The 137,618-nt window shown below is 40.2% G+C and overlaps 2 protein-coding genes, 1 long non-coding RNA gene and 1 other non-coding gene across 11 annotated transcripts; 2 read left to right on the forward strand and 2 right to left on the reverse strand.

The window, feature by feature from the left end:
* The first annotated feature begins 18,843 nt into the window (after positions 1 to 18,843).
* Positions 18,844 to 83,931, forward strand: B4GALT6 (beta-1,4-galactosyltransferase 6). Of its 8 annotated transcripts, none has more exons than XM_028837747.2 (10): positions 18,844 to 20,021; positions 30,817 to 30,910; positions 38,212 to 38,328; positions 46,503 to 46,616; positions 58,930 to 59,054; positions 65,667 to 65,783; positions 75,445 to 75,632; positions 79,046 to 79,168; positions 79,782 to 79,883; positions 80,390 to 83,931. In XM_028837747.2, the coding sequence occupies exons 1-10, from the start codon at positions 20,004 to 20,006 to the stop codon at positions 80,535 to 80,537; spliced, it is 1,146 nt and encodes a 381-aa protein (XP_028693580.1). In that variant the 5' UTR covers positions 18,844 to 20,003; the 3' UTR covers positions 80,538 to 83,931.
* LOC114673946 (U6 spliceosomal RNA) lies at positions 35,476 to 35,578 on the forward strand. The gene has a single exon (XR_003724784.2). It is a non-coding gene; the product is annotated as a U6 spliceosomal RNA (small nuclear RNA).
* A 22,316-nt stretch (positions 83,932 to 106,247) lies between the features above and the next one.
* Positions 106,248 to 113,639, reverse strand: TTR (transthyretin). The gene is given in 4 exon segments (NM_001261679.1): positions 106,248 to 106,498; positions 110,125 to 110,260; positions 112,401 to 112,531; positions 113,455 to 113,639. Coding segments are annotated over 4 exon segments (444 nt in total). The 5' UTR covers positions 113,524 to 113,639; the 3' UTR covers positions 106,248 to 106,390.
* Positions 113,640 to 114,248: 609 nt separating this feature from the next.
* Positions 114,249 to 129,651, reverse strand: LOC114673823 (uncharacterized). The gene is made up of 2 exons (XR_013408265.1): positions 129,442 to 129,651; positions 114,249 to 114,666 (listed from the first exon to the last, which is right to left on the reverse strand). It is a non-coding gene; the product is annotated as an uncharacterized LOC114673823 (long non-coding RNA).
* Positions 129,652 to 137,618: the final 7,967 nt, after the last annotated feature.

Consider the following 137,618-nt stretch of genomic DNA (forward strand, 5'->3'; position numbering starts at 1 on the left):
CTTGAATGCATTTGTTTAGTTCTGCTTTAATTCTCTATGTATCACACAGCTCCCCAGGCATGCTCAAAGCACAAGCTATTTAGGCTCATTCTTTTCCTAATACTGGCTTAACCTCTGACCTCAAATATGGTGAAAATCTGCATCTCTCCTATACTGCAGAAGACTTTCTAGGGGCTTATGTTTTCTCAAGTCACGTTCTGTCCCAATTTCTGGTTGAGGATGAGAATTTCTCCTTCGTATTGATCTAACAGTAACTCTTTTTGATTCTTAGTCTTAAAACAATCCAAACAGGAAGCAGAGTCCCTATTCCTTTAATTTCTCCCCCTGACCCTAACTAACCACGTACAATAAACAAGGCAGTGGATGTGACTGGCTTTTCTGAAGGCTATGTATAATATGAAACTGAAAAATCTTGTCCTTAGAAATCTGTGTCATTCTTGTATTCTTTTTCTCCTCAGACCCCAGCTACCCAGCATTTTCTGAGCCCTTGTATCTCTCCTCAAATTTTTCACTTTTCCCCACTTTCTGCCCATTCTTATGAAGACAGAATTGGTTATTTCCCCTCTTTTCCTTGCTCCTTTGCTTTTCAGACCTCCCTTTCTTCAGCTAAGATGACTGTCAAGATGCTTTGTCAAACCAAAGAGTTTTCCCTCTAAAAGAAATTCTGCCACCAGCTAATTTTTTAAATCAAAAGAATAATGCATGCATAAGATTAAAAAACTTTCAACAGTAAAAAAGAGAATGCAGAGAAAGTGTGATTTCCTTTCATCTCATACTGAAGGCCCCAATTCTCGTGGTTCTTACTCAAAGGCATCTCTTCACGGCAGTTTCTTGGGTACATAAGTGTGTCTATATCCCCATGTTTTGAAAAGTGTTGTGCTGTGTACCTCCCGTTTCCCCTCCATATCCACTCTTGACCTTTCCTTTCTCACTTAGAGCTCCCCTTGGATGCATCCTCAGGCTCCCATACCTTGGGCTGCATGTTGGAAGATGAATGAAGAGAAGAGAAGTGGGGCCTTGGCCTGGTTTCCTGAGATCCCACTGTGGCTCTCTCCGGCTACTCTCTTCTTCCGTTTATGGTATTTGTGCCTTTCCTTCACCTGTTTAGTCCTTTTTGTGGTTACAGTGGCTCATCCTATTTCTAGAGGTTTCTCTGCACCCCACCCAGAACTTATAAACAGTCTCCTGTTAAAACTGAGATTATCTTGCATGACTGTGCTATTTGCTGCCTATAGGGATCCCAAAGATACAAACGGGAGCACCACATATATGATTTTCTGGAGCTTAGCTGTCAGCCTGTATCAACTTGCATGCAATCAACCTGAGGCCTTTATAAGCATAATTTCCAATTGCACTGATGTAATTTCTTTATTCTGTCCCTTATTCATGGCAATTAGGTTGTTTCCAGTCACCCTGTGTATAACTTTACCGCAAACATAGATCCCTGTGCTTGTATCTTTGCACATATGTATAAGTATTAACTGCAGGATAATTTTTAAAAATAGTAATTGTTACACCTAAGAGTATTTGTATTAGAAATGTTAATAAGTACTGACAAGTGTGCCACTTAGAGGTTTGTATTAGTCTATACTGCCACTGACAGTGTCTTGCCATTATAGCATATTATTTGCCAAACCAATAGGTGCAAGAAGGTATCTTATTGCCATTTTAACTTGCATATTCAAAATTTAAGATGTGTAACAACTTTCCATGTACTTAGAATGATTTTTTCCTTGAGAACCTCCTTTCCCTATTTCTCTTATGTAAGTGATTTTTAAAATATTATGTAATATATTCTTCTTATATAAGTGCTTTTTAAAATATTATGTAATGTATTCTTATGTAAGTGCTTTTCTAAGTATTAAGGAAATTAATCCTTTGTCTCTCTTATGCATTTCAAATATTTATTTTCACATTGCATTGATTTATAACTTTACTTTAACACTTCCAATAAAGAAAATTTAAATTTTGTATAGTAACATTCGTCAATCATTTATTTCCTTTTTTTTTTTTTTTGAGACAGAGTCTCGCTTTGTCACCCAGGCCGGAGTGCAGTGGCACGATCTTGGCTCACTGCAAGCTCCGCCTCCTGGGTTCACGCCATTCTCCTGCCTCAGCCTCCCGTATAGCTGGGACTACAGGCGCCCGCCACCACACCCGGCTAATTTTTTGTATTTTTAGTAGAGACGGGGTTTCACCGTGTTAGCCAGGATGGTCTCGATCTCCTGACCTCGTGATCCACGGCCTCCCAAAGTGCTGGGATTACAGGTGTGAGCCACTGCACCCGGCTTAAAATATTATGTAATATATTCTTATATAAGTGCTTTTTAAAATATTATGTAATGTATTCTTATGTAAGTGCTTTTTTAAATATTAAGGAAATTAATCCTTTGTCTCTCTTATGCATTTCAAATATTTATTTTCACATTGCATTGATTTATAACTTTACTTTTGAAACACTTCCAATAAAGAAAATTTAAATTTTGTATAGTAACATTCGTCAATCATTTATTTTCTTTGTTAGCAAGACCTTCCCCACCCTGAGACAATAGAAAGGTTCACACTTTCTCCTAGTATTTTAAACATTTTACTTTTTACATTTTTATGTTTAAAACATTGAACTGTGGAAATTTTTGATATAAAAAATTAAGCAGGTCTAGTTTCTTCCAGATGTTAGCATTGTTCCTTCTCCACTTAATGACTATTCCAATGTTTCCCCATGACTTGAAAAATGCCACTTTTATATATGTATTAGTCGGTTCTTACACTGCTATAGAGAAATAGCTGAGACTAGGTAATTTATAAAGAAAAGAAGTTTAATTGGCTCACGGTTCTGCAGGCTGTGCAGAAGCATGGCGACCTCTGTTTCTAGGGAGGCGTCAGGAGATTTACGACCATGATGGAAGGTGAAGGAGAAGTAGGAATGTCTTATGTGGCCAGAGCAGGAGCAAGAGAGAGGAAGGGAGGTGCTACACACTTTACAACAACCAGAGCTTGTGATAATTTACTCACTCGCTATCACAAGAACAGCACCGTGGAGATGGTGCTAAATCATTCATGAGAACTCTGTCCCCATAATCCAATCACCTCTCACCAGGCTCCACCTCCAACACTGGGGATTACGATTCAGCATGAGATCTGGGCAGGAACACAGATCCAAACCATATCAATAGATACTGAATTTCCATGTTTATTTGGGTCTGATTCTGAATTTCTATTTTGTTCCATTGTTTTTGTTAATCTAATTTATTATTGTCATAGGTTACGCTATGCCATGATGTAAATTAGTCCTGAAATATCAGTCGCTTAATAAAACGAAGGTCCATTTCTCCCTCAGACTCTATATCAATGTGGATTGATTGCTGCCAATGGGTGTGGGGTAGGTCTTTGATCCACATCATCACTCAGAGAACCAGGTTGATAGAGGCAGCACTGATCTTATGACACCGAAGACCATCCTTGTAGTTTAACTAAAATATGGGCAATTTTGTCTGGGCATGGTGGCTCACGCCTGTAATCCCAGCACTTTGGGAGCCCCAAGCAGGCAGATCACAAGGTCAGGAGATCGAGACCATCCTGGTTAACTCGGTGAAACCCCATCTCTATTAAAAATACAAAAAAATTAGCCAGGTGTGGAGGCGGATGCCTGTAGCCCCAGCTACTCGGGAGGCTGAGGCAGGAGAATGGCATGAACCTGGGAGGCAGAGCTTGCAGTGAGCTGAGATTGTGCCACTGTACTCCAAACTGGGTGACAGAGCAAGACTCCATAACAAACAAAAAAAAAGGTCAATTTTATAAATGTCTCATAAGCACTTGAAGCAAAAGTATATTCTCTTTCACAGAGTATGAAGTTTCACATATATTTTCGTTAGATCTACATGCTTAATTACATCATTTGATTCCTCTATATCTTACTCATGTCTACATGACTTTCTTAGATTAAGAAGAATAAATTATATTTATTCTACTATTTTTTTCATTTCTTTAGCTTTGCTGAACAATTTTTAAAAACTTAATTCTTTGAATTAAAAACATGTATTGAGTTATAACATACATATAGTAAAGGACACACCTCGTATGTGTAGAGATTGATGATTCTTTATGCATGACCACCAGGATCACAGGAGATGCTTTCTTGCCCTCTCCCTGTTAGTACCCTGCCACAAATAATTCATAGATTAGTTTTGCCTGTCTTTGATCTTCATATAAACTTCCTTCTTTCCCACCATCTGATTTTGCTGGATTTAAAATAATTATTTTGTAATTTCCTCTTTATTTTCAAACACATTAGATCTCTATCACTTGACTAATCAGCTTCAAACAAATTTCTTTTCTTCCCTGTATGATAGATGGGGAAACAAATAAACTTACGTAACTACTGTCTATCTTCTCTTTGCTTCCTCCTCCCCATTTTAGTGAGTTATTACACATTATATACAATAACCTAAAATTGTTCAGTCTTTGTTCATTCTAAATTTCTATTGATTCAATGGTCACTGTTATTCCCTTCACCATTGTTTCTTCCTTTAGCACTTTGGGAGCCACAGTTCTCGTATAGCAGGGTTTTTTTTTTTTTTTTTTCAAGAAGAGACTCATGGGAAGTGTATTTCCTGATTTCTTTCATGTTTGAAAGTATCTGTCTAGGCTGGGCGTGGTGGCTTACGCCTGAAATCCCAGCACTTTGGGAGGCCGAGGCAGGCAGATCACCTGAGGTCAGGAATTTGACACCAGCCTAACTGACATGGTGAAACCCCATCTCTACTAAAGATACAAAAAATTAGCCAGGCATGGTGGTGCGCTCCTGTAATCCCAGCTACTTGGGAGGCTGAGGCAGGAGAATTGCTTGAACCCAGGAGGTGGAGGTTGCAGTGAGCCAAGATCATGCCATTGTACTCCAGCCTGGGCAACAGGGCAAGAAACTGTCTCAAAAAAAAAAAAAAAAAAAAAAAAAAGGAAATTATCTGTCTATTGTCTTTATTCTAAGCAACCATATGTGTGAGTATAAATTTATTACATGGTGTTTTCTTTCCCTGATGACTACTTCTGAAAATTATTTTAGAATTCAATGTCCCTATAGACAAGTCTGAGCCATTAAAGCCAGAAAAAAATTACTCTTTCTTTCTTTCTCTTTCCCTTTCTTTCTTTTTCTTTCTTTCTTTTCTCTCTCTCTCTCTCTCTCTGCAGTGGTACAATTTCAGCTCACTGCAGCCTCCACCTCCCTGGTTCAAGTGATTCTTGTGCCTCAGCCTCCCAAGTAGCTGGAACTACAGGTGTGCACCACCACACCTGGCTAATTTTTGTATTTTAGTAGAGACAGGGTTTCACCATGTTGGCCAGGCTGGTCTCAAATTCCTGACCTCAGGTGATCCACCCGCCTTGGCCTCCCAAAGTGTTGGGCTTTACAGGTGTGAGCCACCATGGCCAGCCTTACTTTTTCTTTTTAATGAGCTGACCTTTTTTTGCTTGGATGCCCTTAAGATGTTTCCTTTCTGCTATTTACTGAGTATACTGGTCAGTGGTGATCAAATCTATATTATTTTTTTCTTGGGACATGTTGTGTTCTTTTTCCCCCCTTTTTTTTTTCTTTTGAGACAGAGTCTTGCTTCGTTGCCCAGGCTGGAGTGCAGTGGCACAATCTCGGCTCATGGCAACCTCCAACCTCTGGGTTCAAGTGAGTCTCCTGTCTCAGCCTTCCTGTAGCTGGCATTACTGGTGCATGCCACCATGCCCGATTAATTGTTTTGTATTTTTACTACAGACAGGATTTCACCATGGTGTCCAGGCTGGTCCTGAACTGCTGACCTCAAGTGATCCGCCCACTCGGCCTCCAAAAGTGAAGTGCTGTGAGTACAGGTGTGAGCCACTGCAACTGGCCAATGTTGTGTTCTTTGAACCTGTTGATTTAAGATTTCAATTTCTTGTAAGATGGTAGACTGAGTATCTAAGAGGGAAGCCTCCTTTCCCTCTTAAAGACATTGTAAAGGTCAAAAACAAGAAGAGAAAAGTAAGGCAATAATTGAATTAAATATACAGCTGAGAATCTAACACAGAATGAAGCATATAGAGATGAAGAGATGGAAAATTCAAAGAGAAGGCAAAAGACAGGCAGAGAATGGGAAGATCCAACATATGCGAAATAGAATCCCTGAAGGAGCCTATAGAGAGAATGAGGGGAAAGCAATATTCAGAGGGCTAATGGCTGAGAACTTTCCAGACTTTAAGAAAGATATCATAACACTGAGTCTCTACCAGGATAAATGAAAATACATTATTGAGAAACAAGATATTGAAACCACAGAGCATCAGAAAAAAAATGTAATAGTGATAGAAAATTACCTACAAATGAATGATAATTAGACAAATAGCAGCCATAGATACCATAAGACAATTAAATAATATCTTCAAAGGTTGGGGAAAAAACCCATCAACCTACATTTCTATACCAAGCTTACAATGTAACAGTGAAAAGGAGGCTTAGCATGACTAAATCCATTTTGTTCCTAGTCCCCTCATTCATGCAATATTTTTAGGTTAACTGTTTTTGCTTTCTTCTGCACATAGGCCAAGCTAACTATGGGAGGAATTTAGTTTGTAGTTTGACTTTAAAGCAAGGATGATAATAGTTCCCCCTAAACTAACCCGAAGAGATAATGAGGGTGTACACACAAGTAACAATGTTATGTTAAGGACTTCTAGAAGCAAGGACAAAGGACAAAGTTTCTCAATCCATCCCTCCCACCTACCCCCGACCCTTGCTGCCACCCAGATGTCTGTGATCACTGGTCATCTCTGTACCTCAACCCCCTCCTGCTTCCCCCTTCCCCTAACATTCAAGAAGTCTGAAATGTCTATTAACTTATGATGGTTCTTTAGGACATTAGTCTGTCTGCCGTCTTCTCCATTTGCTGGCTCTCTCTCTCTCTCTCTTTTTTTTTTTCTGGGGGGAGACAGGGTCTCAGTCCATTGCCCAGGCTGGAATGCAGTGGCACAATCTCAGCCATCCTCTACCTACCAGGCTCAGGTGATCCTCCCACCTCAGCCTTCTGAGTAGTTGGGACTGCAAGTGTGCACCACTATGCCCAGCTAATTCTTGTATTTTTTAGTAGAGATGGGGTTTTGCCATGTTGCCCAGGCTGGTCTCTAACTCCTGGGGTCAAATGATCCACTTGCTTCAGCCTCCCAAAGTTTTGGGATTACAGGTGTAAGCCACCGTGCCCGGCCTAGCTGGCTCTCTTAAAGTCACTTGCTTTGCCACAACACTTTGTCTCTCTGTCATGCTGTGAGTGGTATGAGCTTGGACTCAACTACACAATCATTAGTAGTGAGGGCAAAATAAAGACAAAGTTCTGCATTAAATGACTCAGGGTTTAATATCCACAGACCTTTACTATTAGAACTATAAAGGCTATACTGCAGGAAGGAAGAAAATAAGCCCACATGAAGCAACAGATCTAAAAAGCCATGGTGAGAAGAGAAATGGGTAAAACCTCTTAGAAAAATCTACCTAAGTATTACTCCTAAAAGCAATAGCAACAATTTTTAAAAAAAGCAATTTGATGGTGTTTAAAGCAAAACGAAATGAAATAGTAGACATGGCATGTTATATGGAATGGAAACTATTTGGAGAGAAGCTAAATTGTTCTATATCTTTGGTTGAGAAACAGACACCAATAATTTTAGAACTACTTAAAAATAATAAAAATTAATACATTAAAAATTTGAAGATTATCAATAAAATAGTAGAATGTAGAAAAGTGAAGAGGAAGAAAAGGCAATGAAGTAAAACTTGATAAATCAAAGGCAAGACTTGATAGGAATAAAATAAGCCAAGAGAATCTAAATTGAATGGAGGGCCTCCTTCTTTTTAGTTTAATTGTATTTTTGAACTTTTTTCTATTGCATTTGTTTTCTTCTTCAGCAATGCCAAATATGCATATGATGGATCATGTTGCCTGTCTTCCATATTTATTTTTTCTCTATTATTTTACTTTGCTCAGTTATCTCAAGCCTGCTATTTCACATCGAGTTGTGTTTTCAGCAACATCTGTTATCTTTTTATGTCTGTTCTCCATGTGCCCATGATTTTTGTGATGATATTGTTCTTCTCTTTCATTTTTCTTCTTGAGCTCTGCCAGCTCATTTTGCATCAGCTTTCGTGAACCCTTCCAACTCTCTCTCCATGTTTCCCAGGGATTGTGTGTCTGTGTGTGTGTAAAATTCATTTGAAGTTTTAAAAAAATCAATTTCAATCTCATTCTTCATATAATCTTTCTGGCATTTGATTATCTATCTTTCATATGCCATATTCTTTTTCTTCCTCTTCTTTTTGTGTCCTGGCTCCTTCTTGGTTATTTCTGCTTTGAATGGAGTTATTCCTGGTCTATTTGGAGGTATGGGCTAAGGAGTGTACCTGAGGAGCAACTGGATTACAAGATGTTGCCTATGAAAGTTTTCTCACTGACATTTTGCCTTGTGGCATGATTCTAACCTGGTTGGAAGAAGTTGCACTATTTTTCCCATGAATCTCCATATTATATAGTTTTCTAGTGTGTTTACCTTTGCCTTAGCTTTCACAACTCTTCAGATTACAGAAATTGGCAGCTCAGGGCTGTGAGATGATCCAAGGTTTTGCCTCTAATTGCACATCAGTAGCTTGCTTCTTACAGAAACGTTGTGTCTATGCATTGCTGGTTGAAAACATCTTCCATTCCCGCATTGTCAAAAGAGGTCAGAGAGGTCCAGGCAGCCTAGATCTGGCCTCTCCTCCTACAGGAGGCAGTGGCTGCTTTGCCTCTGGGGGGGTTCCACTGCAAAGAATTCTGCTCTGTCCCAAGTGTACTGAGCAGGAATCCTCATGTGGCATTCTCCCTAACTGTGGGGATAATATTCCCAGGCTTTCTTCATATATTATTGTTCAGGATTTTAGGCATTTTCTGGCATCTTTGAATTTTTTTTTTTTTTCCAGGCAGGAGAAGTGGCAGAGCTATTTTTATTTCATTAAACTGGAAACCACCTTCTGCCAGTCCCTCCTTTAACAAGTTTTTCTCCTGCTACATGTGTAATACTTTTGTTCTAGCCTATTTTCTCTGTGGTAGTGGGAAATTTTTTTCTCAAAGATAGAAAAGTCACCCCTGTTTTATTTTAATGATTTGTACTTGATGGCATTAATATTCCTTCTCCATAGTATAGCATGATTCTTAAGAATTGTTATACAATGAAATCTAGGAGATTTTAATGTCATTTCATAAATGGGTCAGGAACTCAATCAAGAATGTTTAAAATTAAATATCTATGTATTGATCACTATGCAATTCATATTTCTAAAATTATTCTACCATTAACAGTTTAAAGACAAACAGGGTCTGGGATAACTCGTAAGTGAAATGCAGAGGGGTAAAATTTGAGTTGTTTTGTACTCTTGGTTTCACAGTTACACACATTATTTTGAAATTTCATGTTGGTAAAGTGATATTTCAGTTGAAAATTTTATATCATATAGCAAAAACAGGGAATATTTCTATTGAAAGAAGTTATTTTAAGACAACTTATATTAGGACTACAACCTAAGTCAATTATAACTCAGTAATAATTGCCAGTTGCTGCAAATATCCCTGTGAACAAAAGTCCTACAGGCACTTTTCATTCTTTATAGCAAAGGACTTTGATTGAAGTCATTCATGGCCTCTCCTTGGTACACTGGCTCTTGCAACTAACTGCAGAGTTTAGAGAGAGACTCTGAGTGATTGTTCTTTATCTAGTGCTCGGTTGTCCTGAAGAGGTTGGTGTGTTTGAAGATGTTCAGTTTTGCTTGGGGCACATCTGTGCCAAGGAAAGAAGTGTTGTGCTTAATGCAAGCAATAGTGTTTCCACCTACAAAGGCAAGTCTTGTTTGTATGTACTGATCTCTGGTTCAGACTCTAGAAGACTAGTCTGGAAGCTCTTCCTGTTTACAGCTTCCTGAAGGAAAGACTTCATTTACTTATAGAAAGATTAATCTTCTTTCTCAGGCATATTATTCATGCCTAGTCAGGTGAAGAATAGTGGAAACATAATTGGTCATGATTGTAAATATTGTTATGTTGAAGGGTATTTTCTCTTGCCATGGAGGCATGCTTACTGTCCTGCTTTTATCTATTGTAAGATAAGTGATTGTAATTCTCTAGCTTGGTTACTCTCCAACATTCATGGTTATATTTAGGAAGAATTCACATCTTTATAGTATTGAATGTCCTATCCTTTTCATTATTTATTTATGTATTTTATTTTTTTAAGACAGAGTCTCACTCTGTCACCCAGGCTGGAGTGCAATGGCACAATCTCAGCTCACTGTGACCTCTGCCTCCCGAGTTCAAGCAATTCTCTTGCCTCAGTCTCCCAAGTAGCTGGGATTACAGGTGTGTGCCATCACACCCGGCTAGCTTTTTCTTTTCTTTCTTTTTTTTTTTGAGACATGGTCTTACTCCGTCTCCCAGGTTGGAGTGGCACAGCCATGGCTCACTGCAACCTCGACCTCCCAGGCTCAAGTGACCCTTTCACCTCAGCCTCCTGCGTAGTTGGGACTACAGGTGTGTACTACCATGCCTGGTAATGTTTGCATTTTTAAAATAGAGACGGGGTCCCACTATATTGCCCAGGCTGGTCTTGACCTCCTGGGCTCAAGCAATCCTCCCGCCTCAGCCTTCCAAAGTGCTAAGATTACAAGCATAAGTCACTGTACTCAGCCAGCCCTTTTCATTTTCAAGCCTTCTTTTTTGTCTTCACTTTGTTATTTTCTTCATATTAGTTCTGTATATTTCCTTTTCAGTTTATTTATAGTATTATGTATATTTTGTTGCTACTGCACTTGAGATCTTTTGGCTATTATCATGTGATCTCATGTTTACATTTGTATAAAGTAAGTTATATTTTATTAATTTTATAATATAATTAGGTATATCTCCCATTTGCTGTTTGTCTTTATGATATTTTAAAAAGTAGAATATGCTATATGTGTAACAGGTATTTACATATTCACCTATGATATTCTGTTAATAGGACTTTTCTTCACGCACTGAGCGCCATCATATGGTCCACCAGTGATGTACTGGTGTACTTGTGTACTGGTGTATGCAAGCAATAAGCAAAGTCCAAACCATTGTGAGCTGAGTGGTTCCACAACGTGTGTTGTGTTCTCGTGTTCTCTATCTCAGCCTCTCCTTCCAGTTTTTGTCTTGAGTTCTAGTAAATCATTTTTATATGTATTGACTTCCAAAGCTATGGTACTAACAAGGGCAGAGAATCAGAAGGTAGCTGAGGACACACATTTTCTGCCAACTTGTGATGCTTTTAAGGAAATATTTGAGGAAGCAGAGAATAAAGAAAATTAGGAGATTGGTAGAAGTCTTTGACATTTTGAAGGACATTCTAAACATTGCTAAAACTGAGGATTAGGCAATCACTTAAGTACAATACCTATACCACATCTCCATAGAAACTACAGGACCCCATATAAGTAAGTTCAGTTAGAGCCCTAACATCTAGGAATGTATCCCCACACTAAACTGGGTAAGTGTGCACGTTTCTTGATTGACTCTCTTCTGTTAGTTCTAATGAGTTTCCTAGTGAACGCTATTTTTGGGGGTAACAGTATAAACTACAAATAACAATAATTTTTATAACTTTCTTTTCCTTACTTTTACCTCTTAATTTTCTCATCCACATGCATTAGCTAATTCTTACCAATCATGTCTTTTCTTGTTATTTGAATGGAGATAATCCTACATTAATCATGTTGATCCAACTTGTTTAAGATAGCTCTTTACAAAATAAGAACACATCCTCTTATTCCTATTTTATGAAGAGTTTTAATATTAGAAATTGTTTAATCATATCAAATGCTTCCTAGCCTCTATAAAAGACACTGTACGCCAAAAATGTATGAAAACTGCTCAATCCCATTAGCTCTTAGAAAGGTACAAATCAAAACCAAAATGAGACATCACTATGCTCTACCTGAAATGGTAATAGTAAAATCAGGTTGGCTACAGAAAGTACTGATAAGAATGCGAGCAACTTGAATTTTTAAATGCTGCTGGCAGGAGCATAAATTGGTAAAACCAGTTTGGGAAAGTGTTTGCCAGCATCTCTTAAATCTGAGTAGACACACATCATAAAACCTGCAATTTTGACTACTAAGTATATAATCAACAGAAATGCATGCACATGTGCGTATATTTATGCTAGTTCAATTTATTATTGACTCAAATTGAAAAGCAATGTTCATTAACAAGTAATATGATAATAGATATTTATATAATCACTCTAAAAAAGAAAAGATACTGTATTTTTTTCTTTGACTTCATATGTCGAATTATGTCAATAACTTGCTTAATGTTGCCAGGTGCTTCCATTTCTAGCTGTTTCATATTGGTCATGGCAAATTGGTATTATTACTTTGCAGACTGAAAAGGTTGGTTTCTTTCTCTCTTTTGAATAGCTCTGATATATCTAAACTTATTATTATTTTTTTACAGTAACTTAAATCATTCCTGTGACCATAAACTTGTGGATTTTAGCTTAAGAGAGGACCTTGCTATTCCAGAATTCCTGTTTCAGACACAGAAACACTGAAATCCTTTATCAAATTTACCTGAATCCTATTTCTTAATTCAATATTAACCCATTAAAGCTTAGAAACTATTTTCCCTCCAGAACGATTCAGTCACTAAAACAACAGACCGAGAAAATTTTATGAGCCTTATGACATTAAATATGATAATAAATGAATAGAAAATAGTCTAGAAATATTCTTCATTAAAAGTTATACTCTGTATCATAATTACACTGCTTGAATTGCTTCTCTTGGTCACAGGTATAAGATTCTTGATATGATAAAAGGACACTTTCATAGCAAACTACCTTTCATCTATATATTTTATCTTTTGCTTTTGTGAGTCATTCACCTATGAAGATGGCTCTTTTGATAATATGCTCTGGATGAGTTAAGGTGAACTAACTTGTATTCCATTACACAAAACCCGATATATATATATATATATACACACACATATATATAATTTTGTGAGAGGTTAAGACTATGTTAATCCACTCATTCAATAATTACTTATTGCCCTGTTTTTGTGCTAGGTTCTAGGATAGTAACATATATCACCAAAATAGAATCATGTTCAGAAAATGACTTTTTAAAAAATTTTACTTTAAGTTCTGGGATACATGTGCAGAACATGCAGGTTTGTTACACAGATATACATGTGCCATGCTGGTTTGCTGTACCTGTCAACCTGTCATCTAGGTTTTAAGCCCCACATGCATTAGGTATTTGTCCTAATGCTCTCTCTTCCCTTGCCCCCGACCCCACCGACAGGTTCTGGTGTGTGATGTTCCCCTCCCTATGTTCTCATTGTTCACCTCTCTCTTTGAGTGAGAACATGCGGTGTTGGTTTTCTGTTCCTGTGTTAGTTTGCTGAGAATGATGGCTTCCAGCTTCATCTATGACCCTGAAAAGGACATGAGCTCATTCTTTTTTATGGCTACATAGTAAGAAAAAGACTTTTAAAAGCATTAAATGACTGGGGACTGGGCGTGGTGGCTCACACCTGTAATCCCAGCGCTTTAGGAGGTCAAGGCAGGCGGGTCACCTGAGGTCAGGAGTTTGAGACCAGCCTGACCAACATGGTGAAACCCTGTCTCTACTAAAAATACAAAAATTAACTGGGCATGGTGGTGGGCGCCTGTAATCCCAGCTACTCGAGAGGCTGAAGCAGGAGGATTGCTTGAACTCACGAGGCGGAGGTTAGAGTGAGCCAAGATCGTGCCATTGTACTCCAGCCTGGGCGACAAGAGTGAAATTCTGTCTCACAAACAAAACAAAACAACACAACAACAACAAAATATTAAATGACTGCAGGGGTTGGGCATGGTGGCTTATGCCTGTAATCCCTATACTTTGGGAGGCTGAGGCAGGCGGATCACCTGAAGTCGGGAGTTTGAGAGCAACTTGGCCAACATGGTGAATACCCATCTCTACTAAAAATAAAAAATTTGACAGGCATGGTGGTGGGCACCTGTAATCCCAGCTACTCAGGAGACTGAGGCTGGAGAATCGCTTGAACCCAGAAGGCATAGGTTGCAGTGTGCCAAGAGATCGAGCCACTGCACTCCACTTTTTATAAAAGCCACTTTTTATTGAGAAAGTCTATCTCAATAAAACAAACAAAAAACTCCCCAAACATTAAATGACTGAAGGTAGGCTATTTTGGCCATAATAAGTTAATTCTTTTGAACTGTGTCAAGTAATCGTTCTTTTATCCTTTTAAGAAAGATGCATGTGTCTACGAGAAAGCTATCTCTTGAGATTCTCAGGAGTAACACTGTGTAGAATTCAAGGAAGATCTAGTATTGCGGATACTGTTTTGTCTGTTCAGTAGCCAAGTTTACGAATTTTCTCTCTAGGGTTGAGTTGCCCAGCTGGTATGCACAATACCTAAGGTGCCCTGTGTGTCTGGGTTACATAGGTGCCAAGACTGATTTCCCTCAACCTTCAGGGGGCTGCCTGGGACCCAGACAGCTTAAACCTCAGGTTGGTGAAGGCAGCCTCTTTTTTTCTTGTTTTCTTGCTCCGTTGCCCAGGATGGAGTGCAGTGGTACGATCTTGGCTCACTGCAACCTTCGTCTCCTGGGTTCAAGCAATTCTCCTGCCTCAGACTCCCGAGTAGCTGGGACTACAGGCATGCGCCACCATGCCTGGCTAATTTTTTATATTTTTAGTAGAGATGGGGTTTCACCATATTGGCCAGGCTGGTCTTGAACTCCTGATCTTGCGATCCACCCGCCTTGGTCTCCCAAAGTGCTGGGATTACAGACATGAGCCATTGCGCCCGGCCTAGCCTCTTCTATTTACCCTGGTGAGTGCTTATGTATCATCCCTTACTATGGAAGTCAGTGGGCACCATGTTGTGTGACTGGACTCTTCAGTCTTCTATCTTTGCTTCTCCTTGTCTGCCTTCCCACCTTCCAACCTCATGGTTTTCTGAACAAATTCTCATTTCTGTTGGGCTGGCTTCTTTTTCCAGTCAGCCTAGGATTTGCTGGCCTTGAGTCCAGTCAGTGGCTACTGTTTGGCAGTTCAGATCCCCTGTAAGGCAAAACCAGCAATCTACTGAATAAACCTAGCATTAAGCTGAGAAAAATAATGAACAAAGCTAACACCATCCATTAATTTTCTCATTTTGACTTACCAACTGATGACAAGCAAGGACTAGATAGTGGGGCCTTCACTTTATGTACCAGTTTTTTCCCTATCAGTGTACCATGTAGTAGTATACTTTATATAGTTTCTTGGCAGAGAGGTCTAAGGCAAAATTGGTAAAGAAAGTTTGAAATATGGATTATGTATATTTATTTCTAAAAAATGAAAAAAAAATACATGAAGAAAACACTTACCCTGATAGGCAAAATAATCTGTGTGAAGATGAGAGCTGGTGTGGTTTGTAGTAAGGGCAATGAACTAGGCTGATAACATCTGGGCTTTTTTCCCAGCTCTGCTACCTTTATACTATGTGACCTCAGGCCCGGTATTTTACCTCCCTAGCTTTGGTTTCCCCATCTCAAAAGGACATAATAATACTTGCCATACCAACCCCAAAGGGATGTTGTGAAAACGATATCAAAGTGGTTGGAATGCTTGAAAATGCTAGGACATTCGTATGATGTCAAAGAATGATCTTGGATCCAAGATCAAAGAGTTCAGGCACTTTGAGATTAGTAAGAAATTTGGGTCAAATGCTGAAGTAGGGCTGCTACCACTACAGCAGTTTTCTTTCAAAATTTTAACTACAATACAGAATTATCATAGAGTTATATATTATTTCACATAAATAGAATTATTAAAATTTGGCTTTAAAGTGATCATATTTGTTCTGAAATGGAAATCTTATTTAAAATTTATTTTATATAACCTAAATAAGATACAAGGACCAATATCATTTTTCTCACCAGAGATCTGACCATATTCACAATGCAAATTTGTATTTATGAGAAGTATCTGTACCACAACATTTTGGAATTACATATGTATATATACATATATATACTCAATTATACGTATATAAATATTCCATTTGATGAATCATGCCAATGTCTTTTATATGATCTACAATTAAATACAAATTCAATTGTCTAAGCATAATTCATCAACCTAATAATTTTCTTTAGCTGAGTCTCAGATGCTGAGACCATGCATTTAAACAGATATAATTACTATCTTTAATCAGTGATTGTAACATGAAGATCTGAATCTTTAGCTACCGTAAAAGTGAGATTCTATATGCTATTTCCTTTCATTTCTTTCCCCAATTCACTGAAAAAAATTAGATATTTTTATTTTACCATGCTCACGAGCAAATTCAAAACACAGTGTATATTGTTCATCCTCACTCAGATAGCACAGACCAAGTAAAATGTCATCCATCTCATTAATAAGTACATTTTTCTTTTTTTTGTTTTAATTGTAAACTCTGCATATACTTATTAATACAACTAGAAAACCATTAATTATGACTTAATTTATTCCATTTGATACCCAAATATTTAAGAGCATGGTGTCCCTAGTGGACAGAAAATAATAAAAGGAATACTTGGTGGTAAAAAACTTAGAACAAAGCCATTAAAAAATATTTATTTCTGTCTTACTGTTGTAAGTTATATCTTACTATTATAGGATTAAGATCTTTTTAATGGCATTGAAAGATAGACTTTTAGATTTCTGCAAGGTCATTCCTCTGTTATGGGGCTTATTTGGCTCCTGAGGAAATATCAGTTGATATTGTGGGTTTGGAAAGGCTCAGTTAGCATTTCTTGGGCACTCAGTATTTAATCTATCTCTGTTTTAAACATGAGCTGAGACCCTGAGGCATCCCTCAGACTATTAGAGACAGACTTAACGGGTGACCCACTAGGAAATTTGGTGTTTAAACAGAAAGAGATAACCATCATTTGTTACTGTGGACAGAGAGTGACTGAGAGATTTCTAAAAATATATTTTACATATACTCAAATACTACTTACCATGTACCAGCCTCTCCCATGCTCTTTACAGGCATTGATTCATTTAATTTAATCCTCACAACAATGACTGCACGGACTAGGTTTGTTTTCTGGTACAACAGATAAAAGTCTACTCCTGGGGAGAGATAATCAGTCTTAACAAGTACCGTGGGGGACACTTGCCAAGAGATAGGGTTAAAATTAGGAGAGATACCGATGGCAGTCATCTATGCCAGCTAGGTTCATCTGTACAGTCTTCAGATTTCTTAAAGATGAATCATCAAATTCTACCATGTTACTACTTCTCTCTTAGTTTTATCGTAACCTTTCCTTTGAATAAGCCAACCTTGCCTGAGAAGAATGGTCTACTACTAGGTCAGCAAAGGTATGTAACTCTCTTTTGACTAGTGGTATGGTGGTATTTGCTTTGTACTCAACCAGTCGAACTGATGCAAATAAAGAGAAATGAAAAGTCAATGGGATTGGAGAGGGGAATACCACAATTTTTGCTTCCTCAGCATTCATGACTTCTTTTGCTTGCATAGGTTTTCTTTATTTTACAAGTGAGTTTCCTTTTAATGTTGTTCCACTTTGCATTTCAAATTTCCCTTAAGCAACTAAAAACGTTACAATATAGTGTCATTACCTTTCACATTAAATATCAAATTAGCCAAAGAAGTTGAGTTGTGAGTACTCCAACAAGCAAAATATTAAAGAATGAATTTCAACTTGCTGATTCCACCTAGTGAACTAACGGGATATAAGGGAACCTCTTACTTTCCAGACACCATGCTTAGCATTATGCACAGTTACCCATTTAATCTCACAGCCTTGCAAGGGGGTATTATATCCACTGTTTGAGGGTGGAGAAAACAGGCTCACACAAAGTAGTAGCTTCCAGGGGTCTCACAGTTAATACTAATGAAAGGCTTGGGCTTATAAATTAGGTGTTTCAGGTTCCACATTGCACAGCACTATCTCAGAGACTAGGGCATGGGCATCGTGATAAAAACGTACCAAATTTATTGGTTATCAACGACAGTTCCATTTGCAAATACTGAGCAAATAATGGCAGTAGGGCATCCCGCCATTTCCTGCATGATTAGTTGAAAAAGAAACACCTGCGCACACATATTTGAACAATGTGATATGGCTAAGGACCTGGACAAAGTCAGCTAGCAGGAAGAAGCATTTGAACAAAGGGTAGACCACGGCCTAGGACGTGGATGAAGACACCCGTCCCTTTGCCTCCTGAAGCAAGATGGGGCTGAGGCGCTCAAGGGCCTATTGGCTTCCCAGAAGCCTTTTCAGCCCCGCCTGAATACAGCAAGGTCGATCCAGGGTTCACCTTCAGCGGTGAAGGCAAGTCCTGGTATAAGGGACGCACATAGGTCCGCGCCACATCCTGACACAGTTTCTACAAGAAGGGGGGGATGGGAGGGGGGATTCGTTAATCCAGGTCAGAAATACACCTTGTTCCTCGAGGGAGGATTTTGGAAGGAAATTCCACCCGCGAGGTCCCCTTTTGGAGATGCCCTTTTCCTTTCAGGTACAACATCCTTCATTATGTACCCCCAGGGTAGAATGTATCCGGGGCTCGCAACGCGACCCTTAGTCCCCAGCAGTGCGGCCACCGCCGGGTCCCCGAGCGGGCGGGAGCAGCGGTGACGCAGGAGGCGGCGGGGCCCCGGTGCGGCCGGCGCGAGGAGGGGGCTGCTCGGCGCGGACCTATCAGGACGCGCGGTGTTTCGAGCGCGGGGAGGGCGGCGGCCTCCAGGTTTCCTCGGGGCCCGGCGCAGCGCCGCCTGCCGAGTTCCGAACGAGCGCGCGGAGCCCGCGGGGGTCTCCGGGCGCGCCCGCCGGTCCCGGTTTTCCTCCGCGGCTCCCCCGCCCTTTCACGTCCGCCTCTTTCTCCAACCAGACGCGGCTCCGACGGCGCTCGGCCTCCTGCTCTTCGGGCTCCCCGGCTCAGCCCGCAGCGCCCGTCGCCCGGTCGCTCTTCGCCTGGTGTCCGCGGGCCCGGCGGGGGCGCCTCACCCCCGGCGCGCGGCGGTAATGCCGCTGCCGCCCTTGCGGCCAGGCAGGCAGCTGGCGGCGGCCGGAGTCGGAGCGCGTTCGTCGCTGGCCGGGACGCCGCCCTGGCCTGTGCTCAGCTCCCGCGGCGGCCGCGGGGCGCCGGGGCCCGGCGCGGCATGAGGAGGAGGCTCGGTGCAGGCGAGCGCCCAGCTCCTCGGCCCCCAGGGCCCCCGCGGGCCCCCGCGCGTCGCGCGCGCTGGTCGCGGCCCCGGCGCCCACGCTAGCCCCGCGCAGGCACGAGACGCCGCAGCCTGGAGCAGAAGGCGGAGCAGGAGGCGGCGCAGGCCTGCCGAGCGGACGCGGGCGGCACGGACCCTGAGCGCGGAGCTTCGCGGCAGGACTCCGCCGGGCGCGGGTAGCGGTGCCGGGCGTGCTGCAGTTCGCTGCCCCTCTCCGCAGGGGCGCCGCCGCGCGCAGCCTGCGCCTCTCCCCACCTGCAGCTCCTCCTCCCGCCGCTGCCAGGCGGAGAAAACGCGCCTCCTTGCCCTTCCCCGGCCTCCTTGGGTCCTGCCGTCCCCAGGCCCCCAGCTCCCGTCCCCTCTCCCTCCTCCACCTCTTCCCCCTCGGCCTCCGCGCCTCCCTTCCCCCGACTCTCTGGCCCCCCATTCATTCCGTCCGTTCCCTCCCATTTCCTCCTTTCCGCTCGGGCCCTCTCCCCAGAGCCTCCCCGCGCGGATCCCGCTGCAGTCTCGGGGTTCTCAGCACATTTATGGAAGTTTAGGGCCTGGACAGTGGCCCCGAGTCCGGCGTGAGAGCGCAGCCTGGGCTGCTGGCCGGGAAGAGGAAGATGTCTGTGCTCAGGCGGATGATGCGGGTTTCCAATCGCTCCCTCCTCGCCTTCATCTTCTTCTTCTCCCTCTCTTCGTCCTGTCTGTACTTCATCTATGTGGCCCCGGGCATCGGTAAGCACCGAGACACACCCTCGCTTCCCCTGGTCACACCACAGCCAGCGCAGGCTGTTAAGGATGTTACTTCTGGGGTTTGGAAGCTGTTTAAACAGGGGCCCGCAGAAAAGCGTTTTGTTTTAAATATTATTTCAGAAGCGTCAAACTGCTTCAGGGCATGGCTTTGGTATGTGTTTTGTTAATTCATGCCTTTCGTTGATGCCTGTTTGTTAATAAAGTAGAAGATTGCATTAAATAGACATAGCAGAATTAGTGTGATGGCCCGGGATGCCCTAGTCGCTTTCTTGAGTGTTCATGACAGCTTTATCCATTTAATGTTAAGTCTTTAAGCCTAAACTCAGTGCTTAATCATAGTTTTATTCAAACACTCTCGGGTATAAGAACTGGTTGTAAAAATATGGAGGAGCCAACAGCAGGGAATGTGATTGAGTCCAACGATGTGTGTATTCTAGGGTCCTAGGTCGCTTTTTTAGAATGGGGTCAGTGGACATTTGTGCCATACTTGGGGAATTTTAAGGCGATGAGTTGTCTGTAAAAACAATGCTCCTTTATTTTAGTCTGCTTGAGTCGAATTTTCAAGGGTAGGTTGCCTTTGCTACCTGTTAGGATGACTTCTGAGAAAATAGTGATTAAAATAACCATTATCTAAGGGAACTTGTAGTTTAAAATGTTAACCTGTTTATAATTTTTTGGCCTTTGGTGCAAAATACACTTTTGTAAAACTACTTGAATTAACTGTATTACATATCCTAATTCCTTGTCCCCCTTTTGTTGAAAAGGAGCCAATGCGGCGTTAATTATAGTGAATGAAAAATAGGAACTTCACATGCATATTAAAATAGGTCATATTTCCAAAACTTTTCTGAGTTTCTCCTGGCTATTATGTATTTAATGTTCAATTACTTAGTAACAGTGACCATCTCCTCTCATTTCTCCTTACACACTATGGTCGTTTGAGCCAGTGCTGTTTGTTCGGAGTTATCTAAAAATAAAATGCCCCTTACAGAGTGAAAACACCTGCAGAATTTTGAGACGGAATGATCAGGGTATTGTCTTGACTGTAGTAGATTATTGTAATGAATTGCAGCCGGGAAGGAAGATGGAAACCTCACCCAGACTGCTTCATTTCTTAAAATTACTATGAGACTTTTCCTTTAATACATTTTTGGATTCAGTGAGATGTATAAACTCAGATGATGATGTTTGAGAAGAAGTGGATTGTGAAATGATGTATCCCAAAATAGAAGTTTTAGGGTAAAGTTTGAAGAATATTTTAACATTATTGCAGTTTTCCTTTAGGCCAGAAAAAAAACAAAAAAACCTCACAAAAACCTACCCCTTGAAGCCTATAGTACAAATGACAGTGGTAGCTTAGTGGATTTGATATTATCTAGATATTCAACAAGGGCTTGCTTTATTTTTTGCCCTTTTGGAGTCTTATAAATTAACTCTTCATTCTATAGCAATTTTTACTTTCTCATGTAACTCTTCAAAAGTTCAGACATCTTTGGGGTATGTTATTTTACTAGGGATTTAACTTTGAAAGATTTTGGAGAAAAAGTTTTTTTCACACTTACATAACAATTTTCCCACTTTCTTAGTATTATGAGTAACATGTTAGTTATATTACTCAAAAAGCTAACCAAAGGAAATCAGAATTCTAGTCATCCCTTTTTTTTAAAGTTAGTGCATCAGCATATTATTTGTAGGTTCTTAATTTGTGTGAAATACTAATAAATTTTTCTTATTTGAATGCTTAATGTTTGCCATGGAACGGTCACTGATATAATGTAAAAATTTTGGCAAATGTCTTGTAGGCAATTAGATTGACATGGCTTAATCTACTCTGTTTTTGTAGGTCTTATAAATGATAGTAAGTTATTAAAACCAGTTAGAAGAGTGTAAACCAAAAACTTATAAAATGCTGTGAACTTGTCCAGCTGAATCTGTTTCCAAAACCCTGTACCATTTAGCCAAAAGAAGCCTCCTTTTTAATCTTTTGTATCTTTAAGTATTGGGAAGCAGTTTTCCAAAATTCAAATTTTTGCTTGAAAGTTTGAATTTTATCATTGGTAACAAATACTGTCAGTTTTTCTTGAAGTGTCCGGCTCACTTTGCTCATTTTCGAGAAAATGTAGGTCAGATACACAAGTTTAAATAACCATAGTTTTTCAGTTGTTCTTTCAAGGAAAAATGATGTTCCATGAAACATGTGGCTTGTTGAATTCATACTGCAGCAATCAATCAATTGCACAAGTGCTTCAGATTTCTTATTTATGAGACATATCCAGAAGTAATTAGGTTCTTATAACTAGTTTTTATTCGATGTATGTAGATTTTTCTTGAAATAATAACTTCAAGAAAACAATTCATATTTTAGCCTGAATTACATCTTGGGGCAAAATGTGTTTATGACTAAAATATGTGTTGTATGAGTACTTTTTATGTGCTCTAAATAAATGTTTCAAATCTCCTCTGTTAAGAAATTACTATTAATCCTACCATATCAACCTGTTTGGTAGACTTTAATTCTATTTCCCTACTTCTTTTCTGTCCTGAGCCCTGTGTCCCAGGTAGATCTTCTGTCATTTTAGTTCCTCCTCTTTGCCATTGTGAGCAGATACATCACAGTTGTAAACAGCATAATCTGTTTAGTTTCCAGTGTTTTCAGATGTTCCTCAGCATTTCTGGACTATTTGGGTTGTCAACTGCAGTGAGTTCCGTGGAACTCAAAGCTCATTATTTTCAAGGAAACATTTTTCTTGAAGTGTCTAATGCATACAGGAAACACAGGGATTGTCTTTACATTATAAACCTTACTACTCAGGGAAACTGGATGGCAGACACCTGCCCCATCACCACACCATAGGAAGTCCATGGACAAATTGCTCCAGTCCACCCAGTAGAGGCCAGAGCCATAAATTATTTCTTACTCTTTGTCTACCTTTGTGCATGACTGCAAAGATGAGTGCAGTTTCTCTCCAAGGTTTTGACTTGGCTGGATTGAGAATAGAATTGCATTTAATAGGAAACCTTTATTAATATAACTTCCAATATAACATAGTCATTTTCTTGCTGTCATATCAAAGATGAGCTGACTTGTAAGTTCATTCAACAATGAGTGGTGCACCCAAGAGAGGCTGGACATTGTTTGAGGTATGGAAGATAGATGACTAAGACTTAGTTTCTTCCCTGAAGTACAATGGGATGAGCCCCATAAAACGGCTGTAGTAAATCGTTGGAAGGCATGTCGTGGGGAGTGAGGGCTGGTTAAGGATTTCCAGAGGAGAAAGTGGTTGAAATGGAATGGATATGATTTATCTGGACTGAGCAAAGGGATCCTAGTCAGAGGGAACAGCATGAGCAAAGCTTCTAGAAGATGGGAGTAGCTCCATCCAGCTACTGCTTAGGGCTTGGAGTGGCACATGGGCCGGGTTATGAAAGGTCTCTAGGGCTCCAGTGCCCAGCCCTGGTGTTCAGATGCATGAGGTGTTTAAAATTCCTGGCAGAGAGAGACTGGTCTTTGTTCATACAACTTTATCAAAGCTGTCTGTGATTACAAAAACATTGATAGTGCCTGTAATCAGTGGGGCAATATAATGGGAGGAGATTACATAACTTCCCTGGGACTGGGAATTTCACTGTCCATTTGACTCACCAGAAGCCCTGACCTTTCCTGGACACACTGATGGGCTGTTTTGCTCTCTGGGTAGAGGTGAAATCTGGTGGGGCCACTTTGGTCTGACTTCTCTGGACCCTTAGAGGAATTATCTGGCTGAGTACTTTGTTATTTGGGCCTCCCTGGGGTGTGTGCCCTGCTGGGAATGGTGGAGGTGATGGGGACGGGCAGTCAAAGTGTGGGGTCTGTGTGCAAGCATGTGTGTTGTTGGGGAGGTATCTTAGGTCCTTTGCTCAGAGTCCCTCTGGCATTTTGGCTGGGGTTCTTCCTGGGCTAGCACAGAAGGTAGCTAGTTACCCTGCAGCTTTGTTATAGCCCTTTAGCCTCCTGGCCCTGGCAAGTGGGCCTGGCTGTGTTCTTTGGAGCTGTTATAGTCTGCTTTGTTTCAAAGGTCTTTCAGTTTTATTCACCCAGTGCTCTGATCTGCATGACCCATTTCAGGAGTTCAGATTTGGGCCAGGGTACTGGGCATGTCTTTTCTCTGGGCCTCCCTTACTGGCCACATATCCCATGCTTTTTTTGTCTTGTGAGTAGCAGGAAATGTCACAAGTTTTGAAAACGATGCAGTCCATTGTTTTAGAGTGACCCTTCTAGCATGAAGGTGGGTTATAGGGGGAAATGGACGATAGAAGATTAGAACCATTGAGGTTGGTAGTTCATCAGGGCAGAATTGAATGGATGGGAGTAGTGGGTTTGAAGAAACAGGAACAGGTTTAAGATGAGGCTTGGATTCTAGCTTAGACATTCAGGTAGCTATTAGTAGGGAGTATAGAAAGGCACGTCTTTGGGGGGCTATTTTGGTTTTAGAGAAATGGAGTTGGGATCCCTGTGTGATATCCAGGAGGAATTAGTAGGTAGGCAGATGGAAGTAAGGGCTTGCAGCCCAGGTGAGAGATTTGGTTGTCCTCCTCATGTAGGTGAATGGTATTTATCTATTTATCCTCCAACACGCCTGAGTAATAAAACTCACTTCTGCAACTGGAAGTGACTCACTGTGTTACTTCCTCTGGAACATGGAATCACAGGGGTTAAATTGGAATACAGAGGAAGACCAAGTATAGTTTCAGAGTATCCGATGAGATTTGCTACCCTCCTTCTCACTCCCTGGCTTTGTTACAAGAGTCAGTGGGTCCACTTCACACTCAAGAGATGAGTTGGCCTTCTTAGAGATTGTTTGCACAGTCAGATTGCCATTCCTGAGTAGCATATGTAACTCAGCTATATCTCTTTAGTGTAAATTAATCCAAATCTCATGGCCTTGTGGGAAATTAGGCAATATTGAACGGAAACTTGATTCATTGAAATCTGGCAATGCTAACTGCTATTTTCCACCTTAGCCTTTCTTTTACAAATACATTTGGTAGGTCTGTTAAACAATGTGGCAGAGTAAGGCAGTGATGGGTTTTTTTTCTGCAGCAGTGCTTATCATTACTGCCTTTAATGTTTATTAGAGATAAAAATAGCCATGTCTGTGATTACTTTTAGAAGAGAAACTTCTAACCTAGGTTTGTAGTGTCTGTATGTAATAGGTATTCCAAACACTATGTGTAATTTGCTTGGGAATAGAATGCATTTTCCTTTTGAGGCAGTGTGGTACACAGTAGTTAATTTGCTAACCCATCCTGTGGAAAGCCTGTTTCTCACAGGTTCTCCTGCAGGGCTTCTCAGAGCACTTGTTCTTCTGGGCCTCATCTCTGATGGTTGTAGCTGTGGCATTTCCTCTCACCCTCAGAGCCCTTGTGTTTGCCCCTCTCTCCAAGATCCCAAGGCCAGGGGAAACTTGGGCACAGAAGCATTGGTTTCTGGAGCCAGAGCTATGGGCAGAGCAGCCCCAGGAGTAAAATCCCAAAGATAGCCCACCGCCTTGTCCATATTTGGAGATCCACGTCTTCCCTGCCACACCCCTGACCCCTTGCCAGTAGGGCTAGCCTTGTTTGTGAAATGAGAGAAGAAGGACAGACTCTGGAAGATGGCCACTTGCCTAAAGTGTCACACATCATTGTTGGAAGAGCTGAAGTGTACACCTTAGGATTCCTGACTCATTCTACTGTGCCCTAGTTGAAGGAACTAATCATTTTTGTCCTGGAAAATGGAAGATTTTGGGGAAATACAAGCTCTTTCTTCTTCAGTTTGAAGGAATACTGCATAGACAAGCGATGAAATTTTTTGGATAGCCTAAGTTAGTATTGAGGGTAATTACAATGAGGCAGAGTTGAGGCTTATTGAAAAGAGAGAGAGGAAAAAAAAGACCAACCTTCTAACCGACCTGCAATCAGTGAAATAAGTGGCCTTATGAGTGCTCCTTTCCTTACACATTATCAGGTGAGGGTAGATGACCGCCTCTTAAGGCTGTGATTACTCTGGAGAGGGTGCTTTGTTTGGGAGACTGTACAGACCTCTAGGATTCCCTTAAACACTGGTGCTCAGTGCTGTGTTTATACTGTGTGCTTAGACTCTGCAGCACCCTGGCTTACCCTGCAAAAGGGCAGACCTGCTCCTCCACCTGTCTCCCACCCACATTGTCTTTTGTGACTCCTTTTCCCTTTCAAGCCTGCCTTTCATGTTTGTCTTAGGTAGAAATGTGGAGGTGGGAGGGGAGGCTGAGGTGAGACGTGTGGGAGGAGTGATTTTTCTAGAGCTTGGGTTTCCTAGCTCGCCCTTGGGAGTTCCTCAGGCCTGTGTGTTTGCAACATTCTTTTTCTAGTCCATTTTCTTGGCCGCCTTGGACCAAGCTGGCTTTTGTCACAACTGCCTGAGTCTGCGGTTTGCCAGCCTAAGCAGAGCAGGTTGTCCCCACCTCTTTGCCTTTCTCTTTTCTCCTTTCCCCCTTGTCCCTCTGAATCTGTTTCGCGTTTTCTTAATTCCTGGAGGACACGGTGATTTAATATTTAAAAGGCGTTTTCATTCAAATTCTGCCTTTTATCAGGATAATAACAAAGAGAATAATATACAAGTAATATAGTGATTCAAGTTGAAGATCGATTCAAGTGAAGATTGAGAGTAGGTTTTCTGAGGATACCCATAATGCCTTTAACATGCCTTTGGAAAATTAGGCATTTACTCCAGTTATAATGAGATATTTTTACCTTATATCTTGGGCCCACTGGAGACTTTCAGGTAGCACCCTGATTCTGTTTTTCTTGAGCATTTACATCCTGTATTGGGCCAGTTTGATTTGCTGTGTTTCATGGTCAGACTGCCTGTGGACATAATTATTTTTGGTCTTAGCAGAATTTAGCTCAGTTTGGTTTAAGATACAGCAATACCCCTCTTCAGTTGAAATAGGAGAGCTAGCTTAAAGGATGTTTATGTCAGTAATTATATTTTTGGCTGTGTAGCACAGCAAAATGTTTAGGAAAATATACTTGGTAATTTCAAATCTTAATTTTTAATTTTTTTTTCTCCAGAAATGTAGTATGACTTTTTGCTTGCATCTTTGTTTTTATGTTTGATTACTTGAATTAGTGAAAGTCTTTGGCTTCACCAAATTGTTGTGTTATATATTCATTAAGGATGAAACAGATACTCCTATGTCCAAATGAATTGTGGTGTATTCAAAAGCTTTGTAAAAGAAGATACATTGAAGGCCGGGCGCGGTGGCTCAAGCCTGTAATCCCAGCACTTTGGGAGGCCGAGACGGGCGGATCACGAGGTCAGGAGATCGAGACCATCCTGGCTAACACAGTGAAACCCCGTCTCTACTAAAAAATACAAAAAACTAGCTGGGCGAGGTGGCGGGCTTCTGTAGTCCCAGCTACTTGGGAGGCTGAGGCAGGCGAATGGCATAAACCCGGGAGGCGGAACTTGCAGTGAGCTGAGATCCGGCCACTGCACTCCAGCCTGGGCGACAGAGCTAGACTCCGTCTCAAAAAAAAAAAAAAAAAAAGAAGATACATTTAATATAAGTTAAACTGATTTGGAAGGAAGGGTCTACTGTTTTACTTGTTACAAATGTTATGTTTAGAGAATTACTACAAGAAATAGTTTTCAAGTATGAATGTGCTTGAGGCTTATTTAAGGTGATATGCTTTAATAAGCTTATTTCCCAGGTCTTGAAGATTCTGAATCTGATTCATTTTTAACACATACCCAGATGATTCTGCACACTGGAAACGATATTTCTGAAAAATACCCCAAATGGTGGGGAAAAAATAGTGCTTCCTACTTTTCTAAATTGATTACTTACATCATTTGATTTTTTTTTTTTTTTTTTTTGGAGACGAGTCTTGCTCTGTTGCCCCAGGCTGGAGTGCAGTGGCTTGATCTCAGCTCATCGCAAGCTCTGCCTCCCGGGTTCACGCCATTCTCCTGCCTCAGCCTCCCGAGTAGCTGGGACTACAGGCGCCCGCCACCACTCCCGGCTAAGTTTTTGTATTTTTAGTAGAGATGGGGTTTCACCGTGTTAGTCAGGATGGTCTCGAACTCCTGACTTCGTGATCTGCCTGCCTCGGCCTCCCAGAGTGCTGGGATTACAGGCCTGAGCCACTGCACCCGGCCGATATGGTATTTCACAGAACTAATCTTACCTGTTGAAAACCTAATTAACTTGTTTATAACATCATGTTTTACTGGCAATAGAGATGGCTATCATCGTGAAGAAACTTTTCCTTCAGAAGAGAAATGGACAGATACATTATTTATGCCTGCCAGGATCATGTGTTCCTTTATGAGTCTGCAGTGACTAGGTGATTGGGTCCTGGGTTATCCTAAATTTGTTTAGTGTTTTTAATTATTAGAAAGAGACATTGTAATTCACTTAAGAGCAGTAAAACTTATTAAACTGTATAGCATTATAGGTTGTTCAGTGGAAGTAATTTCAAAACGTTTCCTAGCATTTGGCTCGAAAAGCCATTTTTATAATATCTTTACAGTAGTATATTTAAGTAGCTATCTGAAGTTTGTTACTATAACATGATATCTTGATTGAATACTATGGCCTGTTTTTATATATTTGAGGCAAATGTTAATATGATTTTACTGAAATCTTGTTACTATATTGCCTTCCTGATAATTAAGTTAATTGCTCAGAAATTATGACTTCTAATTATAGTGCAATTTTCAGTTTGACTCATAGGAAGATAAATTGGACATTATTTTCATTTGAATCAAGAGACCAAAGGTAGAGAATTAAAAGGTGCCTTGTTTACTGATTTGAAAATATGCCTTGAAAGTCTTTGAAATTCATTTCCTACCAGTTCCCTTCTCTGATTCTCGTTTTAGGCTCATTTTCCTTTCATGAATACTAAGTTGGAATTCTGAAAGGTATTTTAATTGTGAAAACACAAGTAAATTGAAGATGATTATAAAACATATTCAAATAGTTCACATTTTACTTCATTTTGATAGACTTCTTATATATTCTACACTTATATACTCTGACATCACTAATTTTCAACAATTTTATAATGTTTCCTGGGCCTGCTTATTTATGGCTTGGTCTTTTAGTCTGTAATGTCATTAAGTGAGTTTCCTGATTAGATTTTTAAGATCTGTTTAATTGCCTGCATTCTTCCTTCCCTGATTTCCTAATTTCCTCCTGATTCCACTTTCCGCAGTGTGGTTCATAACTCTTAGGGTTCCTGTCATGCTTTAAAAAAGCTATATAGTTATTTTAAGTGAATTATACGGTGCGTTAGCAAATGACAGGGCTGATAGTTATCTTTTGTTAGATAGTGTTTTCATATCACTAGGTTCAGAGTCTACTTTTTGAATTATCAACTAGGGTTAAAGTAGGCTGAACTAATGATCTGGTTGTTGCAAAAGTCCTTCTGATGTTTTAGACAGTTTGTGCCTTTGCAGGATCTTGGTTCTTTACAGAGGAAGCCAAATGGCCCCTTAACTTTTGGCATTGCTTGGTAAACGGTAGGCACTCAATAAACACGTGGATAAACATGTTTCCACCCTGAACATTTTTAGCAAGATCATTGGAAAAGTCAGTTTTTATTAAAAAATGTTTAACCTTGATCAGTATTCCAACACAAAGAATCTCCAGAAATAACTTAAGATTGTTAAACTGCAGAGTGGAAGTTGTAAAGACACCTGTTACAAAGATTTCTTGTCAGTTTTTATGTTTGCATCTGCAAAATCTGCAAAGCTTGAGTTGTTAGCTAAGATCTGAAATAGATCTCCCATATGTGATCATTGTATTTGTTGTTTGATAAAGTGGGGCTCTGAACACAGAATTCTTGCAGACTTTGTCAGCTCATAACTTGAAAAGTAGAGGTAAGGATGTTATATGTTAGTAATAATTTGCACTGCAGATTTCCTTGAGTCCATACCTGGTTTTAAATTATTGTTACCATGGTCAGACAAATAGTACTTTGACATAAAAGAATTTTTTTTTTTTTTAAAGCCTGGCACATCCTTGATGTTTGTTATTTTTTTGTTTTTAATCCAAGTAGTACCCATCTTCCTTAGTCCTAGCTGTGGTATGAATAATATTTCATGTATAGTCTGGCCTAACCTTGGGGTTTACACCATAGTTATTGAAGATAACATATTTTTCCTTTACCCACATGGATGAGTAATTCTTGGGGATTTATTGAACAAGAGGCTAGATGTGGAAAGAAGAAAATTTTTCAGCGTCAGAAACAGATATTTAGATTATCATAAATTCTTAGAAATTCTTAGAAAGAGATACCTGATTCACATATCTGTAGTTAATATTGAGTGGTGCATTCAGATTTTTACTTTTGTCTGTATTATTTCCTGTGTTCTGTAGATAATACAGGAAATCATTTTCTCTTCTGTAACTTTTAAGGATCCCTTCTGGCTTTCTCCTCCTCTTTGTATTAAAGGAAATCTGGTTAATCTCTCATATGTTCACTTCCCTTGTTGTAACTTTTTACAATGAAGATTTCTTTTTCCTTGTCTCTCTCTCTCCTCTGTGGCCTTGAACCAAGGTTTCTTCCAAATCCCTTCCCCTCAGAGTCACTCAGGCTTGTGCTTGAATCCTGAGTTGTTAATTCTACCTGTGTTAATTTTCTTTTGAGTTTGTTTTCTCATCTTCTAATGGACAAACTTGTACCTGTCATGGGGTGGTGTGTTATTTTCCTAGGGCCGCCGTAACACATTACCACATAACGGCTTGAAACACCACGTTTATTTTCTCAGAATTATGGAGGCCAGAAGTCTGAAATTAAGGTGTTAGCAAGACAGTCCCTCTGGAGGCTCTGGAGAAAATCCTCCTCGCGATTTCCAGCTTCAGGTGCGTGGTGGCCACATCACTGCCTCTGTCTTCACATTGCGTGTGTGTGTGTGTGTGTGTGTGTGTGTGTGTGTGTGTGTGTGTAATCTCTCTCTACCTTTCTCTTAGAAGAGTGCTTGCCATTAGATTTAGGGTCCACCTGGGTAATCCAGGATGATCTCCTCATTTCAAAATCCTTAGCTTAATTACATCTGGAAAGACCTCTTTCCAAGTGTCACATTCACAGGTCCTGGGAATTAGGGCGTGGGCATATCTTTTTGGGGATTTCCATTCAACAAACTCCAGGTGGTTGTAAGAATGAAAGGAAATATAGTTGTATATGTGTACTTACATATATTTATATGTGGACTTCAACTCAGTGCCTGACCAAACTCAGCACTTAGTAAATGTTAATTCATCTACTGCTCTTCAGAAACCTATGCCCGTCAAGCTTCTATATCCCTGGAAGATTTCAGCAGTCAGTGCTCAGTTCTGAATGTTCCCTTCCCCTTTGTCCCCCACCTCCGTCCTCGTTGGTGACCACCAGGATGTCTAGCTCTTGTCTTCTGCCCTCACTCCACCTGGCCATGCCCTGGGTGTCAGCATAGCTGTGGCTTGCTCTCCTTTGCACCTCTCCAGACTGCAGCCTTCTTAACCTTCCGCTTCTAGAGGTTTCTCACCTCTGTTAACAGTTATGTTTCATCCTCACAATGACTTCTTGTCCTCTCACTCTCCTTTGCTTTTTTTTAAACTCTCTATCCCACTTAGCCCTTCCTAACTTCCGTTACTACCCATCTCCACTCAAGGCAGATTGTCATTCCCTGGGTGTGCACCGCTGCTGTGCACCTCAGAGCCTCTGCTTAAACTTTCCCACCAACAGAGTGGTTTTCTCTCCTTCCTCTTGCTTCCTTTTAGTGCCTGAAATTATTCACCCTTTCTTCTAGTTTTTTCCAGTCAGGCTGCAGACATGCTCAGGGCCCTCCTCTTGCAGAAAACCTTCCCTTGACCTTGCTAATCACTTGTTTGCCTTTTCTGAAACTTGCTGCTTTCACTTTGTCAGTGTCCACTGAAATCTTTACTATTTTCCTTTTGTTTCCACTGCTTCCTGAAGCTGCTGTCTTGAAGGCTTACAGTGATCTCCTATAGGCTTTTCAAAGAGGCTGAATGGTATGATGGTCAAGGGCTAACTTGCTGAAGCCAGACTGCTGGGATTTGAATTCTGGCTCCACCACTTCCTAACAACTATGTGACCTGCAGCAAGTCATTCAACTCCATGCTTCAATTTCTTTATCTGTAAAATGGAAATAATAATAGTACTTGCCTTATAGAGTTGCTTGTGAGGATTAAATAGGTTAGTGTATGTAAAGTATGCTTGACAAAGAGAGTATGCTGAATTTTTTTAAGCTGTTGTTTTTAAGTCCTCTTTAGCATCTGCAGCATTTGACATGGTTGACCTCACCCTCTTCTTTAGTCCATTAGCTTTTTCACTGTGTTCAAGCTGAGATTAATTCACTTTGGGATCTTTTATCTTTGTGCTGCCTATTTGTGGTCTGTCTTCACCTTTTTATCTCCCTTTTGGATAATTTTTCCTCTGGGAATTTATCATGATAGTTCCAGCTTTTACATTTATTGAATGTCTCTCCAAATGGTATTTCTAGCCCTCTTTTAGCTTCGGTCCTACATTTATAACTGCATCCCAGATTGCCTGACCAACATCATCATCTCCCTCTCAAAATCATTTATTCACATGACTTTTGTTAAGAGACCTGGGAACTGTGGTAGCATGTCATAGCAGCTAGGAACAGAGGTGTCAGGATCACAGGCATGCTGCGCTGGTGTCCTGCAAAGCCCAGGAAACAGTTCTGGATCCCTGCAGGCAGGCATGTTCTTCTTGTCTTGAATCCTTGCAGCACTGTTAGTGAGCAAAACTGGATGTGGAAAGGGGCTGGGAGGCAGTTTTATAGCAGATGTGTCCCTTAATTTCCTTAAGTGAAGAATTAGACAAGTTCATAAATCTCTTGCCTTGCAAACTCGGGATAGAATGCCTGGCCTAGAAGCTTTCATAAACTGTTGAAAATAGGTTTTATTATTTTTATTTTTTAAATTTTTTGAGATGTTATCCCCTGGGAAGCAGAACTGGTAAATAAGTTAGATTTATGTCTCTCAATGCAGAGTCAAATAGAAAATGAATGAAATTAGAGAACAAACAGCATGGTTTTAATTAAGCAGTGGTAGGTTTCCCTATTTGTTTTCTGAGATGAGGGTTCTTATAAATTGGAATCGAAAGACAAGGATTTTCTCTACCTAAAGACTTGCCAATATGACATTACATTTTATTTTTTGCAATCTATCCATCGGACAAAGGGCTAATATCCAGAATCTACGAAGAACTTGAATTTACAAGAAAAAAACAACCCCATCAAAAAATGGCAAAGGATATGAACAGACACTTCTCAAAAGAAGATATTTATGCAGGCAACAGACATGAAAAAATGCTCATCATCACTGGTCATTAGAGAAATGCAAATCAAAACCACAATGAGATACCATCTCACGCCAGTTACAATGGTGATCATTAAAAAGTCAGGCAACAACAGGCTGGAGAGGTTGTGGAAGAATAGGAACGCTTTTACACTGTTGGTGGGAGGGTAAATTAGTTCAACCATTGTGGAAGACAATGTGACTCCTCAAGGATCTAGAACTGGAAATACCATGTGATCCAGCAATCCTATTATTGGGCATATACCCAAAGGATTATAAATAATACTGTGATAAAGACACATGCACACATATGTTTATTGTGACACTTCGCTACAATAGCAAAGACTTGGAACCAACCCAAATGTCTATCAGTGATAGACTGGATAAGGAAAATGTGGCACATATACACCATGGAACTATGCAGCCATAAAAAAGGATGAGCTCATGTCCTTTGCAGGGACGTGGATGAAGCTGGAAACCGTCATTCTCAGTAGAAAACTATCACAAGATCAGAAAACCAAACACTGCATGTTCTCACTCTTAAGTGGGAGTTGAACAAGGAGAACACATGGACGGGAACATCACACACTGGGGCCTCTCGGGGGTGTGGGGGTTAGGGGAGGGATAACATTAGGAGAAATACCTAATGTAGGTGACGGGTTGATGGGTGCAGCAAACCACCATGGCATGTGTAAACCTATGTAACAAACCTGCACGTTCTGCACATGTACCCCAGAACTTACAATTAAAAAAAGACATTACATTTTATACTACTACTGATAAGCAAGTTTTGGGTTTGGGTTAACATAGTTTTACGTTTGGAAAGCAGACAATTGGAACCATTCTCATGCTGGTTTAGTGTGTCTTGCAACCCTTTGACATAGCACTTTCTTCCTGTTAACGACCACTCTCTATTTAAACACAGCTTCATTCCCTAACGGGTTTTGGTCTTTAGGGATTAAACCCATGAGGACCATTAACCTGAGGAATGTAACTCAGCTGTAAATTATTTGGAATAAATAAATAGATTTTCCATTTGGAGAAATTGGTGTCTAGCTTAATTTTGGTCTTCATTTGTCTAATGAATAGTAAATGCACTCTTTTTCACCTTTGTTAGAGGTACCATAAAAAATCATTTTTAAGGCCAGGTGCGGTGGCTCACGCCTATAATCCCACCACTTTGAGAGGCTGAGGTGGGCGGATTGCCTGAGCTCAGGAGTTCGAGACCGGGCTGGGCAACATGGAGAAACCCCATTTCTACAAAAAATTAAGTGGGCGTAGTGGCAGGTACCTGTAGTTCCAGCTACTTGCGAGACTGAGGTGGGAGGATCGCTTAAGCCTGGGAGGTGGAGGTTGTGGAGAGCCAAGGTCGAGCTACTCCAACCTGGATGACAGGGTGAGACCCTGTCTTAAAAAAAAAAAAGAAATCATGTTTTTTAACGGTTTTGTTACCTACAAGTTAGATAAGTTAAAAAGTTGTTTCCAGGAAACACAATAATGCATATAATGCTCCTACTTAGCATCTCATTTCTTAGGCCAGGATCAGTCCTGGAAGTAGAACTTTTTTGCCTTAGGCTGAGTTCTAGTACTTTGTAGCAGGTTTTCTTTTCACAGTTTGGTGTAGCACAAATATAAGATGTTTATATTACTGACAACAAATTTCATATGTAACTTTAGGATTAAATAATCCAAGGTGTTGGAAACCAGGTGTCATTAGTAATCTGTGTGATGCTGCCCCACCCACATCATTTCAGTTGAACTTTGGGTCTTCATTTTGGCCGAGTTGTTAATGTTAGCTTGTCTTTTATTGAACATTTTCCTGCATTTTTGTTGGCCGTTCTTTTAGTTTTCTTTTTTCTCTTCGTGTCTTTTCTTCCAGTTTTTCATAGTTATCAAAGATGAATTTATTGTTGTAGAACTTTCATTATTAAAAATTAATATGGATTAATTCAATTAGAAAAAGTCTAAATGTACAAGAATGGGATCAGGAACTAATACATTTAAAAATAGAGGAAAATAGAATTGAGATATTCAAGACAGATTATTTAAATATAAGCAATGGAATACACAAATATGACAAGTCTTATAAAAATAAAAGGGAGTGCTTGCTCTGGCAGCAAATATACAAAAATGGGAACAATACAGAGAATATTAGCATGGCCCCTGCATAAGGATGACATGTTTTATTTTCAAATTTTACATAGAAAAGGGAGAAAATAATTAAAAATCAAAAGTAGAGGAGATTCAAAAATTATATAAGATTATGCATAGCTTTACCTAATTTGAATATCTCAATGAAATTATTGAATCTTGGGGACGAAATACTCCAAATTGAATCAAGAATAAGTAGAAACTGAAATACATCTAATACAGTTTCTGGCAGAGGGCAGGCATTCAACAAATCAACAAATTGAATACATGAACAGAGAGGAATTGGAACAGGCGTCTGATTACAGCTTTTTTTTTTTTGACAGAGAGTCTCGCTCTGTCACCCAGGCTGGAGTGCAGTGGCACAATCGCCGCTCTGCTCACTGTAACCTCCGCCTCCTGGGTTCAAGTGATTCTCCTGCCTCAGCCTCCCGAGTAGCTGGAGCTACGGGCATGTGCCACCACGCCTGACTAGGTTTTTTTTTTTTGTTGTTTTTTTTTTGTTTTTAATTTTTTAGTAGAGATAGCATTTCACCATGTTGGCCAGGCTGGTCTCATACTCCTGACCTCAAGAGATCACCTGTGCTGGCCTTCCAAAATGCTGGGATTACAGGCATGAGCCACCACGCCCAGCCACATGACATCTTCCTTTTATGAGAAGTCAGTTCAAACTTTTAAGGGCTTAATATCTGCCACACTGTATCAGTTGTTTCAGAGTTCAGAAAATGACAGCAATGTGTGCAGTCTATTTTATGAAACTAACATTAAGAACAAACCATAGATGGCGAAAAACCCAAAAACCTTACTTATGAATATATATTTAAATTGTTATGAATAAGTTTTTCCCCCATATGGTCTATTAATTATTTTCAACTTTTATTTTAGATTCAGGGCATACACGTGCAGCTTTGTTACACGGGTATATTGCATGGTGCAGAGGTTTGGAGTATGATTGATCCTGTCACCTAGGTAGTGAGCATGGTACCCAATAGGTAGTTTTAAACTTCTGCCTTGCTTTGTCCCTCCCTCTTCTAGTAGTCCCCAGTTTCTGTTGTTACCATCTTTATGTTCATAAGTACCCAGTGTCTAGCTCCCACTTAGAAGTGAGAACATGTGGTATTTGGTTTTCTGTGCCTGTGTTAATTCGCTAGGATAATGGCCTCCAGCTGCATCCATGTTGCTGCAAAGCACATGATTTTGTTCTTTTTTATGACTGTGTTCTTCATTCTTTTAAAGTCCACTTAAGTACAAAAATGTAGTCAAAATGTGTTGTATTTGTATTTGTATTTGTAAACTAGTATAGTAAATTCAGGTGTAAGCAAGTTAAATCTAATTACAGGACTACTTTCTAGAAAGCCTGTAGACATGCTCTTAAAAATGATACCTGTAAAGCTTAGGTGAAACCTGGATTTCTGTTTCTCTCTTTTTTCTGGAGGTGAAAGAAAAGTTTTATTTTACTCTGTTTTTCTAGTAGTTTTATTTATGCTCTGCTCGTATGTACTTTGAGCAAGTTCACATTTACATAAGAAGTGGGAAAGACGGTAGTAAACATTAAATTTCTCTCATCCCTCTATTCCATCTGGAGAAACTAGAGCAGGACTTAGAAAATTAATCAGCATTCTTAATTTTTTTCATTCAGCATTCATCTTTTGAGAGTGTCATTACTGTATTCAGAGACAGCTTATGTTAAAATTGAGTCATTAACTGAGACTTGCAGTTTCTTGGTTTTTGCCATGATAGTGAGCCTCTGCCTTTCATCTAAATGGAGTTTATGATTTTTAGCTTTGTGTTTAGAGACTTTAAAGAAGAATGCACTACTTGCACAAGTGCCTTGTGGAAACGAGGAAACTGAGATCCAAGGAGCTGTACAAAGTTATGCACAGCGCTAACAGAATTGGGACCAGGAAAGGAGTTTCTTACTTAGTTCTGTGCCTCTGGGGAGTCTGGACATCTCAAAAGTTAGGGATTTTTGTGATAAAGCTTTGTCAATTTACCAGTTTCTCCCAGCAGAGGAAATTTGGAGCCTATTTTTGAAGCACTTATTGTGAAGAATTAAATTGACTCGCTTTAAAAATACACATTGATTTTGATTTTATTTGCTTTTACCCTGCTGGTAGATAGATTTGTGATTGAAAGGGAGTGTAAAAGTTTAATTAACTCTTAGAAGTGTCCCAAAGAGATACTTATCCTAGATCACCCCTGTCTGCAAACACATCAAGAATTTTCAGGACCATTGCAAGATCTTTGTTCATACATTATGGGATTTATAAGGAATCCTAGCTTTTGTGAAGTTTTTGGTAGGAGGAAATTAATATTATAATTAGAGAAACTGAATTATAACTAAGATTGAGTACTTGTAATAAAATGCCTTTTTGAAATTTCTAAGTATATTTTATAGTAGAAAATCACTTATGGATATGGGGTTTCATTATGATATTTTAGTTTGTTCAGTTAGTTTCATTTTATTTGATAGGTGGATATTTCAACTTTTTTTGTTTTTATTGCTTTTAAAAAATCAGTTTGTTTTTGTCAGTTTTTATGGTAGGCAATATTTTGTATTTCTCTTTTCCCTTTGGACGTGCTGATTGAGTCAGTTTATGTTTATTGGGCACTTCACCAATTCTGAATATTATTTTATTAAATATTAAAGCTTACTGAGTTATGACATTTTTTTCTCTATTTTTCTTTTATAGCCAACACATATCTCTTTATGGTACAAGCTCGAGGTATAATGTTGAGAGAAAATGTGAAAACAATAGGTCATATGATCAGGCTGTACACAAATAAAAACAGTACGCTCAACGGTACAGGTAAGACTACTTCCTGCTTAACCCCTTGTAGTCACAAAGCAGTAAACCAAATCTTTTACAGTCTGTTCTGCCTTCAGGTAACTTCCTGTTAAAGATGAAGGTATCTTCCCCTAAGCGTCCTGGCAGATTATTTTACTGTGCAAATCAAGACTGTTACCTATTTTAGGATGTATGAAGGTGTGGTCACAAAAGTGATGAGATTTTGTACAAACACTTAAGTTAATTCTTGCAAACAAAATATAGAAAGCAGCTTCTACTTTTTCAATTCACATATTGTATTAAAGAGAAATTAACCAGAGAATAATTTATTCATCTTACTAAGCCATACTACCATCTCTCTTTGTGTTCATTCTAGTTCCTAAGTTGTTCTCCCAACTAGGTCTAGAAAATAGTTGCTTTTAATTATAGAAGATTGTTAGTAGTTTTGTGGCCTTTTTAAGGAGCTAAAGGAGAAATTTTATAAAATTGGAAATTGGTAACTACTCTTGTCTTTTTATTTTATTTATTTATTTTTTTGAGACGGAGTCTTGCACCGTCGCCCAGGCTGGAGTGCGGTGGCGCAATCTCGGCTCACTGCCAACTCCGCCTCCCGGGTTCACACCATTCTCCTGCCTCAGCCTCCCTAGTAGCTGGGATTACAGGCACCTGCCACCACGTCTGGCTAATTTTTTTAATTTTTGGTAGAGATGGGGTTTCACCGTGTTAGGCAAGATGGTCTCGATTTCCTGACCTTGTGATCTGTCCGCTTCAGCCTCCCAAAGTGCTGGGATTACAGGTGTGAGCCACCGTGCCCTGCCTACTCTTGTCTTTAAAATGTCACCTGAAAGTAGAAGCTGCATTAGAATCCCAGGAGGTTAAAATCTAATAGGCTGAACCAATGATTTAATGATGGTAGAATTGATGTAAATAGATCTCACTGTTGTGGAAGAATGTTCATGCTCTTTTATGGCAGCGTTGCCACAGTGTCTCCCAAAGTTATTAGGTGTTACTTTAAAGGATTCAGTGGGGTTGTCAGTTGTTGTACCCTTTATGGTCTCATTTTGAAGAGGTAAAAATAAAGATTTAATTTGTGTTAGTAATTCTTCCTTGTGTCACTGTAAACCTACACATTCTACTAGGAGAAAGTCTTGTCTTCCAGCTGTAGGTGTTCTTTCTTAAATGTATGTCAAGGTGGGTGATAGTTTTAGACCCTTCTAAAAATTCAAGATTGTGACATATTGATCTCAATGTAATATCACATGTGCTTTTATAAAATCCAGTTTAGTCATTTGCCTAATATGTTTATGATGCCACAAATCAAAACACTCTTGTTTTATTTTAATTTTTTAACCTTGAAGGATTTTTTTTTTTAGAAGGACTGTCTCAACATAGTTGATGTTTTAATACTACAGTAAAAGTCTCGTTAACTATTCTTTAGCATGAATGAGTCTTCTGAATAGTCGGTCAATTTTAGAAGTTTAAACATTTTAAAAGCTTCTGTAGGATTTGTGCTGGTCAAATAAGTTGATTGTAAAAATGTTCACTGTAAGTTTGTTCAACTGAAAGGAAATAGACATCTCTAAGTTGGTATATTTGTGGGAGTGCTAAAAATTTGTGCATATCAGGTTGTTTTCCCTGGGATATGAATAACGTATATGTCTGGATATTGAGCATGATTAGGAGGAATGATTATATGGACAAGACAATCTTTCCCCATAGTACCCTGCAACTGAAAAAAAAAAAAACTTTGAAAACTTTTCATAGGGTTCCTTTACTGATGGTAAAACTGTTCTCAGGAAACAGTCATTGTATACATTAGGGATTAAGTTTGGATGTAACAGAGACCTGTCTGTGGTGGTTTAAACACATGAGTCTTTCTGTTCTTATGTGAAAGAACTCTGCAAGTTAGATATCTGTGGCTGGTTGTGGAGGCTCCTTAAAGTAAGTCATCACACTTCATTTTCTGCTATCCATCATGTAGCTCCGTGGTTAACTCATAGTCTAAGATGGCTGCTTGGGTGCCATCTTGGTTAATTCTTGCAAACAAAATATAGAAAGCAGCTTCTACTTTTTGAACTTGGGTCAGTAGGAAGCAGGAAAGGAAGAACAAAGAAGAACAAATAAGGGACCCCTTTTCTGGAGCCTTCCCAGAGGTCCCATACAGTATTTTTTTCATACAGTTAATTGGCTAGAACTTAACTGCATGGCCACATGCGATAACACTGGGAAATATAGTCTTTGACCAGAGTGTGCTGGAACTCTAGTGAAAGTGGCATTCTGTTACCTAAGGGGAAAGGGAAAAATGGAGTTTGAGTCAGCAATGAGGCTCTGCCGTGTTCATTTAACCAACATTTACTGAATATAGTTAGTATATTTAACCAGATATTGGAAACACAATATTAAGAAAAACAGTCTCCTTTAATATGAGGATCTCTAGGCCTCTGGGAGAGATGGAAACATAAATAATTATTTATAATGCAACTGGTTATTTCTGCATAGACTTCTATAGATACGATATCCAAAAAAGAAGATAATGGTCTATAAGGTGTACAGAAAGCTAACTGAGCTCTAGAGGAGAATTGATTAATATGCAGTGGCTCATTTACAGTTTAACACTAAATGATAAATAGATTGTGATAGTTATAAGCACATTTGATTTCCAAAAGGGGTTTTTAATCCTGTACCTGCCTTTCTGTGGCATCAAAATACAAATAGATGTATACTATTTTTGTAAAGAAATTACACACTCTCATAATCAGATGATGCCGTGTAGCCCACAGAGCCAGTCAAATTATGAAAACAAGATGTATTCAGTGAATTCATCTAATTACTGAAGAAGATAAGGGCCATGCAATGTTAGAGTGGATAGGTTTGTTGGAAATAACCCAGCATGCCTCCTCATTTGATGGATGTATGAATTGAGGCCCCCAGACACTGCCAGACTGACAAGACAAGTTAGTGGGAAACAGACTAGAACTCTCATCGGTTTCTAACACCTGTTTTAAGCTGCTGTTTAGCAGGAAAATAAACACCATTAAAAGGTGTTCTTGGGTCCTGTTCTCCTTTTCCTTTAGGTGATAAGGTCCAGTGAGAATTACTAGGGGATCCATCTGGCAGTTTTCATTCTTTGTTTCCCTTTTCTTTGGTTGTGTTTCTGGAAGGGAGGAAGAAAGCAGGGGGCCCAGAGCTCATCTTATTTTTATCCATTCATTAGATGAAATAATGTCTACCTTTTGTAGCAGTTGTGGTGGATCCCAAATGCATCTGTCATGTATAACCTTTTAAAATGGTTCCTGACTTTGAAAGCAGTGGTTATACATGATGGACATTGTTCACCTAACCACTTTGGTAGGAATAATAATTCTGTGGGTCTATTACAGTGAAATCTCTAAAAGCTTAAATCATTATTGGCTGTATTATCATTTGTGAGGTGTTTATTTACGGTATGTTCCTACTATGTTGTAGGTACTTTTATTAGGTGCTAGAAATCAAAGACAATTTGATTTTAATTAAAAGAGATATTCAGAATAATAGATGAGTTGGTAGATAGACTATATACACATAATACATTGAGAAGACACAAATACCACTGAACAGAGTACTCCAGGAGTGTGGAGGTGTTTTTCTAAGTCTGGCAGTGAGTTGAGCTCCTTACGATGTGGGCAAGAATAGCACATGTTTAGTTCTAAAACTTGGTATTCAGTGAAGTGAATATAATGATATTGCGTAACTTGAAGGCACTTAAATGTGGTTCTTTAAAAACTAATAAAAGTGATGGAATGTTTACTTTGTGATTCAGTCATTCTAGCACTAAAGTAAAAAGTAGAACAATTCTTTCTGGCCCTCCTGTTGCCATTTGACTCCCCAGAAGGAGTTAACAGTTTGTTTTGTGGAAATGTCTAGAGAGCAGAGCACTTCTGTGAATTGGATGCGGGTTTAGAGAATCATAGCATGTGGCTAAGAGAAGGAGCCCAAGCATTAATGATAAAATTAATAAATCATGCAGAATAAGAAAATACTCTTATTTAAAGTTAGTGCATGACATTAACAAAAGGATTGAATGAAACCGTAGATATTTTTCCGCCTCAGTATTATAAGAAAATGAGCCTTGTAACATCTCAAGGCAGATGACCCCCAGGGACAAACTTACTCTTTTGTTTTTTTTTGTGTTTTAAAATATTGTTATATCATAGTTGTACATCCAAGGACAACCTTATTTATTGTCTCATTCTTGTGAATGTGTAGTGTATAGTATGTCCTTAATAAAAATTGAAGAGATTCAGAAAAATTATCATCTCTATATAGCTAGCCCATCTTTTTCTGGTGGTATGTGCAACAAAAGCTATAATATGAGCTCTGTGTGTGTGTGTGTGTGTGTGTGTGAGAGAGAGAGAGAGAGAGAGAGAGAAAGTGAGCGCACGCTAGCTAATTAGTGAACAACTGGCCATTCACTATTTATTGTTTTTGGGTTTTTTTTGTTGTTGTTGAGAAGGAGTCTCGCTCTGTCCCCCAGGCTGGAGTGCAGTGGCGCGATCTTGGCTCACTGCAAGCTCTGCCTCCCAGGTTCACGCCATTCTCCTGCCTCAGCCTCCTGAGTAGCTGGGACTACAGGCGCCCGCCACAGCGGCCGGCTAATTTTTTGTATTTTTTAGTAGAGATGGGGTTTCACCGTGGTCTGGATCTCCTGACCTTGTGATCCGCCCGCCTCGGCCTCCCAAAGTGCTGCGATTACAGGCGTGAGCCACTGCGCCCGGCCACTATTTATTGTTTTAACTGCTCACTTATTCATATTGAAAAGCACACTAACTTTCTTGCATTTTTATTTTAAGTAGAACTTTTTATATTTTAAAAGTAGAAAAGGGTATAATAACAACAGTCTCCTAGCTTACTCCTCCCTGAGTCCCAATCCTCAGAGAACTAACAATTTATTCTTTATTTATCTTTATGTTTCTGTCCTTCTATCTCTTGATTTATCAATTTTAACTACTCCTGTTATGGAAGAAAGACATTTAGTATTATAGTCTCACTCCAATTTTACGAATCCTTATCCCCAATATAATTACATCAATCACAATTTAAGCTCAATCGGTATTGTTGATGTTGTTAAGAGAATGTAGATAATGGTTTGTTTTCCTGAGTCTAGTTGTAATTATGTTTGTTTTGTAGACCTGTTTATTTTTGTTGATGTTACTTGTTAACTCTTTTTTCCCTCCAATTTGCAGAACCTTCTTAATCTGTCACTGATTTTCCCTTAGGCACATGAGTTGACCACTCTAAGGGGGGTTTCCAAAATTCCCATGCCATTGTCTTCTCTCTTCCAGTGCTGCTTTTAAGAAGTCTGTTGACTATCCTGATTGCAGTTACTGTTCATGGACCAGTTTTTTCTTTCTGGAGACTTTTGGGATCTTTTTGTATTGTTAAATTTCACAAAGAGCATCTTGGAGCTTGGTTTTTCTTCTCTTGCTGGGAGCAGTCCTATCAATATGGAATATCTTACCCTTCAATTCTCCAAAATATTTTTGTATTATTTCTTTGATAAGTTGTCTTCCTGCTATTTTCCTTTCTTTTTGGAAATCCTATTATGTATCATCATTTCTCTCTTGTTTTTCAATTCTTTTTCTTTCCTTTCTGTCTTTCTGGGAGGTTGCTCTGACTTTATTACAATGCTTTGATTTGATTTTTTAAATTTTGGCAAACTTACTTTTAAGAATTCTTTTTGTGTGTTTTTCTTTTCTTACTGTCTCCCTCAAATAAGAATGCCTTATCTTCCTTTTCAGGAATATTGAAGATAAATAAGTAACTCTAAGGTATAAATCAATGAGCTTGACTAGACACTGTTACAGAACTCATAACAATAGTGATCTTAAGCAGTTTTGGTGGGAGTGACAGAAACCCAATTCATGCTCATTGCACTCGCTCCTACCACTAGCAAAGTAGGAGTCCCCATAAAAAGAGAAGCCCTTTAAAAAAAAAAACTTGAATTTTGGTATATATCTATCTACATATATATATTTAAAGTATCTTAAGTAAAGAATCAGGCCAGGCATGGTGGCACACACCTGTAATCCCATCACTTTAGGAGGTTGAGGCAGGAGGATTGCTTGAGCTGAGGAGCTGGAGACCAGCCTGGGCAACATGGCAAGACCCTGTCTCTGCAAAAAATACAAAATTAGCTGGGTGTGGTGGTGCGTGACTGTAGTTCCAGCTATTAATAGTTGGGAGGCTGAGCTGGGAGGATCACTTGAGCTGAAGAAGTCAGTGCTGCAGTGAGCTGTTACCATGCCACTGTACTCCAGCCTGTGTGACACAGCAAGATCCTGTCTCAAAAAAAAAAAAGAATCAGAACTTTATTGGACTTCCTTCCACTTGCTTTTGCTTGGTATCTTTAAATCTTTCAGATACATGCAGAATACATTGAGTATGGGCTACCAGAGTAGTGTCTGTGGTCTTGGTGTGTCACTGGGCATATAAAACGATTAATGTTCACTGAATTTCTCCTCCCCTTGTCATTTGGAAGATTTTCCTTGTCAAATGCTTGCCAGCACTCCTACAGGGAGGGACAGTGGGGAGGATTGTCTCATTGGGGCTTTCCCACTTCCTGATAGAATAGGCCTTAGCAGTTGTACCATCATTGATCTCTCTCATGTTGGGGTTTTCTGGGAGTGCATTTACCTTAACACTTTACTGATGCCCTGTGAAATTTGTAACTGGGGTTTCCATGCAGTTCTTTGGAATTGGACCTTCTCTTGTGGCTTCTGTTTCTTCCTTGGTGCCCGACCTGGAACCTTTGTCCATCCCAACACCCTCTGCTTAGCAGCCGTGGCAGGGCCTCTTTCATTCGACAGCCTTGCAGGTGGCGTGAGACTCTGCCCTGAAGTACTGTCCTGACTCCCACGCTGCATCCTCACCAACTCCATTGTGACAATGACTGAATATTGATGTTAGGGAAAGGTGTGCAGGGGAGGTGCTTAGTTTTCTTTGGCTCATCTCACATACTTCCTATCTAATTTGCAGGATTCTGTCATTAGCCTATGGTCAGAGGGTTTAGCTCCTACATTGTCTCTCATTGGAGCAGATTACTCAAGATTCAAAGAATATCTTCACATTTTCCTAAAGTGTCTGCCTGAGTTTCACTTTCTGTGGTACATAGTTTGTGATCCAGGAGACAGACAATAGTTTAATGAGCTGTTTCCATCTCTCATTTCTTACTCATTGCACGTTGATGTCATTCTCTTAGACCAGCTTCCCTACATAACAGGAAACCTGCGTGTCATGATTCCTAGAGTTGCGTCTCAGAACTTTGCTCCAGAAAGGGACTGAAATGTGATCTCTCTGGTTCCACATTCAAAAATTCTAAGCCTGTGACTCTCTCATGGGTCAGGTGCTCATCTCTAATCGCTCATAGCTACAGTTACTAACTATTTCTATGGGCCAGGGATTGTTCTCAGCACCTTACACATTTTATCTTATTGAAGTTTAAAAATGACAGTATGAAGTAGGCATAGTTGGAAACTACATCATGTCCTGCCCTGTATCACACAGCTACAGTGTGTTGGAGCGAGAATTTGAACTCAGGCGTTTGACTTTGGTGCCGTGTATGCAGTTTAACTTGCTAACTCTAAAGATAATGGGCCTAATGTAACGATAGCTCCAGGGCTCCCGCGGGGCTGCAGCCCGCAGGCTGGGAATGACTAACTTAAAGGTTTAGAATGAGCTGTATTACAAAAGTAAGTTGAGTGGGTAAATCTCAGTTTCTACAGTGTGAGGTGGTAAGAAAACATTACTCCCACCCCTCTGCTCTGTGGATGCTAGTAGCAAGCACGCAGCAGTTTGGAACACCCGTGGCTGTGCCATAGTGGAGGGGATTCCCTGTTACACTTTCACACTCCCTTTAGATCGGGCTCAGCCAGAGGAGGGATGGGAGCAGGTGTTCTCACATGGTTGCAAATGGGACTGCTATGTCTGTGTGCAAGGATATAAGGGTGTGCTGCTCTCTAGATGTCTCTTGGGAAATCATGTGGAGAGGTCTGTTCCCAGCAGCAGTTTGCTGTTCTCTAGTTCTTTAAAGATAACTGATTTTAAGTACTTCTGTAGATTGTGTGCTGTAGTTTTCTCACAGTGACAGTGACGTATTTCATTCCAGGGACAAAGCAAAAGGCCTTTTTGTTTTTGTAACTCTTTTCTCTCTCTCCAAGATTATCCTGAAGGCAATAATTCAAGTGATTATCTTGTTCAAACAACAACGTATCTTCCGGAAAACTTCACATACTCACCATACCTCCCCTGTCCAGAAAAACTGCCTTATATGCGTAAGTCGTCATCTAATTTTGACTTAACTATTTACTTGTGTTACAGTTCGGTCATAAAAACCACATGATTTGAGTGCAGCAGGATCAGGTCATGTGCACCTGGGTGCAAATGTTTATATTATGCAGCATGTTATTTGAACTTTTTTTTTTTTTTTTTTTGGCAAAGTGCTTTTTGGAGGGGGATGATTGAAAAGCTGAAGAAAAATACAAAGGGAGAAAATGACACATACCCATCTTGCTCCCACCCAGTTTTAAAAACGAATACTTTGGCTAACCTATGTCCAAGTTCTTTTAAAACAGTGTTTAAGAGAGTAATTAATGTGTAGTCTACTTTTGAATATGTTAAAATGTTCCTGGGTAAGCAATCCTTTTAGACCACCATCCCCAGCACCGACTCTGCATTCCTTCCTCAGAAGTAACCTCACCTCTTCTGAGAGTTTGCTGAGTATTCTCACCGGTTATGATAATTGTTTTTTACATAGATAGATGTCTGTATAGAAAATAGATATTGTTTCAAAGGAGAATTTATGTAAGTTGGTCTTAAAAAGTGCATTTCATTCTTATAACTTGCTTTTTTACATACTTTTTTGAGAACTACCCATGTTATTACATACAGATCTAATTTTTTTCCCTTAACTATTACTGTGTAGTAATAGTCTTTGTATAAATGTATCACATCTCATTTACCTGTTTTCCCACTGATGGACTATTTAGGTTGTTTCAACTTTTTGCTATCACAAAATAGCAAAAAAAAAAAAAAAAATATATATATATATATGTATGTATGTATGTATAAAGAACAACAGAGTGTGGGTTTTCCTGTGCATATATACTTGAGGGTTGATGGCTAGTGGTGGAATTGCTGGGTAGGTTGGCTCAGTTTTTCCAGATTTTGTCAGTTGCTCTCAAAAGCAGCTATACCAGTTTATATCCATAACAGCAAAGCATGAATGTACCACTTTGATACAGATGGACTTTTAAATTCTTGCTAATCTGAAAGATTAACAAATGGTTTCTTATTGTTTCAATTTTCACTTCCCTTATTCCTGGTGGGTTTGAGTAGGTTTTCCCATGTTTGTGTTTTTAAATTTTCTCTCCTGTGACTTGCTGCATCATGGGCTTTATCAGTTCCTGGTTGGTTATTGTGTGTTGGTATTGATCTGTAAAAATTCTTTATATTCTGGCAGTGGCCTGTTGTCTGCTATGTGTTTCGTAAGTATCTTTTCACACATTCCCGGGCTTCTCATTTTATTTTGTCTTTTATTTTATGGAAGTTTAAAATTATAACATTTTCAAATGTTTTTATCACTTTACCTAGGGGTTTTGCTTTTTTTTTGGTCTTAAAGCTTTTCTTACCCTGAGGCCATACAAATAAATACCTTTATTTCCTTCTAATGATTTTACTATTTTGTTTTTAACCTTTGTGTGTAATATGTCGTAGTGATAAAGCTACTGTACTTTAAATATATATTTTTAAAATTATGAAGATAATACATTATCATTATTTTAAAAACACTATACTGTACTCTCAACACTCAGAAGCTACACAGCTATTATTTTGGCTTTTCTTTCTTTTTTTTTTTTATGTCTTCTACCCCTGCCCCATGATTTTTAAGCATACTTTGTACGTGTAGGTTTGTATCTTGGATTTGATATAATTAAAGATTTATATAAACATCTTTTTGAATTGCTTATTTATCCATATTCTGATGTATTTGGTATCTGTTTTTTATTCTTTACACGAGCTTTTTAAATTGAGGAAATTAGCCTTTGCCTATCGTATTTGTAGGGTTTATTTTAGTTTATTGTTGATAGATATTATATATCGATAATAAAAAGAAAGATTGACCTAATGTCATCTAAGGCCATGGCTTTTAGTCTTGAGGGTACATCAGAATCACCCTGATCATCTTGTCAAGCCTCATTGCTGGTTCTTGCCCTCAAGTTTCAGACTCAGCAGGTGTGGAGCGGGCCTGAGAATCTGCATTTCCAACAAGTCCCGCAAGGTGATGCTGTTGCCGCTGAGCCTTAGGCCATGTATTGAGACCCACTGATCTAGAGTAGTGGGCCTGGTCCCTGGTATTTAAGAAAAAAAAATTCTCAGGTGATTCTAATCTTGCTGTCTCTTTGCTATACCATAATAAAGAATGGAACTCAGTGATTTTTATGGTTGTCATTACTTTGTTATTGCAGCCTTGTTTTCTTAAAAATGAATACTTTTGTCTGTATAATACCGAAACCACTGGGTAATGCTCTGTTGAAATATTGATTACACTAATTTCATCTTCATAATTTTCATATTCAAGGTTTATAGTTTCAGGAAATCTTTCTGTTCTTGATTTAGTTGCCATTTTCTTTAATTAGTGCTTTATGAGTACTAATTAAACTCTATTTCAAAGCATCTGTCTGCCACTTCCTCATTCTGGTACTCCTCTCCTCCCGCCCCACAGCCCATTGTACCGTCTCTGTCATGGTGACTGAGAGATGGCGTCGTGCGTGGCTGCTGTGCACTGCCTTTACACTGGGGGTGGGGAGCGGCCTCAGCACTGCTGCCCCTTTTCTCTGCTTCCCTGGGATCCTTGCATTCTTTTGTAAGAGAGGGTCACACTGGTGTGGCCAGCCATCTTTTCACAGCAGCCCTCTCATGGGCTGCCAACTTTGGGTCCTGTCCCAATTTTGTGCCCAGTTAGTGGTGGCCGTGGTGGCCATGATGGCAGGGTGATTTGGTAGAAAATACAGCCACATACAGGTAAGGCTTTAGAAAGGAGCCATGGGTACAGCCAACATAACGAGGCTTCTGCCAAGAGAGCCTTGCACAAGCTGTCCAACAGAACGCTTCATTAGTCCTGTGACTTCCGCAAAGTGGAGGCTTAGTTTACGTACCTGTAAAACCTGGGTTTCTAATATCACCTGCAGAGTGTGGTAAGGATAGAATGAAGCACAGTGCCTGAAGTTTGATAGGCGTTAATTTGATTCTCCCTTTCTTCTCCCTCCTTCTTTGAATAATAGAGCCAGACTTTACAATGGTCAGGGGAATGAGACACCTAGGAGAAATGTGTGGAGTTTAGAAGTTTTATTCTTAGCTATGTATCCTTACATTTTTTTACTTAGAAAGATAGTTTTCATTGATAATAGAGAACAATGCAATAAAATACATAAGTATAAAATCTTACAATAGTCACACAAAATAATTGAATGTGATTCTTTCCCAAATAATAGAAGGGATTTGTGTAAGAATTAGATCTACTTGGATGAAAACCATTCAAGTACAAGTGATATTTACTTATAGTCACTAAAAGTGAAGTTAAGGCTTAACATTGGTGTATTTGATTATCCTGTTGTAAACTTTGATTTTTACCTAATACAGCAATGGAAACACTGGCACTGGATTTCTGTAAAGATAAAGTGAATTTTTCAAACTAGAATGCAGATAAAGTGTGTTTCATATATTTCAGCAGTGTTTCATATTCAGTAGTGGCCAATTACACTGTAAAATCTATTTCAATGTGTATTTTTATATGAAGAATATGAGTGAATACTTCTTTCTTGTTAGTGTTTATAGATTCTCCAAAGGGCAAATCCACATTCAGCTTTATTGCATTTATGTAAGATTCTTTGTGGTAACAAAGTAAAATAGAAGTTTCACCTTGTCTGAGGCTAAAAATTAATAAGTGCTTAGTGTGGATGTTTTGATTTTAATTTTTATGGGTGAGGTAGAAATGGAAAATGTCAATTGCATACTCTGCATTAGACTGAAAATAGACTTACCTTTAGTTTTCCTATCTTTTAAGTCTTATTCAAATAGAATACGTTTGCAGTGACCTTTATATATTCTGTTCTTACTATTTGTGGAATAGTTCCCTTTATGGTTTAACCCTGATAGTTTCTATAGTTGCTAACCTTATGAATATAACAAAAGCTCCAAGGACTTTTTGAGATGAATTTAAATAATTCAAATGAAAATCAGCAAAGAAGGAAAAGATAAGCAAGCAAACTTCAGCAAAGCTCAAATAATGCGCATGTAACAACCATCATGCATATGTTTATTGTAAAAAAAAAAAAATTAGATGGGAGCCATTTGCCATTTAGAGTCAACCAGTCATTGATGAACAGCTGCTGTACAGCAGTCCCGGTGTTGTTCATAGAAGCAGGCACGGGAGAGACAAAGCTGAACATGGTCATGTGTGTGGCAGCCCGGTGCAGGTAACACACTTGGAGAAAGGCACGCTATGAAAAGCTTATCAGGTCAGGCGTGGTGGCTCACGCCTGTTTCCTAGCACTTTGGGAGGCCAAGGCGGGTGTGTTACCTGAGGTCAGGAGTTCAAGACCAGCCTAGTCAACATGGTGAAACCCGTCTCTACCAAAAACACACACACACACAAATTAGCTGGGTGCAGTGGTGCGCGCCTGTAGTCCCAGCTACTTGGGAGGCTGAGGCAGAGAATTGCTTGGAACCTGGTAGGCGGAGGTTGCAGTGAGCTGAAGTCGCACCACTGCACTCCAGCCCGGGCAACAGAGTGAGACTTTGTCTCAAAAAAAAGAGTAAAAAGGTTATGAATGTGACAAAAGGGAGACAGCAGTTTATTCTGCAAGGGAAAGGACGATGTCAGAGAGAGGTGTCATTAGAACTGGGTCTTGCAAGACAACTGAGAGAGAACAGCATCACTATGAGGAGGCTCTGTGTATTCCGGGACTGGAGAGCGGTCGGCTCTGCCCAGAGAGGGTGTGTAAGTGGCGTGTATGGGAAAGGAGGCTGGCCAGAAGGGTCTTGTGTAAAGGCCTGAGGAATCTGAGGGCCTTGTGGGTTCCATCATTCCTAGGCATCCATGAGGTGAGCTTCAGAGGGAGAAGAGCCTGTGAGCTTATATGCAGATGGTTGATTTACGAGCCTGTGTGCATTTCTCTCAGGCGAGAGTGCATGATTTTCAAAGGGTCTAGGGGCAAAACAAAAACAAAAAACAAAACAAAAAACCAAAAGCAAAAATAAACAAAAAACCCCACTGTTTTAGGGAAATGGAGAACCTTCAAAGGCTTTAGGCAGATGAATGATGGACTAGGATTGTATTTTAGGAAGATTATTCAGATGAGAAGCTGAAAAATGGGTGAGAATGGAGAGATACTGGGATCACCAGGAGACCAAAGAGGAGCTTGCTGCAGGGAGCCCACAGGCAACAACAAGGGCATGTGCCAAGGCTCTGGCGTTGGAGAGAGGAAGAGGCACAGAAAAGAACCTACAGGGTACCGTTGGCCAGATGTGGTGACCAATTGAGAGGTGAGGATTAATTCCCAGGTTTCAGACTTGGTGACCATGAACTGAAGCGATAGAGAGTAACCATCGCATTTGGAGGATGGGGAAGTTAGTGGTTTCTGTTTGGGCTGTTTTGTTTGAAGTTCAGGAGGGTTAACTTGGGGTCTGACTTTCATAAGAGATCTGGACTGAAGATTAGAGGAAGTGAGGTGGGAAGAAGGCTGAGAGTGGGTCCCTGAGAAGATCCGTACTTGTGAGGTGAGTGGCGGTTAACAGAAGAAGGGGAGACAGGAACCTAGAGAAGCCGGAGGATGGTGTCTGGGGGGCCAGGGAGGAACACATTCCGGAAAGAGACTGCTGTGTCTTGTCACACACCTGCAGACAGCAGGGAGAGTGAGGAACTGTGAAAGGGCCACTGAATTTGGTGCAGAAAACGGATGGAGAATACAGCAAGCACGATTTCAGTCAAGTGGTTGGGAAAGAAGCAAAGTAGACTGTCTTGAGAAGTGAGTCAGATGTGTGTGAAGACTGTAGGTGAAACGAGAGAAATTTGGTGGCAAGGGGAAGGAGATTAGAGGAATTGAGGTGGGAAGAAGGCTGAGAGTGGGTCCCTGAGAAGATCTGTACTTGTGAGGTGAGTGGCGGTTAACAGAAGAAGGGGAGACAGGAACCTAGAGAAGCCGGAGGATGGTGTCTGAGGGGCCAGGGAGGAACACATCCCGGAAACAGACTGCTGTGTCTTGTCACACACCTGCAGACAGGAGACAATGCCTCAGGTTGAAGAGTGAGCATGGAAAGCCTCAGGAATGCCTCCTCCCCTGAGGAAGCCTGAGGTTTATTTGGAGATGAGGTGGAGAGGTAGGGTGCTTGTGCCTGCTATGTCTGTTTTCCTGAAGCAGGAGGCCTTGTGTCCCTGAGAGGATGGCCAGGAAGGACTGAGCAGCTTGAAAGGGAGGAGTAAGTATTTAAAAAGTTGTTGTAGGGAATGAAAAGTGGAGTCAACTAATCATAAATTAAAAGGTGACAGGTTAGCCTGGAGAGCCCCACACCCCACCCTGGTGGGGTCACAATACAAACAAAAGTGACACTTGTTTTTGCTGAAAACTTACTATGCTTAAGGCAATATGTTAGGTATTGCCACCCAAATGATGGGATTAATCCATATGCTTATGTGCTTTCTTTAGTTATGTTTATTAGGTAGAGAATTGGAGCATGGATAATTGTCACCACAAGGATGGGACCTGTAGCCCAGGTGTGGTAGGTTGGGGCGGTGGTAGATAAGGTGTTTGTCAGTGTGTAGGTACTGTGATTGGGTGAAGGTCATAGAGCTGCATTTCTCTAAGTGTGATTCAGATGACATACACTTGTTAAAAATGCAGCTGGGGGCCGGGCGCGGTGGCTCACGCCTGTAATCCCAGCACTTTGGGAGGCCGAGGTGAGTGGATCATGAGGTCAGGAGATCGAGACCATCCTGGCTAAAATGGTGAAACCCCATCTCTACTAAAAATACAGACAATTAGCCAGGCGTGGTGGCGGGCGCCTGTAGTCCCAGCTACTCGGGAGGCTGAGGCAGGAGAATGGCAAGAATCCGGGAGGCGGAGCTTGTAGTGAGCCGAGATGGTGCCACTGCGTTCCAGCCTGGGTGACAGAGCAAGACTCTGTCTCAAAAAAAAAAAAAAAAAAAAAAATTGTGGCTGGGATACTTGTTAAAAATGCAGCCTCTGAGCTAAACCCTAGACTGTGAAAGTCAGGGCTCTTGGTTGCAAAGCACAGAATATACTTCATCTGATTTAAGAGAAAAAAGAATTCATGAAAATATATTAGAGAGTCCAGAGACAACCTGGGTGGCTAGAGAATTAGGTTGAGAAATTGAGCAGCCAGAACAAGGCTCAGACCACTTTGAAGCATCCCCTGCTGCCACTTGTCAGGGCTTACACCTCCTACCAGCATTGCTCAGGTCTGGAGACCAGAAGTGCCACTTGTTGGTTCCCGTAAAGCTAGAAGCTTTTGCCACCACTTTTACTTTTGAGAGATAGTTTTGCAGAGTACCCTTGTCCTTATATTGTTTACTACTGCTTCCATTCTCCTGTGGGTGCATTTGGTCACATGACCACTCCTACCTGCTAGAGGGGTTTGGAGAGTGGGTTCTAGCTTTTTCCTTTGAAAGGCAGGACTCAGTGGTGGGTAGTTCAAGCTGTTGAAATGTGTTCAGTTAAAGCCAGTGGACAGAACCATGACCCATGAGCTTCAACTGACACAGAAACTTTGACAGTGTGGCCAGTCACCTGCATTTTAAACAAGCACAGCTGGCAATTCTTAGGCACACATCAAAATTAGCAAACCACTTTATACAGAGGCCAGATAGAGGAAAATGTGGATATAGCAGAGAGGACTTCAAGTCTTCATGAAGTTGAGGAGGGACTTCATGGGAGGAGAATGGTAGAAGGTGAAAGGGAAAGAGGCTTTAATGAGAGGGTGCAGTGTCAGAGGTGAAAGCCAGTCATTTCTAGGTGACTGTGATTCAGGGTCTGGACACAGAGCTGGGTGTCACTGTGAATTCACTATCATGAATATTGCCGCAAGGAACATAATAGTGCATGTGCCTTTTTGTTAGAATGATTTATTTTCTTTTGGATATTTACGCACTAATAGGATTGCTGGATCAAATGGTGGTTCTGTTTTTTGAGAAATCTCCAAACTGCTTTCCACAGTGGCTGAACTAACTTACATTCTCACCAACAGTGTATAAGCATCTCCTTTTCTTCCCGAGCCTAGCCAGCATCTGTTGTTTTTTGACTTTTCAATAATGGCTTTTCCTATTGGTATTTGATGGTGTCTTATTGTGGTTTTAATATGCATTTCTCTGATGATTAGTGGTTTGGAGCATTTTTTCATATGTTTGTTGATACCTGAATGTTTCCTTTTAAGAAGTTTGTATCTTTTGCTCATTTTTTAATGGGATTATTTGTTTTTTGCTTGTTTAAATTCCTTATAGATTCTGGATATTAGGCCTTTGTTGGATGCACAGTTTTGCATAAATGTCTTAAAGAAATATTTTAGCACCTGATGGAGCCAGGGAGTAGAAATGCAGGTAGGTGGAAGCAGGGATGAGACAGGAATCTTCCTATTCATTCATTCATTCATTCATTCATTCATTCATTCATTCGTTCATTCATTCATTCTGTATCCAGGCATTGCCCTTGGCAGTGGGGATGTGTGACTAATGCTCTGTCTTATGTTTAGAATGCTCAGGTTTGGTTGCGTCAAGAAAACTTGAGTAAGAAATCATTTGTTAAGCAGCGGTTGTAAAATTTTAGAAGTTGAGAAGCTTAAGTAAAGCATTTGAAATAAGCAGTGTCTAGTGTTGGCTTCAGAAAGGACAGGAGATGACCAATGGCTGGATGCCTCATAACTGTTCAGTCTCAGAGCTATGCTCAGGAGGCAGCACAGAGGCTGGGGGAGGGAATGTCCCATCTTATCATAAAAATGCTTTTCTAGCTTTGGAGAGGAATTTACCCTAAGGGACATTTCTAGGGGAAATTCAGGTCTTTCTCTGACACGGTCATCAGCTCTTTGAGCTGTGCACATTTAAACCCTAAGGGTAAAACAGACAAAACCAACATATCCAGAATTAGGTTTTAGGTACCAAAAAATAGACATAGGCTCCAAACAAAATGAAACAGTCATTTAAAACTATTGATTTATAGAGCAAACAACTCTCTGGAGATTATATGCCTTAAATTTTACTTGAAATGGTAGAAAAATATAAATGTAGGTAATTCATAGGTTTTGAATATTTGTTATTTTAAGAATTATATTTTAATAGAAAAATAAAATCCTAAATCGTGTCATGTGATACCTTATCTACAGCACAATAAGCCTGTTGTTTTGGCCCATGCATGCCTGGCTTTCCCAGATGGGCAGCATTGCTGCATATCTTGCAAATTCAGCGTTAGGAAATTATAGTAAATGTCCTACATAACCAATGGTGCAACTAAGCTACCCTCACACATGACAGAAGCAGTTTGGCACACATGACTGGAAGGTAGCTTCCAGCTGACTTGAGTTCCTTGTCCTTCACCTTGACCCTCTAGGGGCTTGGCAGCCCCTCCACTCTTCAGACACTCAGTTCTCCTAGTCTTTCCTTTCTAACCCCAGCACCACCTTCAAAATAGTGAAATTCAGTAAATTTACATTTGCTGATTGTGATTACAGTACTGGGTAAATGGATTTCAGTCAATGTATTTATTTTCTGATCTTTAAATCGCTAACTGGGAAAGAAACCACTTGTGCTAGTTAAAAATCTCAGATTTATATGATCACATCTGGGATTAAGAACAACAAATCTCAGATTAACCACAGAGGAGAGTGAAGATTGGCTGTCCATGGAGTTCAGTGGATCTCTTCAGTTGCTCTTGAAATCTCAGCAAGTGAAATAAAGGGAACTGGCCCAGTTGGTGGCATCCTTCTTTGCAAGAAGGACATCCCCCTTCTCTGGCTTCATTCATAGCAGTTGGTTTTCCGAAGCCTTTTGTTTTGTTTTTAAAGCAGTGGAAGGCTTTCTTGAGTGAAACCTAAAGGGGACAAAAGAGTATGTGAAAGAGATGAAAGTGGCTGTGTTGGGGGAGCCTGAGTCCTCCCTCCTCCAACCACAGGATCCCTGAGAGAAGTCCTTCCTGAGGACGGTTTGGAAACCACACCATCATGAGTTTATCTGCAGTGTACTTCTTCCCGGCCACTCTTTTTATAACATGCCCTCTTCCCTTCCCTTCCTATGTACAGGATCTTCTCCCTAATACCACTCCCCACAATGATGCGTGTTTGTTGTTCCTGTCTTCTCTGATCATACTTTTGCTGTTCCCAGTGGTGGCAATACCTGTCCTGGGAGGCCTGCCCCGCACACTCCCCAGTATAGCGATGTTGCTGTTACCACGGGTAGCATGCCACCGGGTCAATCTTTAGCCTTCCATCAGCAAATTATTAGGATTTCAGAGCAAAGGGCAACAAGCACATAGGAAAGCTCCTGATGGACTCTGAGGGGTGTGGATGGGGTTGGGGTGGGGGGCGGCGCACAACCCCGAGGAGTGTGAACTTAGGATACCTCAGGCATGGGGATAGTGATGGAAAGAAAAAGCCGTCTCTACTGAGGGAAAGAAATAAAGCCTGTCTCTTGCCAGCACATATGCGTTGGAGATGGAAATTAAACTGCAAATGATGCTGGAGAAAACTGCTGACAATAAGGATGATTACAGCTGTTGAAGCAATAAAGCTGGAAAAAAGACAAAAAATTTGGTTTAACAGTGCAGAAAGAATACCAGCTTCTGTTACTTATATGAACTGCTTATTATTTAGCCTAATTACTATCATTTTAGCAATCATGCATACTATTAAATGTATCAGATTTATTTGTGTAAATTTTATTTGATTACAATGTTAGATTCCGTTCTTTGTCAGCTGAATCATGATAGTCTGTACTTATGTTGACCGATCAATCTTACGTCTTTCTTACTCTTTCTCTGCAAGTTCATAGGTTTCTCTTTCTTTTAGATGAATCTGACCTTTGTAAGATTAGCTCGTTTGCGTATCTTGTCACACTGAAGGCTGAGTGTTTTGTTATAAAAGACTGCTTATGTTGTCAGTAGAACAGGCAGGCATTAGAAGATAGCAATTCTTTTTCTAACTTATTCTGGGAAGCAGGTATTTCGATGTAAAATATTCTAGCATGCCTGCGTGGAGGCTACTGACAGTGCATCCTTGTTAGGATGAAGTGGGGACAGGAAGAGAGGCTATTGTGAAAACTCATACAATATAGAATAGCAGGAGCAAAGAGGCTCTCCGGAGAGGAACTGAGTGTTTTTTATGTGAAATTGTGGCTACATGAAACTCAGAAGACTCGAAATGGGAAACCTCAACATTTGTTGGTTTGTATTTTATGAGATGAGGTCAGAGAGAAGAATTTGGCTGGAGGGCGCTCCAGAGCAATTTGTACCTATTTGGAAGTTAACAGATGACATTAAAACTGCTAAAAGATGATCTGTAGTTTTGCTCCAATAGCCTTTTACATCCTGTTCTCTCTAACAGTGAAATCATTGAATATAGCATTGCTTTGAAGGGATGTTAGTGATCATGCAGCTATTTTAATTCAGGGGGAGATATAGAGACTTCCTGATTCTTAGTTCTGTTTTGGGGTTAATGGAAGTGGTTTCCTATTCAAGATTCTTTCCTGTTTCAGTGGTATACATTAGAAAAGCTGCTATTAAGAACACCTCCAGTAATGTCGTATATTTGTTAATTTGGAGAACGAGTGTCTATTAGACCAGGAATATCTCAGAAGTAGTTTTTCAGTTTTGTATGCCAAGGGGCCTGATATATGGTAAGTGCTCAGAATCAATGCTTTGAATTGTGTTTGCAAATTCCTTCTCTTAAGAAATGTCAGTAGGTAACAGTAATAGTAGCTAACATTTGTTGGTTGTATCTAATGCCTGACACTGCATATGATCCTTCACACAGGTGATTTCTCGGAATGGATACAACCACCTTGGGAGGCAGGCATTACTGTCCTTTTTACAGAAGTGGAAGCTTAGGCACAGAGAGGTTAAATAATTTTCCCAATAGACAGAAGCTAGGAATCAGTTCCCAGTCAATCTGACTGCTTATTTCATTAAGTACTGTGCTATCGTGTCCCCTATGTTGAAAATATTAAAATTAAAAATGGTATTAAAATATTTGAATAGTTGTTAAATTGCAGTGTTAAGTTATAATGACATGCAAACATTTTCCAAAGAATATTAAATTATTCAATATGTTACCCAAAAGCAAAAAGGTTTTTAAAAGGAATTTGATTTTCTTTGGCTGATTTACCAAACATAGTAGGGTGACCGTATATATTATCATGGAAACTAAAAGTGAAAGGGGGGTACTATTCATAATTTTGTGGTGGTAATAGGAATAAACTATATTTTCCTGGCAACTAAGTTATGCCATCACCCTGCTGATTATTATTTGTTCTACTAGATCTTTGAGGCAAAAAATATTAAAACAATTCTTCACATTTTTAATTTGCAGGAGGATTCCTCAGTGTCAATGTAAGTGAAGTCAGTTTTGATGAAATTCATCAACTCTTCTCCAAGGATTTAGATATTGAGCCAGGGGGTCATTGGAGGCCAAAAGACTGTAAACCCAGATGGAAGGTGAGGTAAATTCTTTTCATAAGCAATTTGACTGTTACTGTGCATTTGAGGAAAGAATGTGCTTGATTCAAAATACAGAGACAAATGTCTTTAAGTCTTGATAAATTTAAAACATCAGTATTTTTGTCTTTAATGTTTACTATTTATAATTCAAATGTGATTTAAGTGTTAACGTGTGAAGACTGTAAATGCACCTGTGTAGATACAAAATAGATGCTCGGTTCATTCTCTTTGAGTTCCTGGTAATAAATACGTGACTTGAGTTTGGCTTGGAAAACAGATTTTTTCTGTTGTTCTGTTCTGTTTGGAAGAGAGGCTGTGAGTTCCCTGCCTCCTGCAGCTGTCCCTAATGATTACTGACACCTGCAAGCATAGCCTCACCAATTTCTGGAATCGTGAGAACTTACTCGGAGGATATTAATATCCTGATTTTCAGTTTGTTCTGGCGTTGGGGTCTTCAAGCTGTGTTTCTCAGAATCCAAGATTATAAAGAGGCTGCTCAGAGATCACTGTGGGACTTGAAAAGTTGGACTTTGGGCTCTTCTTGGCTTCAGAAGGCACAGCCCAAGCTTTCAGTCTTTTTGGTATGTCAGAATTCTATTCAGTGTTTTGTTTGAAAAACTGTAAGGGGGTGGGTTTGCCTCTGCTGCTTTTGAAAAATTGAAAGCCATAATTTAAACCAGACTTGCCCTCAAAGCTGTGAAATTGGTTAATAAGTGCATATTCATCTAATGTTATTACGTTTGAGTAAGAAATAACATTTATGTAATTCCAATGAAGACTACAACTGATTAAATCAAATATTATTTCCTGAAGAATTGTGATATTTGATCTGGAGACAGTTTCAGTTTTCTCTTTTAAAACATTAGTATACTTCTAGAATATTTGTATGTTCACCTCCCCCGCACAAAAAAAACCCCACTGGTAGGAAGGAAAATCATATGTTGTTAAACTCATGAAAAAGACCCTCTGACTTCATCTACCATGAACTCTTTGTGTTTGAAGATGTGTATTATTTGTATCTGTATTCCCAACACAGAGCACATTGTCTTGTGTGAGTTAAGCACTAAACACAGTTTTGTTGAATTAACTCTATAAGGCAAATAAAAGCCTTTTTGGCCTTGTTACAAATGATTCAATAAATGGTCAGCTTTCTTATTGCCTTGAACAAGTTGTGAAGCTGCTTAAATGGATTCCAGTACCAATTTTAGCAAAACATTTTATTTTATAATTACCTTACACTATTTCTCAGATCAGATTCATTTAACAAATGAATCTCTTCATATTTCTTGATTGATTTTCCTCACATTTGTATCTATATGAAATGCGGCCCAATTTGTATACATTCCACCTTTTAAAAATAGCCTGGGCACATAAATTATTTTTAACATTTGGGTATTGAGGGTGTATATTGAGTGCTAATAGAAAAAGAAGCACACTCAGTCACCGAGGCTGTGGGATAGCACGGAGGTTGATACTCAGATAGTTGTTTGTACAGGATATGGCACACCCCTCAGGTGTGCTCTACTAGTAGCATACTAGTAGAACAGTTTGGGATAGGAAAAGTGAAGTCTTCTTGTCCCGTTTCCAGTGATCTATACCAGATGGATTTTCAATTTTTTTGTTTTCTTCTCATTTTCCAGGAGACCGGTGTATCACACGAGTAGTTCCTACTTAGAGATATTAGTAGACTATAAACTACATATGACTCAGTAGGTAACAGTATTGAGAAGAGTTCCTGGAAAGAAACTAATTCAGGGATCTAAGGTTCATACCTGTAATCCCAGCACTTTGGGAGGCTGAGGTGGGCAGATCACTTGAGGCCAGGAGTTTGAGACCAGCCTGGCCAACATGGCAAAACCTCATCCCTACTAAAAATACAATGGTGGCACATCCCAGCTACTCAGGAGGCTGAGGTGTGAGATTTGCTTGAACCTGGGATGTGGAGGCTGCAGTGAGCCAAGATCGCAGCACTGCGCTTTAGCCTGGGTGAAAGAGCAAGACTGTCTCAAAATAAATTAACTTATTTTATTTAGGAACTATATAATAATGCTGCTTTTATTTCAACTTTTAGCAAACCCTTCTCAGAATATAGTCTGTAGTTCAGAATTACACAACTAAAGGTATGAAAGGAATTTTGGAGATTATTCAGAAGTGAGCTATATTCACATAAATATTATATAACTATGATCTCACTAAATATTTAGTTACACAGTTTCTCCCCCTACCCGTCCCTACCTGCTTACTGATAATGTTCCATTCTCATATTGGAACAGTAGAGAGAGAGGGAAGTAAGAAATGACTAGATTTATGTTAAACATCTGTCATCAACTTGATTCTTAATATTTGAGGCCCCTTTTTTAAATGAGAAAAATACCAGTGCAGTTAGTTGATGGCAAATTAAATAGAACTGAGATCTTTCAAAACGAGTAATTTCAGCTGGCCAACCTGGTGAGACCCTCGTCTCTCCTAAAAATACAAAAAATTAGCTGGGCGTGGTGATGCAGGCCTGTAATCCCAGCTATTCGGGAGGCTGAGACAGGAGAATTGCTTGAACCCGTGAGGCAGAGCTTGCAGTGAGCCGAGATCGTGCCACTGAACTCCAGCCTGGGCAACAGAGTGAGACTCCGTCTCAAAAAACAAACAAACAAAAAACCAGTAGTAATTTCAGCAATTCCTAGATATTCCTGAATGCTGCAGGTTTGAGTAGAAGATTTCTGCACAGGTTGGACAGCTTATGGGGCAAGCTTATATCTAAAGAACATGAGGATGCTTTGCAGGTCATTAAAAGTGAAGTGTTTACCTGTGACATTGACTTTCCATTCAGATTTCAGATGGAGGGCTTGATGAACAACTTTGGTCTGTCACTTCCAGGCTTAAAGAACCAGGCAGCTGCTTGATGCTCTTGTCTACTCAGAGGCCTGGAGTTTCATTTGTAGTCCAATGTACCTCAAAGATGGGTCTTGGCCTCCCTGTTTCAGAACTACTTGAGGCATATGGTAAAAATGCTGATTTTTGGCCAGGTGTGGTAGTTCAAACCTGTAATCCCAGTGCTTTGGGAGACTGAGGCAGAAGGATCATTTGAGCCCAGGAGTTTGGTGCAGCTGTGATCACACCACTGTACTCCAGCCTGGGCTATGGAATGAAACCCCATCTCTAAAAGAAAAAAAAAAATGCAGATTCTTGAACTCAGTCCTCAAACATACTGATTCTATTGGTGGGAAGGAACAAGAACTTGCATGTTTAACCAAGTGCCTCCAGTTTGAGAATTGCTCCTGTAGGTACTGAAAATTGGGAGGAATAGGAAGATGGAACTAAAAACACTGAAGGAGAATGAGGGTTTACCAGCTTCTGCTTACTCAGTGGCAGATAGCTAGATTTACCTTAAGGTTCCCAAGCCTAAAGCCATGTCATTTAGGGACACCATAGCTGGTGGTGTGCTGAAAATTTGAAAGTAGGACAGAAACTTGGTGGGAGAAATTGATGTGATACACATTTTTCTTGATGATCTCCTCATGGTGTATATAGGAGAAAATAAGCAAGGGAAAAAATGGTGCATATGTTCAGCAAGATTTGTGATTTTAAAGTAGGAGCAAACTGGATGGAATAATTTTGCTTGATCAAGAGGTGGTGAGGAGAGATTCAGGAGGATGAAGTGTTGTTTTATCAGAAGATAATGACCAGATGTTCTCGGTCTCCACTGGAGGTGTATCAACAAGAGAGTGGCTCAAACAGCAAATTAGGGCACATAGAAGAAAGAATGTCCCGAAACAGGCTATTAAGCCTTAAAATAAATGATCACAGAACAATGAGATATTTTCTAGACAAAAAATTGTAAACTATGCAGGACATTCTTCCACAAACACAAGAACTGATGTGCCAGATGAATTTTTAAGATATTGTTTAGCTTTACTTTAATAAAAGCTTTGCTTTAGATTTATCACATATTCACAATCTTTAATAACCCTCTCATTAAAATTTGGACGTCTGTTTGCTGTTAGCACAGTGGGTTAGCTTATTTGAATTTGCCAAGACACTGGTGATTTCTTTCTTTCATTACCGTCTCAGTTTCCTTATAAGATTTAACAAAAAAAAAAACCTCTTGATATTTAAATACTTCATTGAAGAGGTTATTGTATTGGGAGCTAGAACTTTACCTTTTATTTATCCTTATATGTTCAGCTCATCACTCAGTCTAATCGTCTTTAATTAATATGCACTGTCTTTAATCGGGCCTCTGTAGCCATTTAATAATTTCTTCCCTCAAATATCTATAATTGGTGTTAACTGCTTTTACAGCTCATTGACATTATGTCATAGGTGGCCAACTCGTGGCCAACTTCCAAATCAAGAAGGGCAGGCTTGACTTATGAAGCTATGTGTTATCACATGGATATGCTTTAGATAAGGTCAGTAGTGGGATATGTACTCACCATCTTAACCCCTTTTATTCCTTTTACTTTTCATAGCACTTTCCTATCCTAAAAGCAAACCCCTGAGCTGGGTTGGCAGTTGTTTTGATTTGGGAATTCCTTGAATATGCCAGCCATTGGCACTGAAGCCCAGCAGTAAGTCCCGCCTTAGTATATAGTTCCAGTACAGTTGGCAGCCATTGTGCGGGGGCAGGAAGGAGGTCTTGGGTGTGTTGGGCGGGTGTTGCTGGGGTAGCCTTGTGGTCCTCAGGCTCCTGAGCCAAGAGAGACCTTTAAATGGGAGTGGAACCCAAAGTTGGGCTGGCAAGGGCACCAGACCTCTTTAGTTCGTACCATTTGCCAGACAGATATGCCGTAATTAATATAATCATGAAAACGTCAGCCTCATAGCAGCCATTGTCTCTCTTTTTTTTTTTTTTTTTTTTTTGCTATCCCATCAGCATTAGGGGAAAATGAATGGTGGAGTTTGTAGTTTAGACATCTTCAATTTTGCTAAATCATTTTTTGTTCTCTTTATAAATGAAAATGTTTGAATAATTTAAAAATTTCTGCCATCTATGATCCTGGTAATGTAAAATACATGGTTAAGTATTATTTTCGTTTGATGATGTCTAATATCAGGTCCTGATTTTAAAAGGATTAGGTGCACAACTTAGGCATTCTCAATTATTTGCATTTATTCATTTATTAATAAACTTTATTTGGTATAGATAAAATTTTAGTAAATCATAGATTTAATGTTCTTTCACAATATTCTGTTACAACCAGTTTAGATTGTATATTTTAAAAATCCAGATTATAGAGTGACACAGAGGTATTTTGGTTAGATATACTTTCACTGTTGTCTTTTTTTGAAAATCTAATGATTTGGAATTTATGATCTGTGGAAAACTTGCTTTAATTTCAGTTTTATTAGAAAATTCACTATAATAATAAAGCTAGCTCAGCTAGGAAGTTGCTGAGAAAAGTAATTTAGAAAACACTTAGGTTTTTCAAAGACAAAATCTAAATTGTAAGGAGATATAGATTGTATGACAAAGTTTGGATCCAAGAAATGGAGGATTTGAATTAGTGATGATTGATGATTATTCATTTATTCCTGTATTACATTAAAACATTTTATATAGATGGTGTTTTTAAGTGTTGGGTTTGAGAATTACATTAGGTTTTTTATTTCATATTAGAAGAAAGATTAACATACTAGAACTATTTTCATTTCTATGTACGTGTTTTTTCTTTTACTTTTTGGGTGAGAACAAATTTCTTTGATAAAGGACAAATTTCTGTGCTGCTTACATCATCTTTTCTTGTTATGGATTGTTGCCAACTTCATTTTAAACTGAATATTATCCTACCACTGAAATACATTTTAAAAATGTATCAAAAACTTAATTCTACATTTTGATTAAATGAAAAATATTATATTATCAAACTTCATGTGTATTTTGGGGCAATATCATGTATGAGTGAGGTTTTCTTGTATGCTATGGCTGGAACCCCATGTTTGAAGATTTTGGTTTCTATTATATTTCTGAAAATATCTCTAGGACAGAGAAACCATGTGTAAGACAGTAGATATTCAAGTGAAATGTCTTTTAAATTCAATTCAAAATCCAGAAAGTTATTATTTAGGATCTACTCTAAAACCAAGAAGTTACTCTTACGATACATTCCCCTCCCTTACTTTTCATGCCCAGTTGATAGCCAAATCCTGCTAGCTTACCTCTTAGATGTGTTGAAAACCCATGTACTTCTCTTCTCCTTTATCCTCCTCTTAGTTTAAGCTACCGTGACCTCTTTTCTCAACAGTTGTATTAATTGCCTAACCAACTTTTTCATCTTCTCCAGTCTGCTCTCCGTACTGCCACCAAAGTAGTCTTTGCAGTCACCACATCTGATTTATCACTCTTTCAAAATCCTCCCACAGTTTCTCGTGGTGTTCACAGGTTAAAGACCACAATCCTTAGAAAAACCTTCAGAGCCTCTTCTACCTCTCAGCTTTATAAAGATGCATGCAGCAAGGACTTTTTCCGTGTTTGCTTAATGCTGTATCTCTGATGAGAAAATTTATAAGGGCGTGGCTTTAAAACCATGAGAAGTTTTCAAGGATTAATTTTTATACTGACCTCTAGGATGTGCTACTGTATTTATTTACATACATGGCTATTTTGTTTTAAAGGTGGCAGTTCTTATTCCCTTCCGTAATCGCCATGAACATCTTCCAATCTTTTTCTTACATTTGATTCCAATGCTCCAGAAGCAGCGGCTGGAATTTGCCTTTTATGTCATTGAACAGGTGAGAATTACTTTTCACAGTGGTCACTAAGTATACTAGAGTCTAAACTCTTAGATATGGTTAGATTAAACATGTTAGTAGTTTAGGATTAATAAGGTAAGTCAAATTCTTTGTTTTATGCTTGGGTGAAATTACATTTTGGATTGGGCCTATATATTTCTTATAATAGTAATTTGGTCAAATGAGTTAATTAGCAATCATGTTTCACTTTAGTATGATAGCCTCGTTGTATTTTAATGACATTCTAAATATTGGATTGTCAATCTGTGGTTTTTAAAATAGCTATACAGCTGATACTTACCTTACAGGATTAAATGTGTCTTTGACGTGTAGTATTATTCCTTTTGATGTTTTCATTAGGCTTATGATCTTTATTTTTGAAAACCTCTGTAAAGTTTCATTTAATTGAGAAACTGCTTATTTTCTAATTTAGGCTACTTGGCAGCATTTAGACTCATGTACAGACATCTGGACTCATAACTGGTGCAACTCAAAGTTCTTTTCTGAATTATACCGAAGCACCCTACAGTTACCTCAGCTATATTTGCAGTGTTTGATTTGAAAAAACATTTCAGTTTATGACTCCTGAATTCAACTACAGAAAAGGAAGGAAAGTTTTTTTTTTCTTTTTTTAACTCAATAGCAAAGCATAGGTTATTCGCGATTGAGGATTTCTTTGTACTGTGGGGTAGTTGCTGGCTATCCCTGAAAATCAATATTGGATGAACTTTGTTAGGTAATCAGAGACACCTAAATGAGAGCCAGTTATTAAACCTAAAAACAAAAAGTAGTATACATTAAACATTTTCTGTCCTGTTTTCAGTTTTTCATTTTCAAAATCATCTTTCTTGGTAGAGGAACCTTGACTGTTTCTGTTGTAGGATATAGACCCAGCTCTACAGTTGGTAAGTAAATATGCATCCAGTGAGCTGACAGATCAAAAAAAAAAAAAAAAAAAAAAAGCGTACATTACATGGAAGACTAAACGATGTGATGCCCAAGATCCCTTCCAAATTTGAGATTCTATGATTCTTTAAAAGAGATAACCAGGTGGAGAATGGAATTTTAAAATATTGTCAAAAAAAGCTTATTCCTTTTGTTTCTGAACAGAGGCTATCAAAGCTGAATGCATCATAATTCTTTAACATAGTTAATTCAAATAGTTGAAATGACCCTGACTTACTTTTTGTAGTCTTTGTTTAAAGGCTATAAAGTGTATATATAAAGAAAGAATTTGGCCTGGTGTGGTGGCTTATGCCTATAATCCCAGCACTTTGGGAGGCCGAGGCAGGTGGATCACAAAGTCAGGAGTTCAAGAACAGCTTGGCCAAGATGGTGAAACCTCATCTCTACTAAAAATACAAAAATTAGCCAGGCATGATGATGGGCACCTGTAATCTCAGCTACTTGGGAGACTGAGGCAGGAAATTGCTTGAACCCAGGAGGTGGAGTTGGCAGTGAGCCAAGATTACACCACTGCACTTCAGCCTGGGCGGCAGAGCGAGACTCCGTCTCAAAAAATTAAAAAAAAAAAAGAAAGAATGTAATTTTCTACATTATTTCTAAACATGGACAGAGTGATGTTTTGGAAACCTAAAAAAGATCTGATAACACCTGAAGACCAGTTCTCCATGCCAGCTTATATCACTTTGGTATTGTCACCTCATATTTCACATTTAAGTGTATGTGATAGATGGTAATTTTCTGTTAATGTATATTGACCTTTCCAATTGCTTCACATCATTGCCAGCACTTGGTATGGTCAGTCTTTTTAATCTTAGCCATTTTAGTGGGTCTGTGGTAGTATCTTATTTCCCTGATTACTAATGTCAATCATCTTTTCATTCACTTATTTGCTACCCATAGGCCTTCTTCGGTGAAATTTCTGTTCAGCTCTTTTGCTCATTGTTCAATTGAGTTGTCTTTGTTTTACTGAGTTGTAAGAATTCTTTATATATTTTAAATACAAGTCTTTTGTAAGACATACGTTTTGCAAATATCTTGTAGTCTATGGCTTGCCTTTTTATTTTTTTGACTCTTTTGAAAAGCAAGTTTTAAATTTTGATGGAAGTCCAATTTATTGATTTTTGTTTTTATAGCATGTGCTTTTTGTATTATATTTGAGAAATTGTTCTCTATGATTTTCTCATTCTTCCAGAAGCTTAATAGTTTTAAGCTTACACTTAGGCTAATCATTGAGTTAATCTTTAGATATGATATGAGCTAAGAGTGAAGTTTCATGTAGTTGTTTCATCACCACTTGTTGAAAAGACTGTTTTTAACCATTGAATTGCTTTAGCACCTTTGTTGAAAATCACTTAACATATACACGTCATATGTATGCAGGTCTGTTTCTGGTCTCTGCGTTCCATTGACTCTGCTTGTCAGTTTCTACTAAAAAGTCCGCTAGGCTTTATTTCCTTAGTTTTCAATAGATAAGTAACAGTATAAATGATAGACAAAGTTACCTGGCTTGTATTATTAGATACTTTTATCTTTTCTTTTGGTAGAAAATACTCAAAAAATTTTTGTTTTTAAGGTGGAGTCTCCCTCTGTCGCCCAGGCTGGAGTGCAATAGCGCAGTCTTGGCTCACTGCAACCTCTGCCTCCCAGGTTCAAGTGATTCTCCTGCCTTAGCCTCCCGAGTAGCTGGGATTACAGGCACTCACCATCATGTCCGGCTAATTTTTGGAAAATACTCAAATTTTTTATTCCTAAGATGGTTATAGTGTCTCCAGTTCCTTTATTCTAAATCTGCCATTTTTTTTTTTTTTTTTTTTTTTTTAGTTTCTCACTCTTAGCTTTTTACCTCTGCTTTTTCTCCATGGAAATGCTTGGTATTTAATATAACATACCATACTTCTGTGTGTGTAAATCATCCTTTAAGTTTTGTGCCTTATGTACTTTTTAATGTAATAGTCTATACCGTGAAATGTGACTTTTTTTACCTAACAAGTGAAAATTTTTATCTGCTTTCATGGTAGCTGTGGTTGTAGATTTGTACATCAGTTTTACTGATCTAGGAAAGTGCTGGTTTCCTTTGTGTAAACTTCAATTCCGCATAATGTATTGAGAGGGGAGAGAGCTGTCTCTGTGGTTTGTTTGCTTGTTTGTTTTAAGACGGAGCCTCGCTCTGTTGCCAGGCTGAAGTGCAGTGGCGCGATCTTGGCTCACTGCGACCTCTACCTCCTGGGTTCAAGTGATTCTCATGCCTCAGCCTCCCAAGTAACTGGGACCATAGGCATGTGCCACCACACCCAGCTAATTTTTGTATTTTTAGTAGAGAGAGGGTTTCTCCATGTTGCCAGGATGGTCTGGATCTCCTGACCTCATGATCCACCTGCCTCAGCCTCCCAAAGTGCTGGGACTACAAGCATGAGTCACTGTGGCCTGTCTCTGTTTTTAAAGGCATATTATTCTGAGAGTTGACTGGTTATTTGGTGTATGTGATGGAGCAATCTTTGCAAGGCAACTAAGGTCTGCGTTTTTATTTTCAAACCTTTTAAGTCTGAGTCTCAGGCTTGATCAGTATCAATTCAGGACCGTGTATTTGATGGAGTGAGGTTTTGAGCTAGAAACATCTTCACCATATTTGAAATAGAAAAGTAATTTTTCTGCTAGACAGGTACCCGGGGAGTGCTAAGCAACTGAAGAGCAGCTCAGGAATTCTAGTTAAATATGGAGGATGGACATGGGTTCACTACTTCTTTCCAAACTCCTAAAATGAGAGTGAAAGAAAAAAAACTTTTGAAAAGTTATTAAACCTCAAGGACAGAAAGTCGTGGGTGAGAGATTTTCACACGTTTCTGTTAAGTCAGGAAGCAGATGGAGTGCTGATGCCTAGCAGAACAGAGGATGTGCAAACCCACGTGCTTGTAGAGGGTGATGTGACAAGACTAGAGTCAATTTGCTGGACACACCTCTGTCTCAGTGCTGTCACTGAAGGTAGGCTGAAGCACTGTGCTAAAGTAAGGAGATTGTTTAAAAGTTTGACTACAAAACAGCCACATTCCCAGTTGCTCATCTTTACTTGTACTGCCAGGTGATTACTCTGTTGTATCTTGTAGCAACTTTTTCCAGTTGATCCTGTGGAAAAAGTGTAGCAGGAAGCTCCTGAGAGTGCTGACGCAGCTGTGTGGTAGGGCCTGAAACCAGGGGGATTGAGTAAGTCTGCATGCTGATCTTAGGGACCCCAGGCCTTCCCTGTCTGGCCTTTTGAAGCCAACAGCCCGGTGTGAATCCCCCCACCCCTCAAGCTGTGGCAGGACGTAGTGGTGTCTTCGCTAGAGAAATAAATTATCTCCAGGAAAAAGAGTCCAAATCTGATATTTGAAGGTCTCTAAAGGAAAAGGCCAGCCTGTCACTTTATCAGCTCCCTGCAGCCCAGTTTCATTCATTCAACAAAAGGAATATGGCAGTGAACAAACCAGACAAGGTCCCTTCTTTTGCTGGCCCAGAAGGACGGGCTGTAGTAAATCATTGTGCAGTATCTCCATGGCACTCAGGGCAGAGGGTGGTAAGGGCGGGTAGAGGTGCTCTTTTTTGCAGAGCATTTGGGGAAGACCTCTCTGGGGAGGTGAGATCAGAGCATCCTGAAATGATGTAGAGGAGAACGCCATGCTGATGTAGAGGCTGTGCACTCTGGAGAAGGCAGGAGAATACTTGGTGTGTTTGAGCAAAGAGGTCGGTGTTGCCAGAGCATCAGCTGAGGAACATTCTGGGGAGGAAATCAGAGAAGCAAATAAGGAAGTGCAGGGTGAGGGCTTGGATTACCCTGTGTCAGGTAGATTAAGTCATTCCTTTATGTAGAACCTTCAGAAGACACTGGATAAAGTGATGTTTTAGAAACCTAAAGAAAGTCTGGTAACACTTGAAGACCAGTTCTCCATGCCAGCTTGTACCACTTTTGGTATTGTTACCTCATATTTCACATTGAGATGTATGTGATAGGTGGTAGTTTTGTATTAATGTATACTGACCTAATGTAAGTCTCTCCTCCACTTAAAACCCTCCACTGCCTTCTGGAATGTCTTAAGTAGAGGAGCAACTTAATCTAAGTTTACAAAATGACTCTGGCTACTGTGTTAAGAATAATAGCTGTAGAGGGATATGGCTAACGCAAGGAGAGCATCAGACAGCTTTAGCAGTTGTCCGGGTAGGAGATGGTTACCATTTGGGCAGCTGTGGTCGTGGAGGAGGTGGTGAGCAGTGGTTGGGTTTCCGCCATCTTGGGTTTTAAAGTGGTATGAGTTGCCGAAGAATTGGGTATGTAGCCTGAGTGATGGAGAAAAGTCAAACATGATGCCAGCGTTTTTGTCCTGAATAAAGAAAGGCATTGCTGCTTCCTGAGCCGTGCCTACTTTTGTTTGTTGTTTCAGTTTGGTTCAGGGATGTGTGTGTGTCTGTGCTTATATGGGTCAAGAGTGGTTTGCAGTAATACTTGCATATGTATTCCTCTTGATACGGGAGGTGGGCAGGGAAGTGCTTGGTAGAGAAGGGTGGGTCCCTGGTGAAGGCTTCACTGCTGGGCCTGTCCCGTGGACCTAGGTGAGGACAAGCATTTCTGTTTTCATGCCCAATTGTTGCATTTCCCAAGACCACCCTGGCCTATCATGCCCCCATCCTATAAAAGCCCCTGAGATCCTGGCAGGAAGAGACACAAGCAGGTGGATGTTGAGAGGAACACACCAGCGGAAGAGCATACCACACCGGCAGACGCCGGCAGGCCATCGACTGGTGGAACAACACCAAGTTTGACCAGGGCTGTTGGAGGAGAGCCCGGCCTCTGAGCAGCCCAACTCCAGGGGAAAACCACCTTCCCGCTCCATCTCCCTCTGGCTCCCCATTCATCTGCTGAGAGCTACTTCCACTCAATAAAACCTTGCACTCGTTCTCCAAGCGCCCACGTGGTCTGATCCTTCCAGTACACCAAGGCAAGATATGGGATACAGGAAGCCCTCTGTCCTTGTGATAAGGCAGAGAGTGTAACTGAGCTGATAAACACAAGCCACCTATGGACGGCTAAACTGAAAGAACATACTGTATGTAACACAGGCCCACCGAAGCTTCAGCTGTAAACATTCACCCCCAGACACTGCCGTGGGCTCAGAGCCCCACAACCTGCCCGTCTCCCTGTTTCCCCTAGAGGTTTGAGTAGCAGGGCACTGAAGAAGCGAGCCACACCCCCATCGTATACCCTGCGAGGGGCATAAGGGAACTTTTCCCATTTCACCCTCACCTGTTGAGTGCCTTATTCTCCAACATGATTGGGCAAGTCAAGGATCCCCAGATATCTGAAGAAATCCTCCACAGGAGGAGACAAATGCAAGCCAAAAAGGAAGTGTAGAAAATACAGATTATGGAGGAAGCAGAGGAAATCTTGAAAAAGAACAAAATCTCACCATCAGGATCTATAATGAGGGAAGGAAAGATAATCTATGGAACAGAAATAGTATATCATGAAGAATAATCAGAGAATAAGAAAGTTATTGAAAAAATGAAAATAACTAAAACAAAACTTTCAATAGAATGGCTGGAAGATAAAATAACTCCCCCAAATAGAACCAAAGCTAAGAAAATAAAAGAATCTATCTAAGAGTACCAGTGTGTCATGGAAGTAACCACCCTCTAAGGTGGCCCCCAGGGGTCTTTGCCTCCTTGTAATCAGACCCGGTGTAGTCTCTTCCCACAGCGAATAAGGACTGCTTTGCACGGGGAGCCGCGTACTGTGGGAGGGACAGTACATGGCTTTTGAGGCTAGGTCATAAAAGATGTTGCTGCTTCCGCCTTGATCTCTTGGATCAGTTGCTGTTGGGGAAGACTGCTGCCCTGTCATATGGATGCCCAAGCAGCCCTGTGGAGAAGAGCCAGCTTGCCAGCACCATCTCACAGCCACGCGAGTGAGTCACCTTGGAAGTGGATCCTTCTGCCCCTAGTCAAGCCTTCCAATGTGTCCAGCTGCCCAGCCTTTAGTCTTCCAGCTGAGGCCCTGAACTTAATGGAGCAGAGTTGAGGCATCTCCATGCTGCTCCCAGAATTCCCTCTCCCCAGAAGCCATCAGCATGATAAATGATTATTTCATTCATTCATTCATTCAATCATTCATTCATTCGACAGGGTCTCTCTCTGTTGTCCAGGCTGGAGTACAGTGATGCAATCTCGACTCACTGCAGCCTCGACCTCCCGGGCTCAAGCTGTCTTCCCACCTCAGCTTCCTGAGTAGCTGGGACTATAGGCACATGCCACCATGCCTGGCTAAATTTTGTATTTTTTTGTAGAGTTGGGGTTTCACCATGTTGCCCAGGCTGAGACTATTACTTTTTTAAGCCACTAAATTTTCTATGATTTGTTACACATCAGTAGATAGTTAATAACATTCACTAATCAAGGTACTGTAAAAAAATACAGCAGAAAAAAACTTGAGGGGAGTGAGAGACAAATGACCACAGACCATGAGAAAATTTCCCCAAAGTGAGGGTGGGAATCTTTAGATTAAAGGGGCCCCACGTGCACACATGAGTAAGATACAAATCTGCCTTGAAATGTATTATTTTAAAATTTTAGAATACAAATGGAAAAGAAGATATTACAAAAGTTTTAGAGTGCTGGGAATTCTAGGAAAAATGATAAATGATTATGAATCAAAAACCTATGAACATTCTCAGCAATACTGGAAAATTTTTTTTCCCTGGAATTTTTTACCCAGTCAAAATGACAAATGTGAGAGTCGACTAATGGCATTTTCAGTCATTAATTGGCTAAAAACGTATTCTCCATGGGTCTTTACTTAGGAAGCTCCCGAAGAATGTGCCTCAGCAAATTGAGAAAGCCAAGGAAAAGGCGTGGGTGATTTAGGGCGTGAAGACAACCCAGCTGATAGTCACACATGGTCTGGAGAGGGCAAGGGAGAGTTGGGCTTGAGAGATGGAGAAGGAATTGATAGATGATTTGATGTGTTTGAATGATTACATCAATTATTAATAGGTGTAGGGCGTATTTCTTGGGCCTTTTGTACAAAGTAATAATATAGTAGTTATATAGAAAACTATAGTTACTCCCAGTTTGCAAAAGAAAGCAGAATCAATTTATTCATCACTGAAGAAATATTAAATATTTACATAGTCCTAATAATGTAAATTCTTGATTTAACCAAAAATTATGTTAAAACTGTATTGGGAGAATAGAGGTAGGGGCAAGAGGTGTGGTGGTTTAAGTCCTCCACTACCATGATAAGAAGTCAAGAGACAGTGTGTAAAGTGAAAGAAGCAAGAAGTATCAGGACTCTAATTTCCTCAAAATATGTAGATAAATACCAGAATAAACGGGAAGAGTTGAAATGTATTGCTCCTGGGGGATGGAGATGGATTAGATATGGAACTTTTTATTTCTGTTATAAGCCTTTGAGTGTTACATCCACGTTTAATAAAAACGATTTTTAAAACCTTAAAGGAAGGTAGTTTGTTAAAGCGGATGTTGATGTACTAGTCATAACATTATAATTTAGCTCCCTTTTCTTTTTATTCTATTTCACTGGTGAAAAAAGAGGCTGTAAAAAATAGTGACTTCTATTACCTCAAGTTAGTGCAAGGCCTAGGACTAAAAATTAGTAATTTTTCACTCTTGAGGCAGCGCTCTGATGATGACCACAATGTGTGTCTCATTCACTTCTGTAATGATCCTTTTTAAAATATATTTTAGAAATGGTTTTGATAAATGTTGCTAAGACATTGGTAAATGCTCTTTAATTTTCTTTAGATGCAGAATGAAGGTTTTTTATTGCCAGTGCACCTTAATATATGTTCACTGATAAATAAAGGACAATGGTTGTAATATAGGGAGTTGGGTTCTGTATAATAAAATTCTATTTTTCGTCCCTTAAAATGCCCTTAATCTTTATCATAAACAATAATAGAAACTATTTATTGCCCATGTACTTTAATGTATTTTCTGTAATAATAAAGGAAAATGGTTGTAATAAAGGAAGTTGGGCTTTGTGTAATAAGTTCCAATTGTTTTTTCTCTAAAATGCTCTTGGTATTTATTATAAGCATTAATAATAGAAAGTTAGACCTCCCTGGTGTTAGTACTTTAGAGAAGGGTCACTGTTGAGTCATTTCCACTTTTAGTCTTGACAGCATATGGCAAGCTCTACTAAAAAAATAAAACCTATGTTATTTTTTATGACTTTTTTTTCTCGCCACAAGTAATCTATATCCTGATGTGTTTGAAGTAGAGCAGAAATATCAATTATATAAATGTGCTGATGTACTAATGGACTATACACTGTTTTCTTCTATGTTGTTAAATTATAAAATAATATAGTAAGTAAATTTAAACAGTATATTTGAAAATCCTGAAGTGTGTTTATTATTTGTCTATTTCATTTGGGTCTAATTATTGTAATCATTTGACCATAATGCAACAAGTTTGAAAAATAATAGAAAAAAGTCAGATGGGGGCCCGGTGCGGTGGCTCACGTCTGTAATCCCAGCACTTTGGGAGGCCAAGGTGGGCGGATCATGAGGTCAGTAGTTGGAGACCAGACTGGCCAACATGTTGAAACCCTGTCTCTAGTAAAAAGAAAAAGAAAAGAAAAGAAAAAAAGTCAGATGATGAAGTGTGAATACATTTCTATTTTCTTCTCTCGGTCTGCTCCATGAAGACTGGCACACAACCTTTTAACCGTGCAATGCTCTTCAATGTGGGCTTCAAAGAGGCCATGAAAGACAGTGTCTGGGACTGTGTAATCTTCCACGATGTGGATCATCTACCTGAAAACGACCGAAACTATTACGGATGTGGAGAAATGCCACGTCATTTTGCTGCAAAGCTGGATAAATACATGTATATGTAAGTAATGTGCACCATTCCTGATATTGTACGATGTAATTGCACAGTCATAGCATTGAAATGGTAGCTGCATTATGTCCCTAAATCTGAGAGAACTCAAGAACCCCAAGAATATCATCTTTAACTCTACCATGTCCTCCTGGGGAGCCAGGACACAGAGTGGCTTTTCGTTCCCGTGGGTGCTTCCTTACACAGAAGTTTGAATGTGGTGTGGTGGGAAAGAGAGCCTGGTTTCTGCAGTGAAACACACACAGATTTAAACTTGGGTTCTCACACTTACAGTTCCAGGACTTACGGGTTAGTCACTTGCATCTCTGAAGGTATATTCCTTGTTCACTGGGATAATAGATCCCATCCATATTGCTGCTGTGAGATCACATGTGCTCTGTGCCTGCTGTGTGGTAGGTGCATAACTCATCTTGACTCCTGTCTGCTCTCCCCCAGTGATGGTTTGGAGGGCCACAAAGTGCTGTTTATCTTCTTCCTAAACTATGCATTCTTGACCTGCCCCTTCATAATAAGAAAACCAAATCTTTTCCTTCTCTAATTGGAGATAATTTAAAATGTGAACAGTTACCACAGCTGAGATAGTAACTTAAAAGGACATGAAAGAATGCAGGTCTAACCTGGGGAAAGGATCACAGTTTTCACTGGCTAATGGGAGTGGAGAGAAAAGAAAGCTTTTTGTTGCTTAGGGCAGGAAGATGTTGCCTGTGTCAACAGTTTTGCCTAGTGCTAATCAACAGAGTAGAGAGAAGCAAAAAGTCTGACACAAGCAGGAAAATAATGCTTGCTTCTTTCTTCTTCCTCCTCCCCACTCCCGCTCCCCTCCTTCCCCCTCCCTGCTTCTTCCTCTTTCTTCCTTCCTTCCTGCTGCTCCTTCTCCACCTCCTCCTCCCTTTTTTTTTTTTTTTTTTTTTGCTAGTCATTGTTATCATTAGAAAACGTTTTTCTTTATTACCTCTGTATCTGAACTTTGAGTATGGGGTTACCTTGAAGAAGGCCATCAAGGTTCACAATCTGGTTCTTATCACTTCTGGAAACTTGATTTTGGTCAGTTTGCTAGAATCCAATTAGATACAGGGTAACTGATTTTCACACACACACAAAAAATCATAAAGGTCATATAAACTAGGAATTCTAAATTAATTCATTGTTAAATTCTAAATAATTTGTTGTTAAGTTGTAAATGTCAATTTCTAATAAACACAGTTGACCCTTGAGTAATGCAAGGGTTAGAGTGGTGACTGCCCCCCTCCCCCACCAGAATGCAGCTGAAAATCTAGTATAACTTTTTACTCCCCAAAAGCTTAACTACTAATAGCCTACTGTTAACCAAAAGCCTTATCAATAATGTAAACAATTGAGTAACACATATTTTGTATGTTATGTGTACTGTATACCATATTCTTACCGTAAAGTAAGCTAGAGAGAAGATGTTATTAAGAAAATCATAAGGGAAAATATATTTACTGTCCATTAAGTGGAAGTGGATCATCCTAAAGGTCTTCATCCTCATCGTCCTCACGTGGAGTAGGCTAACGAAGAGGAGGGGTTGGTCTTGGGGTCCCAAGGGTGGCAAGGTGAAAGAGTTGAAGATGGAAAAGGAGGCAGGAGAGGCACATTCAATGTAACTTTTATTGAAAAAAAAATTGTGTATCAGTGGACTTGTGCAGCTCAAACCTGTGTTGTTCAAGGGTCAGCTGTATTCATATCCATCTAGAATAGTCCCTGGATTGGTTAGGCATCTTGGACGTTTGGATAGTAATTAGAATGTAGCTCAGGGAGAATGGCAGTAGATCAAGGCCTGGGCTGGACAGTGCATAGACTTCAGCTGTGGGATGAAGCCTGGTGAAGCGTCCCTGCCCCACAGTGGTGGCCACACTGCTGCTGACCAGAGAACTCAGACCCTCAGGTGTGGTGTCTCTCCCACTTTGGACAGTGTAAGATAAACACTGCAAGAGTTTTACTTGTTGGATTTTGTTTTCTCTTTAGTTTATCTGTTATACCTTCATTTTACCTAACTTTCCATTCTTGTATAGTACAATTGATTATTTCCACTTAGAGCGGTAAATGGAATTGATAGGCTTGCTGATTTATACACGTCAGTAAACACACAGACACATTTATTCATGTCTCCCTATCTGACGATCTCAGGTTTTTCCTAAACTACTAGCCTGGAAAAGAATAATCCATCTGATGTGGGAAGTACACGGTGCCAAGAAAGCGTATTGGCCCTATGGAACCCCCAGCTAATCTTACTAAAATACCAGAACACTAAGCTCCCAAGAGTGAGCCTTGAGAGGTCACAGGAGAGTATGGTTGTCTTTAGGGTCAGTGTTGCTATTACCATCTTGGAGTACCTTTGACCTAGGGTGAGGGCAAGACTGCTTTCTCCTACAACCATAGGCTTCCATGAAGGAACTACTCTTTCTTGGTCCGTGTGCCACACAAGACCTCAGCTGGCAGACAGCACGTCCTTTTCAGAATGTGAGGTGAGTCTCTAACGAAAAGCTCCCTCCTCTGAGACAGCTTTGCTGTGGTCGCAGCCAGGTTTCCCTCAGCTTGATTTTTGGGTGCTGTGCATGGTCACGTTTTCTCTGCTCTGACATCTGCTCCCCAGGGGCATGTTTCAGTCCACGGGAATGTATTCAGGATTGCAGGTCTAGGGACGCTGCCTAAACGTCAGAAAGCCAATCTATACCTAAACACACAGTTTAGCTGAGTAAAAATAAAGTTTAGAAAAGTTTAAACACATTGCATCGTTTGACACATTCCTTGGAATATGAGTTAGGGAAGGGTAAGGAAAATAAAATCCAAATAAAAATATAGTTATTTCTGTGAATATCAGTGCATTGAAAATGAATATATTTGTAAATATCCGTAAATATTTTGAGAGTATAATCCTGACAGGTAAGATCATTATAAAAGTAGGCAACTAGAAAATTAAATGCTAGAGTTGTCTTTTGTAATTGCTATTTATCCTGCTTTATATAATAAATAATGCATTTATAATTCAGTTAATTTTTTAAGTGTTACTAATTTAGGAAGATCTGACATGCATTGACCATTATTAATATACTTAATCATGTTTACTTTTGTTGTCAAAATATACAATTTTGGGGCACTGGGTTTTGAGCCTTACAGGTTTTGTTTTGAGCCTTATTTGTATACTAAATATTAAATTTAGGTTTCCATAAGTGCTTTACGTTTAACATAACACATTTACATGTACTTGTGTCACTAGAATATAAAGATGTTTTGTATCTTGCTGTACTTCACATTTTCTAACATAATTGTCTATATAGAATATAAAGACATATTTTGCAAAGCACACAAAAGACTGAAACCTTCATTTCACATGGGAAACTATTATGATTTTATTTTTAGAATACTGTATCTTTCTTTTCTAGTCTTCCATATAAAGAATTTTTTGGTGGTGTAAGTGGGCTGACAGTGGAACAATTTAGAAAGATCAATGGTTTTCCTAATGCCTTCTGGGGATGGGGAGGAGAAGATGATGACCTTTGGAACAGGTATGTTGAGGTACAAATTGTTCACTAATAGAATTTTTATAAATCTTATTTATATTAGGTAAATTGTAATACTTATCTATTCCAAGAAGATTCTTCGGGATGGGAAATGTTTGAGGTTTCTAAACCCTATTTTGTGTTTCTCCTTTTTTTCATTAAGACTGCTTTCTGAAATTACTGGCAACATATAGATTAGAGCAGCAGTCCCCAACTTTTTTGGCACCAGGGACCAGTCTCCTGGAAGACAATTTTTCCATGGACCCGGGAGAATGGTTTCGGGAGAAAACTGTTCCACCTCAGATCATCAGGCATTAGATTCTCATAAGGAGCATGCAAACTAGATCCCTAATGTGTGCATTTACAATAGGGTTTGTGTTCCTCTGAAAATCTAATGCCGTTTGGTGGTCTGACAGGAGGTGGAGCTCAGGCAGTAATGATTGCTCACCTCCTGCTGTGTGGCCCAGTTTTCAGCAGGCCATAGACCTATACTGGTTTGTGGCCTAGGGGTTGGGGAACCCTGGATTAGAGCATTCTTTTGTGTTTTAAAATTGAACTCACATAACCCATTTTCATATTTTATTTCCCTGTATTTTCATTTCCATATATGGTATTGTAGAGTTCACTATGCTGGATATAATGTAACCAGACCAGAGGGAGACTTAGGAAAATACAAGTCAATTCCTCATCACCATAGAGGTGAAGTCCAGTTTTTAGGACGGTAAGTTGAATGTTATCTTCAGATACCATGGTTTCCAAAGTTGTTGAATATATGAAAGGTAAATAAAAATGCATTGAACCCCAAAAAAGCTGCTGAAGGGAATTTTCATAATGGAAGGAAAGTATTTTTTGCTGAAGGGAATCTTTACAGAAGGAAGCATTTTTGGTGCTTGTTTTGAAGAGATATGTATGTATTAATAAATATATATATTTACGTTAAAGAGCCTGGTTAACTATGTAAAAGTATTTACGTAACAAAACGTAACGTTTCATTTACTAAAAATGTCTAATTGTAAAAGTGCAAAATAATGTTTTCAGGTGGCATTTTTTGGGTAGTAAAATTGCTAATTTAGAATAATGGTTTAGAGATTCTTAAATTATGCACAAGAACCAGAAATTGTAAAGAGCATTAAGTGCTTTAATTATAAGATGACCTTGAACACAGTCCTTGTCAGTTTTCCTTTTTGAACATGTTTTGTTCCTTTTTTTTTTCCTCTAAAACTATAGGTATAAATTACTAAGGTATTCCAAGGAGCGTCAGTACATCGATGGGTTGAACAATTTAATATATAGGCCAAAAATACTGGTTGATAGGTTGTATACAAACATATCTGTAAACCTCATGCCAGAGTTAGCTCCAATCGAAGACTATTAAAAGAAATGGCTGTCGTGGCAAGATAGACCACAATGCTGGATCATAAACTTGGAGCGCACTCTTAGTGGAGGTCAGCGATTGGCTGTGTCACAGTGCCCTTTTCCTTGAGAAGAGCCAGCAGTCCTCAATGTTTACAGAGTGGGACTATATACAGTCACCCTTCTCTCACCCATCCTCCCTGCTCTGAGACACACCCCTATGGCGAACATCGCAGAAACTGGAAGCCACTACTTAAGGTTGGAAGTTAAGAGAGCTCCCTATGAAGAGAAAAATTTTTATACTAAAATCTATAATTGAATTCAAGAGAATGCTTTTATTTCCGTTTAAACATATTTTGTATATATGTGATATAAATTAATGTGTGCAAATTGTTGAAAAATTAGATGTGTTGCAGTTTTGCATGTAATCGGTTATACCTTTATTGGACTTTTATAGACATTTTTTATTTGCATGAAAAAAAACTCACTAAATTTATGTCACTAAACAAAGGTTAACCCTTGTGTGAAATGAAGGAACTGTCAATAATTGACAGCCAACTAATATAGTAAACTGTTATACTAGTTTTGAGCTTTAGACCTCAGCCTTTTTTGTGGAAGAAGTCACAGCTTTCTTAGGCTTTAAAGGGAAAGAAGAAAGGACTTAAACAGCTTTTCTTCCTACCAGGATTACCTATGTTTTTCCTTGCTTGCAATCTCATCTGATTTTGCTAGAAATCACAACCATATTGTTTATGCATATTGCATGAGTATTACCAAGAAAATCTTAAAAGTTGTGATGTGACATGATATAAAGGACCTCTTTATGTTAAATGTCTTTCATGTATCTCTGGTGTGTCAGGGATTTTGTGCCTCAAAAAATGTTTCCAAGGTTGTGTGTTTATACTCTGTATTTTTTTTTAATTCACAGTGAACAGCACTTTTATTATTTCCAGTTCAGAAGAGCCAAAAAAAGTATCTTCATTTAAAAAGAATCAAGTCAGTTTTTTTAAAAGAATGATCTATGGAAGAAAACCCAATAGTGCTTATAATATACAAATGAATTATACTATTAGATAAGAATTAAATATTCTATTTTTATGAAGATAAATACTTAGTAGATAAAAACAAATTTTAAGTTTAGTTCTCAGACAGAATTTCACTTTTGGAGGGGACCCTTGAATGTTAGTTTCATTCAAATTATATTTTGTTTTTTTCACTTTTAAGAGATTATATCTCTGGTATTAATTACTAAAATTTTCTTTCTGAAAGTATAATTTAATAGAATTATCTTAAAATACATGATCAGTTATTCAGTGTGCTGATACTATTATGTCTTCTATTTGTAGTATCTAAAAAGTATAATTTAATAGAATTATCTTAAAATACATGATGAGTTATTCAGTGCACTGATGCTATAATGTCTTCTATATGTAGTATCTTATATGTTTGCATGATTGTCAGGGCTTTGTCCAGTTATCTTCATATGACTGTTCTCTGAAAAAAGGTCTTACTACCTGATATCAAGTACATATCTTAATTTTGGATGAACTTTTCCACAGTAAAGCCAAACGGTATTTTTTTTTTAATTAGCAATTGTAAAGATTCTTTAAAATATCTTGATATTTTCACAAATTGTAAACAAAAAATTAAATATCTATAAAATGAATCTTCAACAACAATGATGAACAATAGAAATCTATATATGAGAGACGTTTGGATAATATTTGTTTGCCTCAAGGATTGTTTACCTAAAACAGAACTATGGTATTTATCTCAGATTGTAAGTGTTATTTTAAAGTGTCATTTTTATGGCAATATTGATAACACAAATGACCACAAACTAAATCATAAAATAATTGAATTCTTACACTTTGAGAAAATGGATAGCTTCTCTGTTATAATACCAAACAAAATATTTTCATATTTCTTAGAACTATTTCCAAAATATTTATATTTCAGGTTTTTTTGTGGTAGTCAAAATAATGAAAAATCAAACCTTCTGAAAATTACGATATTTGTACTTAATTTGTGTATCAGTTCATTTTCTGTTTCTATTACATAGTTTTTAAAGTCAATGAAAGATTGAGAATGTTAACATTTGTTGATCAATGTGGAGCTGTCCACATTCGGTATCTTTTCATTTTTATATATATTTTACAGTTTCAAGAAAACTTAGTACTACTAGTATCTGCCTTATTTTCTTAAGTCTGACGTTAATTTTTGTTTTAGGAGTGAGATATAAACACTTTTCTTTTTTTCCGTTTTGAATATGGTTTGTCATCTCGTGAAAACCACCTAATTAGTTTGCTTTTTGTTTGTTTGGTTTGCTTTTTTAGTGTAGACCTAAAATTACTTCTGCCTATAAACGGTGACCTTAATATGTTTCTGTAAGTGACAGAGCTGTGCCCATTTATCTTCATTGTAAGACAATAAATTATTACATAAAGATTAACAAATATATTGCAAATGCAAATTATCTTCTTTATAGTATGTTTGGAGGATTTATTAATGAGCATATATTGATTGCCTATTCCATATCCAGTGCAATGCTAGGTATGTCTATGGAAAGAGTATTATTAGTTCATTTCTAAACAAATGAAGTCAAGCAATTGAGATCTTTCTGAAATTATGAAGACATCCTCTGATAACTTATCTGTTGTATTTCCTAGTGTCAAAGTCAAGAAACCCGTATATGTGGACTTAGGGCTACTAGGAGGTCCCTGTGGCACTAACTGGGAAAATTACATGGTGCTTTTCAACTACAGAAAGAAGTAATGACTAATGGGCCTGTCTGTAGAGAAGAAAAGGAAAAGAGTACACATTTGCTGTAATATGATATCTAATTCACAGTGGAGATAGTTAATTTTTTGCCAAAACTAGGTTTTATGAGTATTTTTTAAATCTACATTTAAGTTTTTGTTTTTGTGAAAAGGTATTCAGTAACAAAACTTCATAATATTAAGTAGATACAGTTATGTATTAAAAACTTCCTTATATACCCTTTTGCCAGCCAAGATACTGATACCTGTTTTAAAACAAAGTGGAAAAATGTCCAATACAATATTCTCTTTGTGGAGGCTTCCTACAAGTGAAAGCAGATTTTGTCATTTTATTTGGCCTTTGCTTGTCTTTGATATATTTCTTTATGTGTTTTTCAAATAAATACTATTCTAGATTTATTGTCTTGGATTTGCAAGTATGCCAGTTGAGAGAACTAAAATGGTCGTAGTACTGTTTATCAGAAAGAGGAAGTGTACTTAAGATTATTTTATTTATTTAGATGAAAGGCTTCTACATAAATGCACTGAAATACATGCTAGTAATTTCTTGTATCCCACTTTTCTTCTTTTTTGCTTCTCATGGAAATGTTTGTACTTTTTTATCATTGTCTTTTATGAAATATAATGTTCTAAAGACTTTGTGTGAAGATGTAATTATTTTCCTCAGGAACTTTTTTGGGTTACTTGGGATTTTTGTTTGTTTGTTATCCTAAATTTTAAATGAATTATTGGTGAATATCTTGGTTGACACTAGGGTTGCAATGTAAGCATAAGGTAACCACAGCTTAAATACATTTGGAGATCACTTTATTCCTTTATCTCAGAAGGTAGTATTTAAGTATTTTTCATTAGTGCAACAATTAGTAATCTACTATATCAAGATAAATATTTAAGAATTCATTTTAGGATAAACTTTCTTCTCCCTGCACAACTTCAATACATTAACTTGGTGTGTGATGCTCAGTTTACTACGTGTTTTTCAGGTATCGATGATTTTTAAGGCAAAGACCCAAATCTCAAAAATACCTAGGGACTAGATTTGTATTTGAGACTAGATTGTGAGATCATGAGTTTTCTCAACTATTTGTGAAATGAATTGTAATTACTTTATGTATAATATGATCTATAGGGATATTGTCACTGCATGTCACAACTAAAACCAGACATTAAATCATAATCATTTAAAGCCATGAAATTTAGTCAGCTTAGTCTGCCCCACCTATGGTGTTAATGTGTCCTCTGGTGAAGACATAGTAACTTCATTTAATGATCATATATGTGTGTGTGTGTATTATATATTTTGTATATATGATCATTATATATATCTCCTTGATATCCTATATTTGTACACACACACTATACACACACACACTTTTTGTGCTATCTTTAGACAAAGATTCAAGGTTGTTGGGTATCTTCAGGACCAAAATATTATTTAGAGAAGTCTGTTTTTAAGGAGCATGTACTGTGTTGCTCTTGATTTAAATGACTTCAGAAAAGTGATTTTCCACTCAAGTATACAATGAAAAGAAAAAAAACAGTGTGAAAAATAAAACTTGCATCTTTCTCAACACATTCCCCTAACAGATTTTGGTTGCATGCCCTTGCTAATATAATTTCCCAATTTTATCGGTTTAAGTGTGTGCTCTGAAGGATCTTGAGAGGTATCAGACATTACCTACCTTCAAGGAGTTTACGTCTTCTGTGTGTAAAACTGATGTAGCGGAAACACCTGAAGAACCATATACCATCAAATGAGGGGCCCATTTCTGTCCTTTGCAAACGTTGGTTGTCTGTTTCACTAATTGAAGATCTTTGTAGGAGCAGCTTTTCTTCAGCACATATTTCTCAGCTATAAACATGTACTTCAGAAGGAGTTGTTGAGATAATTGTTCTTTTGCAATAGACCTTAAAAATTTGCTTAAGGATTTTGCATAAGGTGGGCTCTGCTGAAGGTGGGGATTAGAAGCAAATACTGTGGAATTTTTACTTATAACTTAGACTGATCTGAGTTTGAATCCAGGGGTCCTCTGCCATTATCTGTGAAACATTAACACATTTTCAAATGTCTGTTGTCCTCAGTTTCCTGTTCTCTCAATCAAGGATGATGTTCTGCCCGAGGATAATTCAAATGATTAAAAATAAGCTAACTCTAGTAGAGCACTCAGTGCCGCTGTGTCAGTGCCTGACACAGGGAACAAAAACTTGGCTCATATTGTCAGTTTTTCAGCTTTAGGTTAGCAAACTTTTCTTTCATGCACATTCTTGGCTTATATTTAAAGAATGATACTGCATTCTTTAATGCAACTAGAAAATGAAGTCAGTGATTACCCTATATGTGATCATATATATGAACAATTAGTAAAACGGCAAAAGTGTACAATTGAAATTTGTCAGTAATAGTCATAAGAAGAAATGTAGCAAATGGGAATCAGGGTCCCTTTCCTCACTGGGTTGTGTGGTTTTAGATGGCATGGAAAGTGCACATTGTAGTTCAAGGAAGGCATTTAGTAACTCAGAGCTTCTCCCAGTATCATACTGGAAGAAGTCAAATATCCCCGATGTGCTGGAGTCCCTGCTCTCTCTCTCTCCAACCTTGGCTTTTGAATTTGACTTTTCATACATATCTGCAGTTTCCTTGGAAGGTCCTTCCTTTGCCTTCCACTCGCCCTCTCTCTTTGGATCAATGCTCACTTTTAATGGTGTCCAATAGAATGTTTTGTGATGATGAAGATGTTTTACGTCCATGCTGTCCGATGTAGTCGTCACTAGCCACATGTGGCTCTCAAGCACTTGAGATGTCAGTAGTAAGGGTAAGGAACTCAATTTTTGATATTGTTAAATTTTAATCAGCGAAATGCAGCAGGCAATCTCTTGTACTTCTAGAGCTTTAACTCCATGGACCCACTAAGTATGTACAGGAAATTCCTAAGCCTTTATCTCCAGCTCGGAATTGTTATTAGCATCTGACTCATTATCAATTTATTGGTCATCCCCACCTGTTTGTTCACAGAAACTTAAAATTCACCAGGTCCTTAGGTAAATGTATCAAATTCCTCTGCAAAACCTAGGCTTTTCCGGTATTCCCATCCCCTTAGCAAGTCCAGGCATGAATCTGAGTCATCCTCCCTTTTTCTCCTCCCCATGGTTAACATTACCTTTTAATTCTGTCTTCAATCTGCCTGGGTCTTTTGTTTCTTCAACAGCTGCCCAAAACCTTCCCAGTCTGTTTGTTTGTTTGTTTAAGATAGGGTCTCACCGTATTGCCCAAGCTGGACTCAAACTCCTGGACTCAAGTGATCCGCCTGCCTCACTCCATCTTTTCTCAGTGCAAGGGTATATCTTATTCTCTGACTCCGTTTTCCATATTGCCACATAAATTGTCTCTTGAAATGCCACCTTGCCGAAAATCTTCCTGGGGCTTTCCACCAACTACGGATAAGGTCCAGGTGTTTCTGCTTCTCGTACGAGGCCCTTCATGATCTGAATTCTCCTTGCCTCTCCAGGACGGATAGCTCACCTCTCTCCTGTTCCATTCTTTCCATTCCTTAGCTACCTATGGGCTGCTCCGAGTGGCCTCTTAACCGTTGCCTTTGTACACAATCTTCCCTATCTTATCCACCAGAGAATCTACTACATAGCTTTATTTATTTTTGTTGTTATTTTTTTGAGACAGGATCTGGCTTTCTTGCCCAGGCTGGAGTGCAGTGGCACCATCTTGGCTTACTGCAACCTTCTCCTCCCAGGTTCAAGCGATTCTCCCGCTTCAGCCTCCTAAGTAGCTGGGATTACAGGCACATGCCACGACACCCAGCTAATTTTTGTATTTTTTTGTAGAGAAAGAGTTTCACTATGTTGCCCAGGCTGGTCTAAGCTCAAGTGATTGCCTGCCTCGGCCTCTCAAAGTGCTAAGATTACAGGTGTAAGCCACCAAGCTTGGCCTACACACCTCTTTGACTCAGTAAGCTCCTCTGGAAGCCTCCCTGGCCAACCAGTTTGCCACTCTCTCACCTCTGCCCACAGTACCTAAACGCTATTAAAAGCATGGCTTACACTGTTGCATGTGTTTGATTAACAGATTTTCTTTTCTCCCAAAGACTGCTAACTATCTGAGAATAGCAGTGTCTTATTTATTTTTGTATTTCTAGCATCTGGCATAGTACTCAATGCATGACTGAGTCTGTCAGGGGAACACTTTGCCCTCTAATTAGGGAAGAACTAAATGGCATTCTAAATTACTGTTCTATTAAAACATATACCTCATCAGGAGATCGAGACCATCCTGACTAACACGGTGAAACCCTGTCTCTACTAAAAATAGAAAAAATTAGCCGAGCGTGGTGGCAGGCGCCTGTAGTCCCAGCTACTCGGGAGGCTGAGGTGGGAGAATGGCGTGAACCCGGGAGGCCGAGCTTGCAGTGAGCCGAGATCGCGCCGCTGTACTCCAGCCTGGGCAACAGGGCGAGACTCCGTCTCAAAAAAAAAAAAAAAGAAAAAAAGAAAAAAAACCATATACCTCATAGTTGATTATGTTAGGTAGGATCAGTATCTTCATTAGGACTATTAAAGGCCGTTGTCAAAATGTGTGACACACCTGTGAATAAATCTGAATAGAGAGCCCAGCTCTTTTATACTCAATATAGTTTTAAAATTAAAAGATATCTTCTAAGTCAGTTGATAGAGGTTAGTATGTAAGAGAAAAAATAGCAAAGAATTCATTGCCAAGATCATTTTTATTGTTTTTTTAAAAAATCAAACATGAAAAGTGAAGTCACCCTTCCCACAAAATATACAGTGTTATGTGACCCTAATATTTTGATGAAAGATTATATTTAAAGAATGATACTGCATTCTTTAATGCAACTAGAAAATGAAGTCAGTGATTACCCTATATGTGATCATGTATGTGAACAATTAGTAAAACGGCAAAAGTGTACAATTGAAATTTGCCAGTAATAGTCATAAGAAGAAATGTAGCAAATGGGAATCAGGGTCCTTTTCCTCACTGGGTTGTGTGATTTTAGATGGCATGGAAAGCACATGAGAGCAGATTGTGAAAACACCTATTTGGCTTATCAAAGAGAAAGTGTTAATTTATCTCTGGAGTGTAATTTTCATCTGAGGTAGTTTTAGCAATGTGTCTAGTTAATTTCCAAGGATTATTAGATGTTCTTCACACAGTTCTCCCTCCCCTTCCACCCCTCTGTTGCCTGCTTTTCCTTCTCCCTTCTTGTCTTCCACCACCGTCTTTGTCAGAATCAGTAACAATCATGATGGCTATTAATTCTTCGTTAAATCCTGTTGAGTGTTTTTGTTTCAGCAGAACAGGGTCACTATGGTAACTAGATTCCCCTTTTATTATGCTTTTTCCCTTGCCCTTGGTATGAATGTCATTTTGCATAGGGTAATTATGCAGCCTTTTAGCCTATTTAGCAACTCGGGTAGCCTTGTCTTTATTCTAACACCAATAATTTTTTGTCATTTATTAACACACTACGTCTCAGCATTGTGCTTAGTGTTGGGGGAATGGGGGTAAATGAGATACAGTTTTTTTCCAAGTAGCCCATAACCAAGAAAGGGAGATGCTTGCCATGGGCTTCTCAAAAGGGCCAACCCCCTTATCTTCTAAATGTTTTACAGCCTACTTGTAAACCTGATGGAAAATTAGGCAAAAGTCTTGGACAGGTCCCATAAAAGAAGGAAAGCTTCCAGAGTTCTACCTTAGGCTGTGTAAGGGAGGGGCCTCGTCTGGTTACCACAGAGAGGGTGTGAGTGAGGGTGGGAAGCAGGTCGTCCACAGCACTGCAGGCTGGGGCAGAGGAGGGGCATAGCTTCTTTGCTGGTGCCGCTCTGTAGAGCAGACAGGTATGGATAAAAGGGATGCTCTTCACTATTTACAATAGCAAAGACTTGGAACCAACCCAGATGCCCATCAGTGGTAGACTGGATAAAGAAAATGTGGCACATATACACCATGGAATACCATGCAGCCATGAAACAGAATGAGTTCATGTCCTTTGCAGGGACATGGATGAAGCTGGAAACCATTCTCAGCAAACTAACACAGGAACAGAAAACTAAATGCCACATGGTCTCACTCATAAGTGGGAGTTGAACAATGAGAACACACGGACACAGGGAGGGGAACAACACACACTTGGGCCTGTCAGGGGCGTTGTTGACGAGGCTGTGGAGAGTCTGGGATTGTCATACATTGCTGGTCATATATTGCCTGCTATTGTCACCACCTCTGTGGAGGGAAAATTGGCAATATCCAACAAAATTACTAAAACATTTACCTTTTGTCCCAGAAATCCTCTTTCAGGCATGTACCCTAAAGAAACATCTCTATAGATAGGAAACAACAGAAGTTCAAGTTTATGGACACACTGTTTAGCAAAAGATTGGAAGCACTTGAATGTCTATCCAGAGAGGACTGGTTGAATAAGCTCCACACAGTGGAGCACTTTGGAGCCATGTAAAGGGGGCTGGGGGGTATTAAACTTTTAAACACACACACATTGACTTTTCTGTCCACAGACTGAAGGACTTCATTGCTTCTAAGTGAAAAGAATATGGCATTAATTTTATAGTATATTTTTATAAGGAAATAAAAGCCATCCAAATGCATATTAGGACTCATTGGGGGAAATGATGGAGTATTTTTTTAATAATGGTTTTTAGTAGCTACTTATCTAAAAACTTCTTTTAAAACTCATTTCCTGGGAGTAAATGTAATTTTTTTCCTCCAGGCCCAGAAGCTAAAGTATTTTAATTACTAATCTCATTGGGGGAACAAATTGAGTAGAAATCATGAAATCACAGATCAGGAAGGGAACTTTAAAGTCATCTAGTTTATTTCCCTTGCTTTTTATTAGATATTAATATTAACGAGAAGAAATACAAGGGAAATTTACCACCCTTTCACCGGGCGATTGTAACAGCCTTTTGGCTCCACTCATTCAGTCTCCCGCAGCCACAAGACTGCACTTGGGAAAGCATCAATCAGATCGATCATTACCCTTCCTACCTTCACCAGCTTCCCCATGACACACAAGCTCTTTTATTTCTTAGCATAGCCCTTCAGTCTTCTGCCATTTCCTAGGAAATATACGAGCCTCTAACTAAACCGAATTGGCTTGCCTTTCTCTGAATATTGCAGTTCTGTCTCAAATCTTAGTCCCTCTGCAGCTTCTTCGCTCCAGGAATGACTTTTTCCTAGTTATTTGCCTGGTACCTCCTACTTAGCTTTTAAGAACTAACACAGATGTCCCCTCCTCTGTGAAGCCTCCAGGCCCCCAGGAATTGGAAAACATTTTTCTCTTGTGCTACCATAGTATTTTAAGTATTTCCATGGCAATGCTTTCCTTCTCCCTCCCTCCTTTCCTCTCTCTCTCCCACTCTTCCTCCTTCCTTTCTCTTTCTTCTCTCTCCCTTCTTTCTTTTTTCTCTCCCTACCCCACATTTCTCTTTCTTTTTCTTTCTTTAATCCCTCCCTCCCTTTCCTCCTTCCCCTCCCCTCCTCCTTCCTTCCTTCCTTTCTTCCTTCCTTCCTTTCTCTCTTTTTTTCCTTCCTTCCTTCCGTTCCTTCTTTCCATTGCTAAGGATGTTCCTTGCCAACAGGCCCTGTGTCTCCATACACCTTTATAGCTCCAGCACCTGGAACAGAGTAGGTGCTCAATTAATGTAGGTTGAATGAATCAATACATCTATGCTGTTTTAGGCTGAATAATTGCCCCTCAGAGCTGTCCACATGTGAATTCTCAGGACCTGTGAATATGTTACCTTACATGATAAAAGAGATTTTGTACATGTGATTAAATTAAGGATCATGAACTGGGGAGATAATCTTGGATTTTTTAGGTGACCTGATACAATTACGAGGGTTCCTATAAGAAGGGGTCATAAACCAAGGAATGCAAGTTGCCTCTAGAAGCTGGAAAAGGCAGGGATATTGATTGTCTCCAAAGCATCCAGAATGAACACAGCCCTGCCAACACTTTAATTTTAGACTTCTGACCTCCAGAGGTGTAAGACGACCATTTTGTGTTGTTTTAAGCTACTGAATTTGTGGTAACTTGTTACGGTAACAGTAGGGAACTAATACACACGCCTATACAAATTAACAAGTCACAGTCCCTTTGGACTATTAGACATACTTTATAAAATCATCTGTGAAAGGACATAGACAATACACACAAAAAATAAAAGACATGGAGAAATGGCCACCTTCAGTAATTAAGTGAAAGTTAAGATAATTATGAGATATAATGGTATGTCTGTTATAGTGACAAAATATTATCAATAAGCAGCACTGGTAAGGCCGTAATGCCATAGAACTTATTATATTAATGTGTTCATACACTAATATTACTTCAAACAGTAATAGATACAGCTCTTGAGAATGTATTATGTACCATACATTGTTTTAAGTCCCTTGACATGTATTATGACAACTGGTTTCCAAAGTAACTCTCCAGAGTAGGTGCTATGATTATTCCCATTTTACAAATGGAAAAAAAACCAAACAAAAAGAAAGCTTATGTGATCTGTACAAGATAGTAACAAGATAATACTATTTGCGAGAATGGAGCCAAGACTTCTTCCCAAGTAGTTTGATACCTAAGGCCTTGTTTAGTCTAGGAGTTGTATACTCCTAGAAATGTTAGGTCATTCACTTAATAATTCAAATTCAACAAAAGGAAAGAGCTGTATGCTGCGTAAATCTGTTAATTGCAGCACTAATTACAAATACAAAAAACTAAGTATGTATCACATTATGGGGGTGGTCTAATTACAGAATATAAACAAGATGGTAATGTTTTCAAAAAATGAAAATTATAAAGATTACAGAGAAACATGGGAAATTGGTTATGATAAAATCATTAAAGCATAAAAAATAATTTATCAGTTATGATTGCAACTTTACATAAACATTTTTTATAATCTATTAATAAAAAACATTCTACTGTGGTAAAACCATGGGTTACTATATTTTTAATTTCTTTAACATGATTAAATTATTTTCAAGAGCAGTATAATAAAATAGTTACCTTTAAAAAATTCTGACAATTTTGTTCTCAATAAATCATAGGATTGACTCTTTCAATTTAATGTTTTATATGAGGAGAAAGCCTATTTCAGATCCATTACTGATTTCTTTGTACTTCCTTTTATCTTACCAAAGAGAAGATGATGAATATTTTTATAGCTGTATCGGTTAAGACTTTCTTGGTCGTAAGTAATGAAATAACTGAATCAAACTCACTTTACAAAGGAAACTCTTTAGTTAATGCGGTGAACATTCCAGAAATAGTCAGTGCTTCAGCCAGTCAGCAGTGTCATCAAGACTGGCTTTCTCTCTTCCTGTAACTGACCCCTCTCCCGAGGATGGCTCCCCTCGTAGTCCTAGGATGGCTGCCAGCACCTGCCAGGGCTGCCTTTGACCAGGGACATACCACATTTTTATCTATTCATAAAAGAGAAGTCCTGGGTTTCCCTCTGATTGGGCCATTTTAGATCCCTGCCATCCCTAAACCAAGTGCATGGCAAAGATGATGAGACTTCCCTGATTTAGACCAATGAGTTCCTCACTCCCATTCCCCTCCTCCTGGAGCTATGGCTGAGATCATTTTCATTCCTACTCAGTGGGAGAAGAATGAATGGGATGGATGCTGGTGTTACAGCTATAATGTCCCTTATGGAGCATTTGTGAATTTCCCTTTTTTTGTGTTTACTTTTTTACAGAGGAATCCCAGGCAAGGCGCTGACTCTCTGTGAGGCTCCCAAATCCCCGTGTAGGACTCCCGTTCCCCGTGCAGGCCCCAAGTAGCCCAGCAGTGCCTGGATCCAGGCAGTTCTCCCATCCCTTGCTGCTTCTCTGTGAAGAGGCCTAGAAGAGCAGAGGGTCTCTGCAGTTCAACTCCCTCAACCAACACCTTCTTAGCAGGCTTTGGTGGTTGTTTTGAGAGGCAACCCTTGTTGTTTTGATTCTGGCCCTAGTCAGGACACTTTAAATACACTAGTTCTATTTTTAAATATTCCCAGTGATTAAGTTGTTGAAATCAATCCACGGATGCAGAACCTGCCAGTCGAAACTTGAACAAGGTTACCCACAAGAGCTGGTAGTTTTCTAGTGTTTCCCAACAAAATGGTCAATTTCTCATATACTGGTGGGTCATGATGCCATTTCTCACATCTGAGCAAGAGGAAAAACAACAACCTCGTAAAACCCGTGGGCTCAGGAAGGGTTCAGATGAGAGCTATTTGCCTACCTGGAGTCAAACCTCTCATTCCTTCCTTCCAAGAATGCTGCTCCATCCTGCTCGAATAGTTATTGAGCATGGACTGTGTGCTAGGCACTGTTCTCCAGAGACTTGGAAATGTATTCCCTTTTCTAAATACATTTCTAAAAAATTGTATATCTTTTCTAAATACACTTTCCTAGTGAAGCCAAGAGTAGTGTTCACTGAGCTCAGCACAAGTGCTTCTTCAGGCAGCGACCCAGGCTCTGAGTTCAGCCTCAGCATGCTCTCCTGAAGCCTGTTACTGTGCTTTCACACCATGCCTTATACCCAGTTCCACCACCTTCCGTCTCCTGGGGAGTGAAATTAATGGCAGCAACAGCAGGAGGGTGACCGCTGAGCCTGGAGGGAAGCTCCACACAAGTGTTGATTTAAGAAAGCCTGCATGTGACCCGTCTCTCCTTCAGCACTTGCATTGATTGCCAAAGATGAATTACCATCTGCCTTGGCTTTAAATTAACTGGGGCAGTTCTAACCCAGAGAGAATGGGGAGCCAGGAAAATGGAATTGATTCTAAGCTTATTTCCATTTCGAAAGGCAGTAAGAAGATGTAATGGGGCTCAGGGAGGGGTGTGTTCTATGAAGTGTGAAGTCAGAGGAAGGAATTGGCTGTAAAACTAAGGGGTTGGGTGGGAAATAAACATTCTTAGGAAGTGCTGCCTGTGCTGTAGCTCTTGGTGGACAAAATGCAGTGAGAGGCATAAGTACTCTAAATTTTCTTGTTTGACAGGTGCTATCAAAATGTTTCAGGAGGTATTTGTGATTTGTGATTAGGCTTTGTGATTTTTGTTTTCAGAAGATATCTCAGTATTAGTGGTTTTTTGTTTTTGGGCTCTGTGTGTGTGCACATAGTGCCAGCTTTGAAGCTATGAGATTGGAAACTGCCTGATTACCCCAGGCTCAGTGTAGCTAAAATTGGACTCATTATCTCTGACTGCAAATCTGTTCTTCTGCCCGTATCCCTGAACTCAGTTACTCTCTCATCCATTCACACCATTAACCAGGACGGAAGCCCGAGGCTTCCTAGACTCCTCTCATTCTCTCACAGCCCACAACAAAGCTATCATCACTGATCTGCTGATTTTCTATTCAAATACCTCTATAGACATCGAGGAAAGGAAGGAAATATTTAAACATCCTGCTATCTGAGAAGTGGCCTCAATGTTATTACAAGCTAATCTGGCTCTCTCCTAGCTGAGCTGTGTTGATCCCTTGGATGTAATCTCACAGAACATCAACACCAAACAAGGTCGCTCTGAGACTATGACAACATAAGACAAAAACAAAAATCACTGTGAAACCCACAAAATACCAGATGTCACCCTCCCACTAAAATGAGTAACTGCTGCTGCTTTACAAATCACGCCTTTATCTCTACTCTGGTCTGCCCTTCCTGTAGAAGTGCTTGAGATACCCAATCATAGAATTATCCCCAGTTCCTTAGACTCTCCCCAAAGTCACCCAACCAAAGCCCGAGTCCTCTAATAGGTTTTCTTCTAACACCCTCTTAGTGAGATGCCCCACGGTTTCCCATGGAATATGCTTTATCTTGCTGGAAGGAGTAATAAACCCAACTGATTCAACCGCAAAGGTGTGTTCCTGGGGGATGTGGACTGTGTAGTGTATTGACACCATTCTCTCCTTTCCATTTCTAGTTAAATCCTGTTTTTTATCATCACCAGCCTTTATTATCATCAACAACATCCTGTGTAGTTTTCCAGGTTCCATTGTTCTTCCCCTCTCAGCCTTTTTCACGCTACCATGAGATTACCTCACCCACCCCACCAGTGGATTGTGTGAAACTTTTTGTTTATCAAAAATGGTCCACGGAATATAATGTATTTACAACATAAACTCCTAGATATTATGCACTGAGAAGAACACAATATCATTTCTGTAATATCCTTGCCAAAAATGCATAATCCCATTTCAGTCATGAGAAAAACATCAGGCAAATCCAAATTAAGGGATACCCTCAAAATAACTGATCAGTACTCTTCAAAACTGTCAGTCATGAAAGACAAGTGTTGTAAGTTGAATTGTGATCCCCCAAAACAGATAAACACATTCTAACCCCTAGTAACTCAGTGCGTGACCTTATTTGGAAATAGAGCTGCTACAGACATAAGTCACCAAGACAGAGTCATACGTGTCACAAAAAAACAGATACTACATGATTCCACTTATGTGCAACTGAAGTAGTCGAATTTATAGAAACAGAAAGGAAAACGGAGGTTACCAGGGGCTGAGGGGAGGGAGTAAAGGCGAGTTGTTGTTTAATGGGTATAGAGTTTCAGATTTGCAAGATGACAAAGTCCTGGAAATCTGTTTCACTACCATGTAAATATACTTAACGCTACTGAACTGTGCAACTGAAAAATTAAGACAGTAAATTTCTTGTTACATTTAAAAAATTAGATATATGCATATACATGTGTATAAATATATATTGATTTTAAAAGATGAGATCATGCTGTTTAGGGTGGCCTCTAGTCCAATATGGCTAGTGTCCTTATGAGAAGATAGCCATGTGAAGGCAAAGACACACAGGGAGACTGCCCTGTGACAACAGAGGCAGAGATTGGAGTGATGTAGCTGCAAGCCCAGGAAGCTTTGAAGAAGCAAGGAAGGATTATCCTCTACAGATTTCAGAGACAGCACAGCCCTGCCAACATTTTGATTTTGGACTTTTGGCCTCTAGAACTGTGAGACAATACGTTCCTGTTGTTTTAAGCCACCCTGTTTGTTGTTACTTGTTATAGCAGCTCTAGAAAAATGCTGTAGCAAAGAAAGACTGAGAAGCTGTTATAGGTTGGATGAAACTAAAAAGTATTTCTATCAGTGTTCTTTTCCTGGTTTTGATAATTGCACTATGGTCATGTAAGTGGTTAATATTAAGAGAAGTTTGGTAAAGAGCTCTATGTACTGTTTTTCTAACTTCTTTGAAAGGCTAAAACTAGTTCAAAATGAAAAGTTAAATAAACACGGTGTCTTAGGCTCTTTGTGCTGCTATAACAAAATACTTTAGACTAGGTAACTTATAAAGAACAGAAATCTATTTTGTACAATTCTGGGGACTGTGAAGTCCAAGATCAAGGTGCCAGCTGGTAAGGGCCCAGTCTCTGCTTCCATGATGGTACTTTGGTGCTGTGTCCTCCAAAAACGGAGAGATGCTGTGCCCTCACGTTTTGGAAGGTGGAAGGGCAAGAGAGCTGAAGCCTGTATGAATTGTCTTATATGGCTGAAGCCTGTATGAATTGTCTTATATAAGGTCCTTAATCACATTCCTGAGGGAGGAGCCCTTATGGCCTAATCACCTCTTAAAAATTCCACCTCTTAATACAGGCATCTGCAATCTGAAAATCTGAAATCTGAAATGCTCCAAAAGCCAAAACATTTTGAGCTCCAGCAGAATGCTCAAAGGAAATGTTGAGTGGAGCACTTTGGACTTCGAATTTTCAGGTTAGGGATGTTCAACCAATATCATGCAAATACTCAAAAACTGGAAAAAAAATCTGAAATCTGAAACACTTCTGGTCCCAAGTATTTCAAATAAGAGTTATTCAAATAGTATCATCACATTGGCAACACCTGAATTTTGGAGGGAATACAATCAAACCATAGCACATTGTATAGATTTTTTTAAAAATAAGAAACACTGATTTGGAATACTAATCTAAACATGACGCATCTCTGCTTAAAAACCTGCAATTGATGTGGGAGAAACAACTCCTCTACGTTGCCTTCACTCACAAAGTGCCTGGCCTGACATACAAGGGGCAAGGTTCACGAGCTATCCACATCCATCAAGCTGCCCTCTGCTCTCTGACCTGGGTTCTCCAGCAGTTCTGACCACACGTGCTCATTTCCATGCCTCCCCTGTTTCACATGACTCCATTCATCTATTATATCGTCTCCAGTAATTTCTCTTTTGTCCTTAGGCAGCACCACTCCACAGCTGCTTCTAATTTGGCTCCCAAAGCACAGCCCTGGGCTCTGGGAAGGAGAACATGGCTAGAGAGAGAGAGACAAACACATTTAGAGATAGGGACTAAGTGTGCATCCTGGTTTTTTTTTCTTTTTTTTTGATGTTTACATCTAAAACAATAAGAAAAAATAGTCCCATCTTTGGCATTGCTTCCATCTCCAAAACTGCTGGATATCTGTTCTTATCCCAGAAATGATTTTCCAGGCTTTGGCAATCAAGCATCCTGAAATATCAGGATGGTTAATGGGAAAAAATCACTAATCAACTTCTGTGTGTGAGACCAGACCAATGATTTTTATCTGTAAAGTCTAGGTTCATAGTCTCAGGGCATCTACTGATTTCAATGGGGATCCCTGGTTCCCTAAAGATAGAATATGTGGCAAAAGAGAGCCTTTAGAAGAGGTAATTGTGAAATAGCCTCTCACATATAAATGTCTTATTCAAATATTACGTTTATTTGAGTGTGCCTTACATAGACATCATACATAGCTTTTTCTTCTTGTTAAAAAGGGCAGGGACATTTTATGAGAATGAATACCCTTCTTTTAAATGACACTGTTGTTTAAACTCTCCCCCTCAATATTCACACACAAACACACTCACACCGTTATAGAAAGGAGTTGTAACACAGAGGATATATACAGTAGTGTGCTGGAATCAGCAACTAATAGCTTATTTTAAATTTTCAGAAATTTCATGAGCTGGTTATTGAACGTAGCATTAACTTATATTCAAACAAAGATAATAAACAGTCTAATCTTATTGCTGCCTAACTACCTTACCGGTACTCTTGAGGCTGTTTCTATCTATTGTATCTGTATGGTGGAAATACTACACTAGATTTCTATACAACTCTTCCCAGCTGTGCATTTAGTGACATCGTGGTGGTAGTTTGAAATTGCCATGGTGAGATTGTTTTTACCATGAAAATTGGCAAACGTAACAAACCCGAGCTAGCTTTTTTCCTCCAAAGAGCCAGTTAAACATTTACCGTCCACCGTACCCACAGCACACACACCTTCTTTACAAAGACTGACTTTATGTTTTCATATTGGGATACAAGTGATTGATTCACAAGGTAGAAAGTTCACACAGGTAAATGGGATCAGAACCTCATCATTCATCCCCCCGTCAGGCATTGGTTACTTTTTAATCTACCTCATGATTTTTCCCTGAGGAATGCAAATCAAACCTCTTTCCATCACATACACATTTTAAGATCTGACATGCATTCCTTTTCCGGCATTTCTGTGTCTGCCTCCCTAATGCAATGTCACATCAACTCAAATCTTCATTGCTACAAATGTGTCAGTGTGATTCCTCTACCTTCTCCCAATCAGTCCTGTGATGTTCATTCCTACAAATTTTGTTTTGCTTTTTAAATTCATCCCCTCAAGCATTTATCCTTTGAGTCACAAATAATCCAATTACCTTCTTTAAGTAATTCTAAAATATACAGTTAAGTTATTATTGACTATAGTCACCCTGTTATACTATTGAATAGTAGGTCTTATTCATTCTTTCTGTTTTTTGTACCCATTAACCATCCCTGCCTCCCCCCAGTCCCGCACTGTCCTTCATAGCCTCTGGTAACTATCCTTCTATTCTCTATGTTCGTGAGTTCACTTGTTTTGATTTTTAGATCTTACAAATAAGTGAGAACATACATTGTTTGTCTTTCTGTGCCTGGCTTATTTCACTTAACATAATAATCTCCAGTTCCTTCCACTTTGTTGCAAATGGCTGGATCTTATGGCTGAATAGTGATCCGTTGTGTATATGAACCTCATTTTCTTTATCTATTCATCTGTTGATGGACACTTAGGTTGCTTCCAAATCTTAGATAGTGTCCACAGCGCTGCAACAAACATAGGAGTGAGTGCAGATTTCTCTTTGATATACTGATTTCCTTTCTTTTGGGGATGTACCCAACGGTGGGATTGCTGGATCATGTGGTAGCTGAATGTTTAGCTTTTTGAGGAACCTCCAAACTGTCCTCTATAGTGGTTGTAATAATTTACATTACCATCAACAGTGTAGGAGGCTTCCCTTTTCTATACATTCTTTATTATTTATTTTATTTTTTATTTCCATAGGTTTTTGGGGAACAGGTGGTATTTTGTTACACGATTAAGTTCTTTAGTGGTAATTTCTGAGATTTTGGTGCACCCATCACTGTATGCAATTTGTAGTCTTATCCCTCACTCCGCTCCCATCCATCTCCCCTCCCTGAGTCCTCAGAGTCCATTGTATCATTGTTATGCCTTTGTATCCTCATTGCTTATCTCCCACTTATGAGTGAGAACATAACTGCTTGGTTTGCCATTCCTGAGTTACTTCATTGAGAATAATGGTCTCCAATTCCATCCAGGTTGCTGCAAATGCCATTATTTGGTTCCTTTTATATCACACTACTCAGCCATAAAAAGTACATATACATATATATAATGGAATACTACACAGCCATAAAAATAGCTTTATTAATAAGTGAGTGGATAAAGAAATTGTGGTGTATATGTGTGTGTGTGTGTGTGTGTGTGTGTGTGTGTGTGTATGTATCCACTCATTGATTGATGGGCATTTGGGCTGTTCCATATTTTTGCAATTGTGAGTTGTGCTACTATAAACATGCATGTGCAAGTGTCTTGTTCATATAATTACTTCTTTTCCTCTGGGTGGATAGATACCCAATAGTGGGATTGCTGGATCAAATGGTAGTTCTATTCTTTTTCTCCACATTCTTGCCAGCATTTGTTATTGCCTGTCTTTTGTAATGTAAACCATGTTAACTGGACTGAGATGATATCTTATTGTAGTTTTGATTTGCACTTCTCTGATGATCAGTGATCAAACGCTGTTTTCTTAAACTCAGCTTCCATCATGTTGCTCCCCTGCTCCAGAACCTGCAAGTCCTCCCCATTACCATACAAAGGGACCTTCAAAGGGTGGATGATAGTACAGTACCTGTATAAGTTCAGGGTTCTCCAGAGAAACAGAACAAACTGTGTGAGTGTGTGTGTGTGTGTGTGTGTGTGTGTGTGTGTATTAGAGAGAAAGGGAGAGAGTGATGCTATACAAATATCTGAATTAAACTTAGTTTTCCTGTCCATGGTTCCTTTGGTATCAGCATACTTAATCTTATCTGTTGGAACCAACTCAGTTTGACTTCCAGTTCAATGCTCAGCCTTCTTCGTTTTTCCGTGAATTCCATCCACCTTTTGGAGGCTATGGAGCATCTTGACGTAAAGAGGAATGTGTTGTCCGGTCACTGACTGTCTTCTGTCCATGCTGCTTCCACTGAAATGGTTGTTTTCTCCCTTGGTCTGTAATTGCCTGATGCATTTTTCCTGCTGTGCATACAAAACCAATTCACTGAGACCATAGTATTGCAGTAAAGCAAGAGTTTAATTAATGCAAGGCCAGCCATGTGGAAGAACTGGAGTTACTACTCAAATCAGTCTCCCCAAAGGCTTGGAGGTTAGGGGTTTTTAAAGGAAAGTGTGGGCCAGGTGTGGTGGCTCACACTTGTAATCCCAGCACTTTGGGAGGCCAAGGCAGAGGACTGTTTGAGCCCAAGAGTTTGAGGCCAGCCAAGACAACATAGTGAGAGCCTGTCTCTATAAAACATTTTTCAATTAGTCAGGTGTGATGGTATACACCTGGTGTCCCAGTTTCTCAGGAGATTGAGGCAGGAGGATTGCTGGATCTCAGAAGTTTGAGGCTGCAGCGAGCCGTGATGGTGCCAGTGCCCTCCAGCTTGGGCAACAGAGCAAGACCCTGTCTCAAAACAACAACAACAACAAAAGAAGCATAGTTTGGTGGGCAGCGAGCTAGGGAGAGGGAATGTTGATTGGTTGGAGATGAAATCATAGGGATATGGAAAAAAACGGTCCTTGTGCACTGAGTCAGCCTCTGGGTGGGGGCCACAGGACCAGTTGAGTCACAGGTGTGTGTTGAGGTGAAGTCCAAGTTAGTTGATTGTCAGAAGTGTAAAAATCTGAAAAAACCTTTTAAAAGGCCAATATTAGGTTTTATAACGGTGATGTTATTTACAGGAGTAATTGGGGAAGTTATAAATCTTGTGACCTCCAGAATAGTGAGTGGCTGGTTAGTGTTCAATTATGCCTGTATCTTAGCATAATTTAGGCACATCTCAAAATCCTAACCTTGTTCCCTTTTATAAGTTTTACAATGGTGGTTTAGTTTGGGAAGAGCTATTATGATTCTTGCTTTAAGGTTAAACTGTAAAATAAACTCATCTCAAAGTTAGCTTGGCCCATGCCCAGGAATGACTAAGGGACAGCTTGAAGGTTAGAAGCAAGATGGAACCAACTATGTCAGATTTTTATTCAATGTCTTTTCCAGGGGACATAGTTTCACCCATAACAATGGCCATGAAAGGACATAAGCAGAAGATACTAATACAGAACAACAAAGACCTAAAAGTGCCTTTGCAAAAATTATGACCTGTGAATGTGACCTTATTTGGAAATAGTCTTTACAGATATTAACCAAATAGTTAAGAGCAGGTAATTAGGGAGGACCCTAATCCAGCATGACTGGGGTCCTTAGAAGAGGAAAATTTGGAAAAAGACACAGGGAGAGCATCATGTGATGAAAGAGGCAGATCATGGAGTGATGTGGCTGCAAGCCAAGGAACTCCAAAGATCAAGTGCCACCAACAGAAGCTAGAAAGAGGCAAGGAACGATTCTCCCCTGCAAGGTTTGGAGGAAGTATGGCCCCAAAATACCTTAATTTCAGACTTCTATCCTCCAGAGCTGCGAGACAACACATTTCTGTTGTTTTAAGCCACTCTGTTTTTGGTGCTTTTCTATCACAGCCCTAGGAAATGAATAAAGCCTCCTGCAGGGTTCTTCCAAATTTTGTCCTAGGTTTATGTTCATTGAAATCTATGCCATTCTGAAAGTCAAAAATTACTCTTAATATTTAGCTCAACTTCTCTTTTTGCCTTGCAATACTGAACATATTTTCTCATGGTATTGGCCATTCGAACCTCTCCTGTGGACTGCGTGTCCACTCACATCTGTCATCTTATACAGATACAGGGGCCCATTTATTTAATGTTGATTTACTAGAACTCTGTGTCTATTAAAGAGATATGAACTGTATTTCAAAGATGGGACATATAGAGGAATAGTCGTCTAGGTTGTAGAAAACCACATCAGCTAAGATGTCTTGGTGGGAGTTAGTGTGATCATAGCAGAGAGGGAGACGAGAACTGGATTTTCAGAAGCAGAGAGCTGGAAACTCCTGATGGAAAAAGTTGGAGGGGTAGGTTAGGTTCAGGTTAGAGAGCCACTGAATGCTACGTTTGGAGACTTGTTTTAGGATAAGGAAATAGATATGTAAGGTCAAGCAATTTGCCCAAAGCCATCCGGGGAGCTTTGGAAAGCCCTGAAAAGCAGAGAAACTTAAATTTGCCAGAGTAGTTATTGAGTTCTCAATTAATTTAAATGGCAAGGAACTGCTCACCTAAAGCCTTGAAATGCCAATGAATGCTTATGAGAAAAGCCTGCCAATATCCTGCTTCTAACATATCAACCTTGGTGGCCTCCAGCCAGCCCTACACTTGATTCCCATAAGATACCCCAAAAGATAAATGAGTATGTTAATTAATTCCATTCATAACCTTCCCCACTAATCAGAAGCACAGGCATCTCTTAACTCCCTAAAGCTGGAGGGATCTTCTTCATGGTATATCAGTTTCCCCCATGACCTCAAGAATAGGAATGTGGCCAGAGATTTCATTCTATGATGAACAAATTTGGGAAAGGGGACTGCGATGGTTAATTTTATTGTCAACTTGGTTAGGCCTGTCTTTGGTCAAACACCAGCCTAGATGTTGCTGTGAAAGTATGTTTTAGACATGATTGACATTTAAGCCCATAGACTTTGAGCAAAGTAGATGACCCTTCATAATGTGGGTGAGCCCCTTCCAATCACTTGACAGCCTTAAAAGAATAGACTCAGGCTCCTCCTCCTGATCCATGAGGAAAAAGGAATTCTGCTTCCAGATGAGACTGCAACATCAACCCTTCCCTGGGTTTCCTGCCTGTGGGTCCGCCCTGTAGATTTTAAACCTGCCAGCTCCCATAATTGCATGAACCAGTTCCTTTAAAAATACATATGTAGTTTATTTTCTTTCAGACAGAGTCTTGCTCTGTTGCCCAGGCTGGAGTACAGTGGCATGATCTCAGCTCACTGCAACCTCTGCTTCCTGGGTTCAAGCGATTCTCCTGCCTCAGTCTTCTGAGTAGCTGGGACTACAGGTGCCCACCACCAAGCCTGGCTAATTTTTGTATTTTTAGTAGTGATGGAGTTTCACCATGTTGGCTAAGCTGGTCTTGAACGCCTGACCTCAAGTGATCTGCCCACCTCGGCCCCCCAAAGTGCTGGAATTACAAGCTTGAGCCACCACACCTGGCCATATGTATATAGTTTTAAACTGATTCATATTTTCAACCTGTTTTGATTATGAAAATCCATAGCTATTTAACAACAGCCAAATGAATATGTAGCATTCTCAAAATAGGCAGGTTAGTGACCAATACAATCATGGTAGTAATAGAGTGAACCTTATGAAATTGCCAATATTTGACCATTTGATCTATAAAAATGGCAATTTGCTATGGATTAACCAATATGCGTGGAACAAGGACTTGCTAACAACGTTGAATAGAATTGGAGACATTGATTTTGTTTTGTATTTTGGGAAAAGTGCTTGTGAAAAAGTCTAAACTTATACTGTATTATCTTCAAGTTTCTTCCTCTCTCAACACAGCCAGTTAGAGGGTAGCAAGATTTGAGATTTGAATTTGGAGGAAAATAGAAAGACCACCCAGGTAGGTTTAGACCTAAACCATGTGTCTAACTCGGGTTCTACTGGAGAATCCTGGTTGGAGATTATGGGCAAGTGGTAACTATTCTTGTCCCAGCCATATGACTGATGTCAAGGTTCCCTTCAATGGAACCATGTTGCTTTTAAGACAAATTCACAGCTGTAATGGGTGGTAGATAAAACCAACCTTCACTCCAGCCTCATGTCCCACCAGTTCCAACCCTACTGTGGTAGAGATGGTTGTTGGCCAACTCAGATTAGTGCTCTTCTTCTAGAACATAGAGTTAGTTGTTCTGGGAAATGGCTCCAGCCAGGGGCCACATTTCTCAGCACATCTAGATTGGGGCATGTAACTAGCTCTAGCCAGTGAGATGTCAGTGGGACTCACGTGTGACACTTCAGCACAGAGGGGTCTAATACCATACTATGTTCCCTCAGTCTGCTGGCTAAATGTCACCAGAGTGACCTTGAAGCCACAAGACTAAATCAAACTGTCTCAAACAGTCACCATTAGAAGGAAGGCCACCCTAAATAGTCTCTAGAACAAGGAGTTCTGCATTGGACCTGGCACAAGTGAGACATAAACTTTTACTTTGTTAAGCCTCCAAGATTTAAGGTCATTTGTGATAGCAGCATAACCCATCCCACCTCAATACCTTTGCCCTTCAACATTCTGAATCATCGTCTGCTCTCTCAACTTATCAAATTGTTTCACTTGGCTGGGCCTTGCAAACTGTATTCTCTCTGCCTAGAATACTTTTTCCCTTGTCTATCTGACAAATTACCAACACTCAGATTAAGTGACACCTATTCAGAGTCATTTTCTGATTTCTCTAGGGTGTTGGTTTTTTCTCCTTCTTACCTTTGCTGTGCCTTGTACCATAGCCTCCTGCCAAACCATGATGAAACAGTTATCTTTTCAAAAGATTGTGAGTTCTTTAAATAAATGCAGGTACTGGGTCCTATTCTTTATGTTCAGATCACCTAAAATAGTGCCTGCTGCATGTGAGTTCTCCATACATGGATTTTGGATCAGCCTAAGTAAATTGGGTGTGTGGGGTTCTTTGGTTTGTCCCTGACCTGGCTGATTGCAGCGTGGATCTAGCCTGAACTGATCGGATGGCCTGAGTCTCTGCAGGTGTGTCTTGTTGGAGCTGCCCTTCTCTTAAATCAAAGAAATGCCCAGAGTAGGGGCCGGGTGTAGTGGCTCATGCCTGTAATCCCAGCACTTTGGGAGGCTGAGGCAGGTGGATCACCTGAGGTCAGGAGTTCGAGGCCAGCCTAGCCAACATGGCGAAACCCCATCTCTACTACAAGTAGAAAAATTAGCCAGGTGTGGTGGCGGGCGCCTGTAATCCCAGCTGCTTGGGAGGCTGAGGCAGGAGAATCGCTTGAACCCGGAAGCAGAGGTTGCAGTGAGCTGAGATCACACCACTGCATTCTAGCCTGGGCGACAGAGTGAGACTTTGTCTCAAAAAAGGAAAAGAAAAGAAAAAAAAAAAAAAAAAAGAAAAGAAATGCCCACAGTAAAGAAGTGGGCCCTTAGAATGTGTCTTTTGCTATTCACTGAAGGTTACAGGAAAATAAGGCTTTCTCATTTACAGAATGTGTCTTTTTGATGACTGCAGGTCATATTTAATATGTGCTTTGCTTGCAATAAATTGGAAATTTGGATCTCTCCTAGCGTTCTGCCCAGATACGTTCTAGAATTCCTTTGCTTCTTTGTAGAATTTTGATTCTTGTTTTTTTGGAAGGGACAATAAGGGAATTTAAAAAATCAAGTTAAAATGGAATGAAAAGTGCCTTTCACAGGAATGTTTTATTGTCTCTGCCTGGACTCCTAACATAGCTTATGAGGTGAAAACACTGCTTTAGTAAAAATGGAATACTCTTGGTTACATGAAATCCCATCCCTCGTCCTTCAGATCCTCTGGAGAAGTCCCTCATTCCTTGGGATTGGTGACGACAGCCGTGGTGGAATAGGAGTAGGGGCTCAGCAGGGCGGCGATGGTGTAGTGGCGGGGGCCGGAATCGTTGGCTGTGAATACCACCTATGAGAGAAGACAGACAGTATCCATTTCCACCAGAGCCCGAAAACCGTACAGATGACACACATGACTGACCACCGGAAGTCCAGTGCCAACTTAATTAATTTTATTCTTTTATATTTTGAACAGTTTGAACAGAAGGAAAAAGCTCAAATACACTGGCAAGCCAAGCCTTTGGAACCATGTACAGCCCTTAGAGCAGGAGTACAGAACCAGGTCTTGTTTTGCAAATTCACATCAAAAGTCAGGATGGCCCTAGCTTGACTAAGGGAAATCCCAGAGAGCCTAAAGGCTGTATCTATTTTGTTGGTTTTAGAAAAAAAAAAGGTGGGGAGAATGGAAAAATGCACTGAGTCATTGAAAAGCTGCTGCAATAGTGGCTGCCAACCACAGACTTAGAGACTTAGCATTCTGGAGCTGGAAACATTCTTCCCATTTTACAGATGAGCAAACCAGACTTGAATTATTGTATTGCCCCAGTCTACATACTGATGGAACCACAGTAGGAAGGTAAGTCTCCTGTCTCCAAGCCCAGAGATTCCCCCACCCCACTATTCTTTGCATTTTCTAACATGAAGAAGAAAAAGTATATTTTTATGTATAGCAAGCAATGAAATATGAACCAAAAGCATTTCAGGGCTCTATTTACAATACAGAGTGTGGAAGAGCATGGTGGAATTTTGAAATATACATGCATGCACTAGACTTCATTTAAGCTTTGTAACTGGGCAAATTGTGGATCAAAATGCTGTTCCAGATAGTCACACAGTTCTGTCAAATTCAGTAGAGTATCTGCAACTCATGTGCTGGGACAGGCTTGATTCTCAGAGTGAGGCAAGTTGGGATAAATTGAGGTCAGGAAAGAGGTAGAAGACAGTAAAGATGTGTTTAATTTGATTTATTTTGTATACGGGCCTTGGGTTGAGTTTTGGACACACTCTGCATAAATACATTTTGTTCCAAATATGGGGAAAAGAAACCCGGATTACTTAGGGATAGGAGGGAAAAAGGAGCTGAGTGAGCCATACCAAAAACAAAAATAATATTGGGGCAAGAGGAAGTGAGAATCACCTAAGAATCTCTTTTTTTTTTTTTTTTTTTTGAGACGGAGTCTCGCTCTGTCACCCGGGCTGGAGTGCAGTGGCCAGATCTCAGCTCACTGCAAGCTCCGCCTCCCGGGTTTACGCCATTCTCCTGCCTCAGCCTCCCGAGTAGCTGGGACTACAGGCGCCCGCCAACTCACCCGGCTAGTTTTTTTGTATTTTTTAGTAGAGACGGGGTTTCACCGTGTTACCAGGATGGTCTCGATCTCCTGACCTCATGATCCACCCGTCTCGGCCTCCCAAAGTGCTGGGATTACAGGCTTGAGCCACCGCGCCCGGCCAAGAATCTCTTAAGAAGAAAGGGCTCCCCTTAAGGCCAACTCCCTAGAATCAACTAATAAAAATATCTTTTATCTTATGGTGACATTGACCTTCAGCCCACTTGATTCTTCTTAAAAATTATAAGAGGCATAATCTGTGATCAAAAATCCATGAAGTAGCTGGGTGTACTGGCTCACACCTGTAATGCCAGCACTTTGGGAGGCTGAGGTGGGTGAATCACCTGAGGTCTGGAGTTCGAGACCAGCCTGGCCAACATGGCGAAACCCTGTCTCTATGAAAAATACAAAACTTAGCTGGGTATGGTGGCGTGCACCTGTAGTCCCAGCTACTCGGGAGGCTGAGGCAGAAGAATTGCTTGAACCTGGGAAGTAAAGGTTGCAGTGAGCCAAGATTGCACCACTGCATTCCAGCCTGGGTGACAGAGCAAAACTCCATCTCAAAAAAAAAAGAAAAAAGAAAAAATTCCATGAAGTGAAGAGGCCTAAGAGCTCCTAATAAAAGTTTCCAATTTCCCTTGGTAAATCTAATATGACCACTTGGGTCACTGGCCAAGGTAGAGGTGACCGGTTCTGAAGGAGGCATTTATCAGAAGAAGCTGCATGAAGCCCACCATGCACCAGTCACCAAAGTGAGGCACTGGGACTCATCTCTCACTACTCACTCACTCTTGTTCTCCATATTTATTTGGGCTTCAAGCTGGGCTGACGGGCCTGCCTAGTCTGTCTTACTTCAGTCCTTTCCCCTCCATTCCAAGGGTAGGGATGTATTTTCATTTCTGAATCTCCAGCCTCTATCAGAGTGTTCCACACATAGAATGCTTTTATTTTTTAAATGTTTGTTGAATGAATAAACAAGAGTGAAGAGCAGTCAAGGAAGCTGAGATCTAATGAAAGAGAACAACACGTGGGCAGTATGGCGATGAACTTTTTAGATGGTTCCCATCAGGCTGAGACCCAGGTCTTAGGCAAACAACGGTCTCAGGTAGGCAGTTCTACTACTCAAGGGTAGGGGCTGAGACTCTAGGAGCAATTTCTTGTGCTGGGCACCACTGAAACCCTGCTGCTGCCCTGACCGGCGTCCGTGTCTTGCTGCCTGGCTGCGGGGTAGTCAGGGACATGCTTCTTGGTAGATGGGGCTCCCTTGGTGACTTGTGGGCCCCAGAAGTCAAACAAGCCCCTATTGTTTCCCTGGTAACATTGCCTAATAAAGGAACCACTTTATAGCAATTGAAAGTCTCATCCATGACTAAGCCAGAGAATAGTTCCCTTTCATGCTGAGCTATTTTTGATGGAATTAGTTGATCTTTAACTCTGACCAACATGTCTGGATTCTATTTCCATGACAGCCATCTGTTTCAAATGACTGAAGAAATTAAGACAAGGGGAAGACAGGGAGCTGTATAACTGTTCGAAGATCCTCACCATAGGCAGGGGAACAGAGCACGTTACAAATGTGGCTTTTCTTTTTTTAAGCTTGGCTTTTCACAGGGGAACAAATTTCCTGGGTCGCAATGCGAGGCAGAGCAGAATTGAGGGCAAACCCAGCCTGGGCCTTGTTTGTAAACATCTCTACTTGTGTGTTTCCTAGCCTTGTGACCTTTGACAAGTTATTTGACTTCCTGGTGCCTCACTTGCTTCATCTATGAGATGGGGATAATAATAGGACTGACCTCAGTGGCTTGTTCCTGAGGATTAAGTAGGTTAAATATAGAAAACACTTATAATTGTGTCTGCCACATGGTGTATGCTTAGTAAATGTTATCTGTTGTGTTGCCATTATTACTTTGATTTTATTGTCTCTCTATGTATGTGTTGCCAAGAATCACTTGTCCAAACCTCCGAGGAGCCAGATGTGTTTTAGAATGAAGAATGTTACAGGTTTTAGAGAAATAAAATGGTGCATCTCTTGTTTCATACACTCTACGTGGGGTCTGGAGGTCTGCCTCATAAACATGTTATTTCAACGGCAAATACATCAATATTCATATAAAATGGAATGCATAGACTATGAATAGTGTCATGTAAGTTCAAGTCATGTTACTAAATGGGTTTTCCTCAAAGTCAAAAAGAAATGTGCTTCTCAGAGTGTTGTGAATTTGTTCTTGTATAAGAGGAGAGGGAACCTTTGGTCATTCATCACCTTCTTTAGGACATTTCTGTGGTATGCTAAGTAAAACTGTGCATTTCCTGGGATGCCAAAAGCAAAAACCAAAACAAAACAACCCTCGAAGGTTAATATACTCACCTCTGCATGCTCATGGAATGGGGAGATGCCAAGTGACTTCCAGTAAGATTTGGTGTCTATTTCCACTTTGTATATCCCTTCTACAAATTCCTCCTCAGTTGTGAGCCCATGCAGCTCTCCAGACTCACTGGTTTTCCTATAAGGTGTGAAAGTCTGGGTTAAGTTAGGCATGGAGGAAACAAATGGCATGGCAAAGTAATACCCCCACCACCACACATAAACGCGTTATATGTGTTATATACACAATACACATAAACGTGTTATATACATTTCCCCTCAACTAAGTCAGAAGTAGGGAAAACTCATAACTGTCTGAAATTAAATGGCAAAAAGTTTGTAAAAACTTTTGAAAAGCTCACTGTAGATATTTTTCTCTGATAAGAAGAGAATGTAGGTATAATTTTTTTAATTTTTTTTTATTTTTGAGACAGAGTTTTACTCTAGTCACCCAGGCTGGAGTGCAGTGGCGTGATCTCAGCTCACTGCAACCTCTGCCTCCAGGTTCAAGGGATTCTCCAGTCTCAGCCTCCCGAGTAGCCGGGATTACAGGTGCCTGCCACCATGCCTGGCTAATTTTTGTATTTTTCATAGAGACGGAGTTTTGCCATGTTGGCCAGGTTGGTCTTGAGCTCTCGACCTCAGATGATATGCCCATTTCAGCCTCCCAAAGCGCTGAGATTTACAGGTGTAAGCCACCGCGCCCGGCCGGGTATAATGTTTTCTTAAGAAAGAGTCCTTGTTGTTCAAGATTGATGATTGGATGGGATGTTGTGACCATCCCTGGAAGTGGCCACAGCTGTTCTAACTCTGCACTTCTCCAGGACAGCAGGGTCTCGCTCCTCTCCCTTGTGGTGTGAGGATACCTTTCAGAGCATCTGCACACCACCAGGGAGGGTCATTTGCACACACAGTGGAAAACCTAAAGTAGGAAGAAGAACCTGTATCTGACTCTTCCCTTTTATATATTTAACCTCTCTGATAACTCTTTGCCAGCAACAAACACTAGGCAACTTCTATTTCCATGTAAGTACCAGCTCCATAGTTGAATGTTGGAAATTGCTTCCCATTAGACTGCAACAGCTATGACGGATAAAAATAGCAGTTGTCTTTACTGACTCTGATTGTGCATCTCCTCCTTTCTTCTTTACATTTTTTTTTTTTTTGTCCTGACGCAAGGGAAAAGATTCATAAGAACATTGGAATATTTTTGGTATCCATTTTCTCTCTCCCTTAGAATAGTCCTGTAACCACTTTTCATGTTATGCTTGGCATTTTATATAAACATAAATGAATTACCAAATAAAAAGTCAGTTAAAACCAGACCTAAGAAAATGATCTTACCAATAATGGTTGAAGAATCGTGTGGTTCTTGGGGTTCAATTAAAATACAACAGAAATTCTTCTCTGAGGAGAAGTAAGTACTTAACAGTTCCTCTTCTGCTGGGTGCGAAGGGTCTCCTAATTGCTCTGTCTTTCGGTCAATTCGCTTAGGTTTATTAATATATATTTTCCTTGGAGTTTTTGTAGTGCAGGTAGAAAAACTCCATGAAAATTGTAAACTGGCTCATGAAGGTTAGAAGTCACTCTTGCACATGAAGTTGGGCGATCATGGGATTAGTCTGGGGCTGTACTTTGCCTCATGGATCCATTTCTTCTGTCTTTTTTTACATTTGTTTTAACTGAGCTTGACAGCCTCCAGCCCTGCACACAGTAGGTGCCCCAAAGTGTTCATTAGGCAAAAGCCCTCGGTTTGGGGTGATCCAAATGAACTACAGACAGATGCCTAGTCAATAATATTTCTGAATCCCTTTCCTTTCGTTAGTGGGTTAATACACATTGCACCTCTTTCCTAAAATTCTAAGACAAGGACTCTCACCTTTGGTGTTACCCAGGGACACCAGGGAATCTGTGAAACTCCTAAAATCACATATATGGTTTTGTGTGTGTGTATCTGTACATTTTTTCTGGGCATAGAATCTTTAGTTTTTATCACCTACATAAAGTGGTCTGTGACCCAAAAGGGTTGCACACCACAGCTAGAGGGGAAGAGTTCTGATTCCTTCTTTTCTCTACTGTCTGCCCCTAAATGATGCTCAGGTTCCTGGTCCCTTCCTAGCTAAGCAAAACAAAAAGAGGGCATCTTCAGAGGGCATACTTGACCTCTGCTCACGTTTTTCAATCTACTTGTAAATTCTTTAGCAGATGATGTGAGCCTCTGTCTACCAACTGAGGGGCCAATGGGAAGATAAAACCAAGTCCCGTGGGAGGGTTCTTACCCAGAGGCAAATGGCGCCCAGGTCTTATCAGCAGCCTTTTTGAACACGTTCACAGCCACATTGACGGCAGGACTGCCTCGGACGGCATCTAGAACTTTGACCATCAGAGGACACTTGGATTCATCAACGCCCTGGGTATAGAGAAGACAAGTGAGAAGTTAACAACATTGATCAGAGTGAAAGGATTTATTCTTTATGGTGTTAGAAATCTGGAACAAAACAAGAATTACACACTGATTCCATTATGAAGAACATAAGTGTTGACAGTTAATGAGCTTCCCTATTCAGTATAACACAGACATAATTGTTTCCAAAGCAAGAATGGTTTCTGCCTCCAGACACACTGCTATCAACCAGGGATGTGTATAATGAATTTTAAGGGAGAGAATAGGCCCCCTGAGAACAGTTGCCTTGTTAAACTTCTCCATTTGAATGGAATTACTGAAAAGATGTAACGTACCATACATAGGACCAAAACAGTTTTTCCTGAGATGATTTTAGTTGTTGCTCTAGTCACTCCCTCTTACCGGTTGTTATAAAATTATGTCAGACTATATCCAGACCCATTTTATAGATTAGTTAATCCTTCTAGAGTATTTAAGAATTAGATATCTGACTAAAATATTGTTCACTAAGCCTTTTAAAGATTAATCGGTAAACACATTTTGATTAGCTATAGGGCCAGAATATAATCTCATGCAGTTTGCCCCCCAAATACATTTTATAAAGGGATACTTTTCTGAAAATTCAGGATTAACAGCTTCCTTAATATCATATCTTTATCTCTATCATCGATCTGAGGAAGTGGAGATACCAGACATTACAAACCCAATGCACCAAAGCAATGAGGCAGAATCCCCAGAGTTCAAGTCCCAGCTCAGTAAGCTCAGTGGAACTTCATTCTTTTTGAAGTTTGAATAAATGATATTAAAAATAGATGCTGGGTACCCTTGCCCTAGTAACAAAAGCTGCTTGGCAAAGCTGGAAGGAGTCACTCCTACCTCATTTAGCGTGCATTTTAAATGTAGGAGCGAGATGTCACAGAAACACTCACCGTAGGACCAGCCTCAGACACAAATACCAGTCCAGCGAGGCAGAGGAGGAGCAGACGATGAGAAGCCATCCTGCCAAGAACGAGTGGACTTCTGTGATGGCTGCTCCCAGCCTGGGGCTTTTATACCCACTTCTCCTGAGCTAGGCTGCTTATCCCTGCCAATCTGACTCCAAACCTGCTGATTCTGATTATTGACTTAGTCAACAAAGAGAGAATAAGTAACCCATACAAATATGAACCTTGTCTAGAGAGATTAGAGCATCGGAACATTAGCTCTACAAAATATTCTTAATAGGTCATTTGACCAGTGAGGTCACCAGAACAAAACAATCAAAACAAAACAAAAATAGTCTTCTCCCTGTGTGACTCCGTGCACTAACATTCCTGGGGATATTTTTTTCCTCCCTCACATATTTCTATGCATGTTTTCCATTTTTATACATTTTTGTCTTTCATTTTTGATGCAAGATTTTAGACAGATGCAAGTTGTAATAATGCATTTCATGCTGAATGACATTTGGCTGCACAGGCTTAAATATAGTGCATTAGAAAATGTTTGCACTTGATGGATCCATGGGTCAACAAGGAAAAACCCTTGGCAGTGCTCACATTTTTAAAAGCCTACGTTTTAGCCAAACTCAGTCATTTGGAAGCTTTGCTTAGTCAGCAATTTCTCCACAATGTGTGTGTGTGTGCGTGTGTGTGTGTGTGTGTTCTGCCCAGATAAGGTCCACTTCAATCTAAGACAGAATGGCATCTTCCTTCCCTCCCGCCCTCCGTCCGTCCCTCCCTCCCTTCCTTCCTTCCTTCCTTCCTTCCTTCCTTCCTTCCTTCCTTCCTTCCTTCCTTCCTTCCTTCCTTCCTTCTTTCCTTCCTTTGTTTTGGACACGGTCTCACTCCGACGCCCTGGCTTGAGTGCAGTGACACGATCACAGCTGGCTGCAGCCTTGACCTCCCGGGCTCAGGTCATCCTCCCACCTCAGCCTCTTGCCCAGGCTGGTCTCGAATTCCTGGGCTCAAGCGATCTGCCTGCCTTGGCCTTCCAAAGTGCTGGGATTACACGTGTGAGCCACTGAGCTGGGCCAGAATGGCGTATTTCAACCTGGCATTGACGACGCTGAAATACAGAGAATGAAATCTTCTTTACTGACTCTCCTGCACTGGGCATGCGGGAACAAGGCTGCCAGCTGGTGTTTGACAGAATCAAACTTGCTGGAAGAAAGTAGAGATGACCGTGAGAACCAGAAGCCATGATTGACAACGGATTCTTTTCCTCCTGGCCGACGTATTAATACAAGTCCAGAAATTATGATGATTTGATGATTCATTAATCACGTACAAAATCCTCTGTGTGTATGTGTGTGTGTGTATGTGCGTGTGCACTAGCATGTGTGGCTTTGTTCATGGATAAACAAATCAGGTGTTTGTTCCTTATAAGACAAATATGTAGAAGACATAGAGCAGACAAATATTTTGGACCAATACATGCCAAGAGCGAGTCCAGTCTGGAGCACTAAGAGTTGAGGGAACATTCCCATAACTGATAGAGTCAGATTAGAAAAAATTCAACAAGAAATCATGAAGCACAGGAGTTTTCAGGGAGTAGTGGAAGGGATGGAAAGTCCTTTCAGGAACATGGGAATGTGCAGGAGAGGACTCCGGGAGGTGGGCTCACCCCTCACAGCAATGAGCAAATGTAGTTGAGACCATAACTAGGAATAGAGTCTTAGACCCTTAGAGTTTGACTAGGAAGCAGCAGCAGAAAGACTTTTGCATTTGGAGTTGGATAACCTGAGTCATTCGATCCCAGTTCTGCTGCCCCGTTTCCCGGATGACCTTCTATGAGTTATTTACTATCTCAGATACTTGGTCAACTCATTTGTAAAATATGAGTTGTAAAATACCTACTTTTCTACTGCAAAGGACTGTTCTAGTAACCTTTAATATGAGATGATGTACAAGCCTTTTGTAAACTGTAAGCCACTATCCTGGTGTAAAAGCATAACTAATAGAATTTGGTTCAACACCTCTGCCTCAGGGGAAAATCCTTTCTCAAATAACATCCCTATATATTGTCATCCAATATCCTCTTGATAATTTCCTATTGCTCAGAACCTGGATAGAGAGTCTTTTCTCTGGCTATGAATCATAAATATGTGGAAGCATATTCATGACCCAAGCAAATCTACTATGCATGCGTTTCAGCACTGTACCCTGTTGAAACTAAGAATCATCTCTTGTAGACCCTGTGAACTGGCAACCCTGGGCTGCCATCAGCCCATAGATATGTTATATTTGGGCTGCACAGTGTCTCTAAACATTTTGTAATAGTTGCTAAAATTAAAAATTGAGACATGCTGCATAAAAATTTGGATTTCTGGCTTCTCTTAAGAAATCAAAAAAGTTGGCAGCATTAGGCCCACATTTACACATGACAGTGATCATCAGAAGGTCACTCTCAGACATCACGACTCCCCAGGTCTCCCTGCCAATGCTGAGGCTAGGTGATTTTCTGGTGGCATATCATGCTTGAGCTTTTATCTTTTCTTACACACGGCCCATTTCTCTCATCTGGGCTTCTGCCCAGCCTTTGGAAAACTGAGTTTGTGATGGCTGGTCTTCCAACAACGATGTAAATAGTCTTTTCTTTTTGCCAAATAGACATTCCCACTTCTGTGAATGAATCTTGTTTAGACATAGTTCCTAAGATCCTCAGCATCCTGAACTTCCTTCTCTGGTATACTCCCCTGGTCAAAGTTTCTCTTCAAATGTGATGCTCTGAACAAGACACAGTCCCTGAAGTAGATCAGGCCAACCCACAGGATGTTGAGACTGTTGCCTCCCTTGGCAAAGGCACTTTAGTGCAAATGTTGTACCCAGAATCCATCTGTAACTGTAGTAACTGTCACCCTCCCTTCATCAGAATACTACCTACTGTGATCTGTTGGTCACAATAATCTAAAATGACCTACATTATCTGTCATCCTGTGCTTTGATCATTTATGAATTTTAACCCAAATATGGGACCTTGTGTTTGTACCTGACATATCTCATCCCGTTAGTTTCAACCCACCACTTGATCCTTGATATGGTTAGGCTTTGTGTCCCCACCCAAATCTCATCTTGAATTATAATCCCCATGTGTCAAGGGAAAGATCAGGTGGAGGTAATTGAATCATGGGGGGCGGTTCCCTCAAGCTGTTCTTGTAATAGTGAGTGAGTTCGCACAGGTTCTGGTGGTTTTACAAGGGGCTTTTCCCCCTTTGCTTGGCACTTCTTCCTGCTGCCTTGTGAGGAAGGTGCTTTGCTTCCCCTTCACCTTCTACCATGATTGTAAGTTTCCTGAGGCCTCCAAAGTTATGCTGAACTGTGAGTCAATTAAACCTCTTTCCTTTATAAATTACCCAGTCTTAGGCAGTTCTTTATAGCAGTATAAAAACATACTAATACAATCCTATTGACATCATTTAATAGTTGTTCTGTAAATTCCTCTCTTAAAACACTTTCAGGGCATGCCCTTGGTCACTGACTTGTTTGCTTTCTGAACTATCATTGATCTGGAAATCATTAATGAAATTTGCATTTGAATAAGACAAGGAAGTGGGGAGAAAGTAAGGCAATTCATGGTACAGAGAAGATCCTAAATTTCATTGGAAAATCATTGATAAAGCTTACAGAGACAAAGATTATTTTTTAACATGAAAAGACGAGAGGGTACAAAAAATAGAATAAGATCTACTATTTGATAGCACAACAGAGTGACTATAATTAATAATTGTATATTTTAAAATAAAGAGTGTAATTGGATTGTTTGTAACTAAAAAGATAAATGCTTGAGGAGATGGATACCCCATTCTCCATGATGTCCTTATTTTGCATTGCATGCCTGTATTAAAATATTGCATGTGCCCCATAAATATATACACCTACTATGTATCCACAAAAATTAAAATTAAAAAGATATAAAAATAAGAGAAAATTTTGGTAGAGAATTAAAGATTAAATGTAGGTAGTCTGCAGTCAAAGTGAGAGCTCTGGGAGAGGCAGCTTGCAGTGTTTTAGGTGAGAGAAAACCAAGGCTAAAGCATGAAGGAAAAACCAAAAAACGGAGATGGAACGCATTATTTGTTAAATGAATGCTTGAATGGAACCAATGGCAATGACAAATACAAGAAAAATCCAATGTTTCTTGCCTAAGAAGCAATTTATGATAAGAGAGGGTTATAGGGCTAAACATATGCTCTCAAAGATAAGAAGGTCTTCCTTTCCTGTGTTTATTTGAGTTTGCGAAAGCTCTTTTCGGCGGATGGTTACAAAGGATCCATAAAGGGGAATGAATTAGGGTCAATGGTCACCACATTCCTGGAGGCCTAAGTGGTTGCTGCAGATACCGTGTACTTAGGCACGATCAGTGGCTATCAAGATCCAATGCCTTAAAACAAAAGGAGCTCCAGTGAAGCATTTCAGCTACAAGTGTATGTCTTTTCTTAGCCACGTACTGTTTTTCCTCTCAGTCTGACTGTGGGGCTGTAGCATAGATGTTTAATTGAGGTGAAAAAGATGAATTTGATGACATTTCTCCTCCTCCTACAAAATATGCTGTGATTAATGAACAAGTTGCCTGGCTCTTAGTTTAGGGTTCTTCTGCCCTATTCCTTATAATGGGCAGGTTTATCTATGAAAATTTTTGATATTATAGATAAACTCTTTCTTCTTGGTTTATTTTCTGAGGGTGCATGTCAGCTGCCAGACAGTGATCTGTTGACACTGAAATGCCCACTAATATTAATGTGTCTAAGCTGATTACCCAGAGTGGGGCATAGATTAAATGTAGGTAGTCTGGAGTCAGAGTGCTGGGACTCCGAGTGCTGAGACTGGGCCTCATGGTGGGGTTAGGGGAGAGTGGAAATGATGGTATTTGGGAGCCCTGGATCTTTGCAGGTTGAATAATTCAATTTTGTCAGCTCCCCTTGAGGTGAACAAGCCTCAGGGGTTTGATTAATGGTAAGCAAATCATAAAAGATTCATGTTAAAACCATAATACCAATTTAATTAATAGTTAGATGGTTGCTAGGTAAGCGAGAAATTGGAGCAAAGGGCCCGGGCTAATTTTTTGAGAGTATTTCATCTGGACTGCAGGAGACCCTAGGAAAGTTATCTGACTTCTCTGTAGCACATACTTTTCTTGTGTTGGGAATGCCTGTGTCTGCCTTATCTGGCATGCCTCTCCTCCGCCAGTGTTGAATAAACACACAAAAAGCCTTTTCCCTTATCTTCCCTTCTTCCCTTGTCCATGTAGATAACCAGCCAAGTAAAGGCAAACATTATCTAGGATATATTAATTAGACCATATTTTATATTTGTTAATTGTAGTTTGAGTTTCTTGGTTGAATTTTGGGGGCCAACCTAGTTGGGAACAACCATTGAGAACTCCCTTGTGTAAGACTCTTCCACAACCCTTAGCCTGCAAGTTGCCATGCCCCATATTTGTGGACTGTATAACCAAGAGTGGCAACTTCAGTCCCACCCGTGGCTTGAGAACACACCTGTCACAGTCTGGGGGATTTTGCTGTGTATCAGTAGCTCTGATGATTCAGGCAGGACACCCATGGCTTGGTCCAGGTTCATATCTGTCTTAGAGATCACACACGTGTTAGAAGATTTTATCCATAAACAGTTACTAGACACAGTTAGAGTTTTGGCTTCTAGAGTTACTCAAAGCTCACCCACCCCTACCTACGAGGTGTATATGCAGACAAAAGAGGAAGTTTAAAATGTTAAGATATTTTTTTGAAAGAATCTAGTTGACAGGTTTCCTTTGGGCTTTTTTTTTTTTTTTTTTGCCCCTGCAACTCTCATGCAGCTAGTGTAGCAAAACAAGTTCGAGGTTGGAGGCTACCATGATCTGTGAAGGAAGGAGGAAGTGGGGTGTGGCCTTCTGGATACGTGATATGATATATACCATTTCTTCTCCAAACACATCCTTGTGATGTGGAATAACTTACCCCATTTACCAGGAGACCGCACTAGAGTATGGGTCAATTGCACCAGCCAGAATTAAAGAGGATTTATTTGGTTGACTCTGTGTCTGTACTTACATATCCCTTAGATCAGCTATACTGATTCTGTGGCCATAATCCACTGTGCATGGTTCAGGATATAGATTTTGGTTACTTCTATTTTCTTTCAACCTTGGAACTGAGAGAGATATTTTAAATTCAGCAACTAATTTAAAATAAGCAACTATTAAGCATCTTATGTGAGTCAGTGTGCTAGCCATCACTGTGGGAGCTATCCAGAGAGGCATGGCCTTCAAATTGCTTATAATTTAATTATTAAGAAAATACACATATGAAAAAATGCTCAACATCACTGGTCCTTAGAGAAATGCAAATCAAAACTACACTGAGATAGCATCTCACACCCTTCAGAATGGCTACTATTAAAAAGTCAAAAAACAACAGATGCTGGTGAAGTTGCAGAGAAAAATGAATGCTTTTACACTGTTGGTGGGAGAGTAAATTAGTTCAACAATTGTGGAAGACAGTGTGGCAACTCCTCAAAGACCTAGAGGCAGAAATACCATTTGACCCAGGAATCCCATTACTGGGTATATACTCAAGGGAATATAAATCATTCTATTATAAAGACACATGCATGTATATGTTCATTGCAGCACTATTCACAATAGCAGAGATATGGAATCAATGCAAATGCCCACCAATGATAAACTGAATAAAGAAAATGTGGCACATACACACCATGGAATGCTATGCAGAAATAAAATAAAATAATATAAAATGAGATCATGTTATTTGCAGGGACATGGATGGAGTTGGAAGCCATTATCCTCAGCAAACTAATGCAGGAACAGAAGACCAAACACCACATGTTCTCACTTATAAGTGAGAGCTGAATGATGAAAACACATGGACACATGGGGGAACAACACACACTGGGGCCTCTTGGACGAGGGGCAAGTAGAGGAGGGAGAGCATCAGGAAGAATAGCTTAATACTTAGGTGATAGGATGATCTGTACAGCAAACCACCATGGCACACTTTTACCTATGTAACAAACCTACACATCCTGCATATGTACCCCAGAACTTAATAAAAGTTAAAGAAGTAGGAAAAAATATGCCCAGTCAACAGGAAACAGTTGATGAGGTGGACGATAATTCACAGAGGGAGGAAGTAACTTTGGGGTCGTGGAAAGCGTCTGTGAAAAGGTGAGACTGAAGCTTGATCATCAAGGAGAAATACAATCTACAGAGGAAAAAGAGAACAGTGTGTGGAATTCCTCTCCCATACAAATGGGAAAGCATTTGAGAGCTTCAAGTTGTTGGGGATAGAAGAAGAAATTAATGGTGTGAGTGCTGTGGAACCAGGAATGAAGGAAAATCCAGAACCCAGGTGTAGTAACCAAGCATAGAATCTGATGAAACATAAGTGTTAATGGGCTAGGGTGAGAAGGTTGGACCAGGGGTGAGGCAGTGGGATAGTCCTGGAGACAATGGAACAAGCAGGTCAGGAGGGGTAGGAGTAGTTCTAGAGCCTGGGATCTGATGCATTCTGAGCCGTAGAGACATCTGAATGCTGTGCTTCTTCAGTTTTCCACATGCATAAAAATAATTTTTATATAGATAAAATTATATATATTATATATACACACATATTTATTTTGTGTGTGTATGTGTGTATATGTATCAGCATTTTGGGATAAATAGAAGACGACTGCTCCATTTGGAGATAATGACCCCAGGGAATCCAGCTGCCCCAGGCCTCATTTGGCAACTAAACCTGGTCTGGCAATTTCAGCATAACACACTGAGGCCTAGTTAAGAGTGTTTGGCTATGATATTTGTTATTGCTATCATAGATGTTATTGGACTCTTGGAGCCTCTTCAGAGAAGGAAGGATGAGGGAGTGTCTCTGAGCACTAAGTTTATAGGAAAAGACAATTTGTTTTTCAAGACGTAGAAACCAGAATGAGCACAGGTGCAGAAGTGGAAGAACACTAGGCGTGGCCTGAGAACAAGGAGTAGAGCAGGGCCTACCATGTGGATTAGATGAACCTAATGAGATGAGCCAGAGACGCCATTTGGAGTCAGACTGTGGAGGATCTTTAGTGCTCTCCTGAGAAGTTTGAGTTTTCTCTGTAAGTAAGAACATAAACCTATCTGGTAATTCGGGCTGTTACCCACGGAGCACTCTACCTCCATGAGGTGGGGTGCCCCGTTGCCACTAGGGTACCCAGGTAGAAGCTTGCTGACCCGCAGGCAGGAGTACTGGGGATGGGGTTTGGCAGTGAGTCGGAGTTGGCAATTCATGACCTTCAAAGTCCTTTCCACTAACAAGCCTATATAAAGGGGTTATCGAGAGTTCTGAGAGTTCTGGGTTATTGACAGAACACAAAAAAAGGGTTATTGAGAGTTTTGGGTTATTGACAGAACAACAGGGTGGAAACTGGAAAGACTAAGCCTGGAGGAGGCTGGAGGAGAAAAATATACAGGCTAAGTGGCCATTTAGGACACTAATATGGTTGTATAATCAGTAGGGTCCAGCCTGTGGGTCAAGGTTACCTGCACCCCTGCCTTTCTGGAGTTATTGCAGATTCTGCAGTCTACATGCACACTTGTATTTTCTCAACAAAACGTTATTGAAAAGACCTCTATTATGTGAAGGTCTGAATATATTTTATCATACTTTTAAAAGATATATTGCACTATCATTTACATATGGTAAAATTCTTTTTTAGGTATACAGTTATATTAATTTTGACAAATGTATGTAAGTCATGTAATTAACAACAGAATCAAGAGTTGTAATATTTCCATCCAAAAAGTTTTCTCACACCATTTTGTAGTGAATTTCCTCCTTCCTCCCAGCCTCTGGCAACCACTGATTTGTTTTCTGCCTCTATAGTTTTGCCTGTTCCACAAAGTCATACCCATTGAGTCCTGCAGTAAATAGCCTTGTCAGTATTGCTGCTTGGAGTTGGCATAATTCCTTTTAATATTCCTCCATATTGTTGCATGTTTTTATTAACTTTTTCTTTAATTTGCTAGTAGTATTCAATGGAGTAGATATAATGCAATTTATCAGTTCACCACTTAGCAGACATTTCAGTTGTTTCCAGCTTTTGGTGATTGTCTCATACATTTGCAAATGTAAAAAACAATGTTTATGCAAAGATGGAGAATATACCTAATAACGATAGGTAGTATTTATGAAATGGAATGAGTTGCCCAAGAACTTAGAAACTGTGATGTGAGAAATACACTAGGAAATCAGCATGTCGTGAGAAAAGCAGAGCCATGCCACATCAGCTCAGTCGGGGCTCTTAACCCGGGCTCCACAGATCCTTGATGTCTGTAAGCAGAATTCAGGAAACCTGTGATTACTGGATGAGAAAAAAATTATATCTTTATACAAGACTTTGATTGCAGTTTAGCATTTTCTTAAATTATGAATGTAGATAATAAGCCAGAGTAGTTATGAGCAGTAACTGTGACTTTATCACCAATAGAAATCACAGATACACTCATATCACATACAGTTGATGGATACATTTTGAAATATTCTTTATGCTCATTGCTACTTTAAAATTATGACACCCAGGGCTACATTTTGTAACTAATAAAGATGCACATATATTACTATATGACAATTTAAGAAATATTTTAATAATGGCATTTCAACACATTTGGTTTCCTTTGTCATCCTCTGTATTTAATTTTATGCACAATAAGGTGAAGAACCTGGACACAGAGACAGAATAACCTCCCCCAGGCCATCAAGGCTTGACTGTAATCGAATGGAATCTACGAGCACGTGTAAAGAAAATGGCAGTCATCCCTGGAATTTGTTAGCATGGAAGGAAATAAAAAAGGAAGTTGTAGTGTGTTGGCTTTTTGGACTGAAGATTTATAGTCTTATGGGCAGGACTTTTGCTGGAGCAGGAAACACTGCTGCAAAGACTTCCTACACAGATATGCCAGAAAGAGAATATATTAGTCATTCTGGCCTGTGTGGCTGCAGGATTTCTTATGGAATATTACTACATTGAGATTCTTACTTATGCTTTAGCATTTGTGAGCTTGGTTAGTGAGTCCGTTTCTGAAATTTCTAATGAAACTGTGATTCTGAGCCTCCCCAGTGGACTTTGGGCATTGGTCAGCCTGAATGAATTGGTAAATTCATCCAGGTAGCCCTGGAGAGAGAGTTAGCTGGCCTCCTCTTGGAGACATTGACCTCAGTAAGCACCTCTCCTACAATGTCAACAATAGTAATCTCGGTGGGGGTAGTGCCACTGGTTATAGAAGGAAGGAATGGATGCAACAATGTTGAGCAAAGACTAACAGCAGAGAGACAGGGTGTTGAGGAAGGTGAAAGTCAGAATGATTCTCTAGTTTAGGACCCAAGAGGATTAGAGAGGGTCTCCCCGACAGAGACCCAAGAGAGTGAATCAAAGTAACATCCAAGTAAACTGAAGATTTCATTTATGACAAGGGAAGTCATTGACTATTTAAAGGCAGAGGCTTAGGAGACAATGCAAGTTTAACTTTAATTCAATGTCCTTGCAACAAACACATGCGTTCCTCAAACAAGGCCTTTGGTGTCCTGGAAGAGACAGTCTTAGACAAATGGACCACGAGAATGGAACAATAGAGGAATGCTTAGGCTGATCTACTTCATCCCTCAGAGATGGAGAAGTATGACTGGTTTTTCCAGTTGGCAGGATCCTGAGACCTGAGTGAACAAAAGGGATTGGCCTACAAGTCAGGCTCCATCGCCTTCATCCTCACAGGTGCAAACTCCTCCCTCTTCCCTGACTTCTCAGGGTTTTGCTCTCTTGTGCTTCCTTAGACTCCTCCACTCAATCCTTCCACTGAGTACCGACAACTTCAATCCCACTGTGCCCAAATTCACCAGTATCCTCAATCAGTGCCCTAGATCTCTGTACTTCGTCTTAGTTGGGATCTGGGTTCTCCCAGCAAGTGCACTTCTCTTGAGCTTTCTTCAGTGCTACCAGTTCCCCCATCTGATCAAGAGATCCTGGAGCCCTCAGCACTCCTATTTGGGATTCGCTTATTTTCCCTATCAGCCTATGTCCCGTGATCAGTCGTTTCTCTCACCTGGTGCCCTAGATGCCTTCTGTCCTTAACCTTCCCCACCTTCTGACTGAAGAACATCCATGGGAGGAGGCAATGTGCTAAGCTTGCTTAAGGGAAAAGCAACAACGTTGTCTTGATCATGCCCTCAAAACATTCATTTAATTCATGTATAACCCTTATTATAGCTTGGTAATTCATACATTCATGTGCATACTGTATTTACTCCTTGTTGCATTTTCCACATATTTTTAAAGACTTGCATTAAACATTCAACCTTCATTTCTTTCGTGAACCATTTCTTAACCCTTCTTTTGCTTTCCTCTCCCATTCAGAAGGAAGTTCATTGTTTCTTCTGTGTTACCCCCGTCTTTCATTCTTCCAGACTATTGTTCCTATTTTGACCTTGATCTTAATTTATTTGTCTTTTTCTAACATTATCTATTATCTACTCTCTATTGTCCTTTCTCCTTCTTTCTCCCTACCTTTTCTAGGTCTCTGTGCCTGAAAACTAATTCACGTCACCCCAAGGCAACACATCCTTCCCAATCTTTCTACAGCCTTTGACTAGGATTCTGCCTCTCTTACTTCTATCACTGCTGATGATTACTTTACTGTGCCACTTCTACTTTCTCATCATGAACAGCAGTGATGGCAGTCTAGTTTCCCCACCTCTTCTTCTTACAGGGCTTTTTCTACTTCAAGGGTGCTGGTATTCTTATCATCACCAATTACAAAAGCATTTTGGTCAGGCTTACACCTTGATCAGTTTCACCCAGAGCTGCTCTTCACCTCTAAGTAGGGCTGTGTGGCTCTGGTCTTACTGTCCCAGCCTCACAATCTGAGTCCCTCAACTCTCTTAGCATTGCCAATAGTGCCTCAAGCGCAACATGCCTAAATCTGAACATTGCATTTCTTCATTCCCTTCTCCCCTCGCCCCATCATTCTTTCCCTAAGTGAAATCCCCATTCTCCTGGCTAGTCAAGGATAGAACCTCAAGAGTGAATGCTTGAATTCTGCCTCCCTTAACACCAGACTTCAAAAGGTAATACCAATTCTACTTCCAAAATATTTCCCCCATCTCTTACCTTCTGTTTCCACAACTGCCAACTGAATTCAAACCTTCCCTGTTAATCATATGGCCTTTTGCAATTATGTCCTAGCTGATCTCCTTACTGCTAATCTATTTTCCATATAATCTTTTCTATAAGCTACTGCCAAATTAATCTTCTTAATGCATACCTCTGATTACATCACTTCTCTCTACAAAAGCTCTTCCGCACTTCTCATGGCCAGCCAAATAAAGTCAAATGTCCTTAGTCTGATATTCAGAGATGGCCATGACTTGGTTTTTTGCTTTGGCCCTTCAAAAACCAGTTGAATCCTGGGCAGAGCCGGTGACAGACCAGCCCAGGGCCCTCACCCTTTCCTCATCCATTCTCCCTCACACTTCTTTTTTTTTTTTTTTTTTTTTTTTGAGGCGGAGTCTTCACTCGGTCGCCCAGGCTGGAGTGCAGTGGCGCGATCTCGGCTCACTGCAAGCTCCACCTCCTGGGTTCACGCCATTCTCCTGCCTCAGCCTCCCGAGTAGCTGGGACTACAGGCGCCCGCCACCTCGCCCGGCTAGTTTTTTGTATTTTTTAGTAGAGACGGGGTTTCACCGTGTTAGCCAGGATGGTCTCGATCTCCTGACCTCATGATCCGCCCGCCTCGGCCTCCCAAAGTGCAGGGATTACAGGCGTGAGCCACCGCGCCCGGCCTCCCTCACACTTCTAATTGTCTGAAGGAGCCAAAATAGTGGAGTGTTGCTGAAGGCAGTGGTTACAGAGAGAAAAGGCCAGGTGAGACACAGTTATGGGAGTAGGAATAAAAGATTCTGGTGACATCAGAAATGGAAAATGAGTGAGAAGAGCCAAAAATGTCTCGAGTATTTTATTTAGCCTGGAAGGATGTTTAGATAGAAAAGCCATTAGCTTATGTGATTAAAAGTATGAAAGAAAATGAATCTGTTTTTGGACATGTTGAGATAAAAAGGTTGATATGTAGGTATCCATGCCTAGAGGACAGCTGGAAGTGACAGCCTAGGAGATGGAGCTTGGACGAAATCAGGCTGGAGATGAAGATTCAGCATGTGAGTTCAAATACAGCATTTGGAGGTCACCACTAGACTAAATTATTTTATTTTATTTTGTTTTATTTTATTTTATGGACAGGGTCTTGCTCTGTTGCCCAGGCTGGAGTGCAGTGGCATGACTATAGCTCACTGCACTCAAACCCCTGAGCTCAAGTGAGGCTCGTGCCACAACACCCAACTAATTTATTTATTCATTTTTGTAGAGATGAGGGTCTCACTATGTTCCCCAGATTGGTCTTGAACTCTTGGCCTCAAGTGATCCTCCCACCTTGGCCTCCCAAAGCACTGGGATTACAGGCATAAATACCAGCCCTGACCCCAAAAGCCTTTAACAATAAGAAGTCCAAGGATAGAGCACTGGGGTAAACCAACTTTTGGCCAGTGATAAAAGCAAGAGAAACCTCAAGTAGAGTTTTCTCCAGGCAGAAGTTAACTCTGCTATGCAGTGCTTCGTACCTCTGTTGAACATTTATGCCATTCCATCAGAGTTGTTTGTTTTCACTATTTCTCTTTCTTGGGCAATGCCTTCTTACTTTTTGCATCCCCAGTCCTGGTGCAGGGCCTAGCATGCAGGAAATGCCCAGTAAATGCTTGCTGAATGATTCAATAAATGAATGAAGTCAGCTGCAATCACAGCTGGGTCTTGCTTTCTCTCTTAGTGAACCAACACTTGCACTGCCCTCTATCCTATTTCTGGCATTCCTGATTCCAGCTCAACAATCCAACTGCCATTTTTCCATGTTCTTGATTGCATGTGCCCAACTGAGCCAGATTGCTTCTGAGCCCCAGTGCTCCTTGTTCCATCCACTAATCGTGTCCTTCTTTTCCCACTTGCATTAATTCATTTTCACCAGACTGATAAAGACATACCTGAGACTGGGTAATTTATAAAGTAAAAGAGGTTTAATGGACTCACAGTTCCATATGGCTGGGGAGGCCTCACAATCATGGCAGAAGGCAAAAGACACACCTAACATGGCAGCAGGCAAGAGAGCATGAGAGCCAAGGGAAAGGGGAAACCTCTCATAAAGACATCAGATCTCGTGAGACTTGTTCACTACCACGAGAACAGTATGGGGGAAACCGACCCCATGATTCAATTGTTTCCTACTGGGTCCCTCCTACAACACGTGGGAATTAGGAGAGCTAAATTTCAAGATGAGATTTGGGTGGGGACACAGCCAAGCCATATCACCGCTCACACGCCTGTGCCCACCTTCCATTGCCACCCATCCTTTCCCCTGGGCTTCTATATTTGTCTGAGGATTATTTCTTCATCTTTAATTTTCAGACTCAAATGTAAAGCTTCTTTAGGATGGTTTAGCAGGATGAACAGAAGCCTTTCCCCCTGACATTTAAAAGCCTCTAAAATGTGCATTCTAGAAGATAAATTCCCCCTAACTTACATAGCCTAGAACAGATTTGGAAACTGGAACAAACTTCTTTGTTCTGAGTTTTTAGATAAAACTTTTGTGTCCGTGGGGTCAGATGAGCGACTTTTCCTCCCATCTAATCACACATGCTACCTCAGTGGATCTCCAAGTATGGACCCTAGGTCGAAAGTATCACCATTCCCCCAGGGAACTTGTTAGAAATGTAAATTCAAGGCCCCAGTCCGGAAACACTGAATCTGAAGCTCCGGGGGTGGGACCTGGCAATCTGTGTTTTAACAAGCCCTCCAGATGATTCTGATGCTAAAGTTTGAAGGCCGTTGTCTTAGATGCAACCAATAACCAGGAGTGAGGTTGCGCCATGGAATCTAGAGTCTGGTGTCTTTGAAAGCTTTGCCATCTCCTAGCTGGGTAACTTTGGCCTAGTCACTTAACCTCCTTGGACCTTAGGTTTTTTTCCTCTAGGAGATAAAATTTTTGAGTCAGTTGATCTCAAATTGTAGTCATTTTATTCTATGGCTTTGTGAGCACCTCTGAAGACAGCAGTGGCAAATTCCTATTTTGTTAACAGGGCAAAACTTCAGGGATGACTAGGCACATTAAAAAGGGTAAGCTGACTGGGGACCAGGTGCATAACTACCTCTGGTTTCCTCTGACTTTGCTTAGAAACAAATCCATTTGGCCTGGTGTCCAAGGAGGACATCTGGCCTCCGTTCATCCGATGCTAAAGTTCTGTGTTGAGAGAGGCAAAGCAAATGATCTGTGACATGTGGGTTCTACTGAATCAGGCTCTCTTTAGTCTGCACAGAAAGATTTGTTTGCAGACAGTACTAGTTTAGGAAGGCTGGTGCAAAAACAACGATCAACACAGGTTTCCACAGGCAGATGAGTTACCCAGATAGTGACTTGGTGCTGCTGTGTCATAGTTACTTATAAATTCACTAGAGGAGCTTGTTCATTGTGCTCTCAATTCAAAGAGTTTAAACTATAAGGTCACTCTGAAAATGAGTGCTGATTCTTCCAGAGAAGTAAACCATGTCATTAGCTGCTTGTGTAGTCAATACAGTTCCCTCGGAACACAATACAGCTTCTGTTCTTTTAATGCATATTCATGCCAACACTATAATTCTTCAGTTGGGATAAATGTTTGCACAAGAAAACAAAATTAATTTATCCATAGCTTTATCTGAGTCATGTATAACCTCACTTGGCCTTCTCTCCACTACTTAGTTCTGAGAACTGCTCCAAAGTCATCCTGAAGATCAAGTGTGATTGCTGCTGATTGGGGTTCACAGTTTTCCTGATAGCACAGTTGCAGTCAGCCTACTGCGTTTACAGTCTCTTACCTCCATCCCTGTGGTGCTGTGGGGCTGAAGCCAGCTCCTGAAATGGGTGAGCTGTCCACCTTGCATTGTGCCCATCCCCTAGAGTCCTTCCTTCACTGCCCGCCTTTGTCTGGAGACCTCAAAGGCGACAGACACAGCGTTTGTACTTGGAGCTCCATATGGTAACTCATTGCCGAGTTTTTAAGTTTACATGAGTGAGTAAGTGGAACATGTCTGTGCATATTTGGTTTTTGAAATCTCTGTCTTATCAGGGTCAGCTGAGGGAATATTGATTTAAAAACTCAGCTAGGACTTCTGTGGACAGGGGATAGTTTGAATTTTTGGTGTCAACACTTTTTTGAGCCTTCTAAACATCTCCCCACTTTCTTATACTGGAGCCATACGCAGATCTGTCCACAACCACCCTGGCTGTAAGTGAAGGCTGCTAGGCAAAGAAATGATATTTCACTTGAGAGGCAAAGTAGTGTAAGAGGAATTTGTATGGGCTTTGGATTTTCGGAAAATGTTGGTCTGAGTCTGACTTTGCCTGAGTCCGATTTGTACTAGATTATTTACTTGTGTTTTCTTACACAGCCGACGAGGCTTAGTGTTCTTGTCTGTTAAACAGTGACAAGAATAGCATCTGCCTGTTAGGTTGGATTGAATTCAATAGTGGATAAGAAGCACAACACAGTTTATGGGCCATAGTCATTCATGAATACTGGTCCCATCAGGTAGAGGTGGAAATGGGGATTGGCAGACCTGCCCTAATTTTTATTTGATCACTTTAATCTTTGACTTTGTTTGTTGTTCAGTAGAGAAAGTTGCAAGCCTATGGCTGTCTGGATCCAGGCTCCAGCCTTTTGATAGCAATCACTTTATCATGACTCATTTTAAGACCCATTTCATTTTTGCTCTGAATGCAAATACAGTGTCAACAATATGTAAATCCATCAGAAGTTGGACATTTATTAACTTGATAGTTGCCTCATGGTTTATAAGCATGTAGAAATGTAGGGAGTTAGTGTGGCATTTAAATGATGCCCCCATTTATTTTAGTGGGACATGCTAAATGGCTATTGCGCCAAGCAGTTTGTGAAAATAAAGGCAGTGAATTGGGTCAAGGAAAGAGAGTTGTTGTGTCTGTTAATACCATGAAATATGAAACTCGGTCCTCATCTTTCCTAGCTATGCAAGGGTAGGGCTCTGAATAATCCTCACTGGGGAGAGAGAAGGATTGGAGCTGGGCCTCATTGTTTATTATAAACTGAAATAGAACTATTTAAGTCATATTTATGGATTGTGCATAATTTCAGTTCCCAGCAAATTGGTCAAGAGTGACAGTTGCATCAGTTGCCTTTAAACTTTTCCCTAAGCTTTGAACTTCTGCAAATTCAGAAGCTAATTTTTGGCAGACTCAATGACTGTGTGTTCATAAATGGGGAACTTGGATTCTGGGCTGCAGCTAGCAGCATGCCACCTGACCGTGAATGAGGAGAGGAACAGCATTCATGTATGGATCAGTAGTTCCAAAATGTTCTAATATAACATTGAAATTCTTTCAAATGTCAAAAAATCCTGGGACCTGAACTTCTAATATCTACTTATTTAAAAATAAGTTTATAACAAAATGTTAATAAAAAGACAGTAATGGCTTTAAATGACTTTGTATTTTATTCTTTTAAATTATTATTTGAGACAGGGTCTCACTTTGTCACTCAGGCTGGAGTGGTGTCATGTGAACACAGCTCACTGCAGCCTCAACTTCCTGGGCTCAAGCAAACCTCCCACCTGAGCCTCCAATTAGCTGGTACCACAAGCATGCACTGCCATGCCTGGTTAATTTTTAAACAATTTTTTTGTAAAGACAATGCCTCTTGGCCAGGCATGGTGGCTCATGCCTGTAATCCCAGCACTTTGGGAAGCTGAGGCAGGTAGATCACCTGTGGTCAGGAGTTCAAGACCAGCCTGGCCAACATGGTGAAACCCTGTATCTACAAAAATACAAAAATTAGCCGGGCATGATGGTGGGTGCTTGTAATCCCCACTACTTAAGAGACAGAGGTGGGAGAATCGCTTGAACCCAGGAGGTGAAGTTTGCAGTGAGCCGAGATCACGCCACTGCACTCCATCCAGCCTGGATGACAGAGTGAGACTCCGTCTCAAAAAAAAAAAAGAAAAAAAAGAAAAAGAAAAAGACAATCCCTCTTCATGTTGCCTAGGCTGGTCTCAATCTCCTGAACTCAAGCAATCCTCCCACCTTGGTCTCCCAAAGTGCTGGGATTGTATACAGGCGAGTTCTCATGCCTGGCTTATATTTCATAAATCAAATGTATGTATGTGCGTTTGAAAAATGGTAACCCATTTCTGGATGAATGTCGGCTCCAGACCACCTGAAATGGTTAGGCCAAGGATTGGCAGGCCCTCTGCTGTACCTTTGTGCCCTCAGACTCTGGAAGCCCAGGGATGGGGAACGAGAGCACTGCCTTCCCTTGGTCCTGAAGGGAAGTTCTCGAGGGTTCTCCTGCCAGTGCCTACATAGATGAGAGCATGCTGGGACGTGGGGAGGGAGTTCAATCAGTGAGTGAATGCCCATCTTGAAGGGTGAAGTTCTGTCCTAGGTCTTGGCTACAAGGAAAGTGTCTAGCATAACTGTCCTTGAGCAAGTGAAGCCTCTTGTTTGGAGAGTGTCAGGAACCAAGGTTATATACTCAAAACCAGAGGCATGTGATAAACTGCTCTGTTGGAGCTTTCGACTGAAATTGCCCACACACTTGGGAAAGGGGGAGCTCTCAGTATTCAGGTGTGGCATTAAAGAAGACTTTGTGGAGGAGATTTCACTGGGGTCTGGAGCAAATGATAAGATTCAAAGATACAGAAACAAAGCAGGAAGAAGGAGAGGGGAGTTCGATCACTGAAATTTTCATTACCCTTTGGCCATCTAGAGACTGTGTGCACTTCCCCACTTTCCCTCCTTCCCTCTCTTTCCTTGTTTTCCTCCTTATCTCCCACATATCCATCCTGCGAGCTTGTTGTCACTTGTACCTTGCTAATAGCTCTAGCAGACTGTGAAGAAGCATAGAGAAGTAGATCTTCTACAAGAGTATATTAAGTTAGATGTGGTTTGCTCCTGCTTGGCTGGGATAGCAGGTTAAAGTAGGATCCTGGACCCTCTAGACCATCCAGGGGCTAGTGTCCATAGCCTCAATGCTCAGTTTTTAGAACCCTCGGCACAATTGTTCTGGAAACCCTCTCCTGTTAGATACTTCTTGATTTTGCCCCACAGTTATTGCAGTGGGTGCTGCCTGAGCAGCTTTTATAGCCAAATCGGAGATTAAGATCCAAACCTTGACAGCAGCTAGACTGTGCCCTGACCTGGGCTCGCAGGAAGAATCTGCACTGTGCCTGCTGCCCTCACCCAGACCTCGTCTGGCCTGGAAGGAACCTCCTCGCTTACTCTAGGGCTGTCTGCACAGGCCCAAGGCCCAAGGCAGTCTGAGGAGGAATGGGCCTGGGAGCCGGTAGCTAGTGGGGAACAGGAAGCATACTTGGGGCCCTGGTACACCATGTTCGGTTGGATTCTTGGCTGGGATTTGCCATTCAAAGTCATCAATTTTACTTCGTGTGCTCCTTCAGTCTAGGGCTTGAACTTTCTGGGAAAGCAGTACAAAAAATGGTACAAATGAAGTTGGGGGATTATCTGGGGATTTCAACAATGGTTGATTCCCTTTAAGAAGGATAATCTGGAATTGAATGTATAAGGGTTGCAATTTCAAGTCTTATGCAGGCTGCAGGGGGCTGAGTGAAAACAGTGAATACAAGAGAAGTGTATACACAGAAGGGGATGTGTCTCTTCTTAGGACTGCGGAAAATTCATCTTCTCATTGTGGCTTCCTCTGAGCGCTAGGCTGGAGTTGCCAGATCAGCAAGGAGTCTGCAGTGAGAGGCTTTCAGAAAACACCCCTCTTCTCTAAAGACAGCAGACTCGTCATTCGATGCTGTCTTGCTGGCCTATCATTGTGACTGTGACGTTTTTGGGTGTTTGCATCGCTGTTTACCTCTGTGATTTCTCTCATTCATTAGGAGAATTCATTATCCTCTGTTCTTGCAGAGAAAATCTCCTTAGGCAGCTGCTAGGAATAACTGTTAAGTTGTTCCTAGTATTGCCATGGCTACCCCTGTCCCAAGTAGAAGACAAGCTGGGGTCTCCTGTAAGTAGATAAAGTAGGGTGGGGTGGAGGAAGGATCGGGAGCTGTGAGTCAGACCTTGTCCAAACCCTGCTTTTACGGCCTTCTAGGTGTGTAGATGAATCTCAGGCCTCCCAGAGTTTCTGGTTCCTCCTCTGCATTGCTGAAGATTGGTAAAGATTAGGAAGAACAAGGCCTAGAAAGCACCGTTTTAACAAAAAATTGGCTCTCAGTCTATCCTTACATTTCTTCCCTTGAGTGGCTTCTTACAAAACCTCTTTCCAATATGTTGCCTTCTTTCAGCCAAGTCTTGTTCTTTATCTCCTATATACCATTTATCCCCTTTATCCACGTATCTCCTCAAATCTTCCACCTGACAGCTTCCCCGATGATAAACATCTTGCATCAGTGCGGTGCATTTGTTGTAATTGATAGCCAATATTGATACATTACTCTCAACTGAAGTCCATGGTTTACATTAGGATCCACTTTGTGTTGAATGAGGTTTTGACAATAGTATGATAACACAAATCCACCATCACTGTATCATACGGAAGAGTTTCACTGCCCTAAAATCCCCTTGTTTTCCACCTATTTATCCCCCTCTCTTTTCCTACCTCCCCTGCAACCCCTGGCAACCACCGGTCATTTGACTGTCTCCATGGTTTTGCATTTTCCAGAATGTCAGATAGCTGGAATCATATAGTATGTAGCCTTTTCAGATTGGCTTCTTTCACTTAGTAATACGCATTTAAAATTTCTTCATGTCTTTTCATGGCCTGATACCTCATTTCATTTTATCATTGAATCGTGTTTTGTTGTATGGATGCACTACAATTTGTTTATCCACTCGCCTATTAAAGGGCAACTTGGTTGCTTCCAAGTTTTGGCATCAACAATGCCAAATTATAAGTAGAGCTACTATAAATATTTATGTCCAGGTTTTTGTGTGCAGGTTTTGATTGGCAGCTAGAATGACTGACCTAGCTTTAAGAATAATCTTAGCTTCTCCAATTCTATGTGTTTATTTTAGCATGGTATACTTCACCTGCTACTCACAGGGATTTCTCAGTTCTCTGAGCACATGCTTCTTCGTTTAAAGAGAAACAATCATTGTCATGTAACTGCAGGCATGGTGGCTCATGCTTGTAATCCCAGCACTTTGGGAGGCCAAGGCAGGAGGATCGCTTAAGGCTAGGAGTTCGAGACCAGCCTGCGCAGTGTAGTGAGACCTCATCTCTACCAAAAAAAAAAAAAAGTTAGCTGGGCATAGTGACATGTCTCATAGTCCCAGCTACTTAGGAGGCTGAGGCAGGAGGATTGCTTGAGCTCAGGAGTGTGAGTCTGCAGTGAGCTGTGATCAAGCCACTGCACCCCACCCTGGGTGACTGAGTGAGACCCCTTCTCAATTAAAAAGAAAATTTAAATGAAAGTCATATAACTGGCAGAATTCTGGGATTCGGGAACCTCTCAGAGCCCAAGTCCACACAATGTCCTCTCAGTTTCCAGGCTTGATTAGACTTAGGGGACTGTATCACTCTCAGAGAAATTAGCAACCATGGAGCTTTAGCCCAGAGAAAGGTCTCGTGTGGGGGCTTCTGGAACAGGGAAGGCCATTCATAGCACTTGGCCATAGGCTACTTCCCTAGTGACTTTCAATCCCACTGTTCCTTCTCCTAAAACTGGCTCAAGCAAGGAGAGCTTCTCACCAGCTAATGCACCCCAGAACACTGCTCAGGTTTAGGTGAACAACTGTGAGAACTGTTAGGGAGGAGTTTTTACTGGTTGGGGACATAATCCACATGTAGACCAAGAGGGAGATACCTGAATCTTGTTTGCCCCTCCCTATTTAGGCAATAGGGCTGTGGAATCGGTTTCCTGATCACTCTGCTGACCTAGCCCTGCACTTTTCTTTTACTTGAGGGCTGAGACGGTAAGATTACCATTTTCTTTTCTTTTCTTTCTTTCTACTTTCTCTTCTTCTTCTTTTTTTTTTTTTTTTTGCTAGGCTAGAATGGAATGGCATGATCTTGGCTCACTGAAACCTCTGCCTTCCAGATTCAAATAATTCTCCTGCCTCAGCCTCCTGAGTAGCTGGGATTATAGGTGGCCACCACCACACTCAGCTAATTTTTATTTTATTTTATTTTATTTTTGAGACGGAGTCTCACTCTGTGGCCCATGCTGGAGTGCAGTGGTGCGATCTCGGCTCACTGCAAGCTCCGCCTTCCAGGTTCATGCCATTCTCCCACCTCAGCCTCCTGAGTAGCTGGGACTACAGGCACCTGCCACCACGCCTGGCTAATTTTTTTTTTTTTTTTTTTTAAATAGAGATGGGGTTTCACCATTCATGGGATGGTCTCTATCTCCTGACCTCACGATCCACCTGCCTCAGCCTCCCAAAGTGCTGGGATTACAGGCGTGAGCCACCGCACCCGGCCAAATTTTTTGTATTTTTAGTAGAGTCAGGGTTTTGCCATGTTGGCCAGGCGGGTCTTGAACTCCTCACCTCAGGTGATCCACCCACCTTGGCCTTCCAAAGTGTTGGGACTATAGTCATGAGCCACTGTGCCCGGACATTCTCATTTTCTATTTGCTCCTATTTTTACACAGCCGTTTCTTCTCCTCTAACTTTTAATTGCCTCAATAAAAAAAGAATCTTGCAGGCTAAGCATGGTGGCTCACGCCTATCATCCCAACACTTTGGGAGGCCGAGGTGGGCAGATTGCTTGAGGTCAGGAGTTAGAGACCAGCCTGGCCAACGTGGTGAAACTCCATTTCTACTAAAAATACAAAAAATTAGCTGGGCATGGTGGTGTATGCCTGTAATCCTAGCTACCCAGGAAGCTGAGGCAGGAGAATCACTGGAACCTGGGAGGCAGAGGTTGCAGTGAGCTGAGGTGGTACCACTGCACTCTAGCCTGGGTGACAGAGTGAGACTCCGCTCAAAAAAAAAAAAAAAAAAAAAAGAGAAAGAAAGAATATTGCTGGAAATAACTCCCCTTGATGGAGGTATTAGTAAACAAAATTAGTGTATACATGTTGTTCCAAGCTATTAGGTTTTTCTGTTTCTTATTAATTTTCATTCTTTTCAATAGTTTTAGTTAATTTTAAATGAAAATAAAAATATGGTCCCGAGGTTAATTGGGATTGATTTTCTTGGTTGATTGAATTAAAATGCCTCTTTCTTGAGTTGCTAGTATCAGAAATAAAGGAAGGAGCTGAGGTGAGCAAGGCAAACATAAAATGAAGCAGATGCTTTTTTCCTAGTGTATAGATAAAACAGCCCCAGTGACACACACATTCTAACAAGCTATGTGTGAAAATGCACGTATATATGTGTCTACATTTATAAACCTGGATGTCTAGGTGTCCTACTCCATTTTGTGTTGCCATAAAAGAATACCTAAAACTGGATAATTTATATAGAAAAGAGGTTTATTTGGCTCATAGTTCTGTAGGCTGTAGAAGAAGCATGATGCCAGCGTCTGGTTCTGGTGAGGGCTTCAGGCTGCTTCTACTCACGGCAGCAGGTGAAGGGGAGCTGGTGTGTGCAGAGATCCCATGGCCAGAGAGGAAGCGAGAGAGAAAGGGGTGCTGCCAGGCTCTTTTTAACAAACGGTTGTCGTGGGAACTAAGGGTGAGAACTCACTCATCCTCAAAGGAGGGCATTCATCAATTCATGAGGGATCTGCCCCCATGACCCGAACACCTCCCACTAGGCCCCACACTGGAGATCAAATTTCCACATGAGGTTTGGAGGGGACAAATATCCAAACTATAGCACTAGGTGCAGTTTACCACTGAGAAACACCTACGTAGAGGGACCCAACCAGATATGGAGTAGCGGGTGGGTGTGAGGGTTGTGGGGGCAGAGGGTAGGCCGGGAGAAGAGGCTGCACTCAGAGACCTGGCTATGGATTCCCAGGGCAGGGAGCAGAACGGTAAACCTTGCCAGGCCTGCCTGCGGAGGTGACAGTGCTAGATCAGGGACTAGCTCAGGTGCAGGT

Source organism: Macaca mulatta, chromosome 18, assembly GCF_049350105.2.
Source record: "Macaca mulatta isolate MMU2019108-1 chromosome 18, T2T-MMU8v2.0, whole genome shotgun sequence".
NCBI lineage: Eukaryota > Metazoa > Chordata > Mammalia > Primates > Cercopithecidae > Macaca > Macaca mulatta.

Bases quoted from the DNA above. Each gene is read 5' to 3' on its own strand.
- B4GALT6 (XM_015121716.3), top strand. From the start codon at position 19,907: ATGTCTGTGCTCAGGCGGATGATGCGGGTTTCCAATCGCTCCCTCCTC. The intron at 46,617-58,929 runs GTAAGTCGTCAT...TTTAATTTGCAG, and splicing joins AGAAAAACTGCCTTATATGC to GAGGATTCCTCAGTGTCAAT. The intron at 79,884-80,389 runs GTAAGTTGAATG...CTAAAACTATAG, and splicing joins GAAGTCCAGTTTTTAGGACG to GTATAAATTACTAAGGTATT.